Source organism: Lissotriton vulgaris, chromosome 3_1 (assembly GCF_964263255.1).
Source record: "Lissotriton vulgaris chromosome 3_1, aLisVul1.2, whole genome shotgun sequence".
Lineage (NCBI taxonomy): Eukaryota > Metazoa > Chordata > Amphibia > Caudata > Salamandridae > Lissotriton > Lissotriton vulgaris.
Genome location: NC_141689.1, coordinates 1,027,698,002 through 1,027,842,180, shown reverse-complemented (window position 1 = coordinate 1,027,842,180; position 144,179 = coordinate 1,027,698,002). Strand labels below are relative to the sequence as shown.

The 144,179-nt window shown below is 45.3% G+C and overlaps 2 protein-coding genes across 2 annotated transcripts in view; one reads left to right on the top strand and one right to left on the bottom strand.

Moving 5' to 3' along the window:
• Window positions 1-54,238, bottom strand: part of BRD10 (bromodomain containing 10) — a 481,106-nt gene extending 426,868 nt beyond the window's left edge. The window contains exon 1 of the mRNA XM_086961417.1: window positions 53,655-54,238. Coding sequence (XP_086817543.1) covers window positions 53,655-53,992 — 338 coding nt within the window. The 5' untranslated portion in view covers window positions 53,993-54,238. The remainder of the gene's footprint in view (window positions 1-53,654) is intronic.
• A 27,568-nt stretch (window positions 54,239-81,806) lies between these two features.
• On the top strand, window positions 81,807-135,068 carry LOC147727333 (uncharacterized). The gene is made up of 4 exons (XM_086963611.1): window positions 81,807-83,053; window positions 90,496-90,935; window positions 129,834-130,069; window positions 134,703-135,068. Exons 1-4 carry the CDS (start codon window positions 81,807-81,809, stop codon window positions 135,066-135,068), a joined length of 2,289 nt encoding a protein of 762 aa, XP_086819737.1.
• Window positions 135,069-144,179: the final 9,111 nt, after the last annotated feature.

Sequence of the window (144,179 nt, the reverse complement as noted above, 5' to 3'; positions counted from 1 at the left end):
CAAAAGGTACATTATAGGGGGCGCACGGTGGCAGCTCTTGCGGGGGGGGGTGTTAAATAGTCCGGAATTAACCAGGACAGGTGGGAACAAAGCAAAGCACACACAAATGAAACATCTGTATTTTGCAGGCATGACTGCACCCATGCAGTTTTTCACTGATGGGTTTCAAAAAATGTATTTGCAAAAACTCCGGGTAAAAAGGCAAAACAACAGAGTCTAGTGCTTTAATGCTACCTTCATGGAGTGGAGCTCAGAATTTGGAGGTATTTACCACTTCCAGTAAATACCTGATCCTCATCTTCCAGTATTTGCAGGTGCATTAAGTGCCCCACCCTATGTCACCCTGCTCAAAATCAGGGCCTCATTATATGTAATTTAACCTCACATGGCTATCGTGAAAGTGCTGCACAGGTCAGGCACTTGTGGGCCTACGTGGAATGCCCGAAGATGTCAGAGCGCTTCACAATAGGAACAGTAATGATACATGAGAAAATTACAAGTGACCAAATTGCAAAAGTTAAGTTGCATGAGGCAGTAATATGAGCAAACAAAATACAAGAGGTAGCAAAAAGTACATTACAGGGGGGAAAAGTGACGTGTGCAAGTTGTAAAAACGTACAAACTACAAGTAGAGGTATAATACTGCAATAAATGGCAGACACTCGAGCACAAGAACACATTGGGAAGGCACTTCCATAGTCATGGAGAAAATCATTTTCTGTACTGGAAGGTCTTCCTTAAGATAATAGAGGGCGTGAGTGACATTTGGAAGTGTCTTTGAAAGAGGCGAACTTTGAGGTCAGTTTTGAGGCCTGGGAGGAGGTGGTGGCTCCCGAACACATGCAGAAAAAATTGGTTTTCTCTGAGAAAAAGGCCCCCAAGCAGGGCGAGTTTGTCACTCCCTGGTGAAACTAGTGACGGGTAAACGGAGTGTGGCTGATCCAGGGGCCACCATGTCCCAGGGCGCCTCCATGCATATTTTGTTACTAATATCATTATAATACCTTCATTGCGTCCCAATTACAATTACAACAGGAAGTACTCCCGAGGTCGGGCTTACATCCCGCCCACTGGTAAAAAAAATAAACGGTGGGGAGCCACGGCCAACTGCCGATTAGGTCAAGGGAGCCACGGGTCAAAAAAGTTTGGGAACCACTGCTATAGGTGATTGATACAGAGAGCTGCGGAGCACTCTGTCCGTAATTTCCACAAACTCCAAGGGGTGGAATAGTCTTAAGTGCTGGCGAAGCACTTTGCTAGGAGATTCGATAACCCAAATCGGGGTTACTGGCGGATTCCGTGCAGAGAGGGAGTAGCGCAGGCGTTGGATCCGAAGCTGCAGGTGTTGGTCGTACCTTTGGTGAGCCCAGTCCTGATCCAAATCCTGAGGGGTATCCTGTCCTGACTGTCTATGAGCTATACCTGCTCGCCTACTGGCATCCTAAGTCCTTGAGGGTCCTTGTCCTCGCCTTTTCCCAAAGTGACCCGTGGCCAGGGTTAGTCCTCATTCCTGTCCTAGGTAAATATATATAGTGGGTGACCGTCTATTTTCTTTTCTTTCCTCCTTTAATAAAGCATTCTTGCCCGTATTATTTCCTCTGCCTTTTCTAAAATTTGACATGCTATTGTTTATTAGTTATGTTCCATTTTTTCCCCTTACCTGTAGGACATTATTGAAACGGTTTACATAATTAGTGTGATCTAATGTTACTTGTGTTTTGCATCTATGCTTAATTAGCAGTTAGACTAAGATCAGTTTGAATCACTTGTAGAAATTTTGCAATCCACTGACTAATATGTTTCAACTCACCAGCCTTAGTTTAAGCCTGAAAACTGAATAGCATGTTCCCGGTTACCCTTACCTTGTAGTTTTCTCTCGCACTCAATGGTACTTGCACTTATTCATAGTTACATTATAGTTATAATCCTGATTATTGATATTCTAATCTGTATCAATTTTATTCTCATGGAATTTGGATTTTAAAACTTACTATATAAAGTCTTTAACACCATCAACGCTTATGGTTTCCCCCCCCCCCTGCGCTGAAAATCTGTAAATCCCATTAATCATGACGAACTCAGCTCGGCATGAGTGTACGAGAGGTGTACCTCATGACGAGCTGAGCTTGTCATGAGCGTCGAAGGTGATAAACCCCTTTAGGTGTCTGTGGTTATTACAAAGGTATCAAATGTTATTAAATGTATAAAGTATTTTTGTTAGTCTTATCACCTACCCACTAATAGCTCCTGATCTATCGGAAACATAGGTACCTGTGTCAAGGTGGTAAGTCAGGTACTCTGGTAATAGCGGTAAGAAAAACACATAGAATTACTGATGGTGTCGTGTAAACTCGCCTGATTCACAAAAATACTGTCATAAACACATCATGGGCCCAAGTGCGTGTAATCTGGTGAAATAAAGAGTCGGGCGACCTGCGCGCTCTATCACATCCACAGTGCATCAAAGTAAGGCTCCCTCTGCCCAACTCCCACATAAAGAATGTTAAGGAATAAAGATACAATAACAATTCTAAATGAGTATTCTAACTGAGAATACTACAGTCAGATAATTTTTTTTTGTTTTTAGGCACGTGGAGATTAGGTGATTTGCCCAGAATCACGGGACGGTGAGTCAACATCAGGAGCTAGTAAAGGCGTGAACTAATTGAGCCCCACTAAGGTTTATTATTCTAGGGAGGTAATGTGAGGGTGTCACCAGCGGAGTTCTTGAGTGCGTCCTTTCAATAAACACTCATCAAAATTTTTCTAGGTGTAGTCTTATTACTAAAATATATGGATAAAAATGATGACTTGCATTTCACCGTGTTTTATGTTACAGGCTTGGACATTGTAGCACTATATATACACATGCCCCTATTTCCTACTGAACCAACTAGGATTCCGTTCTGTGATTTTCTGGCAGGACCACCGAAAGTATGTGATTCTATGGCGTTTTCTATATAAATTTAGATGTGCCGCACTTGTCACTTAATCAGTCATCTCCTGCATAATCGGCGGACATTAACAAAGAAAACAAGGTATGGTTAATGCGACAGTAACCGCTCGTGGAAAAACAGCTAATGTGGAATACTTGATAGAAGTTGGGAGAGACACTCAGGTTGGTAATCAAATGAGAAGTGAACCTAATTCAGATATTTCATTGTGGAGTGAATCAAAACCATCACATCACTGAAGTGAATTAACCTTTAAAAAGTGATATGCCAGTGTCATCTATGTCATGCTTTTACCCCATAACAACACGACTCGGGTACAGTGAGAGGGTGGGAACCCTGCCCTTGGCTTAACCCCTTTCACGCTTACCCACAGCAGAGATATGGTGTCCAGGCCCTTTAGTGCATTCTCTAATAAATATAGTGTTTAACATGCTGGTGGAGGCTCCTAATGACTTTAGGTATCACCAGTAATGCAAGTAGCATGCACTTAATAGTATTCCCCTGGAAGAAATCTAGCTGGAATGCATGGATCGCTGTACACGTTTTGTCATTTTGACGATCAGGTAATGATTAAAAAAAGATGAATAAACCCATCTGAGCACCATTTTAGCTGACCCACCTCCAACGGTAAATTCTCTGGTTCATTCATGCATTGAAGAAGTTGTTTTCATAGCGCTTATAGGCGCTGAAAATTATTGCTTGCCAGAACGTGCATTGCATACGGTAAGGTACAAGCGTTATTGAAATGAAAACAGCTGAAAGCAGATGTGTAAGACAACTGCTTGAGGAGATGGCCTGTCTCGTTTCGTTGTCACTAGAAACAATAGGGCCCCTGCATGACATAAAACTTCTGAAACTAAATTCCCTCTCCCGGGCTCGAATGCTCGGACGAGTTGAAGGCTCGCTGCTGACATCTGCTGTGCCCAATAAAAAGGTGCCGACAATCTGCCCAATAAAAAGGTGCCAAACAACAATCACCTTAAGTGCGTATAGCATGTAGACATGGTTATAGCACCTTCACCCAGCCCACTCAAGCCGATCCCGCTGCTACAGATTGCCAAGGGACTGTCCCTAAACATACTTACACTGGTAAGGGTGCTTGAAATTTATAATCGACTGCACTGCAACTCTTTCACCCCATGAACATTTGAGCAGTAAACGCTTGCAGAAGTTATATGAGAACCAGCAGTGTACTACTACACTCTCCCTTGTAAAGGGGCCCCCAACACATTAGTTAATTTGAGATTATGCAAAGCTAGCGATGTGCCGCATTCACTGGTCCCCAAAACTAGACCATAATTCCCATTTCACTTTTTTTTTACGCCGGCTATAAAACCTGTTTATGCTCTCAACAGTGTAGATTTGAGCATTAAAAACGGGCATAAAAAAAAACAACTGCATGACAGTCTTATGCTACATATACATTTTACTATCATTCATCCACAGGCTACCCGGACTGTCCCTAAACATACTTACACTGGTAAGGGTGCTTGAAATTTATAATCGACTGCACTGCAACTCTTTCACCCCATGAACATTTGAGCAGTAAACGCTTGCAGAAGTTATATGAGAACCAGCAGTGTACTACTACACTCTCCCTTGTAAAGGGGCACCCAACACATTAGTTAATTTGAGATTATGCAAAGCTAGCGATGTGCCGCATTCACTGGTCCCCAAAACTAGACCATAATTCCCATTTCACTTTTTTTTTACGCCGGCTATAAAACCTGTTTATGCTCTCAACAGTTTAGATTTGAGCATTAAAAACGGGCATAAAAAAAAACAACTGCATGACAGTCTTATGCTACATATACATTTTACTATCATTCATCCACAGGCTACCTGTTTGTTGGCTTTTAATGTATTCATTGTTTCGTGGCCCTGCTACTGAGATCTCCACGCTCATTATGTAGGTACAGTAATTATTACCTATTGAAACTGGCATTCGATCTTATCAACCTCACACGTGGGAAAGGCTGAAGGCCCTTCAGTCAGGTTGCTTTCTGCTGCAAGGGACAGGCTTCCGCGATCTTTGCAGTATGGCACAAGCGGTGTCCTGGCGCTCATTCCATGACCCAGTTTAAGACATTGACACTCTACAATTCCCAACAAGAACAAGAAACAAGCATTTACAATGCAATAGGTCTCGCAGCATTAAAGTTTGAGTTATTGGCATTGTGTATGACAATGCCAATAGTTATAACTTTTGCAAATGTGACACCTATAGAATTTGTAATGCAATATGTGTTGTATTTAAGTGACTTAGATGTATTGATATTACAAATAACAATGGCTTTTAATTTTTTTAAATAATTAATACTTAAATAAAAGTTATTGTAATTGTCTTGCCTTCTGATCTTATACCTTAGGTGATAGTTATGACGATGATGGGAGCTGATGTGTGAGTCAGCCAGGTGTCTATCAAGATAAGCAGGTAATTTGAGTTGTGTGGAACACACAGTTGCCATAAACACCAGGACCTCAAACTTCCCACAAAGACAATAACTTGCTTTGTAAACTGGCGAGCTGTGTAAAGAGCACAGTGAACGTAATGAAGCCAAGGGGAAAAAAATGTGTTTGTCTATTCAAGTCCACAGAAGTAGGGATGAAGAAGGCCAGTAAACGAAAAGTGCATGAAGCCACTAACCAGCAGAGGGACAGGGTGGTTGGTAAGTGACGCACATCTGGTGCTGCTTCCGTCTCCATGACCTGCTGTGATTTCACAAGCTGCACAAGTGAGACACAATTAGAGAACTGAAACAAGAATCGGTGCCCTCTTAAATTCACACCAGTGGTGGTTAAAATAAAAGACGAGTGCTTCCTGTCAAATATGCCTTCCAGCTTAAAAAAAAAGTGAAAGCACACACCGTCAGCATATGTATACCGCGAATGTACTGGTAAATCGGCAGCGTGCATTCAGCTTAAAGAGCTTACTTATCTGGCAAAGTATAGTTGCAAGATTTGAGCACGGAAAAAAGAACACGGGAAAAGAAGGCCGAAAAAGGCTGTTCTGCGTTTTTGCAACGTGTTTTTCTTGCAATGCTCAGGATATATAGCCCTGAGCGATAATAAAATAATTTGTAGATCTCTAAATTCGACTGCAGGTCTGTGAGCAGACTCAGTGCATTTTACACCCCAGAAACGAGTGCAACACCTCGCACGTTATCAATCCCATGATTTAAAAAAGCAACAAAAAAAAGGAAGCAGCCTGCTAAGTGCCATCGGTGACTGAATAAACAATGGTCCGTAAGTATTCTGGAGACAGCATACAAACATTAAAGGGGAAAGTATTCATGAACTGCAATCTGAAACACCCATTAAAAAGCTGCGCTTACTGTAGCCAGGGAACTTCACAAACAAAGGTGAAGGTTTGCGTTGGGTTTTACATTTCTGCTTTCGTTTTTCTGCTGCACAGACCGTGTAGCCAACAGTCAGCTGTACATTCTGTCATTACATTTTCTCAGCTATCCGCCGTCAGAAAATCGTTTTTGTGGGGGTCCATATATAGGCGCAGACCCCTTTGCAGCAGAATTATGCAAGTCCTAAGCTTTATTTTATACTGTTTGTGTGTAAACACATTTCACACAAATTAAACAAAACGTTTAGAGCTAGAACTGCAACGGAAATACGCGAGAGCACCCAACACAATGCGTGTTGATATTTTCTCCACTCCCTCCCCTCAATCCTTTTGTAATCTAATTCACTTACTTTTTTCATGCTAGCTTTCGCTGTGGAAGGCTTTCTTCCACCCCACATGCAGAGTTCCAAATAGAATCAGCCAACTAGCCAATCAGAGAGGAAGTTGAACCCTAGGCTTGCTGGAAGCTGTGTTTAAATACAATGGTTTGACATTTATTTGATGACTGTTCAGTGGAATTATGTTTTTTTGCTGGATTTTTATTCTTATTCATATCTGGAGAAAATCGCGTACGTCTGTTTTAGACCAGTATATACACACGAATAACATCACGTCATACAACAGCAGATGCCAACAAAAAAGTACGACAACTGTTTAAAAACGAACTGCATATTTATCTCTTAACTTATGCGTTCAAGGTTTCCCCGTCTCACGAGCATAAATCGGGTGTATATAGTTATACTTAAATTAAGATATGGAGAAAAAGTTACTCTTAACCTTCAGATTGTTTAATCTATCACATTACCCAAGTGTTAACCTCTTTGCTCTGTCTAAGCTGTCTCTCTTTTAACAAACAAGGGTGATTAAATCAGAGCTGGATTCACCTGCTGCTCGAAATGCCTGAGACACGCAGCTGCGGAGGGAGCGTCCTACGCTGGCTGGAGCTTTCAGCTGGACGGCTCTGCTGCGGCGGTCTCTCTCCTCATTTCAGGTAACAAGCATTGGCGGCCGCACAAGCATTTGCGGCCGCGAAATTAAATAAATACAAGCAGAAACAAGCGAAGGACGTGAGCATGCACCTCAGCTGTACGTGAGCATGCACCTCAGCTGTACGGGAGCAAGTCACGCTGTGCGCGTTTCCATGTGCCGTGAGCATGCACATCGGACGTCTAGGGAGCTCGTCATCACCTTCTGCGTCGCCTGCTGTTGCCGAGCCTGAGCCGCTAACCCTGCACACCTGAGGAGGAAAGACCGCCTCGAGAGCAGCGGGGGACTCCTGAGTCAGCCCGGTGAGTAAGAGGGGGAGGGGGGGAGGGGGACGACGACGTGTAAATACTGTGTTTTTGGTGCATCAGGCTAGCGAGACAGGAGATGGGCACTTCGAGTGTGTGGATGCGCATGTGTGACTGTGTGTGTGTGTGCGCGTGAGCCAGTGAGTAGGTGAGGGTGTGTGTATGCAGTGTGTGTGTATGCAGTGTGTGTGTGCCTGCGTGTGTGTATGCAGAGTGTGTGTGTGCAAACGAGAACTGAGAGAGGCATGGCTGACTCTGACTGAGAATTGCACGGCTGGGGGGGCGGGGGCTGGGCGTGCGCGGTCACGATGGGCAATCGGCGTTCGTCCACCTGTGAAGGTCGCTTCACAGGCAACTCGGCAGCAATAGGTCTACGAGACCTAAAAAAGCACCCTCGTTACTCGTCTTGCTCACGAGGATCACTTTTATGCAGGGCCACTGAGATAATGTGGCAGGAGAGGATCAAATTATGCAGCAGCGAGGACTAAATTACCCAGCAACAAAAGGCAAATATGCAGCACTTTGTGATAGTATTACTGTATTATGTTGTCAATTTTACACAAGTTAACGTTGTCTGGGCAAAGTTTTCACCTCATCAGTACCCGTTTCACACCCAAAAACAACAATGACCGACAGAAAGGCCACCAGTCTACCTTTGCAAATAGTCCTAGTCAGCGCTGCAAAACGTATTGCAGCGTTGTAAATAGCTTTTGACCCTTATGAGCAAGATACACATTTTGTTCTTAAAATCAGCAGACTATCCCGCACATAATGCATCATGTGGCAAATTTATAGCCCTGCAAAAAAACACAGCAGCTGGAAAAAATCATAATGTCAGTCACCTTGCCTTATGTGATCCATGTCCATTATCCAGCCGTACTCTTACACAGCATTTCCTTGTACTTCCGGTCTCTCGAGGAGGCACGGTTATTTCACGGCATAATAAAGTCTATTCTGCTTTTAAATTGTGAAAACATCTTACTTTAACTGTACATGGTGATTAGACATTATTTTGTATTAGCATTCCCCCACTGCTGCTCACGTCTATAATCAGCTTACTATGGTGGCATATTGTGAAAACAATCGTGCAAGCCACAGAGAGGAGTCTGGTGCACTCCTAGCAATAATCTGTAGAGCTGCATTTAACAAGAGTTGCCCTCAAGGACACAACACACTTGCCCGGAAAATTCGGTATACTGCCTGCTAAATTATGTCATCTAACAGAACCTGCGTCTATTTTTTGCGGAGAGGCTTCTTACATCAATGTTGGCTATCTGCAGTCACGCAGTCGCGGTAACGGGGACCCCAAAGAGTAGTTATCAAAATGAATTGGTCCAGAAATATGGATAGCTTCCTCTCCCCAGTCACCAGACATGCTCTTTTCACGGGCAGACCTGTGCCTATAAAATCTGAGCGTGTGGTATACCAGTAACAGTCCCCATCTCGGCAGTGGCACTTTGTAAATAAGAGTCTCAAACTAACACGAGCACACTTAAGTAGGAGGTGTAAGTGCTAGAGCAGTTATCATCATGTTTTATTATGTTTCACTGCGACAAAGGTGGAGTGAGTGTCTTCCAACTTCAAGAGATGGCTATGTTTTAGATTCTGCTCGACTTTTCAAATTTGTGGTGAAGCAAAGAGTCGTTGCTCGTTAAAATAAGGAATAAGCCAAAGGCTTCGTGTTCGGTCGAAGTGCATTATATACACGTGTTTTTAAAATTGTCCTACGATTAAGTCAGTACAGTTTTACAAAACAACGAGACAAAGGTTTACCCGAGGATCACTTGACATTTATTAAAGTGTAAGCGCCGTAATTAGTTTGTGTATACCTTTAAGCCACAGCGCACCAACACGACACTCTACACCAAAATGAGAGGAAAAGGGCGTTTAAAAGTACAGGTTTGGAATATAAACATAACCAAATCCTTAGGCAATAGTGGGCGACGCTTTTAAGACACCAATGCGAACGGGAGTTGTGAGTGCGCGCGCGCGAAAGATATCGAGCGTGCTTGTGAGAGTATGCTGGTCGCCGCTTTGGAAGCACTTCCAAAAGCCAGTTCCTAAATGTAAGTATTCTAGTTTAAATGGATTGAAAGGCATTAATAATGTGGAGAAGTGTTGCCATGAAGTGGACAGCTCTTCCCAAAAGGTGACTAGTCACCTTTCAATTGCTTGCTGGTGTATTTCGGTGGTAAACTTGTACTAATGAAGTGAAATATTTGCCCAGACAGTATTCATATTTGAAAAAACATAATGAAATACTATCATAAAATGTGCCAAATTAAGCTGTATTATCTGCCTCTTCATGCAACATAATTTATTCAACCCTGGTGCATAACTTTTGTCCTTTCCTGCTGCATAATTCTAGTGCTCCTGCTTTCTGGTCACACACAGTTATCTGAATTGATCGCATTAGGTAACTGATGTTTCAAATTAAAATTAATTAGTTTAACTTGCATTTATTTTCTACTAGCTTACCCGTCGCATGTTGCTGCGATCTCAGAAGAAAGGACATTTAAGGAAACTTGTTATAACTTTAATTTACATTGTGTCATTTTTATTGAAACTTATTCATTTTAATATGGAAAACATTTTTATAGTGTTTTAATTCTGTTTATTTATTTATTCGAGTGCTTGTGGATACACAGTATTTTTTGTTTTTCCGTCTGGTGAGTACACGAATAAATCAGAAGGTTTTCCGACACGTGAGCTGGCCACATACAGTTGTCCATGTGAGAAGCACGGATTCTATTACAGGACCGGAGGCTTCAGATTATGCTTCTCTTTCATTTACTGTAAAACTCACAGCAGCCAATAAACATACAGTTTAGTAAAGTTAAACTACATTAACCATGATGCTTGGCCCAAGCCACGCCTCCTTAGCCCTACAAGAGCCCTGGTAACAGTCCCAGCTTCCTCTTTCTTTGCTGCTCACAGCAAGAGATAAGTGCTATGCTCCTTACCCTATTACTCTTATATTGATTAGCAGCACGCTAATTATATAGCATTCATGATTGTTTTATAACGGTTTTTTACCTTGTATTGTGCTCTCTGCACAACTTGTGGATAATTTGCCAGATCGATGTTTGTTGGCATTTGCGCGTGTTCCGCGCTCTGACACCCATCAGCTGGTCGGCGGCGGCTGCCGCGTGAGGGGCGCTGCAGCGCTCGTGCTCGGAGCCTCGCTCCTTTCACTCCGCGCTTTGCGCGATCTGTACCGGCCCGCTCTGCGGGTTTCCAGCTCCTCGGCCGGCACCTTTCAAGGTCGCAGGAGGGTGCAGGGCTCTCCCTAATCGCCCGGACGCCGCAGCAGAGCCGCAAACCACTCGGCGATCGCGTGCGGCCCAAGCCACGTCCATTGGGCTACTCCTAGTAGGATTTTGGACTCGGTTGGGCTGCACACGGTTTTATGCTATTTCCACTGATATTTTCGCCGCGTTTGAGTTTGAGCTGGTGGAGAGGACGCCTAACTGGCTGCAATCAATAGTTGCCTTGCTAGGGAGTGTGCACACGCTCCATATATCGAACTTTCTCGGCTCTGACGCCCCTGGGGATTCAATAATATCTATACAGCTTTGCTGAGGGGGTCTGATACAGAAAACCTGTGTTTATTTTGTGTGCAGTGGGGTTGACCCCCCCCCTTTGACTCCTCTTGTGCCTACCTCAATTCTTTTACTTCTCTACCCCACTGTGTGTTGCAAGATGGAAAACTGGGTGTATTTTGACGAGGAGGCAGGGGAAGAAACCTATGAAGAGCAGCCTGCTGCTGCAGTAGAGGATAAAATTGTTGAGGCCTTGCACGCTTCGGTGCAAGCCTCGGTCAATAAGGCGGTTGAAAGCACAGTGCCTACTACTGTGAAACAAGCATTGGCAGCGGCTCTTAAGCCTATTACGAAACAATTAGAGAACTTTGCAAAGCGCCATGGCTTTACTAAAGATAAGTCCGCAAAGAAAGCTCCACCAGCTACGCAGGCAGGCAGCAGTGACCAATGGCCACATTCGGACGCTTTAAATTCCTTACCGTGATTGTAGTAGAAGGTGTCTACAAGGGATTTTGTTTTTATACACTCAGTCTATATTCTTAAGAGTAGTTACTTATAAGGTTTGTTGATAAATCAAACCTAGCTGTATCTCTAGGATAACTCAAATATTTCAATGTTATTCAAAATCATACATTAAATGAGGTAGAAAAAAGGAGGAGGAGAAAGAGTTAAAAAGCACACAACAAATGAATTATATTCCAAAAGATTTTTGTATTAAGAACAAATCATGGGGATATATTGAAATTAATCAGGGTAACAAAGTCATGAAAAGGCTGTACATGTGATTTCACAGATCAATTTCATAACAAGTCATCAACTCCGTAAAGAAATAAGGAAAAAACCAGTTCATAAATGAAAAAAAAGTCTCTTCAAATGCAAACAAAGCCCCTTGTAAAAGGAGTACAGGTTATCACTGGTCTCCCAATGAGGTCTAATCGCCACTACGGATTTTCGCCATTCGTGAGATTAATACCACGGTGCTAGCTGATTTAACTGTGACTATCTTTTGGACTATACACCTCAGTAATACGAAGCGATTAGTATTACCTTGCCAGATTTCCAACATCAAAAAGAACTTATTCCGTTCCATTTTCATTGGGAGACTAGTGATAACCTGTACTCCTTTTACAAGGGGCTTTGTTCTTATTTTGAAACAAAACTAGTCCCGATGATGGTCTCAGATGCCAACAAGGGAGACCGAAACGTCGACCAGCATCGTCATCTCCTGAGCCCTCGTGCATTTGAAGAGACCTTTTTTTCATTTATGAACTGTTTTTTTCCTTATTTCTTTATGGAGTTGATGACTTTTTATGAAATTGATCTGTGAAATCATATGTACAGCCTTTTCATGACTTTGTTACCCTGATTAATTTCAATATATCCCCATGATTTGTTCGTAATACAAAAATCTTTTGGAATATAATTCATTTGTTTTGTGCTTTTTAACTCTTTCTCCTCCTCTTTTTTCTACCTCATTGAATGTATGATTTTGAATAACATTGAAATATTTGAGTTATCCTAGAGATACAGCTAAGTTTGATTTATTAACAAACCTTATAAGTAACTACTCTTAAGAATATAGACTGAGTGTATAAAAACAAAATCCCTTGTAGACACCTTCTACTACAATCACGTTCTTTGCCCAAGCCTACAAGGGTTCATTGGGTTTCCCCAAACATATCTTCATTAAATTCCTTACCAGCATCGGGGCAGGATCAAGGCTATTCTACAGGTGGCAAGGCCAAGAGCAAACAAAACTATGTGGACACTGACACTACTACCACAACTGGTACAGACACCACTGATACGGACGAAGAGCCTCCGCCGAAGAAGGCAAAGAAGGTTGCCCCTTCTGCATCAGCCTCCGCTCCTAATACCCCCTTTACGTTCAACCCTACGGAGATAGTCCACCCTAGATCGTCAGATTGGGTCCCAGCCACAGCCGTGGCAGAGTACCTGCAGGAAAACCTTAGGAAAGGATTTAACAAGGAGGTGCGTAATCGCCTGCGCTCAGAGTGCCCTCGTCCCGACTTCGCCCACAAGGTGGCGGAGACTCCGGAAATTGACGTTAGCCTTCTAACCTTTTCGAAAAAATTCGCAAAGGACCCTAAGAAGTGCATCGACCGCGCCTGGCGCGGCTGCCAGGATAAAATGCTGGACGTGGTTGGTCCTTTGGCAAAGATCCTCGAAATGGCCCTTCAGGCCAAGGAATCAAACGTACCTGTGGACCCGGATATCTCGGCTGGATGGACCCAACGGGCCATCTGTTTATTAGGGAATGCCAATTGCGCGCTATCCACGGAGCGACGCAAATCACTGCTTATGAGAATGGACTCTAATTTAACAGAATTGGCCTCGGCGGAACCAGGTCCCTTAGCTGAGGGTAACTTGTTTGGAGATCGCTTTGTTAAAGATGTCTCCAAATACGTGGGGACCTTCACCTCACTGGACAAAGCTCAAACAGGAATCAAGCGGGTGTTCCACCAGCAGGTTTTCAACAGGGCCGGACGAGGTCGGGGACGCTCGCCAGGCCGCTTCGCTAACCAAGGTCCCCCCAGAGGCGATTTCGGTAGAGGTCGAGGTGACTGGGACTCGACCAGAGGTGGTACCTTCTACCCCACACGAGGCTGATTCAACAGGGACAGATTCCAAGGAGGTGGTAACAGAGCAGGCTTCCACGCCCAGAATTCCGCAGGTGAGCGCAATCTATTATTTTCCCATTCCACTGGGGGGGTCGCAGAAGACATTTCATACACAATTGGGCTCTTCTGACCCAGGATGCGTGGGTCTTACAAACTGTACGGGGTTTTCAACTAGAGTTCTACCAGACTCCCACACAGATGACAGGTCAGAGAACTCTCCATTTTTCCCAACAAGAGAGAGCCTTTATAGACGAGATAGAAGAATTGCTTCACAAACATGATATAGCGGTGTGCGATCACGATCCACACGGGTTTTGCAGCAATATCTTCCTAGTTCAGAAGAAGGGAGGAGGTCACAGACTTGTGTTAAATTTAAGGGAATTCAATTACTTCCTAGAGTACAATCATTTCAAGATGGAGGGCATCCATCTGTTGGCAGATCTGCTTCGGCAGGACGACTGGATGGTCCGTTTGGATCTCAAGGACGCCTAACTATCTATTCCCATCTACCCACCTCATCGCCGATTCCTACAATTTCAGTGGAACGGACAATAGTTCGAATACTCGGCCCTTCCTTTCGGGCTTTCCTCGGCTCCTTGGTGCTTCACCAAGGTGATGAAGACAGTGGTCTCCCAACTCCGAGAACAGGGCATACGGTTGATAATCTACCTGGACGACATCCTGATCATGGCTCAAAGCCCGGATCTAGTGTCGCAGCATCTGCAGACAACGATTTCATTGCTCCAGAATCTGGGGTTTGTAATAAACCAGACAAAATCCACTCTGATTCCGTCACAAATGACGGACTTTCTAGGGTTTGTGATCAGCTCGCAGACAGCTCAGTGGAGCCTTCCGAAGTCAAAACTGAAGGATATCAGGAAGGAGATCAGATCTCTTCTCAACAATCAGATGGTCTCTCTCAGGACGGTCGCCAGGATAGAAGGCCTATTGGCGTCGTCAGTTCAGGCGATATTTCCGGGCCCACTTCACTACAGGGCCCTGCAGAGACTGAAGATCCAGCACCTCCAAAGAGGGCTGGCCTATTCAGACCTAGTGCCGTTGTAACAAGAGGTAAGAGACGAAATGCAATGGTGGTTGCACCATGTAGAAGCTTGGAACGGCAGAGCCATTTTCGGTTCTCTTCCCGAAGTAGTCATAGAATCCGACGCCAGCCGCTGGCGCTGGGGAGCGTGCTGTGGCACTGCTTCAACAGGAGGACGATGGTCTCCTCAAGAGCTAGAGTTGCACATAAATTGCTTGGAACTTCTAGCAGGATCCTTCGCTATCAAAACCCTCTCACCGCATCAGAAGTCGTGCTGCATTCTTCTCAGAATGGACAACGTCTCGGCGGTTCGATATATAAACAAGTTGGGAGGGACGAGATCGTCCATGCTAGTGCAGGTAGCCAAGGAATTTTGGCAATATTGCCTCAACCGTCAGATCACAGTTATAGCAGAATACAAACCAGGACAGTCCAATGTGGTAGCGGACTGGAACTCTAGACACCTGAGGGATTACAGCGATTGGCAGCTGCTTCCAGAGAAGTTTCACTGGCTGCAGGACCTCTGGGGTCCTTGCCAGATCGACTTGTTTGCATCCAGGCTGAACAGCCAGCTGCCCAGATTCTTCAGCTGGAGGCCGGACACAGCGGCGGCAGCAACGAATGCCTTTCTACAGGACTGGACGGGGGCAGAGAACTATGCGTTTCCCCCCTTTCTTCTCATCCCACGAGTGGCGTCCTACATTCTCAAACCGAAAGCGGAGGTGATCCTGGTGACACCTCTGTGGAAGTCGCAACCTTGGTTCCCAACCTTGTTGGGGATGTGCTGAGACCTTCCCAGGATGTTGCCCTGGTCAGAGTCCCTTCTCCTGGGACATCTACGGGAATAACATCCATTGATCCTGTCACAGCGCCTAATGTTGATGGCATGGAGGCTTTCAGGCAACAGTGGAACTTGCCTGGAGTTTCAGGAACAGCTAATGACTTCATCAAGCAGGCTTGGGCCCCTTCCACGAGAAAAAGGTATTCTTCAGCCTGAAAGGGATGGTTATGTTGGTGCGTGGAACAGGACTTGGATCCCGTGGGGGCAGGCATTTCACATGTCGTGAATTTTTTGTCTGAAAAGGCAGCCAGCGGTTTAGCCTATAGATCGGTGAACAACTTCCGTCTGCTATTTCCGCGGGACACTCCCACATTGATGGGAAGCCTCTGGGAGTTCACCCCTTGGTGTGCAAACTCCTCAAAGGGATTTGTGTTGCGAACCCTCACAAGCCCAAGTATTCGGGGCTGTGGGATGTTTCTCTGTTCATCAAACTTCTTGATAGTTGGCCTTCTAATGACTTGCTTTCTAGGAAGCAGTTGTCAGCCAAGCTCGCTATGCTTTTATGTTTGTCGGCATGCAGGAGATCTTCGGATGTGTGGGCACTGGACCTTGCAGGTAGAGTATTCACTCCGGAGGGAGTTTCCTTTACTATTACAGGCCGCACAAAAACTATGTCTAGAATGATTGAATATAATGCCTTTCATAGTAATGCTAAACTTTGTGTTGTCCAATGCTTGAAAGCATACGAGGAGTGTACTCGTTCCTTGAAACCATTTAAACCTGTGTCCTCTGCCACTATTGCCAGATGCAGTACAAAAGGGGTGGTAATGGACGGAGCATCTGAACCAATCAAACACTCACACCCAGTCAAAAGATCTGGGTTTAATCCATCACCGTTCTTTAGCCCACTCTGCCACCCCAGTTCAGACATGGCCATATGCAAATCAGTCTGACCCTGTGCTTCATGGGAACAGTCCAGCCCGAACTGCTAAGCCATGTCTTCCCTGGACAGGAAACAAGCTTCCGAGGACCGGTTTCTGGCATTCCAGCCGTCTTCAGACCAGCTTGCTTGAATCCAGTGGCAAAGTGAGCAAGGGACTCGCGTCTGAGCATACCCTGCCACACTTACAAACCATATGAGCTCAAACAACATGCCTAGATTCACTTCCTTGCCCTTTTCAAGGAGCACACCAATGCAAGTGTCTTTGCCTAAAGAAAGGCAGTGTAATATGAAATGATTCCCTACAAGACCGGGGCCGTTCCTAGCCTAAGTCTTGGCTTAATTAAGACTCCAGCGATACATTCTAAAAATAATCCACTTGGCAATCTGCTGCCTTCTCAAGACTCGGTCTATTATCATTTAAATAGATGGTTCAAGAAACAGCTGCATAAAGACATCTGGAAACCTACCAATATCCAGTATTCTCCAAAGAACAGAATCCAGATAAGCCAATGCTATTCTTTAAATTCCTGCCTCAGAAAAACCTCTGTCACCTGTTGTGAGCGAGTCACAAGCTTTGAAAAATGAATTAGAGCAGTGCCGAAATTAACATGTTCGTACTACTCTCTGCGCTTTGATGATGACGGAATACCTACAAAAAGATGTAATATCTGTAGGTTTGCAAGTAAGTAATGTCCCCATAATCTACACCAATGACTCCAAAATTAGAAAAGGTTAGTCATATAGGGGTAACTTGCTCCCGCCATTGGCTAGTCCATGGCATTGATACACCTTTGGAGCATAGCAAGAAAGAGCTGGAGATTATTGCTAATCTTGAAAGACACCTGAGTGAGGGTAATGTGGTTGCCAAGGCTGCTCTTGAAAACTATCACTGAGTTTAAAAAAATTCGAACGCACTAAAAAAACGAATAGAAATACAAAAGGATATAGCCAATATCGATCAAGTAAAGGCTCATCCTTATCAATTGGATGATTTCTATTCCCAACCAAAACAACAGTACTCTGAAAATTACCAAACCCGGGGCAGTTTCAGGAGAAATACGGCCATTACTTTTTCTGAATCATCTGCCAGTTCAGCTGATGAATCTGATAACATCCCTAACCTAGGCCAAGGCCCCTCGACATCAGGATACAATCCTTTTTTAGAACAAAGCGGTTGTGGGAGAGGCCGAGCAAAAACAAGACCCCACTAACAATGGAACTTCCTGGAGGGAGAACGTCAAACCAGCCGGAAGTTCTATCAAAGGGGTCCACCACAATAAATTACATATGTGATTTGGAGCTCATTCCCTACTCTACTCCTGACACCATTCCCATTTTTAATCTGGCAGACCACACTTTGTCCTGAGCCAAAATTACCCTTTTGAGTAAGTGCGAAGAGGCGCTACCCAGCGGGACTGAAACACCGGACACAGTAAAGGAAGGCTTCCCTCCTTACCTTTCTCCCTGTCCCCTCCTCGGTTTGCAGAGCGTGGCTCCTGAGCAGCACTATCTCTTTAAGGTTGCATTCTCAACAGACTCTTTCCCCGTTCATGTGACCAGGTCAGCTGACTTTCTCGACTTTAAAATCGGAAGAAGCAGGAAGTATTCGGTGTTCGGGTGAAGTACCAGGAGTGCAGAAGCCGGAACCATGGGAAGACAGACCGTGCGTGCAGACCTTCTTCGTGACTCCTGGTCTGGGGGACCGGACAGCATTCCTTGACGAGGAGAAGCCCGTGTTGGAAGAGGGAAGTCAGAATCATACCTGAGAAGAAGACGCAGAGAGGGAGCCGGACCCCATCCGGCGACGTGCAGTCGAGTCACAGCCCAGGATGGTCGTGGCTTCATAAGGTACGGGGACACCTAGAGACAGTGTGGGGGAGGGCGGCGGGGGCGTTAAAGAAGGGCTGTCAGGATGGAAAGAGACCCCAGGACGCGCTCCTCCGTACTAGCCTCCTTGCTGCGCATAAACGCTGCTATTACAACGAACCGCAAGCAAAACCACTGGTGTTGGGTCACCGTGTTGAGTCATGCTGTTGCCTCCCTTCACTCCCTTCCCCTGAAGTAATTGTTTCAGGACAAAAAATATTTTGTTACGGGGTGTTTTGTATGTTTTCTTTTATGTGCGGCGAGACCATTACCCTCCCCATGACAAACCTGAAGAGAGAGGCAAGTCAGAAATCTCCCCACTCTCTGACAGAAGAGAGAGAAGAAGACGCCTGATTATGACAAAGGCTCCATATCTTTACCGTATATAAAGCTATAAACCCCTACCTGTAATTGAGGAAATAAAGAGACTTGTACTAACTGTATCCTCATGTCCCTGTCTGCTTCTCCACCACGCCACAGTAAGGGACTCAGCTTCATGCCTCCTGAAAAGACTCGTCTTTTTGAAATCCAAATAGAACTCTTACAGTTTTTTTCGTAAACTACGCTTAAAAGCATGTTTTCTCGAAAGTGATAAAAGTGTAGTCTTTAATCCTTCTGGATTGAGACCTCCCTCCACTTTTAACCCCCTGCAAATAAGATGGCAATTGAATTGTTAGCCTTTGAGTCTATTGTTTTAAAGGAGGTTGCGGCTCTGGACAAAGGGTTTGAATATATTCCCTACAACATTTCTTTGACCGAACGATAGACGCATCACACTTTGAAGGGGAATCGTGAGGTTATCATAAAGCACGTCGACAAGGGCGGCAGAATAGTTTTACAACACACTGACCAATATAACTGAGATTAAACGACAACTTGACAATGTGAACCATTATACTCCCCTGAGATCAAATCCTCTTTCTGACATCCAAAAACGAATCAGAACTGTTACATCTACGCATAATTAGATGGCTTTCTAGCAACAAAGAGTATGAATTCCTAAACTCAAAATTTCCAAGGACCCCTGTCCTTTATACACTTCCCAAGGTGCACAAGTATTTGAGTAATCCTCCTGGCCGGCCCATCGTTTCTAGCTGTGGGTCGGTCCTGGAGCCACTCTAAGTACATTGAAGTATTTTAAAAAGATTCTGCTATCAGTCCCAGGAGCTATGTGAGGGACAGTGGAGATACTATTTCTCAACTTGAACTGATGCAATTCAACTCAGAAATTTAACTTTTAGTGTGTTTAGACATCGAGTCCTTATACACGAATATTCCGCAAATCGATGGCATTGAAATAATCAGAAGAGCCCTGGTCCGTTGTGGTTCCGACTGATTTTACTGTTGTTTTCGTTTGGACTGGTTATTTTTGGGACTTGAATGAATGAATGAAACGGTTCTTATATTGCGCAAACTTAGCCCAATGGGCGTCAAGGTGCCTAAATCAAATGTAGAAGCTAAGACCCCCCCCCCCTCTGAAGCATTTTCTCATTGGTAGGCCCTCTTAAAGAAGCAAGTTTTAAGAGCCTTTTTAAATGACTATTGAAGGAAGAGTTTTTATTTCAATTGGGATGGAATTCCAAAGCTGAGGGGCAACCACGGAGAAAGCTCTGGCTCCCCATCTAGCAAGTTTGAAACGGGGCACAACAAGTTGACAGAGTCCCGCAGAGCGAAGGCCTCTTGTAGGGACATAACGCGTAAGAAGAGAGCCCATAGCACTTGAGGGACCTTCTGTCAATGCTCTGTAGGCCAGACACAGAATTTTAAAAGAGATTCTGTGCTGGACAGGAAGCCAATGGAGGTCTTTCCTGGCCTCAGTGGCGGAAAAGGTTTTTGGGAGGGCCAGGACAAAGCGCGCTGCAGCATTCTGCACAATCTGCAGTCGGTGTATAAGGCTTTTGTTGGCTTCCATATACAGAGAGTTGCAATAGTCTAACCTTGAGCCCACCAGGGCGACTGCAACCTGTTTGCGTGCCTGGGGGGAAAGATACCCGCGGATTCTATTAAGTATCCTTATCACACCCCAGCAGGTGGCCACGGTCCTGTTGACTTGTAGGGACAGAGAAAGCGAGGTGTAAAATATTACACCAAGATTTCTGGCAGATTGGGAGGGAGTGGGGCAGGTGCCAAGAGAAAGTGGCCACCACTCACTCGACCAAACATCTTGGTCCTTCCCAAAGATCAACACCTCCGTCTTTTCGCCGTTCAGTTTGACTTCCTTCTTAAACTGGCTCAATTCAAAATTTCCTGATCTAAAATTTACATCTCACTGTCACAATGAAGGAGTTGATTTTCTTGATTTAACCTTTGTCCCATATGATGGGAAACTGGCGCCCAAGCTGTTTACAAAGCCAACTGCTCGCAACACACTGTTGGAATCACCTAGCCATCACCCCAGGGGCTTGACGGATGCCTCCACTTTGGGCAATTTCTGCGCATTTTCAGAAACTGTCACTTTAAGGAAGATTACTTTTGGGAAGCAGAGATCCCTAAGTAAATATTGACACATCGTGGTTATCCAAAGAAATGCATAAAAAGATCTCTGAAGGCAGCGTGGTATAACCAACGCAAATTTTTGCTCTCTCTGAAACAATATCTTGAAAGAAACACTGGCATCTCTCTGTCAATTCATCTCAAAGACGGAATTTTAGTGTTCTGATCCGTTTCTGGGATGATGCCCTCTGTTTCACAGCTAATCTTAAATGTTGTCCTAGCTTCAAATGTGTAGCCAACAGAAGTCGCTTAGTACAGAAAAGGTGGGTTATAATATCTTAATAGATATTTTTTTTTAATTGTGGGATGGAGAACAACCAACGTTGGCATACTTGCTAAACTGATGTTTCCAAAGTCAACTCTCGAAACAATATACAGGGAGTTTTTAGGTGAGCGTGCTATATAAAGGCTATGAATTTTGTAAGCGAGATAAGGTAATTCATTATATCTACAATATATTATATCTATAGAGCATGCACAGTTTGTTATGACTATATAGTTCCTCTGGATCACCGATTTATGTTTACTTCCAAGTAGAAGAATCCATCAAGTGAGCCTGGCTTGGCTTATGAGAATAGATATGAGCTGCCATGATCTCCCTTTGCTATGTTCACATCCTTTGATTTCGGATGAGTATGAAATTCAAGACAACCCTAAAGTCATCTAACACCTTCACTGTAGCAGAGAGGGATTAGGCAGGATCTAGAAGAATGCAAATTATATTGCTAGTGAAGTTGGCTGTGTCTTACTGACCACTTGTGGTGTGTAGTACCCCCAATGCACTGCTTACAACTTGTTTTTTTTATTAGAAGTTGCACTGTTAATGTAAATAGAAGTCGGGGCATCTTTGTTGTGTCACTCTCAAGAATACCAGGTTTCAAGAGTTAGGTGTTTAACCTTTGTATCGGGAGGCTATAATTGGCCCTGATAAAAGAATACATTTTCAATAAAGTTAACAAATATTTTCTTCATTACCGATGTGTGTTGACTGCATATATGAACAACAGTCCTGTGATAAAGGCTGGCTGCAAACTTTCTTACTATTTTGTAGCATGGCAGAGAAAGTTGGACCCTTCATAAAGTAACAACAAAGACACATAGATCATCAGCCAGGCCTTAGTGCTCCTAGATTTGTCGACTGCCTTTGACACGGTCGACCACAATATCTTGATCGACCTTGTCAGCGTCGCCGGCATCCATGGATTTCCTCCTTCCTTAGTAACCGACACCAGGCCATCCGCCTCTCCAACTTTTCCGCTGAAAAGGTTAAGCTGGCCTGTGATGTCCCCCAGGGATCCTCCCTCTCCCCCCTGCTTTTTAACCTGTACCTGATTCCCCTTATTCGGTCCCTGCGCGGAAGCAGGGTCACCGCTTTTAACTACGAAGATGACATCCAGCTGGTGTTCGATATTGATCCATCAGATCACTCAATTAACAATTTCCAGTCCACCATGTGCCTCATCAGCAACTGGATGGTGGCCAATCATTTAAAACTCAACCCTGACAAGACTGAGCTGATCTTGACCGGAGGTCCCTCCAATCCGTGGAATTCTAACTTTTGGCTCCCCCGCCTAGGCACTCCTCCCTGCCCTGTTGATTCTGCAAAAAGCCTCGGGGTTATAATTTGTAAAGATCTATCCATGAAGTCCCAGATTAGCGCAGTGGTATCATCCTGCTTCTTCCACCTTCGCAGAATTCGAAAGATCTCCGGATTCTTAACCATGGAGGCCTTAACCATGGCTCTTCTGTTTCTGGTCATCTCCCGCATTGATCAAGCCAACTCACTCTACGTTGCATTCCCTGCCTACCAGCTCCACCGTCTGCAGCTGGTACAGAACCAGGCTGCCAGACTCATTTTCCACCAACCTAGACACCATCATGTCCGCCCCCTGCTTAAAAGCCTTCACTGGCTCCCGGTGGCCACACGCTGCAAATTCACACTAGGTTGTATCACCTTTAAAGCATTGGCAGGTCTTGGCCCAGCCTTTACTTCCTCCTTGATCCACCGCTATCTTCCCTCTCGTAATCTTCGCTCCTCCCACCTGGCTCTACTCACAACTCCCACTTTTAACCGTAAGAAACAGGAAGGTCTCAGATTTTCTTTTCTTGCCCCCTCCGGTTGGAACTTACTCCCTCTGGAACTTCGATTAACTACATCTTATGCCCACTTTAGATCCCGCCTGAAAACCCTGTTCTGCCAGGCCTACGAGTAATGCATTGCCCTTCCATCACTACTCACTGCTGGTTCTGCTACCCCCTGTTCACAGCGCCATGAAACCGTCTGGTGTAAGTGCGCTTTAAAAATAACTTTAACATAATCCCTGGCACAACAGAACCCAGCAAAGGCACTCTTGACGACACCAGTGCGACGGCAGCTGGAGAGGGGAGCGGGATCAATGCATATACACGCTTGGGGTACAACAACGAGCTCATTGGGATTCAACGGACCACTCTGAGCAACGGGTTGGTGAAGCCGCGTACACTAGAAATTAGTCTCGAAGGGCGCTGTGGCGGGGGAGCCCCACTGCACCACAGGAAACTCCTGAACTGAATTGGTGGCAAAAGTGCCGATATAGAACCTGTCACTGCTCACGTGCAGGGAGGCGAGTCGCCTCGGAACCGGACGGATTGCCATGGGTAAGGGAGACAAGACCCAATCCAAGTTGGCATATGACCAACGGAGATCTAAGGTTCCGGAGGCACAAGTGCCTGAGCCATCCCCGAAGAGCAGAGGCCCAGAGGATATAAAAGACATGCTGGTAACTATGGAGAAAGGACTGCAAGACAGCATGGCGTCAATTGGCTCGAAGATTGACGCCCTCACATACAGAATGGATCGCATGTCGGAGCGGGTGGACAAGCATGCGGAGCGGCTGGACATGTCCGAGAGACGGATTACAGAAGTGGAAGAAGCACAATCCGAATGGGGGAATAGCGCGTTACTGCTAGTGTGATAGTAGGCGTGCAGCGCTTTTGCCATTTTTAAATTTACCGCTTTTTTCTATCTTGGTTAAAATTAATTTTCTTAGCCCCTGTTTTTAAGAATATCACCGCGCCCACAGACTTGCACTATAATTGTGCCCCCACCGCTTGTAGAGCGGAGTAAATCGCCTTTGTTACTGCCTACTCGTGGCGCCTTGCCGCCATCTTGGGGGTGCTGATCCTTCAGCGCGCCACTTGCCTGAGCGCTCTAGTGCTCCGTTAGGAGACCAGGTGAGCCTCTACTTAAGGCGAGCACTGTGAGCAGCTCGACCTTGGGAAAGGTTTACCTTCATTTGCAACGTGCGTTACTGCTAGTGTAATAGTAGGCGTGCAGCGCTTTTGCCATTTTTAAATTTACCGCTTTTTTCTATCTTGGTTAAAATTAATTTTCTTAGCCCCGGTTTTTAAGAATATCGCCGCGCCCACAGACTTGCACTATAATTGTGCCCCCACCGCTTGTAGAGCGGAGTAAATCGCCTTTGTTACTGCCTACTCGTGGCGCCTTGCCGCCATCTTGGGGGTGCTGATCCTTCAGCGCGCCACTTGCCTGAGCGCTCTAGTGCTCCGTTAGGAGACCAGGTGAGCCTCTACTTAAGGCGAGCACTGTGAGCAGCTCGACCTTGGGAAAGGTTTACCTTCATTTGCAACGCGCGTTACTGCTAGTGTAATAGTAGGCGTGCAGCGCTTTTGCCATTTTTAAATTTACCGCTTTTTTCTATCTTGGTTAAAATTAATTTTCTTAGCCCCGGTTTTTAAGAATATCGCCGCGCCCACAGACTTGCACTATAATTGTGCCCCCACCGCTTGTAGAGCGGAGTAAATCGCCTTTGTTACTGCCTACTCGTGGCGCCTTGCCGCCATCTTGGGGGTGCTGATCCTTCAGCGCGCCACTTGCCTGAGCGCTCTAGTGCTCCGTTAGGAGACCAGGTGAGCCTCTACTTAATGCTCACCGTTCTCGCGCAGCGGTAGCGCCTGACTCGCGCCTGAGTCAAGCCAGAGTCTGCCCGTCTGCGCCCGTCAGCGCTAAGGAAGCGCGGGGTGCGGCAGAACTCAATCATTCTCGTCTCAACAACATGGCCTCTTCTACCATCAGGTATCGCAGAGAAGATTTGCTGGCCATTCGAGAGCGGCTCCCTATCTGTTCCCTACCGCGAGTAGCACCGCTAAGTGGCCCTTACCGCTGCACTTGTTGTTGCTGGCGACTGCCTTCCCCCTTCCGCATCCGCTCCTTAGAAATACCATCCCGGCAGATTTGCGTGTCTGGGGTGAGTGCTATTAGTATATATAGCTTAAATGTCAGATCTTTGGTCAAACATCATGCGGAGATCTTTGATATTCTTACTAATGACTCCCCGGATGTGTTTTTTATGACCGAGACCTGGCTACAGGATGCAGATACCTAGATACTAAACCTAGCTTTCCCCCCTGACTATGCCGTGGCCACCCTTAATCGTGGCTCGAGAGGGGGTGGAATTGCCATGGCAGTGAAACGCCGCTTCCCCTGCGAATGGAAAGAACTAAAACTTCCGGGATGTGAATGTGCCCGGTTCAGAATTTCACTCACTGCTATAGCCTTACTGGTCTCTTAATATATCAGCCTCCGGGTTGCGATGCCGCCTTTAGGGCCGCTCTCCCGGACGTTATCAGCTCAGAGGCTCTTGGCTGTGCTAATTTTAATGTGCTAGGCGACCTTAACCTGCACTTTGACTGCGCATCTCAACCCTCCATTCGGAGCTGTCTAGCCGACTTAGAAGCCTTGCAGCTTTCACAGAGAGTGTCTTCCCCCACCCATCAGGGCGGGCATATACTGGATCCGTTTTTTACTAATTTAGAGAACATAATTATATGTCCACCTATCCAGCTGATATGGACAGACCATATGCTGGTGAAGGCATCCATTCCTATGTCGGAACCTCTCTTCTTGATGCAGAACAAAATCACTCATACGACAGTGGAATAAATTAAAGTTAGAAGACTTCTATCTTCTACTAGAGAAGACACCCTTGCCTCCCTTCTCGGATGTCAATTGTGGCTACGAATCATTCTGCAACTGGATTGCCACGGCCCTGGACTCTTTAATTCCTCTGGTCCGATCCAACTGCCGGACTAAAGTTCACAGTCCTTGGTATGATGAGACCTTAGCGTCTCTTAAGAGAGACTGTAGGCAAGCAGAAAGGCGGTGGAGAAAATCTTATGACCCTGCGCTTAAAACCTGCTATCTAACTCAAACTAAGGCATACCATAGAGCTGTCTGTAGAGCCCGTGTCGCCTATTATGCGCAGGAGTTTCGGATAGCCCTAACCCCTCTAAATTGATTTTTAAGGTACTAAAAGGACCTCATGACTAAGAGGGCCACCGCAGCGGAAATATGTACAGACTCCCACTGTGAAAGTCTGGCTTCTTTCTTCATCCAAAAGGTGCAAGCAATTTACCGCACCTTTCCAACTAATCTGCAATATTCGGACTCAGCTGGTTGCCCGATGGGCGATGACGTGATTCTGGACCTGCTGGCCCCCCTCTCTGAGGAGGGGTTTGATTTATTGAGCCAAAAAATTAAATCTGGCTCCCCTGTGGACCCACTTAAACCGGCCCAGTTTAAGAACATGCAGGCGACATGTCACACACCCATGCTAGCTCTCATCAACCTGTCGCTGGCCTCAGGGATCGTGCCCATCAGGTGGAAGCAAGCGGTAGTAACACCTATTTTAAAAAAGCCTACCCTAGATCCGGTAAAACCTGAGAACTATCGCCCCATCTCACTGCTGCCGTGGGCTGCCAAAGTCACCGAGGCCCACGTGAATGGGATCCTGGCTGATCATCTCGCCAAAGCCAACATCTTGGATCCCACTCAAAATGGATGTCGTGCAGGCCACAGCACGGAGACTGCTTTGTTGTTTATGGTTGAACATCTGCGCTCCGTGCGGATACCGGACGAACAGCGGCACTCCTGTTATTAGATCTGAGTGCCGCGTTCGACACGGTGTCTCACGAGATCCTGTTGCGGCGGCTAGAGGAAGCAGGCGTTAGGGGGTCTGCTTTGTGTTCGTTCCGGTCCTTCCTCTCTGACAGATCATTCCAGGTCGCGATCCCACCCGGTAAATCTACCTCCTACCCGCTGACACTGGGGGTCCCACAGGGATCATCTCTGAGCCCCACTTTTTTCAACCTATACGTTAGACCGCTGGCTGCGGTAGTCAAACGCTGGGGCCTGACAATGGTATCCTATGCGGATGACACGCAGCTGGCGGTCACGTTGAGTGGGGACTCAGCTGTGGAGGCCCTCAAGTTTTGCGAGGGGCTACGTGCGGTGGCCAATTGGATGAATCAAAACTGTCTCCAATTGAACACTAAGAAGACAGAGGTCATGGTGGTCGGAAAGCAGGCAGGATGGTGGAATGATAACTGGTGGCCTCCCGAATTAGGAATGAACCCTTCTCCTGTAATGGAGATAAAAAATCTTGGGGTCTGGCTGGATCCTACCCTTAGTTTCACCTGCCATACTAAGAGGGTGGCAGCCTCTTGTTTTGGCATCACCAGGGGCATCAGACCTGTACTTAAATTCTTCGATGCCCCCACCAGACAGCTTGTGGTCCAAGCCTCAGTACTATCTAGGATAGACTATGCCAGTGCGCTGCTAGCAGGAATAAACCAGGCTGAACTCACGCGGCTGCAGCGAGTGCAGAACGCCGCAGCCAGAGCGGTGGTAGGACTGCCAAGGCGTTGTTCGGTTTCAAGAACACCGCAAGCGCTCCACTGCCTGCCTGTTGCTCGGAGGATCGAGTTTAAGGTGCTTTGCTTGGCTTTTAAAATTTTAAAAAGGCACGGCCCCCCCTATACTGATGAACTTACTGACCCCTTATGTCCCCTCTCGATCCCTGAGATCGATGGGTCAGAACCTGTCTGTTGTCCCACGTTTCTTGTTGAGTAGGACTGGCGGCCGCTCCTTTCGAGTAGCGGCCGCTCCTTTCGAGTAGTGGCCGCAAAACTGTGGAACTCTCTCCCTGCTGAAATTCGGGCACTGGACGACTTACTCCAGTTCAGACGTGCCATTAAAACCTTTCTTTTTAATAAAAATCTCTGATTTAGCTTCTTTATTGCGGTGTTGTGTATACCTTCTTTTGGCGCCAGGACGCCCCTTTGCTGGGGCAGCTGTGCGCGGTACAAAAACAGTTAACATAACATAACATAACCGCAAACAGCTCACTAGACTACTTCAAGTTATACAGGATAAATCGGAGGATTTGGAGGCCCGCTCGAGGCGCTCGAACATTCGCATTACGAGGATTGCGGAAACAACGCAAACTGGGAAGATGGAACTCTTTGTAGAGAAACTTTTGATCACTCTTTTGGGAGAGGATGTCTTCTCACCGATGTTTATCGTAGAAAGAGCTCACTGCACATTGGGACCCCGTCCGAGGCCGAGGCCCCCCCCCGTCCGAGGCCGATAGTAGCAAAACTGCTGAACTACAGGGACCGAGATACGGGTTGCAAGGGACAAAGGGAAACTACAGTTCAAAGGCATGGATGTCTCCTTGTACCCCGACTTCACTGCGAAAGTGCAGGAGAAGCGACGGCACTTCGCCCCATATAAGAAACAACTCCGGGAACTTGGTTTGGATTATGCTATGTTGTATCCGGCAAAATTGCGGATAAATAGACGAGGTCACTCACATTTTTTCACAGATCCTAGAGAACTTCAGAAATCTTTAAAGGAGTGGTCCAAGGAACAGAGGAGTAGCCCTAGTAGCCAAAATGAGTAGCAAGATGAGAACAGCCATCTTAATGAGCATGAATAGCTGGGTTAGCGATATTCAGGTCTGCTCACTGTTGCCCTTATTGGAGACTGGGCTAAATTGCGACTATCGGACCTCGACCTGAAGTGACTCTCTGGAGCTTAGAAGAGCTGCAAACTGAGCGCGAAGAGACCAGTGAATGGAAAGGAGTTCTATAGCTGGGTGAGATCTTTTCAATATATGTGTATCTGGCAGCAGACTGGCTACATTAATAGACTATTAACTGAATTGGTTTAAGCGTACAGTACAATGCATATGGTCTTGAACTTTGATAATAATGTTCTATGTGCTTACTGGGCGGAAACAGGGGGAAACCTTTTACTACATCGCTGAGTATTGACTTAGCCGCACGTTAATAGACACTTAGGGGCGATATCGCTGGGGCAAAGGTGAGATATATAATGCTGAAGTACAGCTATTTGCTTGTCCTGGTGACCTCTGCCCTAGCGCTTTTAGCTCTAATGGTCCCGAGGATGGCCAGTTTGAGGGTTGTTCGGGAAGGTTTAAATGAGAGATGGGAGGGGGGAGGGATGGGGCGCTGGCAGGCCAGGTTGGGGGCGGTCGGCTGTGGGAGGGGAAGAGTGGGAAGGTGGGGGAGTTTTGATTCAGGGATTGGGAAGTTGATTGTTATGCCAGACGAGGTGCCTCTCAGTTCTACTTGTCTTAAAGTAGCTATGTTGCCTGATGCTCATAGGGGGGCAGCACCCAGGAGATGGAGAATCACATTTGATGATTATATTGCCTTATTTCAAAGATGGTTGACTGTAGTGGAATGAATGAAGAGAGAGCTCTCGAAGCTCTGAGGGCGTTGACGTGGAATGTGAGAGGTCTTAACGACTACCGTAAACTCAGAAAGGTTGTGAAGTACCTACACAGACACCACATTGATTTAGCGCTCATCCAGGAGACCCACCTCCCAATAACGAGCAGAATGCTCTCCGCTAGGGGGCTGAGGGGTAACAGTGTGGCTGCAGGGTTTACTACACATTCTAGAGGAGTGATTGTATGGGTTATTTGAATACCAGATGTGTGGGTAAGGGACATGACCTGATAGTGATTAATGTCTATGGCCCCAACTACGATTCCCCAGAGTTTTATGATGAGCTAGCTGCACATTGTCGACCTTACGTATGCTCCAGAATGATATGGGGGGGGGGTGATTTTAATCTAGTGTTTGACCCAGAGGTGGACAGATCAACGGGGCCAGCAAGACGATCAGCGACTGCGGCTTTGCACATGAAGTCGGAACTTGTTAAACTGGACTTGGTGGATGTCTGGACACATAGAAACCCCACGAAGGGCGATATACACACTACTCTGCCTACCAGGATATCCATACAAGAATCGACTACTGGCTGGCATCCCAAGCTAGTGTCAAAAGTATTAAAGAGTGCATGATACTGCCACGCACTCTCTCGGACCACTCCCCCCTGCTCCTGGTATTGGAAACGCCTGTAAAGAGAATCCCCCCATTCAGATGGCGCTTTCCCCCTTACTCATTGTTAGATGAAGTATTCAGAGGAGAATTGGCAGAGGAAATAGATCGTTTTTTTTAAACCAATGTGGGGTCAGTCGATAGTTTTCAAACAGTATGGGATACATTTAAAGTATATATCCGTGGAATTGCAATGTCCAAACACTCAAGTGTACTCAAAGCAATAAGACAGAGGCTGAAACATCTTGAGACTCAATTGTCGACACTAGAAAGGCAACAGCAGGGTAATGCCGATGCTGGCGTAGCAGAGCAAATCAAAATGCTAATTGCGGTCTATAATGAAGAGGCGGACAGGGAAATACAACAAATGGGCAAATACGCCATGGCACACACATATGGTGAGGGGGAACGGCCAAGCTCTCTACTGGCTAGAATAATGTGGAATGAAAGACGACCTCTGGCGATAGATGAGCTGATCGCATCGACGGGGGAGGTACTTACAGGGGAAACAGAAATACTTGAGGAGTTCAGAGACTACTATTCTGGACTATATAAGTCCAGATCCTCCCAAGTGGAAGAGGAAATCGAGGATTACCTTAGCTACATTAAAATGCCCCTACTGTCCAATTCACAAAGAGAATTCCTAATGATGCCCATACACCAGGACGAGATTATGGAGGTGCTGGAGAGAATGCGTTCTGGTAGCACTCCGGGAGCGGATGGGCTGACAGTTGGCTTTTATAAGGCCTTTAAAGATAAACTAGTTCCACATCTATCTACCCTATTTGACGACATCTGTGTGGAGGGAAGTATGCCTAGTTCTATGAGAGAGGCACTTCTTGTCACAATCCTAAAGCCCGGGAAACCCGCTAATACTTGTGGCTCTTATAGACTGCTTTCTCTGATAAATGTGGATGCTAAATTGTATGCAAAAGTGTTCGCCACGCGCCTGGCGTTACTCATACCAGAATTGGTTGCCCCAGAGCAAGCAGGATTTATTCCTGCCAGAAACCTCACTTACAATATTCGTACATTCCTAGGGACAATGCAACATGTACGTCAGGAGAACAAAGCATTGGTGCTTTTTCTTGACATGGAGAAGGCCTTCAACTCGGTAGCGTAGCCCTTCATGCTGAGAGTACTTCGTAAACTAGGTCTGGGGGAACCCTTTTTGCAGATGATAGGAGCATTATATTACAAGCCCACTGCAAGACTGCGTATGGATGATCATGTCACAGAGGCTTTTGAGATTAGTAGGGGTACCAGGCATGGCTGTCCTCGATCGCCCCTGCTATATGCGTTGGTTGCTGAAGCATTGGCATGCGCGATTAGGGAATACCATAGGTTCGAGGGGATCAATTTTCCAGCATATCAGATCGGTATCTCTACATACGCAGATGATACGCTGTTATATGTCCGCGACCCCGAAACGAACCTCTCCTCAGTGTGAGAGGTGGTAAGATTCGGGGCTCTCTCTGGACTAAAAGTGAACTGGAACAAGTCAGTTGCATTCCCATTAACACCAGTGACGGTGCAATTAGATATGGAGTACCCGTTGCAGTGGACAACAGACTTGGTCAGGTATTTAGGGATTCAACTTCACACCGACCCGGACATTTTAGTGCGGGAAAATTACGGGGTCGCCTTTACGAAACTGGTCGAGGCTGTGGATGTATGGTGTAAGTTACCGTTGTCCTTAATGGGAAGAATTGCCATCATGAAGATGGTGGTATTACCTAGGTTCCTGTTCCTGTTTAATAATATCCCAGTAGTCCTATCCAAGGCCTTTTTCAAAAGCCTGATCCAAGTACTTATTAAACTAGCCTGGGCCGGTAAACAGCCCAGAGTTCAGTGGAATGTTTTGATACTCCCTTATGAGATGGGAGGGCTGGGCGCACCGGACATGGAAAGCTATTACATAGTTGCCCCAGGCGGCTCACCTACATACGTGGATACACTGGGATTCTACAATCCCACACGTGATTCTGGAGCGATTGTTTGCAGAACCTGCCCCATTACCAGCTACTGCGTTTTACCCTGCTGAGCGCAGTATTGGTAAACTGGACTCAGTAAAGGCCACGAACCACACATGGCATGCGCTCTTACGGGAAAGGGACGGTGGACTGCCATACTCCCCACTTATGCTGATAGAACGGGCAGTGTGGCTTGCCCCATTGAAAGAGAAAGGAGTCACATGTGCACTGAATAAACTGGGCATCGCAAAAATGGAGGACCTCTTTGTGGACAGAGTAGTAAAAACCTGGGAGCAGATTCTATCCCTGGATCTAGAGGCCACGCTTTTACTACAATTTCAGTTTCACAGGGTGCGCAGTGCGCTATTAGGACTATTGGGCGCAGATCTGGCAGAACCGCCGGAGATCCCGGAACTCACATACGTGATTAAAATGGCAGCCCCTCAAAAGTTGGTTACGAACCTAATTAAGATAGGAGTACAACAAAAGGAACTGCAACACTGTAAGGCTAGGACTGCGTGGCAACGTGATTTACAAATGCAGATAGATGATACAATGTGGAAATACTGTTGTACAAATACGAGGAAGCTGTCTCTTAATGGAAGGCATAGGCTGATCCATTTCAAATATTTGCAGCGTGTATATTACACCCCAGAGAGACTGCATAGATATGGGCTTCGACAATCTGCTGAATTTGAACGTTGCCATGCACAAGAGGCAGATTTCATGCATATGGCGTGGAGCTGTCCTGGTGTCAATAAATTTTGGAAAGAAGTGTTTTCAGAAATGAGCACAATCTTAAAGTTAGAAATGCCAGCTAACCCTGCACTGGCACTGCTGGGCTACTCCAAGCCCCTTCCGGTTGCACTGAGGCGTCTGGCAGATATAGGCTTTTTGATGGCTAGGCGGGTGGTTGCAGTATGTTGGATGAGGGTGAGTAACTGGGCCCGTTGCAACTAAGAGGAGATGGGCAGGAGATATGTTGTATTGCAGCACGCAGTCGGAAACTTACAGTGAATTGCTTCCGCCTAAGAGTCGGCCCAAGAATTTCTGGTCTCTGTGTAAAACTTATTTGAGTACTGGAGATGGTGAGGACACGCCACAGGGTGAGGTGCCCTACCTAATGGCCAAATCTATACTGGTTATATCTTCTGTATCTCTCTATGAATTAATCATATAAACATTACTGACAAGCTCACAGAACATTCAAATGGTTGTAGCAACCAGTAGTTGCTGCAGCCGCGTCGAATGGATATAATTCCTGACTCGTTCCATCATTGAGTGGTCGAGACATTCCATCGTTACCTCCGTGGGATTGAGTATCCTTCTCTCCCCCATTTTGAATATAAGAAGTAAACATACGCCGCAAGCACTACTATAACCAAGCGGTGAAGCCATTAAAGTGGATACAAACTATATCCTCGGGGTCAGACTAAGAGACGAGACCTCTAACCGTTGGATTCCAACTGTACCATATTCAAGTACTGTCCCCAGATAAACTGTCCTGATGAGACCCGGTATCTAGAGAGGGTCGAAACGCCATCGACGAAATTAAGTAAAGAGACACAACTCAACAAACAAACACAAACTGTCTCATTTTTATACAGTGTCCTTTTGTTTTTTGCTTAATGTACTGATAACTGTTGTTTGAATATGTTACTGTTTCTCACTGTAAATATGGTTACGGTCACCACACTTGGGGTTATGTAAATATTTTTCAATGTTTTTTTATGTGAAAATTATTTAAATTGTTGACTTTCGTAGAAATAAAAGTGCCTAGTTCGGCTGAAGTTGGCTACAACCATTTGAAAGTTCTGTGAGCTTGTCAGTAATGTTTATATGATTAATTCATAGAGAGATACAGAAGATATAACCAGTATAGATTTGGCCATTAGGTAGGGCAATTATTCTAATTGCCTCAAAATTGTTACCTATATTTCATAAATGATTTCCTTGTGAACGCTGTTTTTCCAGTATGACTGTACTTACCCAGTTTACAAGGACATATGGGTTGCTCTTGTTATTTATAATACAGGGTGAGGTGCGTGATGGACAGGAAACGCACGCGGGAGAGCAGGAGGAGACAGCACGGGATGGACAGGAATTGATGGAGCAGGGGACGGGACGGTCGCAAAAGGATAATAACCAAACTTAAGAGGTATAGTGAGTAGGTAGACACCCGGAAACAGTGGGCCTCTGTATGTAGGGAGGGTGGGAGTCCGGAGCAATACTCTAGCCAATTGATTTAGCAGAAACGTGAAACGGGAGGGAGCGCCGAGTGGTATAATCTTGATCGTCGTAGAAGGGCAGGCCACATAAGGTATGCAGGTTGCACCCTGGGATGGAATCTATAGGGTGGTAAGTAAGCTTACTTTCAGGTTGATGAGATGAGACTGAGTGTCTGGCGAGTTGAGGGTGGGGGGGGGGTTGTTGGGGTTAGACCTTGTATTCTTGAGCACTAGATACTGTTTTAGGCCTGCATCTTAGTGAGGTAGGAACAGCAATCATTGACAAAGATGCTAAGCGCCCGCACGCAAGGAGAGTGAGACAGGTCCGGAATGTCGGAACTGTGGATACACTGGAGATTCTTGAACTACATGACACTTGACTGCCGCCGGATCTCCTGGGTGTCGGCTGATTGGCTGTGTATGATGTGATCAGATGATGCGGATTTGATGACTATGATTTGCTGCCGGCCTCCGGTTTGTAGGCTAACTGCTGTGTGATCACATTAATAAGAAAATAATGGTTTTTGAAAACTAAAAAAAAAAAAAAAATTACTATAACATAACATAGCATTCCATTGTGCCAGGGAGAGATTTAAGTTTTAATGGCGACCAACTGGTTTTAGTTCAACAAGGACAAAACAGAGTTTAATCTGTTTAAGAAACAGGGCTTGATGGCTAACTTAAAGGTAAGGGCAACATTCCACCTCAAGTTCAACTAACAAATTTCCCTTGTCACCAAGATAAAAATTAATATGAACATGCACATGTGAATCTGAATCAGGTCAGAATCGAAAGACGTGGAGGGTTATACGTCTCTGACAGAATGGCAGTTGGCAAAGAGGCTTCACTGCCGAGCAGTGAATAGATAAGTGCATGTAAGGGACTATGGGAGCTGTTGAGAATGCAGCCTTTTCACCGGGGACTCTGAATGAGGAGCGATGCTGTGGAAAACGGAGAAAGGAATCATTACCCTTGCCGTTTTAGTCATCGGCTCATGGCAATAAGAAGTGGTGGCCATGTCGGTGGATATTAAAACAGCTACTGCATTATGGCTTGAAGGAAAGCCTAAAGATAGGAAAGGGTTAATTCTAGGCATCTGTAGGACCACAGGAAAGGAAATTGCAATCTGTTGTAATTGATTCATTTTTTTTTTAAAGCACATGATCTTGAGCTCCAGTTGTTAACATTATACATTTTAGAGGGGAAAATGAATGGTTCACAGACTTTGGTTTGAAAGAGTGTGAAGGCGTGTATCACTCTTCATAAATGTACTTATTTTTTAATACATGAATAAGCAATGAAACATGATTTGTCATTTGGGATGAATTTAGGCATATTTTCTAGTCTTCAGAAAGTCCAGGCTAAGATGCCAGACAAAACGCATTTTGGACCAAAAATAAAGAGCATCGAATGGAATATATGAAACTGAACAACAATCTGTCATTGCTCTTATATATGCGTGCGAGAATTAATTTTATTGTACATTGTCTGAGCTTAAGGAGAAATTGTGAGGTTGTTCCCTTCTCTTGCTTTACCACCTTGAGAATTTAGCATAGTTAATTTAAAGATACGTTGGGAGAAAGTTTGCACTGACAACTCTGTCCACATAGTTATTTAGTGTGCAAACACATTCTAGGCAGAGACTTTAAAGCAACAATAAATCCTGAAGAGGATCCGTCTACATTCATTACTTACTACAAACACCTTCCACAATCCTCTTCAGGCACAGACAATGTGAGGATTAGAGAGACCTGGAGAGCACTAAACTATGTTTTCGTAAAGCCGTTTTTAGGTTTCGCCTACGGCATTGCTTTAGCAAGGCTTGTTTGGCGAGATTATAGTGAGGCTTTCAAAAGTCTACCCAAACTGCGGATCGGGTACTGTGCATTTAAGGACAACCATGCGCATTTCGTGCGCGTGCTACGCTCCGCCTCTGCTGCCACTTCAGCTCACCAGGCTGCACACCCCCTCACCCCTTGCTCGCCAACGTTTCTCCCACCCTTCCTTTGATGTCAGAGTTCTTACACACTCCTCTCAGCCCTCTTCCTTTAATGGCCCTCCCCCTGCACAGAGCGCGCATCGCTTGTTCCCAAAGCGCTTTCAAACCTTCCGTATAGCACTTATATCCCCTCCTCTGGGTTACATCTAACTCTACTCTTCCCTCTCCTTCCCCTGTGCTCCGCCCCCCCCCACACTCTCAGTTCACGTCTGTTCCCTTCTCTTCCATGTTAATGCCTTGTTTCCCCGCCATCCCTTTTAATTTTATTTGCATTTCCATTGTATCGCCCCCCCTACACGCAGCAGCTATCTCCGTTGGAAACAGCTCATTTCTGTGGTACAAACACAGAGTTAGTATGCTCCCACTTCACTTAATCTCCCCGTGCAGGAGCGTCCCCACACCACTACCTCACACCCGTTCTTTTGCTTTTGTTTGCTGGTTCAAATAGCTCTCATTCACGACCGGATCGCCAAGACAGAGTTCGAATTGTCGAGCATGCTCGTCTTGCACATGGACATCTTTCTAGTCATTGCATCTCTTACTGTTATGAAAAGGCTTTGAACAAATCGGAGGCGGACAAGCAGGGCTACAACAGTTGGTTAAAATGCCATGTACGAGCTTTAACGCGGTTTCGCTGCAACTTGTTGCAGGATGCACCAAGAGCTTTTAACAATGGCGTGCGGGTTCCTAGGTTTTCCTACACTTCTCTGTGAGACTCCCCTTCCTTTGATGTCTGCCGCGAATTCTTACAGGCTCCTCTCAGCCCCCTTCCTTTAATGGCCCTCACCCTCCCCCAGCACAGAGCGTGCATCGCTTGTTCTCAAAGCGCTTTCCAACCTCTCGTATAGCACTTATATCCCTCCTCTGGGTTACATCTCACTCTACTCTTCCCTCTCCTTCCCCCCGTGCTCCGTCCCCCACAACACTCTCAGTTCACGTCTGTTCCCTTCTCTTCCATGTTAATACCTTCGTTTTTTTAGTTGTATCAGCAGCATGTTCATTTCTGTGGTACAAAGATGGAGTTAGTTTGTATCTGTTCCTAGAAGAGGTATCCGCATCTTGTTTTTTAGGTCGAGGACTGTCGCACTACGTAGCAGTGGGCGGAGTCCGAAGATTTTATGTTTTTTAGTTAGGGGGCATGAACCCGCCCCTCTTCTTCATTGGCTGGCTTCCTAAACGGAGGCCAGCCATTGGAGCAGAGGAGCATCACTTGGTTGAAGCCCCGTCTTTTTCGGATTCGGAGGCGTGTTTTTTGCGTTCTTTCTATCTGTGACGTCATCCGTCACTCAGCAAAAAACATGCCACCGATTCCAAAAATTTCGGACTTTTGCGACAGCCATTTTTTTTTTTGGGTCGTCGTCGTCAGGAACAGCCCCGCTGCCATTCCAGGTAAGTTTTTATTGAGTGGAGCTACATTTTTCAGAATTTTTATATTTCTTTTAATTCTCACCCTCTCTTCTCGGTCTCCCCACGCCCTCTCACCCTCATCCGCTTTGCTGCCTCTTCCCACTTGCCCATTATTGCTCTAATGACATTTGTCCAGTGCCGTCTCTTCTAGCTTCCTGCCCTGGCACCGTTACACGCCTGCCATGTTCTGCCTGACTTCTTCTATCTCCTGCCCCTTTCCTCCTCTCTTTTCTCTATGGGTTCCGTTTCACTCCTGCTGCTTTGCCATCCTGCCTGTCTCGTGCCCATTCAGAGCCGCAGTGCCCCCACCCCCGCGCGCCCCCTCTTCTGCTGCCCGCAGATGGTACAGTCCTGCTGCGTGCTCTGGAGCCCGCTGGATGTTGCTATAACGTGAAAGCATCCTCTGGGCACATACCGCAGCAGCACAAGCGGAGCACCCCGGCCCGCACTCGGCACAGGGCTCACCTTCGACAGCATCAGCGGACCCCCGGTACAGCAAAGGAGAGCTTCTCCGGCGGGGAGAGTAGCTGAGAACCAGCATGACGCAGGGCAAGGTAAGGATGCTGCCCCTGTAAGTGGAAGGACCTCGTTCATAGAAGGGATGGCTGAGGCCATCAGAAGCCCTAATCTAAGCTTTAGCGCCGCCTCAAGATGAGAACAGGATGGGGTTCTGCCTTGCTGTTAATCCGGGCCCCTATAGAACCGATGGCGTAATCTCAACCGCAACAAGAGCTCACCTCAAATGTGGAGAAGAGAACAAAGCCTGCCTGACAGTCCTCCACCCCTGCTTCCCCAGAAAAAAGAGCGACCCTGTTTTAGTGTTGAACCTCAGGCAGGGGCCAATTCTGATGTTTCTGGAAGGAACAGTCAGAGCAAGAGTGCTGCATCGGAGGCTGCTTTTGATTTGCCTTCCTATCTACCCCACCCCTTTTCCACCTATCCCCCCTGTGAAACTGATACCATTCTCTCTCAACCTGCAGCCACTGCACCCTGCCCCGCTCACTGCCTCCTCTCTGACGTCCCTCTGATCCACATTCTACATCTTCGTATTATAACAGGAGCCGTGTCTCTGGGTTTTTATACTGTGTCTGCCCTCTTGCTCCCTACCACGAGGACATCTGTCCCTAGTCCAACTTGAGGTAACAACACCAGTCCCTCCGTCACCAAGGGCAAGCCCCTCTCCCCTCTGACACCTTGGGATGAAAACACTTGCCCCACTCCTCTTTGATTTTATACTGACGTGTCCCACTGGCATCCAGTGACCACATTAGCTGCACTACTGCTGTCTAGAGGTGGCGACCCTCCGTCGGTGACCTGTGCTATCCCTAGGGCGGTATCATCCCCTTTTCACTGTGATGAGCAGCTCAGACTCCCCATCCCTACCACCACAAAATGGACGCCTCTGCAGTGTTACAGCCGCGTCACCTGGCACTCTGCTCTTTGAGCTGGAGATTTTTGGTTTTTGCTACCCTGAGTTTAAAACGTATGACCCTATGCCACGCTATAGTGTTTGCACATGTCCTTTGGCAAAGCTGAAGTAATAACAGTCTAATTTCTGAGAAATAGGCACCTGCTACACCCCCCTCCTCCCTGCCTGACTTCTTAAGATAGTGACCTTTGCCCCTTTGCCATCCAGAATGGGTGGCACTCCCCCACTGTCTTGCTGCTTTGGTGCCACTTGCCCCACTGGAATCTGGAGCTTGCCTCCTCCTATTCCAGCTCACCAAAGCACTGTTTACCTGAATTCAATGCTATGGTATAAATGTTTTTTAAAGAGAAGTTATTTTTCAGAGCACACTAAAAAGTTGAGAGACTTATCTACATGCGACCTATTGTGGACAATGCTAATTTGGTTACTTGTTTGTTGGTAAAATGATAAAGGTTACAAACAAGGTATAGAGACGAAAATAGTTAATTTAAGTGACAGCCTTTTATGGAGATTAACGTTTATGTAGTAAACAGGAAAACATACCTAATGGTGTCAACGTGGGTGTTTCCCCAATAAACATGTACATGATGCTTGTGAGACGGAAGGATGTGCCTCATTGAAACAGTTCCCAGCAGTCTCTGCCGTTGTGTCCTTGTACGGCGAAAAACTGCTTTAGGTATACCTGGGTCGGAAAATGCGTAAAACCTCATGTGTGAAGGTGCCGTTAGTCCAGGCTTGTCAGAAGTGTTTGTGGGGCTTAAGTGAAAAAAAAAACGAATGTGTAAGTCCAAGTTATTCAGTTTATGCAAGGTGCCAAGAGCACCTCAATGAGAGCTATAATTATGCATCCCAGTAACTGAGAACAGATATTAGCCCCCTGGCTGTGTTTGCTTTCCTGCCCCATGGCTGTGCTTGCTTCCCTGCCCCATGGCTGAGCTTGCTTCCCTGCCCCATGGCTGAGCTTGCTTCCCTGCCCCATGGCTGAGCTTGCTCCCCTGCCCCTGCCTGTGCTTGCTCCCCTGCCCCCTGCCTGTGCTTGCTCCCCTGCCCCACTGGCTGTGCTTGCTCCCCTGCCCCACTGGCTGTGCTTGCTCCCCTGCCCCCCTGGCTGTGCTTGCTCTCCTGCCCCCTGCCTCCTGATTCCCCTGCCCCCTTGCTGTGCTTGCTTCCCTGCCCCCTTGCTTCCCTGCACCCTCGCTGTGCTGGCTTCCCTGCCCCCTTGCTGTGCTGGCTTCCCTGCACCCTCGCTGTGCTGGCTTCCCTGCACCCTCGCTGTGCTGGCTTCCCTGCACCCTCGCTGTGCTGGCTCCCCTGCCCCCCTGGCTGTGCTTGCTCCCCTGCCCCCCTGGCTGTGCTTGCTCCCCCGCCCCCCTGGCTGTGCTTGCTCCCCCGCCCCCCGGCTGTGCTTGCTCCCCCGCCCCCCGGCTGTGCTTGCTCCCCCCCCCCCCGGCTGTGCTTGCTCCCCCGCCCCCCCCGGCTGTGCTTGCTCCCCCGCCCCCCGGCTGTGCTTGCTCCACTGTCCCCTCGCTGAGCTTGCTCTCCTGTGTGTGTATGTGGCTCTGGGGGTGTATGTGGCTCTGGGGGTGTATGTGGCTCTGGGGGTGTGTGTGGCTCTGGGGGTGTGTGCGGCTCTGGGGGTGTGTGCGGCTCTGGGGGTGTGTGCGGCTCTGGGGGTGTGTGCGGCTCTGGGGGTGTGTGCGGCTCTGGGGGTGTGTGCGGCTCTGGGGGTGTGTGCGGCTCTGGGGGTGTGTGCGGCTCTGGGGGTGTGTGCGGCTCTGGGGGTGTGTGCGGCTCTGGGGGTGTGTGCGGCTCTGGGGGTGTGTGCGGCTCTGGGGGTGTGTGGGGCTCTGGGTGTGTGTGGGGCTCTGGGTGTGTGTGTGTGTGGGGCTCTGGGTGTGTGTGTGTGTGGGGCTCTGGGTGTGTGTGTGTGTGGGGCTCTGGGTGTGTGTGTGTGTGGGGCTCTGGGTGTGTGTGTGTGGGGGGCTCTGTGTGTGTGTGTGTGGGGCTCTGGGTGTTCTGGGTGTGTGTGGGGCTCTGGGTGTGTGTAGGGCTCTGGGTGTGTGTGTGGGGCTCTGGGTGTGTGTGTGGGGCTCTGGGTGTGTGTGGGGGGCTCTGGGGGTGTAGGGCTTTGTGTGTGTGTGTGTGTGTGGGGCTCTGTGTGTGTGGGGCTCTGTGTGTGTGGGGCTCTGGGTGTGGGTGTAGGGCTTTGTGTGTGTGGGGGGCTCTGTGTGTGTGGGGGGGCTCTGTGTGTGTGGGGGGGGCTCTGTGTGTGTGGGGGGGGCTCTGTGTGTGTGTGTGGGGCTCTGTGTGTGTGTGTGGGGCTCTGTGTGTGTGTGGGGGGCTCTGTGTGTGTGTGGGGGGCTCTGTGTGTGTGTGGGGGGCTCTGTGTGTGTGTGTGGGGGGGGCTCTGTGTGTGTGGGGGGGCTCTGTGTGTGTGTGGGGGGGCTCTGTGTGTGTGGGGGGCTCTGTGTGTGGGGGGGCTCTGTGTGTGTGGGGGGCTCTGTGTGTGTGGGGGGGCTCTGTGTGTGTGGGGGGGCTGTGTGTGTGGGGGGGCTCTGTGTGTGTGGGGGGGCTCTGTGTGTGTGGGGGGGCTCTGTGTGTGGGGGGGCTCTGTGTGTGTGGGGGGGCTCTGTGTGTGTGGGGGGGCTCTGTGTGTGGGGGGGGCTCTGTGTGTGGGGGGCTCTGTGTGTGGGGGGGGCTCTGTGTGTGTGGGGGGGGCTCTGTGTGTGTGGGGGGGGCTCTGTGTGTGTGGGGGGGCTCTGTGTGTGTGGGGTGGGCTGTGTGTGTGGGGTGGGCTCTGTGTGTGGGGTGGGCTCTGTGTGTGGGGTGGGCTCTGTGTGTGTGTGGGGGGCTCCGTGTGTGTGGGGGGGGCTCCGTGTGTGGGGGGGGAGGTGCTCCGTGTGTGTGGGGGGGGCTCCGTGTGTGTGGGGGGGCTCCGTGTGTGGGGGGGCTCCGTGTGTGGGGGGGGGCTCCGTGTGTGGGGGGGGGCTCCGTGTGTGGGGGGGGCTCCGTGTGTGGGGGGGGCTCCGTGTGTGGGGGGCTCTGTGTGTGGGGGGCTCTGTGTGTGGGGGGATCTGTGTGTGGGGGGATCTGTGTGTGGGGGGGCTCTGTGTGTGTGTGGCTGTGTGTGTGGCTCTGTGTGTGTGGCTCTGTGTGTGTGGCTCTGTGTGTGTGGCTCTGTGTGTGTGGCTGTGTGTGTGAATAGCTTTTTTGTAGGTGGCTCTGTGTGTGGTCTGCTCTGTGTGAGGGTGGCAGTGTAGGGGGCTCTATGTAAATGACTGTGAGGGTGGCTCTGTGTGGGTGGCTCTGTGTGTGTGTGTGGATGGCTGTGTGTGTGTGGCTCTGTGTGGGTGTAAATGCAATAGGTCATGCATTTGCGAGCGATTAAGCTATTGGCATTGTAAATGACAATGCCATTTATTTAACGATTAAGCTATTGGCAATGTAAATGACAATGCCATTTATTTAGGATAAAAAAAAAAAATCATGAGCGATGCCTATAGCTCTTCATTTAATGATGCCGAGACCATTGCATTGTAAATGCTTGTTATTGGATTTACTGTGTGCTTTCACCGGAATTATCTTGTCATGTGTTTTTATTAATGACCCTGTTTCCCCGCCATCCCTTTTAATTTTATTTGCAATTCAAGTCAAGTTGATCTTTATTACGGCCAAAATGGCCCAGTAAGTGCAAGAAGAAATAAATTACAACAGTGTTAAAATGACAGTTTTTTAAAAATCCACAGTATTAAAAGTAATAAAATCCTGTACAAATTAAAAATTTCATATTGGGTAAATTCCATCATACATCAGTAGATACCATATTTTCCAACTAGCGAGCAATTCCGATCTCCCCGTTATTTTTGTCGGGTGTAATCCATGGGGGTTCATTAAAAAAGAGTAAAGTGCATAGTGCATTAGCCAATCTATCTTTGGGCTCCAATAACAGTCCTTTCTAGTTTTCCTACCCATAATTGTTATGTACAGATTTGCGGAGCTTGAAATGTGGTACATCATAACTTTTGAACCAATAGGGTAAACTCTGTCACATAAATTTGTTTGAGTTAAAACCAAATAAACCTGTTTTCAACATGCGAGGGCCCTTCTTGTGCACCACATTGAGAAGAGAAACCCTGCTACACAATAAACAATTGGGGTCCTGGCATCAATTTTCAAGATCCTAAATGTTTCTACACATCTTCTGCTACCTAAATTTCTAAATATCTGAACGAGCCATCTCTTTCTTGCTTTGTTGTAGCCCGGGCACTGAAATAAAACATGAAGTTCAGTTTCATCAGAGTTATTACAGACAGGGCACCTGACCTCATTCTGCGCTTTCCATTTAGCGGTCACGCAGCGTAAGGGCAGGACTCCGTATCTGAATTGTAAAAACAACTTCCTGGCTGCCGTGGGCGAATGCCATTTATTTAACGATTAAGCTATTGGCAATGTAAATGGCAATGCCATTTATTTACGATTTAAAAAAAAAAAAAAGAAATGTCATGAGCAATGCCAATAGCTCTACATTTAATGATCCTGAGACCATTGCATTGTAAATGCTTGTTATTGGATTTACTGTGTCCTTTCACCGGATTGATCTTGTCATGTGTTTTTATTAAAGACCCTGTTTCCCCGCCATCCCTTTTAATTTTATTTGCATTTCCATTGTATCGCCCCCCTACATGCAGCAGCCATCTCCGTTGGAAACAGTTCATTTCTGTGGTACAAACACAGAGTTAGTATGCTCCCACTTCACTTAATCTCCCCGTGCGGAAGCGTTCCCACACCACTACCTCCCACCAGTTCTTTTGCTTGCTTATTCAAATAGCTCTCATTCATGACCGGATGGCCAAGACTGAGTTCGAATTGTCGAGCATGCTCGTCTTGCGCCTGGACATCTTTCTAGTCTTTGCATCACTTACCGTTATGAAAAGGCTTAGAACAAATATGAGGCGGACAAGCAGGGCTACAAGACTTGGTTAAAACACTATGTACGAGCTTTAACGCGGTTTCGCCGCATCTTGTTGCAGGATGCACCAATAGCGTTTATCAATGGAGCACGGGTTCCTATGTTTTCCTACACTTATCTGTGAGACTCCCCCTTGCACACTTTTCGCTCCTCCCAGAGAGTACAACGGTGTTGCGCGTTTCATGTCCTCCTGGTTCGCACCGTCCTTGTGACTCCTAGTGTGTGAACTCCCTCGTTTTGCACCATATCTACTGAAATCTTTCCCCATTTCCACCCTCTCTGTGAGTAGCATTCTCTGCGTATAGTACGGTCGCTTTTTGCAAATTGCTTTTTACTTTTTAAAGACACACGAAGGCTGCCCCCTCCCAAATGTCCTGCTTTAAACTTCGTCACTCTGCACCCTCACACACTCTGCACCCCTGTTTGTTTACCGCACTCATTAGTACTTCACTCATATCCCTCGTTTTTTTAACAATAACAAATTACACACAATTGAAAACACCTAACTGCAGTTTTTACGGTTATTTATCACAAAAACTACCGATATTTTTCACGAACATAAAATAGAACTATTACACAATACAATCACCAAACAAAGAAACAAACTGCTACATTCCTTATATATAAAAACAAGCATTGGAAATGCAATAGGTCTCGCACCATTAGAGTTAGTGCTCTTAGAATTGTTTATGGGTTTTTTTTGTAAATGTTTAGCATTTTTGTTTCCTGTAGCCAATGCTAAAGAATTACAAATAAAAAAAGCCATAAACATTTCTTAAAGCTGTAACTGAAATGGTCTGAGACCTATTGCACTGTGTGAGGGTGAGGGGTTGAGGGTGAGTGAGGGTGAGGGTGAGTGAGGGTGAGGGTGAGTGAGGGTGAGGGTGAGGGTGAGTGAGGGTGAGGGTGAGTGAGGGTGAGGGTGAGTGAGGGTGAGTGAGGGTGAGGGGTTGAGGTTGAGGGTGAGTGAGGTGTTGAGGGTGAGTGAGGGTGAGGGTGAGTTAGGGTGAGGGGTTGAGGGTGAGTGAGAGTAGTTGAGGCTGAGTGAGGGTGAGTGAGAGTGAGGGTGAGTGAGATGTTGAGGGTGAAGGTTTGAGGGTGAGGGTGAGGGGTTGAGGGTGAGTGAGGGTGAGGGGTTGAGGGAGGGTGAGTGTGAGTGAGGGTGAGGGTGAGTATATAGCCCTCATTTTCCGATTGTCATCATCATGAGTAATGGTGGGGACTACTCTTATAACACAAAGGTCCCAGAAGCTATTAACCAGTCATTGTGTGTCAACTGATTCGTAATGAACGCTCTATCACAAGAATATCCAAAAGTGATGAACATGCCCAGAAAAAACATTTTGCCTAATTAAAAGCGAGTATGTACAAATCACTTCTATGTCGAAATGCGGGGTGAGACATCAGTGAGCTCATCCTTTATATGCTTAGGTCTGATTAAGACGTTATTATCGCTCTCTGAGGTGATTGATAGATTATCACATCTAGCAGAGAAAATCCAATTAATGAGCAGCATAGAGCTCAGAAAATAGGGCTAATTACCTGGAAGCTCCGTATGCCTCAGCATATATCCCGGGAGCTTAAATCCTTATCATTGATATGGAGCGAGTAACTCTATGGACATCGTATTCTGTAAATGATAAAAGAAATAAACTAAAGTCCAAACTGAGAGGTGACCTGTCGAGAGTAACGATAATGAGTAGTACTGCTGGAGACAAAAAAGTCACATTGTGATTCTCAAAGCCCTCGTATATTTGTGCACTCACCTCGGTATGTGAGTTAAGACAGAGGGAAGGAAAGAAGTGTCTCCGAATCCCCTCAGTATGTCCTAAGCTAAAACGACACAAAAGATATGGCTGACTTCAGGAACTGCAGTTCCTAATAAGTCATGAAACAATTACCAAACCCCAGACCTTAGCCCTAAAACTGTCTCGACGTCTAACACTTACCAGTGTATATGCGTTAGCAACGCTGATGTGCAGCTCCTGGGTCATCGTGTTCCTGGTAATGGACACGTGACCTGGAAGTACTGCCTCCTTAAATACGTGTGCTTCTATCCGGGAGTCGTGAAAAAAAAGACTAGAGCGAATTCTACGTTTGAGGTAGTCCAATGAGGAAGTGAGTATTTCGAATTCCATTCCGGGAACGTTTGGAAGAAATCCCGTGTGAAGTAAATCCATATGTGAAGTAACTGAGTTAGCATATTGTAGCTGAAGACCATACGTCACCTTAAAAAGGTGAAAATTACAACTTAAAAGGCTACAGTGAGCCAACCAGTAATAATACCGTAGTGGAAAAGTGGAAAGAAAAATAGGAGAAATCACCACCATACATACATGATATTCTTCCGTGAGTTCATAGAGTGACGTGAGAACATGCACGGGTTGTAAGTGTCTCCTATTGTGCATGAAGCTGTAAATCCACAACTTTTTCCTCATTTGACAAACAAAACTAAAGATTTAACAAGAGGCAGGAGAGAAAGAAAACAAGACGGACGGACGGACGGAAGAGAGGGGAGGGGGGAGGAGAAATGCGACACGGCGGGAAGGGGAGGGGGCGGAGCGGGTTAAATTAAACAAACAAACAAGACGGACGGACGGAGGAGAGGGGAGGGGGGAGGAGAAATGCGACACGGCGGGAAGGGGAGGGGGCGGAGCGGGTAAACAAAGACGGACGTGCACGCGCTTTTAAGCTCAATGCGCATGCGCATTGAGCTTAAAAGTCACGGGCACTGCAAGGAATCGCCACGATTCCTTGCAGTGTGGATAAAGAGCGGATAAGTCCCAATACTCTCGCCTTGCTCGATGCGCATGCGCATCGACAGGCGAGACCTAAAAAGACCATTCAGGCATAAACATGCATTTGACTGTGCCACAACACACACACTGAGCCGGCCACACACACTGCGCCCCCACACTACTTTAGGCAACACACATTGCGCCCTCACGCTACTTTTGGCCACACACTCTGCACCCTCACACACTCAGTGCCACATAATTACACTGCAATCAATGTAACATACACTCCAAATACCACTCAGCGCCACATAGTTATATGCAACATAATTACACTGCACTCAATGCAACATACACTCCAAATACCACTCAGTGCCACATAATTACACACCACATAATTACACTCTACTGAATGCAACACACACTCCAAACAATACCACTCTGTGCCACATAATTATATGCAACATAATCACACTATCAATCTATCGCCCTCACTATCGCTCTCACTCTATCACCCTCCCTCTAGCTATCTATTGCCCTCCCTCTAGCTATCTATCGCCCTCCCTCTAGCTAGCTATGGCACTCACTCTACCTATCACATCACCACAGCATCACTCAGCACCACCACAGGATCACTCAGGTGCACCACAACATCACTCAGCGCCACCACAACATCAATCTGTGAAACCATTCAACAACTGGTTCAAATATGTTCTCTCAATGTTTCAAGCTTTATTACAAATGTCACAAAAAAATGTTAATATTTCACTGCTGTTCTTGGATGTCACAATAAAATTCACTGAACATAATCTTTACAAAAGTTTAAGCTATTGCCATTATAAATTACAATCACTTTTATCTACGTATTCATTATTTAACAAAATTAAAAGCCATTGATATTTGTAATATCAATACATCTAAGTCACGTAAATACAACACATACTGCGTTACAAATGCTATAGGTGTCACATTTGCGAAATGTATAACTATTGGCATGGTAAATGACAAAGCTATTAATTTCGCTATTTTCAAAACCAACACATAAATAAAATATTCGTCATTTACAATACCAATAGCTCAGACTTTCCTAATGCAAGACCCATTGCATTGCAAATGCTTGCTTTTGTTCTTTTTTCAAGGACAGCTGTTCACAAGACATCCACCAGTGTAGTGCTAGGGGTACATGCTCTGTCAGATCATACCCAGTAACATTAGGCCAAAGCAACATGACAGTGGCAACCCCAAAACATGCCACGGAAGGCTAAATGGTGTAGCACATCGAGTCACAGTCCAACTGAAACATTACAGAGAGTAACACGTTATTTCAAAAAGAATGGTACTGAAGAGATTTCCTGGGACATTTTGTAGAATGTTGCTATAGCTGTGATCAGGAAGGACCGTGTTGCCCACCTCATAGCACTCATTAGGTCAGCTAAAACGAAGCGTGGGAACCTAGAAAAAACTGCTTCTACATAAAAAAACGCACACAAAAACCTGCAGGGCATGTAGGGAACCAAAGAAGGCATGTGTAAATTAAAAGCTTTATCAAAGGGAGGTGCAACACGTAAACTGCTATGTACAAAATAGTTACACTGTGACATGGGGAAAAAGAGGATAGGCTCACAAGGTGAGAGCGACACTGGTAGGTAGAAATGCACAAAGTCAGGGGTCAAGGTGGGATGCTGCATACGAGTACAGACGAGGAGTTTAAGATACTAAGTGAATATTACACATATATCAAGGTTAATGCTGGAATCACAAAGCACAAATGAAATACTTACAAGACATACAATTGCCCACCCTAAATCCAGATTTATTTGCTAACATGGACAACCCCCATTAACGTTTTGAACACAGTCTCGTGTATAACAGGTGATGACATGCTGGAGCAGATAAGCCTCACAAAATCATTTTTCGAGACATTGCCCACTCTACATCTAACCCTGCTTACGAAGTAATCGAAGTCATTACCTGTTATGAAAGGTCACGTATGATAGCATCCTCACTACTACCGATCATTACAAAACCAGACAAAGACCCCAAATTGTGAAGCTCCAACCACCCATTTCACTAATAAGATGGGATGCAAATTTCAATATTAGGGTCTTTATCACTAGACATGAAGAGATGTGGCCAGATATTCTCTCCCCTTGCCAATCAGGCTTTAAATAGGAGACAAGCATGCATTCTCAGTTTATATCGCTCAAGAGATGAAATACCAATGATCCTTCTTATACTATATGCAGTGTAGCTGGGGCCCCTCTTACTGTCATTGGGGTGGATCCAGCATTAGTTTCTTTTTTGGTGGACCTTTATAGGGAAATGTAGTCTGTTAGATTTACAAATTAGGGTGTTTGCACGAAGACTTCTCCTATCACCCATGGAGTATATGACAAGGTTGTATCCTCCTGGTCCCATTTTTGTTTCCAATTAACAGTCTGGAAACAGCACTAATGGAAGCCCAGGGTGACCCTCCCATGGTGGGTTCACGGGCAATACCAGTAATCTTTTATGCGGACAATCCCCTTCTTATTTCAGGAAAGGCATTTGGCATCCAACTCCTCGTAGATTATTATGCAATTTTTATGGAGGTCTTAGATTTGTGGGCAAATTCAGCTAAATCTTTTACAATGAGGCTGGGGTCAAGTCTGTTAAAACTAGTCAGAACTGTCCAGGTGGGCTCTTAATTTCCTGGCCATCCTCTTTGATGACAAATCCTCCTGGCGTTCTTTCCATTATTCCAAGAAGTTTTCTCTTGCAGGTGTGTTGGAGCAGTAATGGATCTTAGCCTATGGATTGGTAGACAATCTATGAACGCCCTGATCCAGATGTATATGGCCAACTGCTTTTCAGCGGTCAGTTATGGTAGTGATATTTGGGGATATCGGGATTGTGAACTCATACAACTGGAAGAAAACAAGTTCCTGATGCGGCTGATGGGCGTTCCACTGAGTAACTCCACATTTGCTGTCCATGGGGTACTTAATATTAGTTATATCTCAGACCTTCTCAAACTTCGGTCTTTATAAAGTTGGATCTCTATCTGGTATAAGAGATAACCGATATTCAATTGAATGATCGTTCAGGGCTGCCTTTCCTTAGAAAACCATAAGGCTATCTCATGGTTGAATTATATAAAGTCTGCCTTCTTAGCCCTCGGCCATCCCAACCTTTTTTATGCACCCAGAAGGATAACTAAAGAAGACTACCAGTGGGTTAAACAAAATGTTCTATTGCGGGACATCAGCTAACCAGGAGGACATTGAGTTTCGTAAACTGTCGGTTCTGGCTTATTGCCTGATCCAGACAGCCAGCTCTCAGGAGCTTTACCTACCCTGGATGAACAATATTTATCATTGAACATCTTTATCCAGGTTTAGGTTGAATGTGTTCCTGCCACTGGTTAGTTTTCCTACAGGACGGGTGACAGGTAGCCATTTAGGCCCCTGAGGGTAGTGGTTTGACCATGTTGTCATGTTTTGCAGTTATTACACTTTGCCAAGGAAAAAAGTATCTGATTCCAGTACTGAAGGAGGCTACATTTACTCAAGTGAGACCAGCCATGCTTTTCCTTTCCATGCTGGGGAATGTTCACACATGTTTACCTATGGGCTACTTTTTAAGCAGAATGGTAAAAAATCGAGGTGCTGTGCCATCATGCTTTCGATGTTTTTAAAGAATGCCTTTTGTGCTTATTGGAATTTGTACATATTGGATTATCTGGTACCAGCTAATAGGTTAACTCACTTTTTATATACATTTTGTATTGCGAGTAATGTGTACATTATATTTGTTTGTATTTTTAATATGTTTTATATCTTTTATGGTTATTTACTTAACCAAATAAAGAAAGGTTGTTCTGCTATATGCAGAGTAAGCATTAAACACAGTGGGCTGAAACGTTCTCCAAAAGGTACTAGAGGAAGCGGGATGAGGTTCAAAAATCATTCTTTTATCAGGTCCACTTATGGTCTACTGAATACAAAGATTAAACCCTTATTCTCTTGAATCCTAGTATTCTTGTTAAGGACAAAACAACGATGTAACCTACCTCGTTTTCTATGTGCGTTAAAAGTGAAACTTCTAATTTAAATAATGTGTGCCAAGCAGTGTGTTTGAGGCCTGTACACCACAAGTGGTCAGGAATAGACAGTCAAGTTCATTGACAATATAATTTGCATTCTTATTGATCCTGCCTTATCCCTCCCTGCTACGACATAGGAGTAAGATGACCTTGGGATTGTCCTGGATTTCATAATTATCCAAAGTCACAGGATATGACGTAACATGAGATAACGGCAGTCAAGTTCTAGTCACCACATCCAGACTCACTTGGTCACAAGACGTATGGCCTGCAGGATTCAATACTTGCTTTCTCAACTTGCCAGAAACTTATAACAAAAACAATCTGCATCTTCTGTTAATTACTCAATAGCCTTTATACCATCACAAACATACAACCTTAAACAAAGACTTCTGCACAGTAGAACGAACAAGTGTATAAAAAAATAATTAAAAGCACCCGTGCCCTTTCACTGCTTTTCTTTGGCATGCCCACCTTCACACATGTCAATGCTGTCAAAATAAAACGTGTACAAAACAGTCTATCTTTCTTGAACATTCTCGGATCTCCAAAATCCGGACTTTGGCATTCTTAGGCACGAGGAGGAATTCTGCTGCAAGGGTGATGCCGCTGGCATTTGAGACATTTGGATTGGTAAATAGTAAATATCAGTCTAGTAACAGTAATGCTTTCCAAATTATGGTGACTCGGACTGCAGGATAAGTTATTTAGCACAGTGGAAAATACCACAGATATGTAAAACAAGAATTTGTGTGGTTCCAGCAGATTAATAAAAAGAGCTGTTTTCAACTTAACCTCTATTTCTAAATTCAACCTCTATTTCTAAATTCAACCCAAGCATTTGGGTTGCACTTATACCCTTTTAAAAGTGCACATTTAACGTTATATCATAGTACTCTTAGTTACCATGAAATGCAGGGAAATCACAGCTACATCACATTTCAACTTCCAGTGAAAGCGGAGAGGTCAACCAACTTGTTCGATATACATTCAATAGGTTGACATTAAGTTGCAAGGTATCACATGAATTATAGGATTGAAATCAGGCCTTGAAAAAGTGTGCTTATCCCTGGAAGCATATTTAGACTGAAGAACTATAGGTCAGTGGAATATGAAATCTTAGGTGATGGAGTAAAATGTCTATTGAAAGGTACACCTGTTACAGTAATAACGTGATAACGAAAATAAATTCTCAGGTGAAGCGGGATGGGCAGAAGACTGCCCAAAAATGACAAGGATTCAGTACATCAAGTCATGAACAGTTCACGCGAACAGTTCACGCTGCAAAGCTGTTATGGAGTGTCTAATGTTATTACAGTGTGCCCACTGATTTACCCCAAAATACGTAATCTCGAGGCACAATAGACACTTATGTCGCTACTGGCTTGTGGCATAGCTTCATGCAAGATCGCCTGGGCCCGTCCTCAATCATTACAGCAACTCTTAACAGACTAGTCGCTAGATTAGAGCAACCTGTGGAACAGAACAGGAAACATCCATGTACCCATCACTCTCCCATGGCTCGTACGCCTCCGTATGCAAATGATTCTCTCTCTTCAGCGTTCTAGTGACTTTATCTACCCCCAAATGCTGGGTCACAGTACGACAACAACAAGATTTATTTATGTTTGCTTGTTTTTCTAACGAGCAAACTAAACGTTTCCAAGGTATTACACTTCACTCTGAACAAGCAGCTTTCTGTCATTTTCCTTAGTGTCTACTACATACGTGTATGTATTTTTTGCGTGGTATGGCTGAAGTTAAAAGTTTATTTATTGCTAAGTTTTCATCGTTTTAGTGACATCTTAAACACGTCTGCACAAATAAAATCACCCAAGTTTACAGAGAAACCAAGCGTGAATGTGTATTCTGGCAATACCAATGCATGCTTACAAAATTCGAGCTCCATTTGCTTTAAACAGTACTATCCAACGCATCTATCTCAACTAACTCAAACTCACCCTCACTCATCTGGTGCAAGGATGTTACACTTTCCAATAATTTATTCAAATTATGTATTTTTTTAAGTATTTGAAACAATTGTACGCCCCCGAGCCTTACCAAATGAGCTCATGATCTACTGCCCCGGTATACCTCCCGCAAATCTTCCGGATCCGATCAAACATGAACAAATTATTTCCTTTAAAAAAGGTGAAAACACATTTTCCGAGACAATAGGGCAAGACCTTGCATTCCGTTCACTGGAAACTTAAAAAACACAGCTATATCCAGAGCCCTTAAACTGTCACTTTACTTGTCTGCTGCCGGTTCTGTAAAATTAAATCGCTTCATTTTTGCAGCTACGTGAACTACAAAGAGAAAGGGATGGAGGGCTGGAAAACGGATAATTACAATATACAGCTGGGACAAATACTCAAAATGTGGGGTAGACACATAGACGGTCAGGTGGTATGAGCGTGAGAAGGGCTGAGGCAGTTTGCAACACGATGGAAGTGCACATAGCAGCTTCAATAAGCAGTGGAAGAACTGATGGAGGCAGCAAAGAACAGTTGAACTGATAGACAAAGGAACGGTAGGGATATGCGCTTCTGGATAACGGCAAAGAAAATGTAGATGGACGAGGTGGGTGTGTGCAGACAAAGATCAATACACGGTTAACTGGATTTGCGAGCAGATGGCACCGTGAGTGGCATGAACAGAGAGTATGCGGGATGGGTTCACAGCCTATGAAAAGTGAGACTCTCACCGGGACAGGAGAGACAACTTCTGCTCCAGCATGCCCTCCAGCCGCTGGGCCTGCTTGGACATCCAGTGCTCCACACCTCTTCGTCTGTAGCAGCCCTCCAGCATGAGCCTGAAGTCGGCTACGAAGTCGCCCAGGTCCTGATAGCGCCCCTGACGGAATCCCTCCTCCATGGCCAGCAGTCCTGGTTCTTCCTCCGTCTCCCCCTGTAGAAAGGCCGCTATCAGGGACCGGTTCTTCTCCAGCAAGAAGTCCCTCAAGATGCACATCCCCTGGCGCAGCTCGGGGCTCAGAGCCTGCTCCCAGCCCGGCGCCTCGGACCCCGTCTCCTCCTCCTCCATGGGCCCCGTCGCGGCGCCGCGCCGACGGGGGTTTAGGGCCGTCCGGCCATGGCCCGGACTCCTAGCTCGCAGGGCTTTCTAAGTACCCGGTATCCGCTTCTGGGTCCGGTACTAATGAGGGGGGTGGGGTAAAATCAATAGAGACACGGCAGGTAGGGGGCAGCGACAGGGCACGCATGCGCCGATGGCTCGTCCCGGCACCGCTCACCTCGGCGGCCCCACAGTGCTTTCTGCCAGTCCGTTCTCTATGTCTACAGCCACAGAGTGAAGGAGTCGCTTGGGGAGAAAGTGAGGAGATAGAATTCGGACAAACAGAATGAACACAAAGGAGAGGGCTAAGCGAGGATCTGTAAAGCTACGCGGCTACATGACCGACAACGCTTGCCAAACGACGACAGCCGCGCCACAAAAGTAAAACTAGAACCTTTGATCCAGCCAAAGCGCCCTAACTTTTTCTGCGTGACTATTCTTCAGTACTTAAGAATAAAGCGCATCTTTCTCTCCAGAAGGAAAAGCTAATGAAATGTACATTTGTTTTGCTAACCCACTGGCTTCTATCAGGAGTAGTAAAAAAAATCGCTTTTGACATTGAATATCATAAATACAGATTTGTTTTACTGCTTCTGCCTAAACACTCGCTCACGGTGAGGCAGAAACCGCACAGCTTCAACATGGCCGCTATATTCACTTTGTTGAACACTATTTCCCACGGTGTGCTTATTGCTACCTGACAAATATAAGTTAACAGGGGAGTACCATCAGGAGTTCGGGATGCTTCGTAGATATACAGATATTACGTATACTACCGTCTCTTTTAGATTGGTTAATAGTAGACTTTTAATACATTATGTCCTTGTGTTTTACTAATGAAAAGGGACACCATGTTTATTTCTAACTCAATAAACCCTTTATTTTTTTTTTAGAGGTTTCCTTGTTTAATTTTTACTTTGCACTTCATTGTCACATGCTCCACTATACTCTCAACAAGCAGCCAAGGGATTCAAGGCTGCACAGCTCAATTAGTTACTGAAGTATACACAAGATTTATTTTTTTCACATGATGTTACCCACTTCCATGGTCCGCTTCTTATAGACCACACAATATTTATTTATTTATTTATTTATTTATTTAGGCAATTTTATATAGCGCGGACTTTACCCGAAGGCGTCAGAGCGCTTCACAATAGGAACAGAAATGATACAAACTGAGAACATTACACGAACAAAAGATTGCAAAAGCAAACATTACGTTACATACGGTAAAGTGATAATTGTGAGCAAACAAAAATACATGAGGTAGTAAAAATTGTGAGCAACCAAAAATACATGAGGTAGTAAAAAGTGCGCAGGAAGAAAAAGTGACAAGTGTGCAGGCTACAAGAGAAAACAAAAGTATAATTTGAGGTATAATACTGCAATATATGCTAGACACTCAGGCACAAGAACAAACGTTACGTAGGCAAAGGTGGCACTTGTGCAAGTCTCAAAGGTAAAAAACATGTGAGAGAAAGCAAACCGTGTGTTACAGGGGCAAAGTGGTGTGTGCAAGTTGCAAGAAGGTACCAAACACAAGTACATGGATAATACTGCAATAAAAGGCAAACACTCTAACCACAAGAACACACTGGGAAGGCACTTCCATGGTAAGTAGAAATCTTAAGTAGTGGGAGGTCTTCCTTCAGATAAAAGAGAGGACGTGAGTTACTTTTGGAGGTGTCTCTGGAGGAGGAGAACTTTGAGGTCCCTTTTAAAGGCCTGGGAGGAGGCGGTGGTCCGGAGCTGAGGGGGGAATGAGTTCCAGATTCTCACTGCGTTGCCTGAAAAGGATTGGGCCATCGTTCTTTCCTTCTTGAAAGTGGGAGGTTCAAGCAGTAGATTATCCGCATTGTGTGAAGGTCTAGAGCCTCCAGAGAGTTTCAGTTTATTCGCCAGGTAGCGAGGAGAGGAGGAGTGCAAGGCTTTGTGGGTGATACAAGCGGTCTTGTAGATAGCTCTAGCCTCAAAGGGAAGCCAGCGGAGGGTAGATAACATCGGTGTGATGTGGTCGCTTCTTTTGGCCCCATAAATGAAACGAGCTGCTGAGTGGAAAACAGACTTAAGTAGGGACAAGTGGGATTTGGGGAGGCCAGTAAGAAGAGAATTGCAGTAGGCGAGTCTGGAGAGGACCAGTGATTGCACCAGGGTTATAAGGTCCCGCTCCGGGAAGAAGCGACGGATTCCCCAAAGAAGGCGCAGTTGGTATTGAGCAGATTTTGCAATGGAATTGATGTGAGGAATTAGATTGAGTTTTTTGTCTAGTATGACACCAAGGGATTTGGCGCTGTCGACAGTGATGGGTTTATTGTTTAGTAGATTCATCTGATCCATCCATGATTGAACCGGGGGAGGAGAGAGTGAGGAGGAGAATAGGAGGAATTCAGTTTTGGAGGGATTCAGAATCAGTTGATGAGATGACATCCAGTTTTGAATGGAGTTGAGAGTGGAGCTTAGGATGGAGAGATCGTGCGTAGAGGCAATCTTGAGGTAGGGTTGAGTGTCGTCAGCATAGAGATGATAGTGAATCCCGGATTTACTTAGGAGATTTCCCAGTGGTTCTAAATAGAGATTGAACAATGTGGGAGCAAGTATTGAGCCTTGGGGAACACCTTGACCTACCGCCACAGGAGGTGAAAGACTGTTCGCTATTTTGATAATTTGGGATCTGTCAGAAAGGAAGGATGCAAACCATTTAAGCACAGTGCCCTCCATGCCCATTCTCTGTTTAAGAATATTGAGGAGGGTGTTGTGATTGACAGTGTCAAAAGCTGCGGAAAGGTCAAGGAAAATTAGAAGACAGGACCCCCCTGAATCGACAATCCTCAACCCGTCATCAACCACTTGCAGTAGGGCTGTTTCAGTGCTACAGTTTTGGATGAAGCCGGACTGACAGTTGTCAAGAAGATCATTGTCCTTGATATGACGAGAGAGTTGTTTTGCTACACATCTTTCTGTGATCTTCGCAAGAAAGGGAAGGTTAGTGATGGGGCGGAAGTTGTTGAGGTCATTCGCATCAGCAGTGGGTTTTTTAAGAAGAGGGGTGACCTGCCCAGTTTTGAAGGAGGCAGGAAGGGAGCCTTGCCGGAGGGAGAGGTTGATCAGAGTGGTCCAATAGGAGAGGGAATGGGTATAGAAGTCAGTGGCAATGGCACTGGGGATAGGGTCGAGAGAATGGTTGGAGGGCTTCGTTTCTCGTATGCACTTGAGAAGGGCATCTTCAGATATGGGGTCAAAGCTCTGCCAAATGGCTAAGGATTTGCGCTCCTCTAGAGGGGTAGGATGAGCGACCTGATCCACAAGTGATTTCACTTTTTCATCGAAGAAAATAGCGAAATCCGCTGCTCTCTTTGTAGAATCATCCACCTTGGAGGTTGGGGGAGAGCAGTTAGGCATTTTGATGAGATCGAATAGTTTTTTGGGTCTATTTTTGGCGGAGTCAAGGAGGGTTTTGAAGTGTGCCGCTTTCCCAAGGAAGATGTGCTTGTGGTACTTGGATCTTGCTGAGCGAAGCATGGCCAAATTGTCGGTGGAGGGCACTTGCCTCCATTGTTTCTCCAGGAATCTTAGCTGCTTCCTTTCCTCATAAAGGGATTTGTTGAACCAAGGTGCTGAGGGAGTGGGCCTTAACCTTTTGCTTTTGAGTGGAGCGACGTTATTAATTTCAGCTGCAAGAACTATGAGGCATTGGGAGGTGAGTTCGTCAACATCTAGGTTTGGGTCTAGCCTTGGAAGTGATAACAAAGCTGATTCACAGAGGGGACCGACATCAATATTTTTGGCATCACGGAACCATGAGATGGCCCTCTTGGGTTGGCCCAGAGTTATAGAGTGTGAAAGTTGAAGAGAGAATGGGATGAGGAGGTGGTCAGACCAATCTACATGAATTGGGGTAGTGGTAGAAAGCAAGCCTGCTTTAGAAATAACAAGGTCCAGGATTGCGTCCTTAGAGTGTGTTGATTCAGTGCAGTGTTGGATAAGATCGTTTGCAGAGAGGAAAGTGGCCAGTGAGTTTGCAGAGGAGTCTTGCGGTACACCCCAGTGGAGATTGAAGTCACCAACAAAGGTCTGATTGTCACTTCGCAAGTATTGGTCGCTGATGAAGTTTATGAGTTCATCCATAAACGAAGGGCCACTACGAGGCGGGCGGTAGATGACATGGAATCTGAGGGGTGAACGGTGTTGCAATTGAAGCTCAAGAGAAAGGCATTCAAAGGTTTTGGAGGAGCTGTTAGAAGAGACCTTAAGTTGGAGGGCTTTTCTAAAGATGACTGCAACACCTCCCCTCGTGTTGTCAGTTCTGTCACTCCTAAATAAAGCATAGCCTGTGGGTAATAGGAGATCAAATATAGAGTGAGATGTATCTTTGAACCAGGTCTCTGTGAGGAAGAGCATGTCATTATTGTGAAGGGTGATGGTATCGAAGATTTCAAGTTTGTGTTTTACTGCAGATCTGCAGTTGTGAAGCATGCAGCGCAGCTCTGTCAAGACTGTTTTGGTGACGGGGGCACTAGGGCTCTGAAGGGTGATCGGGATATTGTATTTATGAGGGGGTGCTCGGGAGGGTTTAGGTGGATGCTTTTTTCTGACAGAGGTGATGATCGGAATGGTGTAGGTAGTGGGGTTGCTAGGGTATGCCGGTTGAGGAAGGGTGGCGTTCAAGGGCTTAAGTGAGTTAACAGAGTTTTCAGACGACCGGTTGAGCTTGGCTCTACTGGGGTGAGGGGGCGAGGTGCATCTCGTGGGAAGCTGGGAAGGAGTAGCGGTGCAAGAGGGGGTGGCGATCTTAGAGCATAAAAGTGAAATGGCAGCTGTAAGCTGGGAGATGGAGGTGATAAGAGCGCCTAGCGTGTTTTCCAGTGAGAATGAGGCAGAGCACGGAAGATTGGGTGGCTCGATTGAAACAAGGGGGGGTGGAATTGGTGGTGGAAGGCAGGGAGAGGTGACAAGACAGGAGGTAATTTGGGGTCTGGGGTTCATAAGTGGGGAAGGGTGAAGGTTGATAGCGGGAGTTAGTGAATCGGAGTTTAAGGGAGAGTTGTCTTTGTTGGTGTTGCAAGAGGGAGAGGAATTAAGGACACATTTATGGGGAGAAGGGTGCGGAACATGGCGGTAGGGTAGAAGGAGAGGGGAGGCCTGTGTGGAGTCATGAGAATATAGGAGGTTTGGGAGGAAAAGAGGTGCAGTGGTTGTGGAGGACCTGTCAGCTAGGAGAGGTGGCTGTGAGGGAACTGGCATCTGGCAGAGTGAGGGGGGTTGGGAGAAAGGGAAGTTGAGGAAAGGAAGTGGTTCTGCTGGGCCCGGGGGAGGGAAGTGGAAGGGGTTACTGGGCGGGGAAGGGGAGTAGTGCAGCATTACTGGAGGAGTAGGAGGGAGGAGAGAGATGCAGTGGGCATGTGGAGAAAATGGGGTGAATAACGAGGGGAGGAGGGGGTGGGGAGGAGGGATGGAAGGGATAAGGGGGGCATAAGGAAAGTTCACTGGGGGAGAGGATTGGAGGAGAGGTGGACAGAAAAGGGGGGTGATGGGAAGGAATATGGGAGAGGAGAAGAGATTGGAGAATCGGGATGGTGCAGATGGGACGAGGAGCGTATTGGCTAGTGGTAAGGCTGAAGTGATGTGTGACGGGACATACTGTGAGGGGGGAGGAATAGGAGGGGAGGTCACAAGGGGGGGGGAGGGAAGGGGGCCGACCTGTGCTTCTCGAGAGAGCAGCCAATTGGAGTGAGGTGGTGTCGGCGGAGGAGAAAGGGAGTAATGGGTGGAGCTGGAAGGAGAGTCAGGGGGAAGCCAGGTTGCAGAGGAGGGGAGTAAGGAGGGGAAGAGGCGGTCAAAGAGCGAGAGGCAGTTGTCTTTGCCTTGGATCAAGACAGTACCGTTGTTATAGAGTGAGATAGTGAGGTTACCTTTGAAGCACGCAGAGGGTGACATTTTTAGTTTTTTCCCATGTGGGATGGAGGAGGAGGAGGTGACGTTAAGGGAATAGTAATAACTGTTGGACCAAGAGGGGATGTCGTGAGTGAAGAAAATGAAATCATTTTTAAGCCTCCCAAAACGACTATTGTAAAATTGATCAACAAAAAGGGAATCTTGGAAACGTTCAATAGTGTTATGTTTCCATCGTTTAGTTGCAGCTTTAGACAGGCTGGGAGGATAAATGATTTTGTAGCAATTAGTTCCAGCCTTAACTCCAGGGGTGGCCATGATGGTAAAATGTGGCGAAGGAGTGTGGGGGGGATAAGAGGAAGGTGTTACTGGGAAAGCGGTGGAGAAGAGAAATAGAAGGGCATAAAGGGGGCACATAATCCAGACGTTAATGTGAGGATATCAGAGCTAATGTGCCGTTTGGGACTAGCAAAGCCTAGGTATGCACAACAGCCTCAACATCTTAAGACTATCAGTAGAGGTGCTCAGAGCAGGGTGCGGAGAACATACTACAAGGAAAGCAATTTCTAGCACCAACATATATCTACTGGCCTGGCGCCCTACAAGTCTTGCAGACTCCTTGTCCAACTGGCCATCTCGGATGGGGACTCAAATCCCCATAAACCATAATGTCAATGGTGCTGTCCCTGCAGCAGGATTCCATCTTAATCAGATCTGACCCCAAGGAGAAGTAACTAAAAATGGGTGCAGATGGGCTAATAGCCGCACAGCTGAAAAGGGTCAAAAACAGTGGGCTAATAGCCGCACAGATGAAAAGGGTCAAAAACAGTGCAGCTGTAAACAGCTCTGCTTGCTGCACATCTGTTTACGGCCTAAACGAAGCAGCTGGCACTACTTGCTGCGCAGCTGAAAAAGCTGAAAAGGTCTAAACGGTGCAGCTGGCACTACTTGCTGCACAGCTGTGAAAAGGCCAACACGACGCAGCTGGCACTGCTTGCTACGCAGCTGTAAAAGGCCTAAACGGTGCAGCTGGCACTACTTGCTGCGCAGCTGTAGAAGGCATAAATGGTGCATCTGGCAAAAACAGAGAGGCAACATGAATAATTAATCCATTTCCATTTCAACAAACTTTATTTCGGTCATAAAAGGCCATAAAAAGTAGAAATTCATATACAATATAGCATTGTTAAATACATTTTGACAGTTTATTGTTTAAATAACACCCTTCACGGGTCCCAAACAGTCTGTAGAGCCGGCCACTCCACAGAGTTTACTCTCCTAGGAGCTACCAAAACTATACGCCTGCTTCTGGATAAAGGGGAAACGGTGGCACTCATTCTATTAGATCTGAGTGCCGCCTTTGATACAATATCTCATTCTACACTTCTAAAAGCACTCCAGTCTATAGGAATCGTGGGATCAGCTTTTGAGTGGATCAAAAACTTCCTCACCAACAGGACTTTTCAGGTTTTTTCTCAATCGGCTGTGGTAGCCTTATAGAATGTTTTGAGTGTTTCTTGGAATGTGATGATCTGAGTTCCCTTATGAAATCTCCTGCTATGTGCACCCATGCACTGTTGTATGTTTTCCTTTGAAAGTTTGCATTTGTTCCATGTTCTGAAGATCAGCTCTTCTTCAGTTACTCTGCTGATATTCAGAGGGTGGATGCTCCAATAAACTTATCTGCAACTACTTCAAGATTTCTGTGGATTATTATTATATAAATGTACTACTACATATTGGCGACGTTCTGGGATACTTGGAGTTTGAACCCTTTTTCTTTGGAGCATCCACAGAGGCAATATTAATTTTTACTTCAGAGGAAATCCGCCTCCCAGCTACTGTTGATATCTGGGATTTATTGAGCTAGAAGCTGTTGCTTCGCTTGGATTTTCGAACCAGAAAGGATTTCTTTCATTTGGCAAGTTGTTCGTTACTTTCTGTGCCTCATCTGCCATTTTGCAATGCATTTTATCTCTATATGTACTTTGGCAGAAATACTTGATTGTCTAGATTTGTTTACATCCATATTCACGGAGAGTGTTATGCATATGAATTCCACCACGCTTGACTATCTAAACACTCGTTTTGCTGTGTGATGTTAAAAACAATCTGAAGACAAACCATGGAAAGATTTACATTTCCGTTTTATGGACTTCGTCAGGAAGATCTGCATTGTGTTATTTAAAGCCTGCCTCCTGTTTTAACCCCTTAAGTGCTGCCTCGGTGCATTGGCCGACGGCAGCACTACCTCCCCAGTGCTGCGCACGACCATTGAACGTCCATTCAGCACTAGTTCTAATGGACAGCGCAGCACTGGGGAGGAATGTTTAATAGCAGCTATGAGGTTAAAGCCTGCCGCCTGATTTAAGCCTGCAGCCTGCCGCCCTGTTTCTTTTTGCAAGGAGTTGTGCATTTAAGCAGCCGCCGCGCTGTTTATCTTCGAAACCTTTCAACGGATCTTACCTCCGCTTACTTTCGAACTCTGCTACGTTTGTGCTACGCTTCGAATGCTCAACTTCATTCTCGAACGGTAAGGAGGAAATTCATGTGTTCTCTGCCTTGCGTGCTTCGGTGACGCGCACACCTCTTAATTTCCTCAAAGTCATCACGCTTCCTTCAACGTCCTCACGTTTCCGGCGGCCATTTTCTTTATTATGTTTTGGTTACCTTGGTAACTTCCTAAGATCCTCCGTGTTTGGAACTGATCTCCACAGATAACAACAGAGATTTGTTTGGATGGCACTTTTATTGCTTTTGGGTACATTTTAATATTTTTTATTGTATATATATAATATTATTTAATAAGTGTTGAACAGTCCATCATTTCTTTTAATACCATTAATGTTTTTTTTTTTTTTTTTTTTTTATTAAACAAGACAGTAGGGTGTTATAGGTACATTTGATTTTTCGATTTTAGATACAATTTTTTATACAATAAACATGAGACAAACCAGACCTATACATTGCTTCTATCCAATAAATTAAGTCAATCTTAAAGTGCTAGTGCAAAGTGGTAAAAGGAAAGCAATTAATTTAATACGTCAAATTCCGTATTACATTGTACACAAACAAAGCATTTTAACACCCGAGGGTATCTTTGCCCTTCTCTAGAGTATAAAAAGCAGAATCATAGAAAGTTAAACGATAAACTACCACTAATGAAATATTAATCAAAATTAACTAAATTATTTTATAATTTATCAAATATAAGAGCAGAAGAAAACTGCAATGAGCTGCTAATTTGTAATTTCAAAAGTGCTATAGCAATATTAAAGTGCTAGTGCTCGAACCCGCACAATTGACAAATTACATAGAGGGCTAAGAAAAGGACATTCGAATTTCTACTCTAGTTCCTATAGCCCTATTAATTCAAGTACAGAAACATCCTATATAGAAAAAAAATCTTATTCTAAAGTGACAGTGCAAAAATATACATCAGTGTTGCTGAATGGTTCATCAAATATTAGTATGGAAAACCCATCAAAAAAAAAAAAAAAAGCAGCAAAGTTTTTATTACAATTATTAAAGTGCTGCTGCAATAAAGTGCAAAATATCCGAATAAGTGCAAAAAAAGTGCGATAGCAGCTAGTGAAATATCAATTTCCTTTTATAAATTTCAACTTCTCAAAATATTTCCAATACTTTTCAAATCTTTTGATCGCACCCACCCTGCCAGCATAAGCTCTCTCAAATGAACATGTTCTTTTCATTTTATTGACCCATTTTAATTGACATGGGATTACCTCAGATTTCCAATTTTGTAAAATCATGGACCGTGCTACAGTAGTAGAAATAAAAATAAATGCTTCTTCTGAGTTATTAAACCTATACCTATCTTTACAAATGCCAAAAAGGGCCACTTCTGCTTCAGGTAGCAGTGTTTTACCTGTTGCCAATTCCATGTCAGTAAAAATCTCCTTCCAAAAAGATTCTAGCTTTGGACAAGAGAAAAACACATGATGCCAGCCGCCCTGACCATTTGTTTTGCATCTAAAGCATTTATTCTCGTAGCCAGGGAATATTCTCTGCAAGGCCTCCGGGGTATAATATATCATCCAGCGGGAGAGAAAGGACATTCGTTTAAAATTGGCTGCCGGGAGAGTTTTATATCCATATTACTTCCCAGTCTTTTTCTGACAAAACGCATTGTGTCGTGAGGCTTATTTTATCTAGATGTTTAAGAATTGCCTGAGGAGGTCCTGGAGGAAGTAGCCTTTTGTACCAGTATCCTATACCCTTATGTTTTTCCCGGTATAAGGCTGCTAACAAGGCATTTTGTGGAGTATGAGAGCCCCCTATCTCTTTTCTTATCAGATAAACCAGTTGTAAATAATCAAAAAACATAAGCCGCCTAGGATATGCTCTATCTACAACTGTTTGCCAGCTAATTACCTTGTGTTGGGAGAGTAAATGTCTAATTTCACAAAAACCAGCTAATTCCCATTGTAGCAGATGGTTCTGAGAAATCTTGAGTCCCATTTTACCACATTCCAGTAATTTAAAAAAACTGGTACCATCTGAGCCGCATTTTTTAAACAAAAGTCGTAATCTTGAGGAGTACACTAGTAGTGTCTTATATCTTGTTTTCTTGGGCAGCTTTGCAGTTTTTAAAAAGAAAGAAATTTGAGAGCCTGCTTCCTCAAGCATTTTATCAAGAAAGAAATTGTCTCTAGACTGTCTGGTCCTTAATAGTCCTGCCACTATATCGAAAAGGGCTGCTTCGTAATATGTTTTAAAATGGGGGAGAGCCAGTCCGCCCTGCTTTACAGTAAGTTGTACCACAGAGAGCTTAACTCTTGAGGCTTTTTTATTCCAGATAAATCTACTCATCATAGAATCGAGTTCCTTGAAATAGGCCATGTTGACTTTTATTGGAATATTACTAAAAAGGAATAAAACCAAGGGGAGTATGTTCATCTTAATCAAAGCAACTCTACCGATCAAAGTCAGGGGCAAGGAATCCCACTGCTCCAGCATGTTCTTAATTTTGTGCTTCATCTTAATATAATTCAGCCCAAAAAGATCTTGGTAGTCTCTAGTCACATAAATTCCTAGATATCTTATTGGATCCCGTTTTTCTGCTTGAGACTGGAGGTTTGGTGGAAGAAAATCTAGATTGGAATTTAAAATAAGGACTTCCGTTTTCTTCTCATTGATCTTATACCCCCCAATCTTTTCGTAGTCCTTAAACTCTTTCATAAGATGTAGAATATTTTCTTTTTCTGGAGCTAAATACAAAACAATATCATCGGCAAATAATTTTAATTTTGACATTCCGACAATAGGGGGTATTATTGCTTCATTGTTCCTTATTTTTTATCACCAGCGGTTCAATGAAAAAGGTGAAAAGCAGGGGAGATAGAGGGCAACCTTGCCTAGTCCCGCGATTTATTTTAATCTTCCCTGCTTGCCTGGTGTTGACTATAACCTGAGCTGTTGCCCCTTCATAAATGTTCTGTAGCATACTAATAATCGGGGCCGGAAATCCAAAGCAACCCAAGGAAAAAAATAACGCTGACCAGTTAACTAAATCAAATGCTTTTTCTGCATCGATCATCAAGATACATGCAGGAGTTGAATTAATATTAAAAAAATCTAAAGCCTGTATCAAATATTCTGTGTTCGCTGCCATTGATCTACCGGCTATAAACCCTGTCTGATCTTGATGTATTACCTCCTGTGCTGCAGACACAAATCTTTGGGCCCAGATTTTCATAAATACCTTGTAGTCCGAATTCAGTAGGCTGATTGGTCTGTAAGAATTTGCCTCCTCTGGATTCTTATCTTTTTTAACAAAGCTGATAATTGTAGATTCTTTAAACTCAGAGGGAACCTTGCCACCTCTTCTGATATAGTTAAATACATTTTTCAAGGGACCCTCCAGTTCCTTTAAAAATACCTTATAAAATTCAATCGGGAACCCATCCACGCCTGAAACTTTTGCTCCTGCTGTTGTTTTTATACTAGTTTGAATTTCCAGTATGCTTATTTCACTACTTAATTGATTCCTCCTAAAATCGGAGATTTTGGGAATATCTAAGCTTTCGAAATAATCCTTGATTAATGTTCCCTCCACCTGAATATCTGTGGAGTATATTCTCTCGTAATGCTCAAGGAATACTTTCGCAATTCCCTCGCTACAAGTCTCTATTCCTCCCTGAGGATCTTGAATTTTTAGAATAATGGAAGATTCTTGTTTTTTTCTAATTGAATTAGCCAAAAGCTTTCCCATCAATTGACTATCCTCATAAAGCTTTTGCTGAAAGGCCTTCGAGCTATTTATCTCTTCCAGGGTGAAGAAATCCCTAAGCAATGACTTCGCTTCTTCCCATTTATTGGGCATTTGATTAAGTTTTAGCGCATGTTCTTTCTCAGCGGCACTTTGAAGGACTGCAATTTGTTCCTTACGAACATTTGCCTTATTGCAGGAAAATGCTATCATTTGCCCCCGGGCTGCAGCTTTAAATGCTCCCCATATAGAGAAAGGCTCAGCTGAATCTTTATTAACTAAGAAAAATTCCTTGATCCATTCTTTGAAGCCCTCTACCCACTCCGTGTTCTGTAAAAGGGTACGATCCATCTGCCACCTGGGGCGTTCTCTTTTTGTACCTTCTAGCATCAGTTCCATTTCAATCCTCCCATGATCTGAGAAAGGGTTGCAACCTATTAATGCATTACCAATTTGAAGTGACCTGGAAGTTAAAAAAAAATCTATTCTAGAGGCAGTGTGGAATCTATTAGAGTAGCACGTGTAGGACTCAGTATTGGGATTTAGGGAGCGCCATGAGTCCCGCAGTTGATATTCTATCATAAAAGCTTCCAGCACCCCTTTTGTTTTTGGCTTAAGTTGCTTCTTGCTCTTGTTAGAAGTATCCCTTTTTAAATCTTGTATATAATTAAAATCGCCTCCTATCACAATTTGTCCTGGAGTGCCCCTTAAGATTTCACTGATTTCCGTCAGGGCAGAAATGTCGTCGAATATTGGGCCATAGTAATTAACAAAGTTTAATACTTTCCCCAACAGTTTTACTGCTACCCAGAGCCATCTGCCTATAGAGTCTCTTTGCACCTGTATGACCTCCCAAGGAAGACTCTTTGCGAGATAAATAGCAACTCCCCTCTGGGCAACCCCAGCTGAGGAAAAAAACCCATACAAGAAGTATCTTGGCAAAAACAACTTTGGCGAGTTGGTCTTTAGGTGTGTTTCCTGTAAGAAGACAACCTGGGGATTCAGGGCCATTGCCCATTTCAAAAGCGAGCCGTACTTCTGTTTATTCAGTAGCCCGTTTGCATTGATGGACAGGATTTTACATGAATCAAATCTCTTCTCTTTTTTTATAGAAATTTATATCTAGTCTGCACCAACCAGAATTAATAGTCAAAATAGCAACCCTACTGTACATGTCTTTTTTTTCTGCTTTCTACCCCCCCCACCCAAACTTCCCCCAGGGATGCGGGAGCCCCCTTCCTGTCCACGCAGCCCCCATCCCACCCTCCACTTCTTCTTCGGGTGTCCTCTTCTTACACCCTGGTGTGACTCAGTAACCCAGAGCACCCACCTCTGATATTCTATTTTTTTTTAAACTTTATTTAGTGAGGAGAAAGAATAAGATAAATGAATCCTAACTTTTATAACAACTTCAAGTTCTGAATCGAGATTCCTTCCATTTTAACTCCCCCTGCCTTCAGAGCTAAGCCCTTGCAGATATCTCATTGAGAAGAGTTTGAGCCTCATCTAAATCGGTAAAGAGAAAAAATTTATAATTCCCGGATCTGAAGGAACAGTAGGATTCAACGCTAGTCTATCCGGTTCTGAAAAGAGATCTGAAGAGAGATACCAGCTGGATATTCGCGAAATGCTTAATTTAATTCTCGACGAGATCTGCGAAATTAAAAACAATCAGCAAGTGGAGCTAGCTGCTCTCCATGCTAGAATGGACAAGCTTGAGGAGTTAACCGTATCTCTCCCTAATAGAGTAGTGGAGGCGGAGTCCAGGATATCGGCTCTGGAAGATCAAATGGGACTGGTATCAGGAGCAACTAGAGAGGCCACTAAGAAGCGGATTGCCATGGAAACAAAACTCGAGGAGTTGGAAAACCACTCTCGCAGGTCGAATCTAAGAATTGTGGGGGTCCCGGAAGGGACAGAAGGCTCTGACACAGTACAATGGGCTAACTCCTTTATCCAAAAGGTAGTTCTCCCAGAGTTCGAAGGAGACTTAACGATCACAAGGGCTCATAGAGTACCAGCGCAGCGCTTTGCGAATTCTACATTTCCAAGAACTATTTTACTGAACTTTGCTGACTTCAGGATAAAAGAACGAATCCTCTCTAGGGCATATCAACAGCGCCAATTTAATGTTTCTGAAACGGCAAAATGTAGAATATTTATGGACATGACAGCGGCAGCAGCCAGAAGAAGAAAGGAATTTGTAAAACTCCTGCAGCTATTCAAAGCTAACGGCGCACAGGCTTCGATTGCGCAACAATCTAATACCATTAATGTTGATAAGATTTCTACAGGTGTGGCAGCTGTCAATTTAAAAGACTCAAATTCTAAATCTGCTAATTTAAAAAACAAATCTTTTAAATCTGCTTCTAATCCACAGAATCCAGTTAAACAATATTCTAATTCTTTAATATTGTTCTGTAATCGTTGTGGTTCCAAATCACATTCATTTAAATTCAGAAATTGTCCTGCTAGAGGTAAAGAGTGTTTTAAATGTAAAAAAATAGGTCATTTTGGAACTTATTGCCATTCTAGGAGAGTTGCCATTTTATCTGATATGGATATTGAAGAAGATGTGTCTTCTCCTGAACCATCTTCTGAGAATAACATTCTTGCCATTACAGAAACTCATAAGTTAGGTCAAGATTCTCATAATGATGATGACATTGACTCGGAACCTTATATTCCTCCCATGTGTGTTATTTCGGTTAAGGGTAAAGACATAGAGGCAGATTCGGGCTCTCCCTACACAATTATCTCTGATTCTTTCTTTTACAAGTCATGGGAAAATAAGACTTTAGAACCCAAAGATATTTGTGTGTATGGTTTTGGGGGCAAAGAAATTGAGATGTTAGGTTATTTCATTTCTGATATTACTTTTAAACAAAAAACCATACGTGGTAAAGTTTATGTTGCTGTTGATGGTTAGCAGGTATTAGGATGGAAACATCAGGGAAAGTTTAATATTACCTTGCGTCCCAATGCAAAAATACAAGTTTGTTTTGTTGAGGATTTGCAAACTATTAATAATTATTAAAAAAATGATGAGAACAATGCGCAAAAAGTTCTTGATAGACACAAGAATGTTTTTAAAAAGAAGTTGGGAAAAGTTAAAGGATTTTCTCACAAAATTATTTTTTTAAAAATGCAATACCTTCAAGGCACAAGTTGAGAGATGTTCCCTTATCTGTTAGGAATGAATCGTCCGATATGATTAAAAAATTATGTGCTGATGGTGTTATTGAACCAGTAAATGCTTCAGAATGGGTATCTCCCATAGTTTTAGTTAAAAAACGGAATGGTGCACCGATTTGAGGTCAGTAAACAAACAAATTGTCATGGAATGCCATCCTTTGCCTAAAGTGCAAGATTTATTAGCTAAACTTGATAATGCAAACATTTTCAGTACCATAGATCTCAAATCTGCATACCATCAGGTGGAGTTAACTGAGGACTCTAGAGATATCACCACCTTTATCACACCTGATGGTACTTTTAGGTATATTAGAATGCCATTTGGACTTTCATCTGCCGCCTCGGTGTTCCAAAAATTAATGAATTGTTTGTTTGGAGACACTGATGGTGTAGTTGCCTTTCAGGATGATATTTTAGTTTTTTCGGATTCTATTGAAAAGCATCAAGAGACACTTGATAAAGTTTTATCAGTGTTAGAGGATAAAGGTATGACTATTCGTCTTGACCAATGCAAGTTCTTTTCTCCTGAAGTAGAATATTTAGGTCACGTGATTAATGGCAACTGTATTTTTCCCCAAAAAGATCTCCTGTTGTCAATTAAAAACATGAGTAACCCTCAAGACAAGGACCAACTTAAATCCTTCTTGGGATTATGCGAGTACTATTCTAGGTTTTCTGACATAGTTTTACCTCTAAGATTATTACTTAAAAAAGGATGCAAATTTCTATGGATGAATGAGCATTCCCAAGCCGTTACTGCTATCAAATCTGCCATTATTGGTTGTAACCCTTTATCCCATTTTTTCCAACTGCTCAAAACATTATTACTGTTGATCCAAGTTTAAATGGGCTTGGTGCGGTGTTAAGTCAAATTAAAGCAAATAATGAAGTTACATTCGCTTTCGCATCTAGACCACTGACACTTGCTGAGTCCAGATATTTTACTATTGAAAGAGAAGCCTTAGGGTGTTCTTGGGCAGTTGAACATTTCAAAACTTATTTGTGGGGCAAATCATTTAAAATCATAACTGATCATAAACCCATAATTTCTCTGTTGTCTAACAATGGTGTTGGTAGAGCATCATCCAGGTTGGTTTGCATTCTTGCTAAACTTTGAGTACAATGTCAAGATTGTCTACATTCCAGGTTCTCAAAACATGAGAGCTGATTGTTTATCCAGCTAGTTGCCAGATCCTCAAGTTCAAAATCAACCTGAATGTTTTGAGAAATGTGTAGTTGCATCTGTTGAAGACATGGTCCTTTCTATGTCTCAGCTCATTTCAAAGGAGGAATGGCTAAAAGCAATGCAGAGGAGGATCTTAAATTGATTCATAAATACATTGTTGAAGGTTGGCCTCTTGAGAGATATCTTTCAAAAGAACTTTCTGTTTTTTGGAAGGTCAGAGATGATCTTTTGATTAATGGAAATTTGATTTTAAAAGGTGATTGTTTTGTTCCTCAAACAAAATCTTAGAGAAAGAAATATCTCTATTGCTCATTTGGGTCATTTAGGTCAATCAAGCACTATTAAAAAAGTTAGAGATATATTTTGGTGGCCTTATATGGACAGTTGTGTCATTAATGTTGTTAAAAAATTTACCCTCTGTACTGATTCTGACAAAGTTTTGAAACCATTACATTTTGAAGTAAGAAAAATTGAACTTCCAGATTTTCCTTGGAATTAGATTGCTATTGATATCCTTTGTCCTTATGAAAAAATGTCTTCACAAAAATGGTATATTATAGTAGCAATTGATTATTTTCCTAAATGGGTGGAATATAAATGGGTAACTCAAGCAGATTCTTTATCGGTGATTACATTTCAGAACAGAAGGTTTACCTTCAACTCTTATTTCTGATAATGGTCCACAATTTACCTCACATATGTTTAGTTCTTTTCTTAAAAATGTTAATATTAAGAATGTTAAAACTGCTTTGTATTCTCCTAACATGAATGGCTTTGTGGAAAGGTTTAATAAAACCTTAGTTGAAGAAATGCAATTGGCCATCAAAGCTCATATTGATGTTAAAGCTCATGTAGCAGATTTGCTTTGGTCATATTTGTGTACCCCACATTGTTCTATTAAATTCTCACCTTTCTTGTTATTAAAGGCAGGAAACCACAGCAAGAACTTTCTCTGTCATGGGCTAAAACTTCGGAGTCAAATTTACCAATGAATAGAATTTATAAAATAGTTAAACAAAATTGTAATACTCCAAATAAAGTTGTGCCTTCTATGCATTTAGTAAAACCTTCTTTACAAGTAGGTGATAAAGTTAAAATCAAATTACCTATTTTTGTTAGAAAAGGTCAATCTACATTTTCTAATGTTTTTATTGTCTTTAAAGTTGGTAAGACTTCTGTTCTTTTGGATAATGGTTCTTGGTGGAATATCTCAAAACTTGCTGAAATTAATGCATTTATTCCCAAAACTTATGGTGAGGTTCCGTAATTCTGAACCCGTTCCATAAAGGTCGTCGTATCGTGACGATTTTGGTAATAGCGGACCGCAAATGATGAGTGCGGTATGCACGAGTGTTTTCGTCATGTTTGAGTGATGGATTCACTATGAAATTAGGGATTTCGTTCTGTACCTTCGGGTTCCATTTTGTGTATGGCAGTCATTTTGTGGTTGCCCTCACATAGGCCGATGACTACGGCAGAGCGAGTGTTTGGGACACGTACACCTTTAGCTGACTTCTGTGTGACCTGAGTGAGCTGACTCCATTGCCCGAAGCTAAACTTGTTGAGCCAGTTCCTTGTCCGACAGCTTGTCGCCATCCCTAATTCCTCCTACAACAATAAGACCCCAGGTCTTCTTAAGCGCCCTTGGAGAAAACTTGATTTGGAACATTTCCATCAGTTGTTGATGGAACATCATCCTCAACCCCCCTCGGAGGTCTCTCTTGGATACGACAACTTTTGCAAGTGGCTTAATCACTCCCTAGATGTGTTAATACCAGCTAAGTGGAGCAAGACTAGATCTAGCCCTTCCAGCCCATGGTATGATGAATCCCTTAGACTGCTCAAATCTACCTGTAAAAAAGCTGAACGTGCATGGCGTAAAACTTACAACGCGGACCTTAAGTCCGCCTATAGGGCCTGCACGAGAGTCTATCATCGGGCCATCTGCTCTGCCAGAGCAGCCTTTTACTCGCGGGAGATAAAAAATAGTTCCAATCCCACGAAAGTAATTTTTAAGGTCTGCAAAGACCTTACAAGTAAACAAAATCAATCTGCCACTCTGGCAGCCTCACTAGAGCACTGTGAGGATCTGGCGTCATTCTTCATTGAAAAGGTCGAGGCCATTTATAGGTCATTCTCCCAGTCTACCATCCAGGAGAATAACATAACACCTAAGGCTTCCTTACCACTGCTGACTATTCCCAGCCCTACGCTAGAGGAATTTAAAGCCTTGACATTAAAGGTCAAATCCGGCTCACCTGATGACCCCATGAGACCCATTCAATTCCAGGAAATTGCTGAGTGCTGCTACCCGGCCATGCACAGTCTCATTGAGCTGTCTTTTAACACCGGCTGTGTGCCTAGTGCTTGGAAGCAGGCTACCATCATTCCTATTTTAAAAAAACCGGCCCTCGATCCCACTAAATCGGAACATTATCGGCCGATTTCCCTGCTTCCTTGGCTAGCGAAATTAGCAGAATCTCATGCTAACCGCATCCTGTCACTCCATCTGCAGGAAGCGAATATACTGGATAAATCGCAGAATGGGTTCCGCGCGGGTCACAGTACCGAAACGGCTCTTCTAGCAGTGGTTGAGAACATCAGGAAAATGTTGGACCTAGGTCAAACGGCGGCACTGATCCTATTGGATCTTAGTGCCGCGTTTGACACGGTGTCCCATCAGATCCTCCTCCATCGCCTTGAGGAGGCCGGAGTTGGAGAGAGAGCACTCGAGTGGTTTCGATCTTTTCTTACTGATCGCACTTTTAAAGTATCCACTCCCCCTTTTGTTTCTGCTCCTCGTCCGATCCTGCAGGGTGTCCCACAGGGGTCGGCCCTAAGCCCTACCTTATTTAATTTGTATGTCCAACCGTTGGCTCAGGTCGCCCATAGCTTTGGTCTCTCCATGGTGTCATACGCCGATGACACGCAGCTGGCGGTGGCACTTAACGGAGAGACCAACATGGATGCTGCCTCTTTTCAGACCGCGCTAAAAGCTGTGGCGGGCTGGATGGCGAACAACCGCCTCCAACTGAATGCCTCTAAAACCGAGGTTATTATTTTTGGTAGGGAAAGTGAGCTTTGGGGCGATCAGTGGTGGCCATCTGAATTAGGCCCTGCTCCCACCCCAGTGGCTGAAGTTAGGAACCTTGGGGTGTGGTTGGACGATAAACTTTCATTCACCGCCCACACCAAACGGGTTGCTGGAACCTGTTTTGGTGCCCTGAGGTGTCTGCGACCCATTTTTAAGTTTTTTGATGCTGACACGAGACAGATCATTGTCCAGGCCACAGTCTTGGCTAGACTAGATTACGCCAGCTCTTTATTCCTAGGCGTCAATCAAGCAGAACTAGTGCGCCTCCAGCGGGTGCAAAATGCGGCCGCCAGGATGTTGGTTGGTCTTCCGAAGTTTGTTTCTGTGCGTCGCACTATTCAGGATCTTCACTGGCTGCCTGTGGGGCAAAGAATTAAATTTAAAACTCTTTGCCTAACTTTTAAAATCTTGAAGTTGGCTTCCCCCCCTATTCTGTCCCAATTAATCTGTCATTATGAGCCATCCAGAACCCTCCGATCCTCAGGGACCAACCTTGCTGTAGTGCCACGTTTTAAAAAAGCAAGGATGGGCGGACGCTCTTTTGCTGTGATGGCAGCAGCTCTCTGGAATTCCCTGCCTGCCTCTCTTCGCTCCATTCCTGATCTGCTCCCGTTCAGAAAAGCCTTGAAGACCTTTTTATTTTCTACTGCTTAGTCTTTTTTAGCCACTAGCTCCCGTGTTGTGTTTTTTACCTTCTCCCAAGCGCCGGGACGCCTCTTGGCTGCGGCATCCGTGCGCTTTACAAAATAAAATAACATAACATAACATAACATGGTCAAGATAGAGATCAAAGAGCAGGACATTGCTGAGTTTATGGTACACGCACACACCCTTCTATCTTACTTCTCATCTGTTTCTGTTCCTTCTTTTATGGCCTGTTTATGGTTTGGGTTGATGTCTTTTATTATGGGTTTGTTCGGCCTGTCCGAGCAAGAATGTTGGGCCTTCCCGTGTAATTGAAGGTGGGCTGGACAACTGAAAAGTGGGTTTGTCGTTATGTGATACCTTTTGCAATGTCACTTGTGATTGGATAGTTTGTATATTATTGGTGCTAGTAAGGAATGTGATTTTTGGCATAAAAGACGATGTCTCGCAATACGAAAATTGTGCAGTCTCTAGCGAACCACCCGTGTCGTGCTTCGTAGAATTCTGTTCCTGGTTGCAGCCAATAAATTTGATCTTTGACGCCACCAAGAAGTATCCTGTGTCTCTGTATGCCAAGACAGGTGAACTCGAAGACTTCGGGCGTTTCCCCAGGCGCCGCTGGGTTCTAAAACCCGGTTCTTCACTTGGCGCCCAATGTGGGGCGACTTCAGTGGTACCAGTCCAAGCCTGAAGATCGTGAGGAGCTTCGTGTGGAAATTCTGGAGGAAGGCCTACCACTTCATCGACTCTGTATGTCGTTGTGGTCCGAAAGTCTTTGCTGCAAGGTTCCCCGCTTTCCGACGGCTACGAAGGACTGCTGCCCTGACTGTCGCCCTGTCTTGGACACCCCTTTGATGAGTTGTAGAGCGAGACGATAGACAGGTCTTCTGGTGACGTCATCGATATTTCAGTTAAGTATGAGTGGAGCGTCTCCCAGTCCTTAGTTTTTGGGTATCCCTTGGGATCTTTGATTTGGAACTTGCAAGCTCCAAAGCCGAGGGACTCGTGTATTTGCGAGACAATCGTTTTTGATATTCCCTTGAAGTTTGAAGCTAGACTAGTGAGCGAAGATGCCTGGTCTTAGCAGACTTGGAAAGATATTTTGTTGTGGTTGTAAAAGGGATTCCCGATTGGAGGATTCGTGTCCACTGCCTCCGATTCGAACTCCAACCTATGAGCTCTATTTGAAACATGGCGTGGGCCCTATCACGTATAATGAAGTGTGGGTTCGCTACACTAGGAAGGATGGTGTCCTAAAGTGGCCCCAACATGGTAGCTATGACACGGAGATTTTAGATAATCTGGAAGTTAAACTTTTTAAGAAGAAAGCCCGGCCGGCGATGTTTGACTCTTTCCGCCTATGGCGAAAGGAAGCCAAACAGAAAGAAATTAAATTAGCGAAGAAAAATAAAAGAGAGAAGGGCATATCAATAATGCAGGCTGCTATACAGTTTAAAGATAACGAAGAAGAGCAAGCGAGTGAGCAGTTGCATAGGCAACGTATAATGGCGATTGATAAATGTTATCCAGCTTTGCCACCTCTTCAGCAAGGTGCAACGAAGGAACTTGAGAAAGATCCTTTGATGTCACATTTGTTGAATTCGCCACCCCCTTATGTGCAGAGTGCTACAGCACCTCCGCAACCTCCAGTTGCTTTGCCTCTTGTTATTGTTCAGCCGCCAGCTCCTCTTCAGTTGGCTCCTATTCCTCTGGTGCAGCCTTCTCAAGGGCCGCCGACTTTGCTACCTGTTTCGTCTTCAATTCCTACGACTTTGTCTCCTGTATTGTCTACTTCCTCTGATACTCCTTCTGATACTACTTCTACGTATACTTTGTCTCATTCTGTTTTTCCTCCTGTTCTTATGTCAACTTCTCCTTCTGTTCGACAGCGAATGACTGATATTGTTACTGGTCTTTTGTCTCCTTTCTTTGGGTCACTGAGTATGACCCCTGTTTCAGTGCGTAAACAGTTGCGTAGCCAAATGCCTGGTCCCGAAGAGCGGGCAGTATTGGATCATTTAGCGCGTAAATGGGTTACTAATTCTTTAAGATATGATTTAGAGTCTGTTATGGATGTCTTCCGTCAATGGGAAGCACCGAAGCAGAGGTATGTTTTTGACATGATGTGTACTTTCCTTCGTGAAGAATGGGAAGATGGTGATTTGGGACAGACTCCGTCTGAGTTGTTCCGTGTACAGTCCGAATTTGCGAAAGGTACGATTGTGGGTCTCGACGTTGAGAGAGCAGTTGCGACACTGCTTTCGTTTAGGAGCGAGTCTCCTTCTCAGCCGTTGTTTGAGCCTGATCTTTCTGTTAGGAGAAAAGTGCGACAATATCCAATGAGAGAGGTTCCTCCGGTGTGGAAAGAGGCAGTTCAGGCTGATGTTAACCAGGGTATTCAAGCTGTGCCGGCTCATTTTCAGTGTGTTTGGGTACATGTTCCGTGGAAGCGAGGTGAAGTTTTGGCTCTTAAACAGACTTTACCTGACCCCGTAAAAATCCTGCAGGGTACTATAAGGAATTATCACAGACTGCAGACTCATGTGTTATGAATCTAGCTGATATAGACATGTTGTTTGGAAATGTGGTTCCACAGCCTTTATGGGGATTGATTCGTCATACGGATCATGAGCAAGAGTTAGGTGATACATGGAATAATATTAGTGCTGCGGATGGTCGACAAGATGGTGGTGCTAAACCTGAGCCTTTAGTTGCAGAACTTCCTGGTAGGATCATTACTTACATGAAGACTATAATGCCTGCTATGCGAGTAAACTGGGACAAATTGTCTGGATGTAAGCAGAAGAAAGACGAAAGTGTGTCTGATTTCTTCACTAGGTTTGAAGAGACGTTTATTGACCATAGTGGTCAAGACATGAGTACGGAAGGTGGTCAACGGTTGTTTGTTGATAAGTTTGTGCATAACTTGCTTCCCGAGTTGTGTACTAAGTTGAAGGATTCAGAGAGTTCTTGGGCTGTTTCTTCGTCGGCACAGATATTGGCTACTGCACAGTACTACGAAAATAGGGATAAGGATGAGAAAGATAGAGCAGACAAGAAGACTAAAGATTTGAAGACGAAGGTTCTTTTGCAGCAAGTGTATCCGCCTCGTAATAATCAGCGTGATTTTCAGCAACCTCAGCAGTTTCAGAGAAACTCGCAAAGGTTCGAGTCTTCTCAACCGCGTTTTTCTGTAGGCCCTAATCAGTGTGCGTATTGTAAAGAAGAGGGTCATTTCAAGAATAGTTGCCCGGTTCTGTTACAGCGCACGAATGGTGCTTCTGGTGTGAGAGGTCGAGGTGTTCAGCAAGCTCCGAGAGGTAGGGGACGTAGTGCGTTCCCCCAGAATGCGCGTTCCTTTCCTCCACAGAATTCCATGAATTGTTTTGATCAACAGAATGGTGCGTCTGGTAGGACGACTCAGTACTATGCTGACGATTATTATGTCGAAGGTGAGAATATGGACGGTAATGATTGCTAGGACAGCCATAGACAAAAAGAGGGAGTTGTTTCAGTTCCAGTAGATCAGAGTGGACCTTATGTTGAAGTGATTACATCAGGTGTGTCAGAGCCTTTTCTGTTGGATACTGGTGCTGCGAAGAGTTCTATTATGCACTTTAAACTCCCTGGCGCACCTTTGTCTGGCTTGACAAATGTTTCAGTAGGTTTTTCTGGCACCCCAGTTAGAAATCCGATTTCTAGTCCTTTGTCTCTTTCTGTTGGACCTTGTGAATTTGAAGCACCCCTTATTTTGACGACAGGTTGTGGTGAGAACTTGTTGGGACTAGATTTGTTGAAAAGATTGTATGTAACGCTACATTGTTCTCCTTCAGGAGTACAACTTACATTAGGTAAGAGATTGATCTCTCCGATGTATTTGTCGAAAGATCGACTTCCTGCAGTATTGTCTTCTCTTCCTGATACTTTTTGGGCTATTGGTCCTAATGATGTGGGTCTCCTGGAGATCCCGCCATATGTTGTGACGCTGAAAGCGAATGCTAGATTGCCACGTATTCCCCAATATAGGATTTCTAGTGATGGTGAAAGAGCTTTGCTAGCGATCATCTATGATCTGATTGAGAAAGGTGTGATTGAAGAAACGAGAGGTAATGTGTGCAATAGTCCGGTTTTGCCTGTTTTGAAACGTACTGATACTTCGCAACCGCCTGTGTACAGGATTGTGATTGATCTCCGCGAAGTGAATAAGATTGTAGTTCCACAATTCCCTGTTGTGCCAGATATCACTGCTTTACTGACCATGATTCCAGCTTCTGCTACCTGGTTTTCGGTGATTGATTTGAAGAATGCTTTCTTCAGCATCCCGATTGCTGAGGAGAGTAGAGATATTTTTGGCTTCTCTTTAGGAGGCCGAAGTTTCCGGTTTAAGCGCGCTCCTCAAGGCTATTGTGAGAGTCCTTCGATCTATAGTCAGGCTTTGAAAACACAGCTTGATACGATTGTCTTACCTGATGGTGCTGCTCTTATTCAGTATGTCGATGATTTGTTAGTTGCTGCTGATACTGAAGAGATTTGTAAAGAAGCTACTTTGTTGTTGTTGCGTCATTTGTCTGACTTCCTTCATAAAGTGTCTCTTTTGAAGTTGCAGTATTGTCGACAAGAAGTGACCTACTTAGGTCATCTCTTATCGAAGGAGGGAAGAAGATTGACCCCAGAAAGAATTCAAGCGATTGCAAAAATGAGTGTGCCAACTACACAGAGAGAAGTGCGTGCTTTTCTGGGTATTACGTCTTATTGTAGACAGTGGATTCCAAATTTTTCGCTTCTTGCGAAGCCTTTGATAGCTCTTACTGTTAAGGATACTCTGAATCCTATTCCTTGGACTGACGAATGCCAAAAGAGTTTTTCTGAATTGCGCGATGCATTGTGTTCGGCTCCTGTGTTGGGTACCCCCGACTACAGTAAGCCTTTTACACTCTATGTTCACGAGAGAGAGGGATGTGCATTGTCAGTTTTGACACAGCAGTTCGTCGATAAGCAACGTCCATGTGCGTATTTCTTGTTCGAATTTGGATCCGGTAGGTAGAGCTTTGCCGAGTTGTTTGAGAGCTACAGCCGCAGCGGCTGTTTCTATCCGACAGTCAGCTGGTTTGGTGATGGATAATACGTTGATTGTGATGGTGCCACATGCAGTGGATACCTTGTTAAATAGGACCAAGACACAGCACTTAACTAGTGCTCGATTGTCAGGTTATGAGTTGACACTCTTAGCGAGTCACGTGCACATAAAGAGATGCAATACGTTGAATCCAGCTACGTTGTTGCCGATTTCTGTAGAGACAGATGTCTTTGAACAGCATGATTGCTTTCTTAGGCAGAGGAGGAAACGAAAGGGAGAATAGACCTTAGGGATACTCCTCTTGCGAAGTGTGATGGTACCTTATGGGTAGATGGTTCGTGCTGCAAGCTTCCGAATGGTGATACGACTGCGGCATATGCTGTTACGACTTTGCATACGATTGTTGAAGCTGCACGTATCCCACATAATTCAGCTCAAGCAGCAGAGTTGATTGCATTGACAAGAGCGTGTGTGTTGTCGAAAGGGAAACGAGTGACTGTGTATACTGATAGCCAGTATGCTTTTGGTGTGGCTCACAGTTTTGGTCGCTTGTGGAAGGAACGTGTGTTCCTCACGTCTCATGGAACGAAGATTCAGCATGGTCAGTTGGTGAATGAACTTCTTGAGTCACTTACCTTGCCATTGCAAGTTGCGATCGTGAAATGCAGTGCACATAAGAACGTTACCGATGACGTTGGTCGTGGTAATGCGTTTGCAGATGAAGTTGCGAAAGATGTGGCGAGAGATGTGATGAGTCGAATGTATGTTGCGGGTCCGGCGAGATGGGTTCCAGATAGAAGTATGTGTGAAGATACGATAGAAAGTGTGAAGTCCATTCAAGCTGAAGCTACAGAGAAAGAATTGAGCGTATGGAGAGAGAGTACGGATAAATTGGATTCGAATGGTTGTTGGGTTGAGTTGTCAGAGCATCAGCGATGGTTGTTACCAGATTCGTACGTGCTTGTAGTGGTTACGATGGAGCATGCAATGGCTCACATCAGTGCGAAAGGGATTTGTAAGTTGTTGGCTCCAGTATGGCAAAATGCTGGAATTCCTAAGTGTGCAGAGAATCTGGTTAAGAATTGTATGGTTTGTCTGACGTACAATCCTGGTAAGGGAACTCCAACTCCAGCTGGTAATTTTGCTCCTCCTCCGTTTGAGGTTTTGCAATTAGATTTTATCCACATGGAGAGATGCAACAACCTGAAATACGTACTCGTGGTTGTTTGTGCCTTTTCGAGATGGGTAGAAGCATATCCCCTGAAAGATAACACTGCTTTGTCCACAGCTAAAGCCCTGATTAAGGAATTTTTCCCTAGGTTTGGTTTGCCGAGAATGGTTTGGAGTGACAATGGGAGTGAATTTGTGGGTCAAGTGATATAGAGAGTGTGTGATGGTTTAGGTATCCGACAAAAGTTCCATGCTGCAAATCACCCCCAATCTGCAGGTTTAGTTGAGTGCTATAATGGCACCCTCAAATTGAAATTGGCCAAGATTCAGGCGAGCTCTGGTCTCCAATGGCCCGATGCTTTGCCATTAGCACTTTTGTCAACTAGGATGACTGTACATTCTCGAGTGGGACTTAGTCCATATGAAATAGTTTTTGGTCGCCCGGCAAACATATGGGGAGTGCCGAGGCCGACCAAATTCAGTGAGATTGAACATCCTGTATTGCTTGACTATCTGTATGATTTGACGGCTAAATTGCGTGTCTTACACCAACAGGTTCATGATGCACTGCCTCAGGCTTCTGAAGATTCAGGGCACGCCATCGATCCTGGTTCCTGGGTCCTGGTCAAGAATTTTCAGCGGACAAAGAACGATCAGCCCCGCTGGACCGGACCCTACTTGGTATTATTATGTGCGCGATCTGCAGTGCGAGTGCACGGGAAAAAGAACTGGATCCAGGGCGTACATTGTAAGACAGCTCCTTTGCCTCTGCCGTACGACCGGTGGGTCCAGGAGGGTATTCCTGATTCAGAAACTGACACCGTGCCTCGTTTTCTGCCTTTTAGCGATGCACGCTTAATTGGGACAAGTTCTGAGCGTGAAAGCGACAATCTTCTGCAAGAAGCTATGCCACCGTCAGATCGACTGGACACCACTGGACCTGAACTTTTGTTTCGTGATCAGACATTGCCTAGTAAAGGCCGTTATAATTTGCGACCAAGAGTCGTGGGACTAATAAAGTGAAAATTCTTTTCTTTGCTATTTTTGAAGCTAAGCTCTCCCATCTGAGAAACTGTTTTGATCGTTTTTTGTTTTTCGAACCGCCATCCGGGTTCAGCTGTAGGGTCGCGGTAAGACTTAGAGCGTACTGCCGTGTAGACACAAGGTCGACGGTTCTGGTTTGTTCTAGGGTGTTCTCTGGGACATTCAGAGGTACACTGAGCGAATCGAACCAACTGCCGCGAACAGCACGGTTAGAGGATGGAGTTTTTCGAGATGGAGAGACCTGTTGAAGAAATGAGCTTTAAGAACAAAATGTGCAAAATCATGAGTAGAAAGTGCTTCTTGATATTATGTCTTTTTATGCTACTTAGCTTGATGATGTTCTTGATGGGATATATTATATTCTCTTTTCAGGTGACATTTGCACCCACTACACAACCCATACCTTCTTCTACTGTTTCTTCGCATTCTTTTCACCCTCTGCCTGAACATGAATCCATTAGAAGACTGGAATTCGTTAATAACTCCTTTGTTCAGCTTCTGCACCAACACCAATTAGTAGTGAACACGACTAACTGTTGGGTGTGTGGCCTCATGCCTCATACTACCGATAAAGGTATTCCTTATCGGGTCCTGCCATTCAGCTATAATGGTTCTGTGTGGGCACACAGAACGATGTTCATCTATGCTCGTGAAGTTTACCCCCTACGTTCTGTCAAAGACAATCCAAAGAATAGTGCTCTAGTCAAGGATATAGTAGACATGATTAGAGGAATTAGTTCCTATGAGACTATCCCGAAAGATGAGACACTAGCGTATATTGGATGGAACGTGACTGGATATGGAGTTAGTCTGAGTGAGAACCAGCGAGCGAAAAGATCGTCTCCGATTTGGATCGTACCCCATGAGGGTCAGTTTTGTCTGCAAGGTAATGGCAAGAATCGGAGAGCTCAGTTAGGGAAGAGTGTTTGCACTGAGACGTATGTTTTTGCGTCCCAGACTTCCCCATCGTTTTTAGCAGCTAAGGGTACCTATTTTGTCTGTTACGATAGAGCATATACATGGTTGCCCCCTGATTTCTCGGGCACATGTTTTGTCTTGTTCCTGTTGCCTCCCACTTATACAGCTGCAGCAGATTACCACAAGACGAGAGTTGTTAGAGGTGTCTTCAGTAAGGAAGATACTGCAGGACAAGAATTAGGAGATTTCTTGAAGGGTTTTCTGCCGTTTTGGGGACCTATGGTTAACAGTAGGAACATACGGCAATTGACGAGAGTGGTTGAGTCCACCATAGTTGAAACTGCTGGTGCCCTTAGTAACTTGACTGCTGAGCTCCAGTCGGATCGCCTTATGACTCTCCAGAACAAAGTTGCGTTAGATGTCATACTTGCAGATAGAGGAGGGGTATGTAAATTGATTCAATCGAGCAGCTGCGTTTTCATTCCAGACAACTCTCCGACAGTGTACCAAGCCATTTCCAAGCTACATAAGATCTCCGAGTCTATACATGTGGACGAAGGAGATTGGTCGTTAATGGGATGGTTTTGGGGATTATTATCCACCTGGGGATGGAAGATTCTGATGGTCATTGGGATGGTTTTAGCCATTCTTTTCCTGTTCTGTCTTTGTGTACAGTGTGCTCCTGCTATATGTGGCCTTTGTGCTACCTTGTGTGCGAGGAGACCTGTCCAGAGAGAGCTACTAAGTACTAGGATGATGCTACAGCAACATCCTGATGATCTGATGAATATAGACCTGGATTCAGACTGACATGAGTTTGGGTGATTGCCTATGTAAGGGCAAAAAGAGGGTCTGAGGTTCCGTAATTCTGAACCCGTTCCATAAAAGTCGTCGTATTGTGACGATTTTGGTAATAGCGGACCGCAAATGATGAGTGCGGTATGCACGAGTGTTTTCGTCATGTTTGAGTGAAGGATTCACTATGAAATTAGGGATTTCGTTCGGAACCTTCGGGTTCCATTTTGTGTACGGCACCCATTTTGTGGTTGCCCTCACATAGGCCGATGACTACGGCTGAGCGAGTCTTTGGGACACGTACACCTTTAGCTGACTTCTGTGTGATCTGAGTGAGCTGACTCCATTGCCCGAAGCTAAACTTGTTGAGCCAGTTCCTTGTCCAACAGCTGGTCAAGATAGAGATCAAAGAGCAGGGCATTGCTGAGTTTATGGTACACACACACACCCTCTTATCTTGCTTCTCATCTGTTTCTGTTCCTTCTTTTATGGCCTGTTTATGGTTTGGGTTGAGGTCTTTTATTATGGGTTTGTCCGGCCTGTCCGAGCAAGAATGTTGGGCCTTCCTGTGTAATTGATGGTGGGCTGGACAACTGAAAAGTGGGCTTGTCGTTATGTGATACCTTTTGCAATGTCACTTGTGATTGGATAGTTTGTAAATAATTGGTGCTAGTCAGGAATGTGATTTTTGGCATAAAAGACGATGTCTCGCAATACGAAAATTGTGCAGTCTCTAGCGAACCACCCGTGTTGTGCTTCGTAGAATTCTGTTCCTGGTTGCAGCCAATAAATTTGATCTTTGACGCCACCAAGAAGTATTCCGTGTCTCTGTATGCCAAGACAGGTGAACTCGAAGACTTCGGGCGTTTCCCCAGGCGCCGCTGAGTTCTAAAACCCGGTTCTTCAATGGGTGTTCATCTGAACCTGACTTTTCAAGTGATTTTGTTGTTTTGGAAAAAGGAATAGGACCTGTTGATGTAATTGATGCAGTTGATCCTGTTTCTTCTTCTATTTTGTCATCTTCTAATTTGTCATCTCAAGTACATGTTGACGACCAGTTTGCTTCCCCAGGTTTGTTGAATACTTCCAAGAGACAGATACGTTTACCAAAGAAATTTGATGATTTTGTATTACTTAAATAATTTCTTGTCATTAATTTGTTCTTTTTGAATTTTATAAAGAAGGAGGATATGTGGTAGCCTTATAGAATGTTTTGAGTGTTTCTTGGAATGTGATGATCTGTCTTCCCTTATGAAATCTTCTGCTATGTGCATCCATGCACTGTTGTATGTTTTCCTTTGAAAGTTTGCATTTGTTCCATGTTTTGAAGATCAGCTCTTCTTCAGTTACTCTGCTGATCTTCAGAGAGTGGATGCTCCAATAAACCTATCTGCAACTACTTCAAGATTTCTGTGGATTATTATTATATACATTTACTAATACATCTTCTAGCTCCAAGACCTATGCATCTCCTCATGGAGTGCCTCAAGGATCGATACTTGGCCCCATGGTATTCAATCTTTACGTGAGCCCTTTAACTTCCATTGTTGAAGAGTCTGAGTTGTCAATCTTCTCTTACGCAGATGACACCCAGCTTCTCTTTTCACTATCCGCCAAGGACAAATCCAGTGTTTCTTCCCTGGCTGTATAAAATCGCTAACTGGATGCATACTAACTGGGTAAAGCTAAACGGAGGAAAGACAGAGGTTTTGATCATGGGGAGGGATAAAGATCTCTGAGGCCCACCCCACTGTCCGCCTGAAATGGGTGAACTTCCTAAGCCGGTACAAACTGTACGTAATTTGGGCATAGTGATTGATGATCAGCTGACGGTGAAACAAGTAGTGAAGACCATTTCTATTTGCTTCACTATTCTCAAATGGCTCGGCAAGATATTATGGATGATTCCTGAATCTTCATAGAGAACAGTCACCCAGGCCCTAATAATGTCTAGGCTTGATTATGGCAATGACCTTTATCTAGGAGCAACCAGGGAGTTAGTACGCAAACTGCAGGTGGTGCAGACCTATGCGGCCAGGCTCCTTCGCCAGGTACAGAGAACATCCTCCATCACAGGCACTTTGCTTGATCTCCATTGGCTCAGGATTGAGCAACGGACGAAATTTAAAGCTTTATGCTATATGCATAATATTAAGCTGGGCACTGCACTCCACTACTTATGCTCCCTAGCTAAGACATTTCCTCCGTCCCGGCTACTTTGCTCTGCATCTCAAGCCAACTTTACAGTCTGTAGCGAGGTAGCAGGGACCGACAGTAACTGGTGGTCAGTTAACGATGACCACTCCTCTCTTTCATCGTATCAGGAACCATGGGACGCGGAGTCAGAGGCGTGGTGGAGGCAAGTTCAAGAACCTGAGGGGAACTGTTCCTTTAAAGACGCCGAGGAGGAGAGGAAATACACACCCCATTGTGACGCTCTGTTTTGCCAAGCGAGCCCATTGGAGGAGTCGTACACGCCCCTATCTGACGTGTCCGGAGGAGCGGAGAAAAAGGAGGAAGCCAAGAGGGAGGTGTGTCTCGACACCTGGAGGAAGAGAGGAGAGCGAAGGGAGACTGCCGAGGACAGAGAAGGTTTCACGGAGAACGTCGCGGAAGACCGGAGAGCGAGCGTAGCTGTGCCTGGAGGCCACCGTTCTCAAGCACCACCCAGCCACACCCAGGGAGGAGTGTGGCTCACACAGGTGCGTGAGCGGGTAGTGGGTTGGCTTGGACGACGTGGAAACGCCGTGTAATTATTGTAAAAAGCCCTACCTTCTTTTCCTTCCCTGTCATTCCCAAAACCCCTCCCGTACCCTCCGTCCCTCACTACGATTGTTCCTTCACGTAACCTGCACCAGTTTAGTAACGAGCACTGAAAGACACCGGTGTCCTCACTTCCCGACGGGCCCTAAGGGTTGTACAAAGTTCATAGACTAGAGTCTTAAAGCCCTTTCTTTCTCTCCCTGCATGTGGCGTTGGGACCCGGCCCGAGACAAAAGCCTGGAACACCCTGAAGAAGAGAGAAGGCGGACCAGTCCTCACCGGTTTCGTGCCCTTGCAGATACTTTGGACCCTGCCACCACTTACCTAGTTCTGTTGTACGAGTCCCTCCTTCTGAACCGCCACACAGTCCCTAGATTCAGACTTTCACGCATGGGTGGACGCTCCTTCTCGTACCGGGCCCCAATGTTGTGGAATTCTCTATCTTCCCCCCGTTCGCCACAAAACATGCCACAAAAGCTTTTGCAAAGGGCTTAAGACCTGGCTTTTCAACCAGTAGCAAGCTTGTCCGATTTGCTTGCATTCTGTCCTGTGCGCCGGGAAACCTCCGGGTAGCTGTGCGCCTTATAAATAAAATTTAATAATAATAATAATAATAAATATTGCAGTACATCCCAAAAAGACATTTTAATATGTCCAAAGTCTTTATGCCAATTAAAAACAAGAATGATTAAAACCAGATAAAAACTATTAAAATTTAGAGGCTAAAAAGGACAAAAGTGCAGATTTTTTTTTTACAATTGCTGAAATGTGTTCAAAAAAGGCCCTTCGCCTCTACCACATGGAATTAAGGAAACGAGACACGGCAAAGACTATAGGGGAACGCACTTCGATTGTTTGAGGAGGAGCCCTGCTACTGTTTAGCTTCACCAAAGGAGAAGGAAGGCTACGACTTGCTGCGCGGGTTCCGCTTCGGTGTTGGAGGAGGTGACAAGCTGCTGTAAACCTGCCACAGCCCCGGGGTTTGAAAGACATTAGGCGGACTGTGCAGAACGCTGCAGGGACTCCATTAACCAGGAGCCCCTGCTGGACCTACCACACCTGGTCTGCGTTCGACGGTCAGCCCCGCCCCCTGGTCAGCCCTGTGGACAGCGTGTGTATTAACTTTGTCAGCACCGCTAACTCTGTGGGAACGTACTTCGATTGTTTGAGGAGGAGCCCTGCTACTGTTTAGCTTCACCAAAGGAGAAGGAAGGCTACGATTTGCCGCACCCGCTGCGCGGGTGCCGCTTTGGTGTTGGAGGAGGTGACAAGCTGCTGTACACCTGCCACGGCCCCGGGGTTTGAAGGACATTAGGCGGAATGTGCAGAACGCCACAGGGACTCCATTAACCAGAAGCCCCTGCTGGACCTGCCACACCTGGTCTGCGTTCGATGGTCAGCCCCACCCCCTGGTCAACGTGTGCTCTATATAGTTGTTCCGGGTCTCGGCAGCGCGGGAGCGCGCGGGAGCGTCCCGCGAGAAGCTCGGGACAAGGGCGGGACCGTCTGAGGCCGTCCGAGGTCGATCGAGGCCGGGCTGGGCTCTGTCCCTTTATCTTGTTGTTGTTTAAACTTCAACCTTTGGAATACAGACAATGCCACCGAAGCCGGAGAATCAGGGAAAAATGCTCAAGGGTGGAAATGTAAGAGGTACATTGGGCGCTTTCTTACTAAAAGCTGTTTCGAACTTGGACCATGAAATATCTGTTGTAGAATCACGTTTGTCATTTGATCTCTAACAAAACAAGCGCTCGTCATTAGGCGCTTTTACACAGATATCTTCACCCCCTATTCAGAGCCCCCAGAGCTTAGGGATCTCCTTATCACCAGATGCTAGTATTCCACTGTTGCTCCAGGATAATTCCTTAACACCAACCCATATGTTACAGAAGAGCCCTAATCATATGTCAACTTCGCTGGATCTTTCTTTGAACTTTTCTCCAGCGGAGCACTCTTTGTTGCAGCTCCCTGATGCGACCCCTATAATTAAAAAGATTATACCCCCACCAAAAGCGCCTACAGAGCCAATCCTAACGAAAAGAAAGAGAGGGGTAAATGATTATCGAGGCAAACAAAACAAAGTACCTAGATTAGGCCCAAGTCCCCAAATGGACACTAGTAATAAAATATCTCAGCCTCCCTTGATACCAACAAATATAAATTTAAAATCTCAGGACACCCAAAAGTCGCCAAAGAACCAACCATCTGAATCCAAGGTAACAATGCATGACATAGAACATCTAGTCAGATCACTAATCCTCCCTGTCTTACAAAGGGTAAAAAGACTGGGTGACCAGATAAGTGACTTAGTAGTAGAAACCACCCTAAACTCCCAATTACTAAAGGGCCTGATAACCTTTAACACGAATACCAAAATTGGTGGATCTCAATTAACAAAGAAGGCTCCCTCAAAAGCTATTCTATATACCTCTGATACAACAAAAGGGAATTCTAGAACTAACAAAGATAGCCGACCTGTCCTGACCACTCTCATAGGGAAAGAAGGGAACACTGACGTATCCCATACACACCCTACCATTACAGACCCCCAGGAATTAGCTTCTTTTCCACCCAATACTCATATACCTATTACTACACAGCCACACGTTAAGGTTGCTGATGCAGGTGCTCGTCCACCTCCTGACCAATTCACGACAAACAAGGGCTGTCATATCTACTTGCCACCTGAGGCGGTTCCATACGCCCTAGTACTAACAGGTGTCCCAAAGCTTTTAGAGGGAAAAAAGGAAGGTTACCATGAGTTAAAGAATAAAGCCATTTATTGGCTTAGGCAGAATAGGCCACTGCCTCCTCATTTAGACGGAGCTATACTGCTTGTTAGAAGACTTGGGTGGGTGGGTTCAAGACCAAAAGATATCGCAGGGGACGTAATTATCATCAACTTTAAAAACAGAAGGGTGGTTCAGCACATTGTCGACTGGTACCAGAACCAGGGACACAGTACCATAGTGCCCCGAACTTTGACCTATTTCTATCCAGATGCACTAATTGTTCCACGTCGTTCCCGCGGTGTGCCCACACTACATAAATCAAATGTCCATCCCCCCAGATTAGCCAATCAGTCTACCTGGCCTTCAAACTATTTACACTACGAGAACACAGAAGGACCTATTAAAAATTGGAATCTACCAATCCAGCATGGTCCAAATGTGCAGCATTGGCCACTTCCACTATCTAACCATTATGATGTCTTTTCGGACCTAAATGATCTGGATTGACTTCCATTTTCTCCACCAATTGAATTAGTTAGTGAAGTGGACAACAGTGAAACAATAGGAGAGAACCTTAGTTGTAACTTAGTAAACTCTCTTTCAAATCAAACCCCATTGGTCTGTCCCACTGATGAATCAATCCCTCTCATCAATTTTCAAGAGTCTTCAGGGAAGGCTTGTTCCGTGTCTTGTGGTAGTAATCCTGGAACGGTCCTTTCATGGAACATAGCTGGTCTAGAGCCCAAGCTAGAGTTACCCGAGTGGGCATCATTTATGAGCGAACATGAAATATGCCTATTTCAAGAAACATGGGCAATGGAGGAAGTGCATTTCCCTGGTTACTTAAATTATAGCATCCCCGCAGCGAAGGAAGGGAGGGGGAGACCATCTGGAGGACTAACCATCTGGATAAGACAGGACCTGGGGGCAGTAGTAAAAAATATTCCCACTAATCATAGAGATCTTCAGGTCCTAAGAATTAAGTTTCCAAATCTTGTACCAGTTTATGTCTACAATATCTATGCGAGAAGCACAGGTGGTAGAAAATCAGAGGTCCTTGTCCTCTTGGAAAATTTACTGGAAAGTTGTTGTTCTCCTTACAATGCAATTGTTGGGGGGGATTTTAATGTAAATTTTGAGCCTCTTATGAAGGGAAGCTGGAATGTGACGGAGGAGGAGGATAGAGAATGGGGGATTCCTAAACTGGATCTAGAACCGGTTACTAAATGGTCTGACATAGTGGTGCAAATGAATTCTATCTGCCTAAACAAGGGCCTAAGAGCAGTAAATGGTAGGACCGCTGGTGATAAGGTTGGGGCACTCACATTTAGTAGTGGCAGCCGTAAGAGCAGAATAGACTATATTCTGCTCAACCTGGCCCTGTGGAAATACCTTCGGGACATGATGATCACAGATAGGGTTGAGAGCGACCACAATCCCTTGTCTTTGAATCTCACATACTGGGAATCTCGTGATCATCCTGGGGTTGTGATGGCTCCCATACCCTCCCATGATACTGTGATATCAAACGATTTGCACCATGTCCGATGGTCCAAAGTCTCCCTTTATAAAGAGAATTTGGACTTTATAACTAGCAAGCTTGGCCAGGCGAAATTAGACTTATTATTGATATCGGAAGGGGACAATACTAATATCTTGAGATTACAAGAAGGAACTAGGATCCACAAGGTTCTTTTTGGTGAACTTAAAAGTCTTTTTGTGAAGCTCTGTAGGCAGAAAGCTTCCTGCGCACCGGATGTACCACGCTGGTACTCTGGTGATTGCAGGAAGGCCCGCTCTGAACTGCGAAAAGTGATCAAAACCGAGTTTACCGAGAACATAAGGGCAGCCAGACTGAAGTACAAAAACGCAGTCCTAAGAGCTAAGCGTACCTGGGACGAGAAAAGGTGGAACGACCTTAAAAACGCAGGATCCTGTAAAGACATGCGTAGATTTTGGAATGTTTACAAGTGGGGAGTGGAGGGTAACCCGGATAAGCCGCAGAATTGGGTCCCTCAAGAAAAGTGTGTAGAACATTTCCAGCCACAATATGCCAAGGGCCAGGACCTCCAACTAACAGTGGAAGTCCCTCTCGAGCCCCTAAATGAAGATCTTTTTACCCTGAAGGATGTGCAGTGTGCTCTAGATCTAGTGGTTCCTGGTAGAGCGCCAGGTATTGATGGCATACCTGCAGATCTTTTCCTGCAAGACCAGAATTCTTGGGGTTGTTATATACTCCTACTGGCAAACTTGGTTGCCAGGGGAGCCCCAATACCAAGCTCCAGGAACGGGGCTGAGATTATACCCGTTTTTAAAAACTGAGACAAGTCGCAGTCAGCTAATTATCGACCGATCAGCCTGATTGATACCTCCCAAAAAATATTCGGCAGGCTGGTTTTAAACAAAATTCTTGATTGGGAATGTAACAACAAGATCTTTTCCCACTTGCAGGCAGGGTTCAGAACTTCAATCAGCACGGTTGACCAGGTACTACACTTTGCCATGCTGTACTGGAAGACCGTGCTGATAGGACATGGAAGCTTATATGCCGCTTTTATAGATCTAAGAGCAGCATTTGACCTGGTTCCTCGCTCTACTTTGTGGAGAGTCCTTAGAGGCATAGGGCTGCCAGGGCCTCTTTTATTCCTGGTAAAAAGACTCCATGAGCAAAATTATGCCCAGATTAGGTGGGGGAGTCCTGGGAATGTCACGCCGCAGTTCCCAGTGGAACCTGGTGTCCGCCAGTGCTGTGTCGTGGCGCCAACTCTATTTTCCCTATATATTAACGATGTGGCAACATTTTTAATTGATTCTAATATCGATGTGTCGATTCTTGCTGGGGCAAAAGTCCCTATTTTAATGTTTGCCGACGATTACCTTTTAGTTTCAAAAACTCCTAGCGGGCTTCAAAATGGCTTGAAACTTTTTGAAGACTTCTGTACCGCTCGGGGTTTAGAAGTAAAAGTGCAGAAATCGAAGTTCATGACTTTTAATCCTTCTAAATCTTTTAAGGGCACTGTGAACATGAATCTGCGTCCTCTGGAAAGGGTTCAAGCCTTTACTTATCTGGGTGTGTGTATTGACCACAATTTGTCCTGGAAACAACAAATCGAACTGGCCACCCTAAGGCACAGACAGTTAACTGGAGCTTTGTGCCAGGAACATCAGAAGTCCCTCACTAAGCCAATATCCCCGGTATTGGCGGTCTATAATGGTAAAGCAGTTAGCTCCGCCCTGTATGGGGTTGAAATCTGGGGATGTGAAAGTCTCAGGGGGATGACAATCTCTGAAAATTCCTTTTTAAGGAATTTAATCAAATTACCCCAGAGTACCCACATGAAACCACTATTCTATGATCTAGGGTTATCCCCAATAGCGCTCATAGCGTACTTTCGTCCAGTCTTATATTGGAGGAGGATCTGGACCACCCCGGAACTCGAGATCTTTGCAAGGGGCCTGCTTGATATTATTCGCTGTGACACATGTCATAAGATCAAGTGGTTAGAGCACATTCGGGATCTCTTGTCTAACATGGGTTTGCGGGATCTATGGGAGGACCCTACAAACTCAAGGTTCCCACCAAAAAAGATTCTAAAGACCTTGTATTGGCAGGATGTGGTCTCTAGGGGCCCGATGTAGGTAAATCCAATTTACCGACTCTTAAATACCGAATCATACCGATTCGGTATTTAAGAGTCGGTAAATCGGAAGGGGGCAGATGTAGGTAATTCTCAATTTCGAATTACCGAATCGGTAGGATTCGGTATTTACCAATTCGGTAAATACCGAATCGGTATTGCCCATTGATTCCTATGGGCCTTGAAGCCCATAGGAATCAATGGGCAATACCGATTCGGTATTTACCGAATCCTGCAAGGGTGCAGGGGGTGTCAATTTGACACCCTCTAGCACCCCAAGTACGGGCTTGTGTGCCATGTGGCATACATACATGCCCTAAGGGCATGTCTGTGTGTCACATGGCACAGGTGTACATGCAGAGATGTGCTTGTACACCTGAATTCGGTATTGTACCACCCAATTGTATTGGGTGGTAAAATACTGAATTCTGAAGGCCTGTAGCACTGGATACAGTGCTACCTACATCAGGAATTTTCCGATTCGGTAAAATTACCGATTCACTATTTTACAGAATCGGTAAATGTACCTAATCGGTAAATTTACAGATTCTGTAAAATATAGCCCCCTACATCTCAATCACCAAATACCGGTCGGTAACGGCCGAATTCGGCCGTTACCGACCGATATTTGGTGACCTAAATTGGGCTCTAGGTCCTATAGGACTATTGACCCTGGGTCTTGACCGGTATGTTCTTGGATATCAAGGATGTGCCGAAACTGGAAACATTTTGGGAAGTTATCTCAAAACCCCTTGACCGTAAATTATATTTTCACCTGAGGATTGGGAGCCTACCGGTGGGGGAATTCACTAGTAGGTGGTCTCCGGGGGCTAAGGCTGTTTGTCCATCATGTTCAGCTCGCCTGGAAACTATAGGGCACATGCTATTCGAATGTCCAGTATATATAGAACCCCGGAGAATGTGGCTTCGCCCAATGTGCAGGTTAATGGGTACCGACCGGGGATCGGTGGCAGTTCGTATTATCTGTTCCTGTACCGACACAACAGTTTGTATAGCCGTGGCAAAATTCTTGGGCTGGGCCTGGGTTATCAGAAGTAGAATGCTCAAAGATTAATATATAACCACTGTACTGAATTTGGATTTTTTTTAACCATGTGTATACTCATTTAATTCCATAGTTTTAATGGATTCAACTGTGTAATGAATTCATGGGTTTTTATATGTAAATATGTATAATTTTAAACTCTATTTTATATGCCTAAATTTCCATTTTGTATGCACTGTTTTGCTTTTATGACAATTGTCGAATAAAGCTTGTTTGACTTGACTATAGGGGTGCGTATCAGATCTTAACATTCTATATGCCTCCAAGCACTGTGTGCATCCCATGTTTCTGCATAATGGTATAAGACTGTCTCGTCAGGGCTGTTGCAGGCAGGACAGCCTACATTCATTTGCCCATTTATTCGCAAAAGCATTGACCGGGGGAGTCCCTGTACTAAACGGGACAGACAGCTTCCTTGCCATAGGAGGCTGTATGTCGTCCAAAAAAGACTCAAAGAGGTACTAGGTTTTTATGTTAAGAAATGTAGCCGTTAGATGCCCGAGTTTGGTGTTCACCTGCAGATCGACAAATTTGTGTGCCCTATAGGCTCTGACAAGTTGTAGTTGTGATATTGTTAGGGACACTACCTCTGGATTGGTCCACAGGTTGGGCATCCCTATTCTGGCACATGTTTCTTTGATGTGCTTGAAGCAAGGCAATTTTCCCACCCCCGGCAAACCCAAGACCCCCTTAAGGTCATTTCGGTAGGATGCTAATTCAGGAGTTGCCCACAGTCTGCGCCAGAAGGTCAGTGGTCTTAAACCTATCTCTTCTGCAATTGGTTTAACTCCTAGATCCTGGCGCAGAGGGATGAGGGGAGTGCTAGGCGGTAAGCCTAGGAGCTTTCTCATAAATTGTTTTTCTGTTTTGGCCAATCCGCCAGAAGGGCAGTGGCTCCATAGTTCAGCCCCATACATTGCAGCACTTCTCACTTGCACTTTATATATTTCAACTACATGACCTGGTGGTTTGTATAAGGAGGTCCTATAGGATTTAGTAATTCCCCCCGCCAGCTGCGTTAGCCTCAAGCCTGCCTTGGCTAGTTGTGGGCCCCATTCAAATGTTTCAGACAGCGAGACGCCAAGGTAATCGAAGACAGTCACCCTCTCTAGGAAGGTACCATTTAGGGAGGGGTTTTGGCGAGATGTTTTGGCTGGATTAAAAACCATAAATGTGGTCTTTTTGGTATTAATCTCTAGCCCTCCATTTTTTACAAAATAGAGAAAAACTATCTGGGATCCTTTGGAGTCGCATGGGAGATTTGGACAAGAGCAAGGTGTCATCCGCGAACATCATTGCTGGCACCCTGCCTTGCTCCAGCTTCGGGCATCGTTGTCCGCAACCTCGTTTAATTCAGCCACCAGGGCGTTGATACAAAGACAAAACAGAGTGGGAGCCAGCACACACCCCTGTCTCACTCCTCTGTTCACTGTGAAGCGGGGTCAGTTCTCCAGATTTCCCATGCCTAACTTGGGCTTAGATTCCTGTACGTAAACGCATGAACAATGACAACAGGTAGGGCGGAATACCCAGCTGCTCCAAAACCTCCCACAATTTGGCTCGGGGGACCAGATCGAAGGCCGATTTGAGGTCAACGAATATCAAATAGAGACTGCCACCCTCTATTGACACCGGCTTCCAGTATAAAAGTTGGAGCCTGAAGAGCTGATCGATGGTGGAGGTATTCTTCCTAAATCCAGCTTGATACGCACTCAAGACTTCATGGCCTTCCATCCAGAGATGGAGTCGCTCCAGGGGAATCCTGGCGAACAATTTCTGGGTGACGTCTATGAGGCTGATTGGCCTGTAGTTAGAGGCCAGGAGGGGTGAGCCTTTCTTAAACACTGGGGAAATTTCAGCCCCCAACCACGTTTACCTAGCAGGAAAGCGTTGCATATTGCCCAAAGATAGGGTCCCCGAATGTTAGGTTCCTCACTGAATAAGTCCCCGGGGAGCTTGTCTAGACCGGGAGCCTTTCCTAGAGGGAGCTTCCTAATTGCGTTTCTGAATTTTTTTAAGGTGATCCATTGAGGTTCTTCACTAGGGTTCCCTGGAGTTGCTAAAACCGTTACATCTTTGGGCTCTGTGGGTTCCTCGGTTGTAAGGAGGGCTTGGAAATGCTGTTTCCATGCTGCTGCAGAGATATTTGGCTCTATCGTTGAGTTCTCTACGCTACCGTCTGTGCGCACTAAAAACCAAAACATCTTCAAGTCCCTGTTATGAAGTGCTGCCTTAATGTCTTCCCACCTTTCAAGCTCCCAGTTCTTCTTGGCCAGCTTGGTACTATCTCTATACTGAGCCCTTCTTTGTTTGATTAAGGATCTATCCTTGAGCTCGTTAGCATCTATGAGGGCACCCTTTGCCTTACTGCAAGAATTATTATACCAGTTTTGATTAACACCCTTGGTGGGCTTAGGACGCGTCATAGGGTTGAAAATGTTGGTCAGACTGGTTGACAGTTCTTCATGGATTGCCTCTAGTCTGCTGATGGTGAGTGGAGTGTCGAGTGTTGCAGCAGCCAACTCCATTTCCATTAAAGGCGAAATGATTTTGGAGTATAGTTTTGCCTCCTTGTCTGGAGATTGCTTAATCTTTCCCCACTTGATGTTCCTTCTATTATTAGCAAATATTAGGTTGGTGGAAGCAGAGGTGCTAGTAGACATAGGATTATAAATATCTGGAGGCTCAAGATCCAATGTCAGGGCATTATGGTCACTGTCAAATCTTGGTATGACAGCGAAGTCTACCACCCACTGCCATATGCTTATCTCCACTAAAATATAGTCGAGCAGGGAAGATTGTCCTGTTCTGTTAAAAGTTAGCTTCTTAGGCTGATCAGACTTGGTACGACCATTACAGGCCCTAAAGGAGTGGGTTAGGGTTGCTGCATTAACCTGGAGTACCAGAGGAGTCCAGGCCGTTACCGGTGGAACTTGTGGGTCAGGGATTAACCAGAGGCTATCCTCATCCGTAGGGGTAACCAGGGGCTGAAATTGGCAGTTGAAGTCCCCCCCAAGGATCAATCTCGCATTTGTGGGGACTGTGTCAATAAAGGAATTAAGTAGTCTATGGTCGGGATTCCTGGGTAATGTTTACAGGACGGGAATAGATGTTCATAAGTGTAAGTTTCAGACTGGCGGGGAAAGTGAGTACAATACACTGCGAGTCATTGGATGCGGTACTCAGCTGGACTGACGTGCAATCCAGGTGGGTAGCGACCCAGGTGCATAAACCCCCGAGGGTCTACCTCTTCCCCCTGAGGTGGCCTGCAACTTAAAGGTTGCAAAGCCTCCCCTCTCTATATCCTCTCTTGCCCAGGTCTCCTGAAACATACAGACATCGTGGGAGCCCACAAACTTTCCCCAATCAGGGCAGTAGAGCTTGTTTTTGATTCCAGCGATGTTCCAGGATAAGATCCTTAGCTTATGGGCAGAGGAGGTAATACCGCCATCGGCATCCTGACTGATGTTGGTACAACTACTAATGAAGGCTGGCCGTGCCAACAAGATAACTTGGACTTCCTCCTTTGTAGGGGCTGGGCTGGGAATTACATTATCCATAAGAGTTGAGGCTGAATTATTGGGCATGGCTGGTCCTAACTCATGATAATCAAGGGCTCCTCCAGGAGGTGAAGGTAACCAAACTCCTGATTCATGGTCTTCGCTACTAAAGGTGTGCAGTGTCAGTGGCTCGCTGAGATTCACCCCAGCTGCCTTCTTGGGACCCCCGTCCCTATATTGGGGTTGAGGCCCCCTTGCAACCCCAGTTCGTCCACCTTCTCGAGGGGCCCATATTTATTTGCTAATGGAATGCTAAAAAGAGGTCTAAGGGGTTGATCTGCATTTTTAAATGGCTGGACTCTGTTAGTTGGAGCCCTAAATGCTAGAGATTAGGGCATAATGTGATTGCCTGGGTAGAGAAAGTCCAAGGTGTGGGCACTGACCACACTGTGCGGTACATGAGTGCTAACAAACTGACCTGCAATATTTTGTAAGGTTAGGGGATTGCTGAAATTGATGACTATGCAATCTCCTTAAGTTGTTTTGGGATTGTTGCCCACTCATCCCACTCTTCGGTCCATTAAAATTTCCCCAGCCCTGTCATAGGAGAACTGCTTGTGCCTGGTTAACCAAAAAAGACACCTGTTCCTGAGCTCTAATTGTGATGCTTTCTGCCCTTGGTTGATCTCAGGGACCCCTGTTAAAATAATGACATGGGGGTGAGGCAGGGGGTAGATTTATAGTCAGTGTCATCGGTATTGCTGGACCTGTGTCCTCAGCCTCTGCTGGGTATAACCTTTCCCTGCCTCCCCTCTGCTCTGGGTGGATAGGCCCACTTCTATGTGAGTCCTCCCTAGGAGGAGCTGGGCAGGAGATTGCCCTAGACTCATGTGAGGGATAAATGCCAGATGTTTCTGAGTGCGTCGGGGGTTAGCAGTCGGCCAGGCAATAGGAGCCTCTGCCCTTCCATCACTTAATGGTGCACCAGAGATTAGAGCCAACATAGACCCCTTTTTGCCAGTGGAGGAATTGGCAATACTATCGGTCTGTGAGCTACGATCTTGCCTCTTCCCTAAGACAATGGTGGTTGTGCCAGGGGGGTGCCCTTGCCGCTCAGCCCAGTCTGTTGCCCTACATCTAAATGCTTGAGTAAGAGAGTAAATTCTTCCTTTACAATGGCTCTCATCTGGTTCTCTAGCTCCACTATCAAGTTCCTCATATCATAATCATAAATAAGAAAGAAGTACTTGATTCTTCAATAATGTATTTGTATTCTTCTTTAATATTCTTATTCCAATACATGTGCAGCCAACGTGTTTCATCCTAAACAGGGCTTCATCAGGGCAAGACTAGTATCTTACAATAAGTTTTAAAATGGTGTACAGCGTCATACAGAAAAGGATGAATGCCTGGGTTTGTTATCTTCCTCAAACAATTTAATGAGTCACGTTCTCCGCATGGACCTGGACTATGCATTAACAGGAATTGCGTGTCCAAGAATATAGTCCAGCGATAAAGGCCAATTAATCATTTATTCAGGCATCATGAACTCCCTCGAGTCGGAGAGATGTTCAAAGTAATATGGGCCATGTACAGGTCACCTTCCTCTTCGATGCTGACAACGGATCTGGAACACCGGCTTAGGGCTTTACATGCTTGGCGTGGAAAGCTGAGTGAAAAATCTTTAAGCTAACACACAGAGAATTTTCAATTCTATTAAGGAAACGGAGGAGAGGATTATGGTAGTTTTTCTTTTCTGTTAAATTCACAGCAGTAAATTAAAGCATTTAAAACGTTAAGCTGCATTTCCCATGAGCCCCAATAGCCCAATGTCCCATTCAATCACAGAGGTCATGCTTCCTTATATATGAAAAGATCACCATAGTCCTTCCTCTTTCTTTGCGAACTTCAACATAAAGCCTCAAAAACTGGAGTCCAACGCGAAACTTCAAACAAGCCAACATGTTCCACAGGAGTAACCGAACACAGCAAATGAAGATTAACTTCTGTTGCAACAATACAGCTGCTCATCCATCAACAAAACAATATCTGTCCTTCCGCCAATATACGTCCATCTTCCAAAGGCAAATTCCTTTTCAGCAACAGCTGATCAACCACCAGCAACTTGATAATCGGCTTCAAGCTGATTTAACATCCGTACCTGAACTAAAAACACCACAGTATTAGCCTTCCCATAGAGGTAGTTCAATCAATTACAGGTGGGCAAATGGGGTACAGTATCAATGCATCAAAAAAGACACAATGACATGGAAATATCATGTATATTGAACATACAAAAGAACAAACTCCATTTAAAGATATCCTAAAGTCTCCGGGTGGGATAATCGTCGCCTCTGTGTCCTTAATAGAATTTAAACTTCTTGGTGCGTTAGGTAGAATTCTTTTTCATTCCATGTCAGGAGTGGAGACTTCGGATTTTGCTAGTTTAAAGTTGAACCACCACCATCAATGCCACATCCACAATAGTAGATATAATAGAGCCACCCAATAATCCCCTCGGGACTGGGTATATTCAATAACAAAATCACATTGTCCCTAAAGGAAACATTTGAAAAATATTTATAATTTGTATTGATGTCACATTCATGATCATTTAGTCAATATAACCACAGGGAATATATGCACATATACTAGAGTGTATCAAAATGGTATATTTTATTCCACTTGGAGTATCATCAGTTAGTATCTGGCAACAAACATACTACTGAGGTTCATACATTAATTGGCAGTAGTATACACAACACCTTTTGCATGAGTTATGGGTAATCAAAAAACCATATTGATGGAAATTAAACACAGCATATAATCACGTTTACAATCTGTGCAATCAACAAATACTGGGCATCGACGTTTCGGTCCCCCGCTAGTCTAACAGATCCATGGGAGCATCTTCAGGACGGAAGAGTTGCACATGCACATTTTTCACTTTAAAAGGAGGAAACCAATCCTAAGGTAAGTATTTTAAACAGCGAGTATGTCTAGCAAATCAGACATCACATAACGTAGGAAACAAGCCAAAAGTCGCTTGTATACGGAACCAGCCACGCTTGGTCCGAGGACGCTCGACTGAAGAGTTCGAGTGCTCCACAATAGGCTTGTGATAGAAGACCTTAAATGTGGAATTAGAAGAACAGTCTGCCGCAGCCATAATGTCCTCTAAGCGAGAACCCAAAGGAAAGGCTTTAAAGGCTATTGATCCTCTCACAGAATGAGTCCCAAAATGGCTACTTCTATACCAGCTTCAGCCAACAGCCATTTAACCCATTTGGCCAAGGTTGCTGAAGCAACCAGTTGAAGATTTCTGTAAAGAAATAAGCAGTTGACTCTCGGAATCCGAGTAAATACTCTATGTGTTAAGTCTAGAGCTCTTACATCCAAAACGTCTGTAGGAATATAAATATAAAAGAAGCGTTAGCTTAGCAGACAACTGTTTACAGAAATATCTTTGTGAGTGGGCCAAAACATAAGAAAACGTGAAACCATGTCAACGTCCCATTGCAAAGTATACTTCAGTTGAGGGGGACTTACCAACCGAATACCTCTAAATAACTTGCACACCAATGAACACTCACCTACCGGGTAACCATCCAAATGGGGTTGACCAGGAAATGTAGCAGAACAGAAGTTATTAACCATAATAGACAAGACCCTGACTGCTAAAATAAGATAGAAAATTCACAATCACAAAATAACAACATCTCTACAGAAAACCAAGCCTGGGCCTTCCAACAAGGGTCACTAAACCAGATCTGCTGCCTGCTCTGAATCATCGTGAAGGGAGGAAATGAGTACAGAAGGCCCATTGTCAATGACTGGAGAAAAGCATTGAAGATAGCCCCAAGAGGGTCCTCGTTTGACAGCTCTGTTTGCTCAGAATAGGACAATCCTTTCCAGAGATGCAAGATCTTCAATCTTTGAATGGCCCGGTAATGCAGGGGGCCCGGAAATATTGCTTGGATGGAAGCCCTTAAAAGGCCCACAAGGCAACGCAGGATTCTCGATTATATAGTTAGAGAGGCAGGCTATCGCCTCAACTCCTTCCTGATAGACATCCATTTCTTCAATGGCAAAATAAGTTGGGCCTGGACTGAATCTACTTGAAAACCCACAAACTCTAGTGTCTGGGAAAGTACCATTAGGGACTTCTCTGAAATGATGATGAATCCCAGGTCCTGGAATAGCTGGACCCCAAGAGAGATGAAAAACAAGCATTGGCATAGCCAATAGGTCGCGCCTTTGGGACCTGGATGTATGACGTTACAACACATACTTTTACAACGCACACCTTTACAACGCATTTTTTACAACACAACATCCATTTCAACGCATGCCATTACAACACATTTTTAAAAACTACCTTTACAACGCATTCCATTACAACGCATACTACCTTTACAACGCATACCATTACAACGCATAACATTAAATTGCATGTAAGGTAAGTATTGGATAGTGTAGGGGTAAAAATTACTATTCTAACTCCAGGGGGTGCAACAGTAGGGTAAGTGTTGGATAGTGTAGGGGTAAAAATTACTATTCTAACTCCAGGGGGTGCAACAGTAGGGTAAGTGTTGGATAGTGTAGGGGTAAAAATTACTATTCTAACTCAAGTGGGTGCAACAGTAGGGTAAGTGTTAGATCGTGTAGGGGTAAAAATTACTATTCTAACTCCAGGGGGTGCAATAGTAGGGTAATTGTTGGATAGTGTAGGGGTAAAAATTACTATTCTAACTCCAGGGGGTGCAACAGTAGGGTAAGTGTTGGATAGTGTAAGGGTACTATGTGTTGTAATGGTATGCGTTGTAATGGTATGCGTTGTAATGACTGCGTTGTAATGACATGCGTTGTAGTGGTATGCTTTGTAGTGTCATGCGTTGTAATGGTTGCGTTGTAATGGCATGCGTTGTAATGGATGTTGCGTTGTAAAAGTTTTGTTGTAAAGGTTGTTTCCCTTGGGACCTTATAAGTTTTTAGTCATGCTTTACATTATTGTGGGTGGAAGCTTTAACACATTTGTTAGACCTGTCAACGTTTGGCGTTTGTCTCCCTTCCATTGTTTCGCTTTTGTCTCCTCTGTGGTTGCTGGTGTTAGATGCTCTGGGCTCTGTGCCACTGCCATTCAGAGCCACAGCTCGAATGCTCCCTATTGTAAATTAACTTTATGAATTGGTATATTCCTAATTAACCCAAGGAACATGATAGGAAAGTCGAATTTAGTATGCCTGAGCTCCTAATATTAAGAGTGCATCTTTTAGTGACCGATTATTTTTATATTCTGTGATTGAAAATACCACTTTTAGGAAGTCGGTATTTTCTTGCCTAAACCTTTCAGTGTGCTCTACTGTTATGTGTATTGGCTGTCTGTTATTTGAGAGTCAGGGCAGGCTGAACCCGACCTGGATTGAATAGAGAGATTTGCAGTGGACTATGGGGAGGGGTGACCCTTTGATCTGAGCAGGTCTGTGCCTGGCAAGGTGAATGATGGCTCCACCTCCCACTGTCCCTCTTCCTGAGAGGCAGGATGCAGCCTTGTAAACAAAGTGCTCCAGGACGACACCATTCTGGTTCTGGCTGGGTTCAGTGATTTGTGACTTTTTGAGAACCAAGGCCCACATGCATTAAAGCAAAAACCGGTCGCAAACGGGCTGATTTCCAGAATTCGCCCCTTTGCGACTTGTATTTTTGCATTTGGAATCTAAATTGCTATTACTTAAATTGCGATTGCATTTAAGGAATCCCAAACTGAGATTCCTTAAATGCAATGCATTAAAGTAAAAAAATTAGCGATTTTGAACGTCATGGTAATTTGCAAAAACTTACAAAAATGCACTTTTGTGCATTTTTCAAAGTTTCATGTTTCAAAGTTTCATGTTGCGCACACACATGCCCTAAGGGCATGTGTGTGCGCATCATGAAACATATGTGCACAGATCAATTTCAGGAGTGTCATTTTGACACCCATGCACACTTGAAATGCATGAGCAATTTGCAAGTACCTACAGCATTCCTTAATTGTGACTCGCAATTTGCGAGTCGCAATTAAGGAATGTGTAGGAATCGCTATATTCCTTAATTAAGGAATCGCAAAAGCCTACATTGATGCATGTGCCAGCAAGACTTTTGGGGTATAAAGATCTCTTTCCTAAAACTCCTACCCGGTGTGTTACTTCTGGATGTCAAGACAAACTTCTGACCGTGTAACTAGAGGGAAAGGACTCTGAAACTTTCATCCTTCTTGCCGAAGCAACTACCCAGGGGCTTGATTTGAGCTTGCCTTCTGCCGAAGTCTCAGGGACATTGGACTTTAGTCATCAGCTGTCTGGATTCCTCTTTGAGGGGGATTCTACGCGCAGGTGAGGCCTCTGTTGAGAATTCCATAGCCTCTGGTTCTACTGCGGGGAACACAGGCTGAAAGTCATCGTTATCGCTATTGTGGGCCGCTGTAGCTGAGAAGCTGTTCCAGCTGAGAGCCCACATTTGCCTATGTTACCAAAGTCCTTGTTATCGCTATTGTGGGCCGCTGCAGCTGAGGAGCTGTTGCTGCTGAGAGCCCGCATTTGCCTGTGTTACCAAAGTCATCGTTATCGTGAGCCGCCGCAGCTGAGGAGCAGTTGCCGCTGAGGGCCCGCATTTGCCTGTGTTACCAAAGTCATGGTTATTGCTATTGTGAGCCGCCGCAGCTGAGTAGCTGTTGCCACGGAGAGCCCGCATTTGCCTGTGTTACCAAAGTCATCCTGATCGCTATTGTGGGCCGCCGCAGCTGAGGTGCTGTTGCTGCTGAGAGCCCGCATTTGCCTGTGTTACCAAAGTCATCGTTATCGCCATTGTGGGCGACCGCAGCTGAGGAGCTGTTGCCACTGAGAGCCCACATTTGCCTGTGTTACCAAAATCATCGATATCGCTATTGTGGGCCCCTGCAGCTGAGGAGCTGTGCCGCTGAGTGCCTGCATTTGCCGTCCTATGAAAATCATTGCTATCACTATTGTGGGCTGCTGCAGCTGAGGAGCTGTGCCACTGAGTGCCTGCACTAGTCCCCACTTAGAGGATCTTGTCACGACCTGCGTGTGCCACTGGGTGCCCGCCTTTGAGCCCCGTCCCAGGATTATCGTGAGTGCACTCTGCTGACTGCTACAGCTGGGAGCTGTGGCCGCTGCGAGTCTGCCTGTCGCCACCGCGGCTTCCTTGTGAGGCTGCGTGCCGTGCTCCTTTAAATCTCAGGTTTATTGTGCACTACCGGGTCGCGTGGAACCCGGCCTCGAACTAAGTTCTTTCCACATGCTTTTTGAGTGCCTTTATTGGTTTTGAAGTGAATCTGTAATTATGTGCATTGTGGCTCCTTGAGCGCTTTTAAGCCTTGTGTTCAGTCTATATAAAGATAATTATTTTTCTATAACTGCTTGTGGTGTCCGTTTGTAGCGTCTTCCCAGCGTTATTGTGTATGGTCATAAATGCTTCACACACTGCCTCTGAGATAGGCCTGTCTGCTCCTGCTATGTTACCACAGGGTTGAGCAGGGGTTATAAAAAGGTGTAGCCCCCTTACTCTGACTTAGGAAGAAGGATCCCTATTTGGACCTCAGCGCCAGCCGCTGCCAACCAGAGATCCCCATTTCTAACAACATTTATTAGCCATAGCCATATATCTGCTTCACTGCAGAGATGTGAAACCTGACTTCCAGGAGCAGCGCCTGCCCTCTGATGCGCATCCTCATACCAAACTGTCAAGGGATTAGAGGGAATACGATGACATTTCTAAGAGTCAATGCTACCAGGCACCATGCACTCAGCCATCTAGAGCAGCACAGCGTTAGCGTGTGCTTGTTGCAAACACTGGCAACACAAAAAGATAAGCATTCAAAACATCAAAATGCCAAGGATGGCAGCCAACGTGGAGACAGTAAACCCATGGGACTAACTTGGTGCTACTCACTGCTTCTCTGTTTTACCAGTTGGTTAAACCACCTCACTCAATTGTATCTCGTTGGCAGTAGGGGGTTTTCGTGGTAAGGAGGGCTATAACAGGTATGGGCTGTCAGACACTGCATGGTATGAAGACAATGGAGGAGGCAGGTAGACGGGAGAGGGATTCATGCTGAGTGAATAGCGAGGCCTGATGCCTACTCCCAACGAAGGTGTCTCTTTTTTGGGCCCATTACTCCATGTGTGGTGGATCTGCACACAGCTTTTGAGTTGGCGGAAATGGTGATGCTGTGCTGGGCAGCTGTGATCCGATCCGTGATGGTCTGTCCCAACGACTCTGTCTTTCCTTACATTTACATTTCAATAAAAATATTTTTGGAGAAAAAAAAAAAACAAGGAACCTGTATTTTGTTGCCTTTTACATAGTGTGCACTGCGGCAGTAAAGTATGTATGGTACGTGCGGTGTATATGTTGTACCGTTTTTCACTAATATTATGTTCACACCCTTGCATATTCGTTTTCATTTCTTGGTGACCCCAGGCTTCCAGCAAGAACATGCAGTGGGACCTAAGCGATGATAAATACACCGGCAACTTTACAGTTATGTGGAAGTGTTTTTTAAGTAGCATGAGCAGTGATGAGGCCTGCTCTGTGCCTTTTAGTCAAGCCCTGTTTTGATCTGAGCTTCTAGTGCCTGACTGAAGCACTCCATCTTGTCTTGTGCACGGAGTTTAGGGCGAACTGCAGTACAGTACGTGTCTCGCTACTAGTACAACGTCCAAGTCTGGAAGGAAACTCTGCAGCAGGTGCTCGAGCCAATGAGCTATCTTACACTGACGTCACAACAATGCCAGGTGGCACAAGTCCCCCTGCCCAGACCTACCACAGGCACGGCCCTATCATCCAAGGGCTGCATGTGCCATGGCTGGACAGAGGGTGGGGCACCACCGTGCCACGGGCCTTTTCACCCCCCCTATCTCTCTCCGCGTGAGGTCCACCACAACTTATTACAAATAGCTGCAATATATTTCCAGCTTATCAGTGCTGCCAAGCCGCCCTTAACAGCTCCAGGGCAGATATGAGGAATGCACCGAGGTGCTGTGAGGAATGGCACTTCCTGCAGGCGGCGCTGTCCTCTGCCACTGCCCACAGGCTGCAGGTTTAAGCTCTTGTTAGAGTGGCGGTGTGGAGGGCAGAAAGGGTGGGGGCGGAGGCAGATCGGGGGACGCCCCATCCCAGACTACCTTGGCGCACCTAAGCAAGCAGTCGGTTAATTAAAAGGAAATTGGTCTCGGATACGCTTCTCTGCAAACGATGACGGGGAACATGACGTGAGTACCTTGATGGCTCTGTCTCTCAAACTGCAGCAGAGAGGGAGAGAGTGTGGGGACCAAGGGGAGGGGGCGAGGGTAGAAAGGAGGGAGGGAAGAAGGGAGTCAGGAGGAGGGGGCAAGGGTGGGAGTGAATCAGAGCAAGGGGAAGAAAAAGGCATGGAAAGAGCTTGAGAACCTAAGGGGGGAAAGGGGAAAGGGGCAGGTAGGTAAGAGAGAGAAGCACAGATAGTGGAAAGAAAGGCAACGGAGGCGGGAAGGATGGGTGTGAAGACAGGTGGACAAAACAGAGGACAGGTTTAAGAGGGATTACGAAGAGGATAGGAAGAGGACAGTGGGGTAAGGGAGGATTAGAGGGCAAGTAGGAGAGAGGCGAGAAAGAAGATGAAGGGGAGAACGGAAACTGCCTGGAACCCCTCTTGTTCACACTGCTCACTAGTGTATAGTGACAGACCAGACACATGCACAGTGGCACTGTTTATACTGTGCGCAGGCAGGGCCTGGTTCACACTGATCATAGAGTGAAGAAGCTGGTGGTACACGCTGCTCACACTCTGGACAGTACTTCTCTGGACTCACTTAGTAAAAATTAATTAGATAAGTATGGATACATTTAATTCACACCTAAGAAATACAAATGTTATGTGGATGCTTCCTTCTAAAGGAGGCCAACCCTTTCACACACACACACAATGCCAATATGATGGATAAAAATAGATTTATGTTTCAGCAATATGCACCAATCACCAAAATAATCTATACATTTTGTGGCTCTCCAAATGAAACAAGCCCGGGAGTTGTGTGTGGGCGCGCGTTCTAGCACAGGCTCCATCTGTTTCCAAATCACCCGAACACATGAGCGGGTGCGATAATTGGAAACAGATGGCGCTAATGCTCGCGAACTGAGCACCCTAGGCCAGGCAGAAAGAAGGCGGGACATGCACCCACCTTGGGCCAATTGCGTGCTGTCTTTCTTAGAAAGACGCTTGCAAAGTCCATTGGTGGGTTTAGCACACACACAAGTGTGTGTTCAGCGTTGAAAAGCCCTTACTAAATGCCTTGCCGGACAGCGCGTGCGCCCTGACTCAGGGCGAGACCTAAAAACTTGTCCCTGCTCTGCACCATGACAATAATGTCATTTAGATAAATAAGTAATTGTACTCCCTGTTCCTGGAGATACTGGACCACTGGTGGAAGCAACTTGGGAAGCACCAGAGAGGTGAGGACAGATCAAAGGGCATGTTGGTGATCTAGTACCAGAGATGGCGCCATTGGATCGGAGAAACCTCAGATGGGGGAAAGATGGGAACTGCCAAATAAGCATAGTTCGGATCTAAGCGGACCATCCTATCTCCCTCTTGCAAAAGATCGCAGAGCAGATGTATGCCCTCCAGTGATAATCACCCAATTGTGTTGATAAAACTGTATTCGCCCTCCCCTCCAACAAGGCCTGGAATCAGCGGCGTTGCTACCACCCCGATAGCCACGACCTCCTGTATTGTGGGTGGGGTAGAAGTTGGGGATCCAGATGGAGCAACTCTTCACCTTTAAAAGTAACCTCTGAATTCCTGGATGAATCCTCTGCCTGGCATTCAGCCTTGAAAGTGCCCAGACATGGCAAAAAGGCCACCCTGGAACACCTTCGTCATAGATGTCTGGGCCTTGTCCAAGGGGGAGAACCTGGCAACATACTTCCCTAGATGTTTTATGAAATTTTCACCAAATAGCATGCTATTGACCTGAGTGCTCACCTCCGTAGAGGCCAACTCTGCCAGTTTCGGATCAAGCCTCATTATAAACGATTTCTTATGCTAGGTGGACATAGCACAGTTAGCGTTGCCCAGGAGGCACAAAGCTCTTTGGGACCATTCAAGGATTTCACTCCGATTCAACGGTGTATTCGCAACCTTCGTCTGCACGGCCAGTTCTTAAATTTGTGTGAGAGGGCCAGAAAGGTCAAGCAATTTATCTTGGCATCCATGCCATGCCCTGTCTAGATCCTTTGTGGGGGTTTTTGTGAACTTCTTAAGGAAGTTTGCCATGTTAGGATCTAATTCCGCCATTTTCTGCCACGTCGCCAATGAGAGATGGCCTAAGGTATTCCGACCGTAGCGTATTGGGCACCTCACACCTCACGCAGCCTGTCCTGAATGTAGTGCCTCCATACATGGCACTTATTCTGTGGATCGAGGATGAAAAATATTTTATGGTTCAAATAGCAGGTTCTTATGACCTACCAGCGGTAAAACACCAGTGGTATGGTGCTTTTTGCCTTTGTGTTTTGATGCCTGCTGTGGATAGTCTTGGGGAATGTCAGAATATGATTGTGGGGTAGAGGACGTAGAAGATAAATTTGTCAGATGGGGAGTTGAACCCACCAAGATTCCCGAAGGACCTTGGGATGGAATTCTCCCACACTCATGGTCCCGAAGGACAGAGGCAGCAATTTGAGAGAGGACATCCAAAGTCGAAGAGGAACCCCCACCTGAGGCTCTTTGGGCAAAGCCCACATCATTGGTCATAAAAGTGCCTGCAAAGGAGTCCCCAGAGGACCCTCCCAACTCTCATCGTTCATAATGGACAAGGGGTTGCGTGCAAGGCCTCAAAGCCCTGATTAGGGCCCGATTATTGGAATCCTGCACATGAGTATCAAGTACTTCCACAAACTTCTCTTCCACCTGGTGTTCATAAGGCACGTCTGTGTATTCCATCTATCGTTCCTCCTCACCAGTGTAGTACACCATTCTGCTTTAAGGAAAAATGCAGTGAGGGGCTGGAAGAGGTTTAGGGGGATGTAAACCCCAGAGGAGGTGTAATAAAGCCTCAGAGGCAGAAACTGGGTAAAAACAGCCCCAAACCAGCCAAATTGAAGTGGAGGGAGCCAACTGCCCAAACCCTTAGGGCAAAGAACTTTATTAGCGTTCATGTGCCCTGTCAGGTATTCTAAGGAGACTGGAGCTTTCAGAAGTGCTGCATGCAGCATACAAAGCTGATTGGAGACTCTGAGGACCCGGATCGGCTTTGTGTGCATGCACTAGCATGATAACAGAAAGAGGACTGTGTCCTCGCTCCAAGCAGATCACCCGCTCTATTTCCTCGCTCCTGCTCCGCGCTGGAAGGTGATGGGCAGTATGAAAACAATGAGCCCAGAAGAGCGGATCCCGCTCCGTCATCAGTACAACCAAAAAATACTACAGGCAAGTATGACTAAGCAGCCACACGCAACATCAATATAATCGATGATACTTAGCTAGGCCTTAGGAGCAGCAGCAAAGAAAGAGAAAGGGCTATGGTGATGTTGACTATCTAGGAAAGCATGACCACTGTGACTGGATGAGACTTATGGGATATGCAGTTTACAGTTTTAAGTATTTTATTTGGCTGCAGTGAATGTAACAGTTAAGAAAGAGAAGTATAATCCAAAGCCTCCATTCCTCACAAAGAACTGAGATGCAGTACACCACAGTTTATGTCTGTGATGTGCAAAGTTGTTGGACAGTCCTCCTCGTCATGTCTGTGTGCCTTCTTTAGTCGATAAACCAATGCAAAGCAGAAAACAGACTAATTGCAAGTATTCATATTCCTCCCATGCCAACACTTTACAACTAAAACACAGGAAAGTTTGGGGGGGGGGGATTGGGGAAATTTACTTTCTCCATTGACATTTATTGAAGCAGAGACAAAATCAGGAGGAAGACAACTTGAGTTAAGCCATTTTGACTTTTATAAATAGGGAGTTTCCCACCTGAATCCGGTCTGTTATTATGTATGCTATTCTAATCGTAATCCACTATAGGATTAGCATTTTTTGCTTTTGTTTCATTCTAACACATATCATCACCAACAGCTGCCAAAGATTTAAGTGTCATCTGCAAAATCAAACAACATATACCCCTTTTCTACATTCCTTTCCAACCCTTCACCCCAACCCCCTGGACCTGTGCCAATGCATTTCCATCAGCTGTGCCAAGTACAATGCATTCAGGGGACATACTAAGACATTTTTGTGCTGGTGCACACATCCCTGCACTAAAATGCATTAGTCACGGGCGTGGCTAAGGCGTCAAACGAGATGGCCGCCTAGACAGTCTGCTCCGACGCGTCGGAACGATTCTCGGATCCGCTGGTGGGCTTCTCCACAGCAACTTTGCACGCAAATGCCCGCATAATGCATCGGAACAACTGGAGCCTTCGGTGAGACTTCTTTTGGAATTTAAGCGCATCGCAATTACTGACTTTTTTACCGCTGCTCCTTTCTTTTCATGACGGCCGCCATTTTAGGTGCGCGCCTCTTATCCTCATGACTGCAGCGCTCCCGCGAGAAGGCTCTGCACACGCTAACTTCTGTTCTACAATGTTGTAATGCCTGGACTTTCTACTGTTCTTGCAGCATACCTCATATGAGTAAGGAGGTTACTGGTAATTTTCCATGGCGTTTCTGCATCTTTACATCTGCATTGTTATGGGTATTTCCTCAACAGAACCGCCATTTTAGATGTGAGTTACCTCAGTTTTCAAATGTGCTGCCACGCTTGCTTATTATACTCCTGCCCCTCTGACAACTTCATGGACTTCAACATCACTACTGCTGTGTGACCATACATTATTTATTGTGAATTCTTCGACCATATCTCGCCTGCCACTCAAGTGCATCTCTTATTTATATATCCTGTACTGGACATGCGCCATAACCTGTAAGTGGTGCGCTCCTTTTTCTGTCTGCCTGACGTTTCCTAATTTGCCTTTTTCCAAAGACCACTTACTCTTGGGTGTGCTTGTCTCATTGACCTCCTCATACAGGATTAACAGTTGCCTTTTAAACAATTTAATCTGAATCTCCGGAGACATTTGCTCTGTCAACCTTCATCATTGGGGCGCATCTCTTAAATCCCTTAAGTTAAAAAGAAGCTCGATGGGTACGGTTTTTTTCTCACCGTCTACGAATAAAGAAAATGGTGTTGCCATCTTATGTCACAAGAAATTAAAATGTAAAGTGATGTTACAAGAAAACGATACTGATGGCAGATGGATATTAACTAAGCTATTAAATTATTCTGTGCCTTTAACTAGCTTTAATGTCTACAGTCCTACACAACCTGATTGTTCTTTTTAGCCTTCAATTATGAAAAAATGTATTCAATATCGAGATGACTCATAAGACTCACAATCAATTTCTTGATACTATTTCTCAATCTCATCGATTCTTGGAGACTTTCTCATCCTGAGACCCTTTTCAATTCCTTTTTCTCTCCTCCCCATGCATCTCTCTCTCGTTTGGACTACATTCTTCTATTGCAATCTTTATCTCAAAATTTACTATCCTCCTCTATTGAACCCATAGTCATCTCAGACCATGCCCCAATAGTAACAGACCTAGATTTACTTCCCCCACATCCCAAGTCTTCCCGTTGGCGTTTTAATAACTCTCTTCTTACTGACCCTCTTTTCTCCTCTTCTTTCCGTTCCTTCGCTAACAAATTATTTTTGCTCAATTGTGACCCCCAGCACTTCCCTTCATCTTCTTTGGGACTCCTTTAAAGAAACTGCAAGAGGATTCATTATCGATTTCGTCTCCAAGAAAAAGAAGCACCTCCTCCAGAAAAAGAAAGCTATCTTGGCTCATATTAAACTTTTGGAGCATGAATTTTACACTTCCTCAACTAAGTCCATTTCACCAGACCTCATACAAGTGACACTTGAATTCAATAAATCTACTACTGATAACGCATCGTCAATACTCCTTCGAAGTAGTTCTCATTATTATGGCAGTAGCAACAAATCCGGTAAGCTCTTCACTAATTAACTTAAATCTCGAAAAGAGCATACTTTTATAGATTCTTTCTTTTCTTCTGATAATACTCTTCTCCATAAACATCAGGAAATACTTGAGCAGTTTCAACTTTTTTACCCAAATCTCTACACCCCAGAATCCCCTCCCACTTCTTCTATTATTCAGTCCTATCTTGAGAAACTTCCTAGCCCCTCTACTTCTCATCTTAATTTTTCCGATCTTGAAAAAGTCCTTTCACTTGACGTACTGTCCAAAGCATTAAACACCCTTACTAAAGGAAAATCACCTAGACCTGATGGTTTTTCAGTTGAATTTTACTTGCATTTATCTGATCTTTCACTTTCTAAACTTTTCCAATCATTTTATTTATCCGGTAAGGCAGATGGTACATTTCAGGAGACTACCATTTGCCTAATTCCTAAAGAAGGCTGTGACCCACAATTTTGTAAAAATTATCGTCCGATCTCTTTAGTCAATGTGGATGATAAACTTTTTGCTAAATTGCTTGCTTTGCTTCTGGATTCTTTTATGCCCCATCTTATTGGCAAAGAGCAATGTGGTTTTGTTAAGGGTAGGCTTACCTCTGATAATTCTCGTCTTTTTCTCAATGTCTTGAGTAAAGCTTCATCTCTCATTATTCCTCTAGCTGCTATTTCTGTTGATGCAAAGAAAGCTTTTGACAGAGTGAATTGGTCTTTTTTATTTGCTTCATTACGTTGGCATGGTTTTGGTCCTAATTTGATATCCCTTATCTCTCTACAGTATTCCGCTCCTAAAGTGTCGGTCCTTGTTAATGGTCATGTTTCCTCTTACTTTCCTCTTCGACGAGGAGTTCGTCAGGGATGTCCCTTATCTCCACTTCTTTTTATTTTGGCCCTTGAACCCTTTCTGACCTCTTTTCGTAATAATGACTCCATTTCAGGTTTTCCCTATGGTGATAATCAGTTGAAGCTTTCTGCATATGCAGATGATATTCTTCTATTCATTTCCGATCCAGAAACATCTATCCCCCTTTATTATCGGTATTTAACTCTTTTTCACAGTTTTCCGGATACAAAATAAATTCAGATAAGACTGAAATTCTTCATCTCACTAAATGTTGTCTTCCTCACTTCTTTTCCTCCACTTGGGTTGCTTGGAATAGCTCACAAATTAAATATTTAGGTATTTGGTTCTCTAATTCTATTGCCTCCTCAAATAAATTAAATATGTCTGCAGTTCTGTCTCAAATTGAAAAATCATTCTCTACTTGGTACCCCCTTTTTAGGGCTCACCTGGCATTGCAGCGCAAAGCGCTGCCGCTAGCGAGCTTTATTGTCATTGTGTTGCCTCCCCAAGTGGTACAGACACGAGCAGACACCGGTCTGTGAACACGCGAGCCGCAGGGAACGCCAACGTGCACGTCAGACGCCGCACGTCCTGCACCGTGGTCATGGAGAGTAAGGGCGGGCTCCACTGCAGGCTCCAGAGTGACGTCAGTTAGGCTGTATTTCACTCTTGTATTTGGTAAACCCCGGGCTTTCCATTCCGGTGAGACGCGCCCTTGCGATGTTTTTACACGTTTACTTTGACAAGCTGCTTGAATTAAATAGTTTACTTTTCACTTTTCTTTTTTGTAGACCGCATCCCTCTTGTGTGTGTTTCTGACACAGTTAAAAGAGGTAAAACGTTATGCATTCACTTTTTAGTCACGGTGGCCACTCCTTCAGATTGGTGTTGATTTGTTTCATTCATATTTTTTACACTGGGCATAGTGTTTGTATGACTCGTTAATCTATGACGTTGTAACTCTTGCTTACATCTGAGGTGCCGCTTTTGCCTATGTAATATTGTGCACTCACACTGCATGTGGGATTTAACCTAATGCTGTCCTTACACTAGTGCATGCTCTTGTTTGTTGGTTACTGCAGCCGGGGGACTTTGGGATTAGGAATTCTGAGAAGTCTGTTGTCATTGGTTGCGTGCTGGATGCAGCTCGGTCTCGAGCCTTTTGGCTTTTGGTCTCTGGTCATTGCTGTTTAGGTTGGGAAGCCCACCCGATCATTTTTTGGGGCTACTCTGGATGGGGTCTCTCTGCACCTGGGGAGGCACTGGTAATAATACTGAGGCAGGTAGTCTCTGTTGCTATGGGAGTCTCCAGCCACTGACTGTGGGTGCGTCGCTGTTTTCGGGGGTGTCACTGGTCCTACTGCGTGGTCACTTGGCTGCTGCTCTCACTGACCTGCTCTCCATAGGATCCATGGGGCTGAAGTTGCTGTTCTGCTCATTCGACTGTTGGAAGGGGGGCTGCTGCTGCTTCACCGACGCTGTGCACAAGAAGGCGTCTCTGGTCAGGTAAGGGGCTCAGTTGTGAGTGGGGCTGCAGGACCTATGCTCCCGTGATGGTGGTGGAACTTTCTGAAACACGAAATTGTTTCATCCTCTTTCTGACCTGTACCACAAACCCAGGAGCCTACATATTCGACAAGCTTACTTGCATCCCTCCTAGGCACTCCCACCTTCCGACCGTCACTCCATACCCCACTGCACGATTACTCTTCTTGTGCTCACAAAGCCCCCTCTTCCTTCTTTATTTGGGCTTCACATTTCACTCACAGGCCTTGCTCCTCACTGGGTGGTTGTTGCCGGTCACTGATGGGTGTGGTGGTCTTTCTGCACTGGGTGATTGTTTGTCTGCAATGATGAAGGTGATAGTTTGTCATTGTTGCAGACGTCTCTGCATCTCTGATCTTGGTGGTTGTCTGTCATTGATGTGGGTGGTTGCCTATGTGTCAGTCATCTGCTCAAGTGGGTTTATTTCATCTACTGTTGTGAGTGCTTGTTTGGGTCTGCCGTCAGTGCTTCTGTCTCACTGTCATTGTTACATGGCGATCTGCTTACCAACATGTGGTTATTCAATGTTTGTATTGGGTTACAGTGACTTTTATAATACAGCTGTTGCTAAGCGAGAAATCTAGATCTTCAGTCCTGGTACAGACCTGTAGGTGCACAACAGGAATTTTCTGTCCATGTTCCTCTATATTTGAAGTGATTTCTAAAACATTACAAATATTGTTAGCAGGATCCGAGGCAGTTTACTTCCACTTCAACCATCCATTTGTAAACTAGACACCTAAAATGTCTCTCCTAACTTTACACAGCTAAAGAACCAGATACATCCACTGGAAGGAAATTCTGGCACTGGACTAAAAGGGCACATTTGTTAAGTAAGTGCTTTGGTGCTATACTAATGATAACAGCGCTATACAAATGCTGATAACATGGTTTGCCTTCCTGGAACTATGCATCACTGCAGATACAGGCACTCCGGCCCTCCAGCTTCAAAGTTCACTGTCTGCTCCAGTGCTTTAAATGGGGGAAACATATGTGCGGGTACTCGCCAAATGGACTTCTGGCAAGGTGTGGAGTTTGGGTCAGGACAGGGCTGTGTTACTAAACTTCCAGCCTTTACATACACGAAATCTGAATGCATTGGCGAAAAGTGGACAAATAGAATCCTCTCAGCAGTTCTACCAGGCAAGAAATATGACTGACACCTTATGTTCAGGTGCACACAAAATCAACATCTGGGCGTGATCGGGCTTGCCTCTCTAAACGAAACCTTCAGAAAACGATTTGGCAGTGCGATGATGGAATTTGAGAGTCACCAAATACCTGAATGAAATGGCGACGTCCTAATAAGTACTTACTACTGTATGTGTCCTTGTCTAGCAACTGCCCCCATTTAACTGTCTTGATAGAAAATGACCAGCAGAGGTCAGTAAAATACCAGAATCACTTTACCCAGGGTAATTTGCTTCATAGCTAAAAACGTTTAAGGTCCCAAAGGCGAGACCTATTGCATTGCAAATGCTTGTTCTTTCTTGGTGGGGTGCCTGGACTCGATCAAAATGATGATAGTACCTATTCTAATAAATATCTTCTCCATGCTTCCTGTTCACATACCGCTATTCATTTCAAGCGTATTGATTCCTGCCTTTCAAGATGTCTTTGGAAAAACAAAAAATCTAGAATTGCTTTATCATCTCTTCGAAAGGCCAAACCTAATGGTGGAGTCAACTTCCCAGATTTTCGTCTTTATCATAAATCTTTTTCATTACGTCAGGCTTCAAGATGGCTTGCTTCAGAACTCTCTCCCTTCACTCCCCTTTGGCTGTCCATCTAACAAAAATTATTGTTACCCTTCTCCTTCAACTAAGCTATACGTTTCTCCGCCAAAACACCCTATACTTCACTTCCCTTATTCAGATATACCACCTCCCTTTTGTCACCCTTGGTTCACCTTCCTATTATTACTCGTGAATCTTTCCTAGATGCCTCTATCTGGCATAACTCGCTTATTCTCCTAAACAATAGACCCATTTTTGGAACTCTTGGAGGTTAAGAGGTATCATTTGGGTCAATCACCTCTTTGATGGATCGTTACCTTGCTTCTTCCCCCAATTTCAGCTCTTATTTCATTGCCCTCTATCTTTTTTACGTAAGTTTACCACTCTTATGGCAATGATTCTTGATATTTATTACTCCATTCCTTCCTCGTCTTCATCTAATACCCAAAACTCTCTTCTCAAATTATTTCTCCCCCTTCCTAAAGCTTCTCTCATCTACAAGTTCTTTTTATCCCCCAATCCAGATTGTGTTAAATCTGAAGTGGAACTCTCCTGGGAAACGAATTTGGGATGCATTTGGCCTGTCGCTCTTTGGGATAAACTTTGGTCCAGATCCTTAAAAGTTTCTCGCTCTGCTTCTCTTACCCAATATTTTTTTTTCTATATCACAGACTTTATCTTTCCCCAATTTCCTTGTCACGTTTCTCTCTTTCTTCTGATTCTAATTGCTGGACTTGCGGCTCTCCTGATGCTGATCTTCTCCACCTCTTTTTTCTCTGTCCTACAGTTTCCACATTCTGGGATAAGGTTTGGCTATATATCTCTCGTACATTTACAATTTTCATTCCTTATTCTATACCTCTTCTCTTTATGAGTAGTCTTTCTGATTCTCTAGACCTTCCCCCACAATGCCATGGCCTACATGACCTCATGCTTGCTCTTGCATTCCAACACATCTCTTTTAACTGGAAATCTCTTACAAATATCTCCATACAATGTTGGTGGGATACTCTTTGTCATTTTCATAGACTCAATGTTGCCTTTGCTTCCTCATGCAAACCAGCTCATAACAGAGACCTCTTCCGGTTACCACTTACTACATACTTGGACCCATTGGCCCTAAAGAAGCTTCCACATGTCAATTCAGAAAATTTTAAACCGCCTTGAAGGATATTGATTCTATCCTTCTTTTCTCTTTTTACATTATTCTAATGTTCTGTTATTTTCAATACCGTATAACATAAATTGCTTTATTTACAACAGTTTGTTTTTCTACCATTCTCTATGCTTTGTGATTTTGCAATGTTAATATTCCCTCTCCTCCCCTTTATCACTTCTTCTGTTTTTCCTCTTCTCTCCCGCCCCTCCCTTCATCTATAAACTCCACAAAATGCTTTTATTTTTCTATCTTGATATCAGCCGGTCATTGTTTAATATCATATTTGACTTTATCTTCTGTATTTGCATATTTCTTGATGTACTAATAATTTATTCAATAAAGCTTTTCAAACATAAAAAAAATGCTTTAGTCACACATTTATAGCTCCTTGACACCACCTCACGAAGCACCTTAACAAGTCTGCAATGGTGCATTTAAAGAGCCAGCGTGCGCTGCCGATAGCTCTGTGCTGCCCAGAGGGGAGCATGTAGTGTCAGAAGATCCGGGCATCTTGTTATATTCTGTATTAAAGTTAGTTCAACCGTAGAATGTGAATGATGTAATCTGACTTGTTATGTTGTATGCCTATTGTGGGGGTTCTGAACTGGTTGTTTGATGCTGGCTGGTGACGTAAAACCATGTTTATAGCATCCTAGCAGCCTAGGCACTCACCAATAAGTACGCCACACACAGAGAGTAGTTTTGCATGTCTTTATTCCACTGTGTGTAAGTGTAGTGAATGTGCCACTCTTGTGGCTGAGTATCCCATGATGATCGTCAACTACCACCATCTTAAACTGACTTTAGCGTGTTATTTTATACTAGCCTTAATGTAGAACAGCCCTATTTAAGCCTGCTTAGTGAGAGCCGTTATCGTGTAGAACAGTACATTTCAATGTGAGCTCTTATTATTGGCTTTAACATGGCCTCATGTCAATATTGCTCTCTGATTTTATCTTGCTTCACGGCAGTGCTTACTATTAGCTTTGACATGGCCTCATGTCATTTGCTTTTTAACTTTGCTCTGCTTTAAGCTTCTCTGTGTGCATGGCAGCATTTGCATAACTGACTCCATTTTCATAACTGACGCCATGTTCTGTGCTCGCACGCAGCTGCAAAGTGGGGAGGGCATGTTTTTCGCTCCTCATGTTTTCTTCACTCTTCACTTGTTTTTCGCACCTCACTGACCAGAGTGAACTGGATATTATCTGTGGAATGTGCAACTCTGCCTTGGAGCGATCTTTGACCCTGTCACCAGGCAGGTCGCTCCCCTGCGCCACCACACAGCCCTCCTGTGTGCCCTGAGCCGCTGCTGCCGCTCAAACTGGTTTGTGCCTGTGTGATTGCATTGTCTGTGCTCTTTGTACTTTGTGCCCCTCTGTGCCTCATTTTGGCTTTGTATCTCCCGCTCACCCTCACCTACTTAGTTAGCATTGTTGGTGTTTTCTGTACTCTTTGTGCCCCTCTCTGCCCCACTTTGCCTTCTGTATCCCCTGCTCGTCCCCGTCCACGCTCTTTTCCCGCCGCTGTGTCCACTGTGGCCCGCCCCCCTGTGCTCCCATTCGTCGCCCTGCTCCCGCCTCCCAGCTGCTCCTCCCTCCACTCCCCCTCATATGGAGGCCGCACAGCAGCCACGCGCAGGGGCGCCCCTAAGGCAAGCCCGTCTGTGCCTGTCTGCACCTGGACCACGCCCAGTGCCAGGACCCCTGGCCCCCGCACTCACCACGACGCACACCACCGCTACGACTCCAGCACCCTCCACGCAGACAAAAGACCTCCTAAGTGCGCTTTACAAATGCTATGATTTATTGATTGATTGATTGAAGTCAAAATACAGAGGCTTTGCCAGCCACTGTCTTGGCCTTGACGCAGACTGGTACTAGCCAGCTCTGTTTTTTTCTAATGAAGAGGGGGCGAGACTTTCTAGAAGCTTCGCTTCACGTTAGTAATCGTATTAAAGCTGGGAGCCTACGCTGGCCAGGTAGAAGTTCACTACAGAATAGACGTATTGCTGTGGGTTGGTGCTGGGACTTGAGTCCTGACTGACGTTCCTGCCTGGGCTGCAGAAACAGACTTCCTTCATCTTGAATTGGCAAGGATGTTGCAGAAGAGTCAGTCGGTGAGGTGTTCCTAACCAGTTTTATTCTATTTCTATTCTATTCTTTGCCGTTCCCTGCTATATGTGCATACCACATTCTATTTTGACTGTTTATTTCAATTGTGCTTTTGATACTTGGGAGTCTGCCATGACTGATATATTTGGCCTACTTTTTAAAGTAAGAATCCAGTCCTTGAGATTAAGGGTGTCTCCTCCACAGTGGGGAACACCTTTATGTTGTGGGGTTTGGGAAATAGTGATAGTTAAAAAGAACCTGGCTCGTGGGGTGACTAAAAATTATTTAATAAGCCCCCGGGCTGGTGCTGTTAAAAATGAGGGTGGGAGGTCACTATGCTGACAATGACTGTTACCTCCTTTTTGTGTGCGTCGACATGTTTCGGTGCCAGAAGCACCTTCTTCAGGACGGGGTGCACAAATCCCCACCTTACTCACGTTTCTCTAACTAATACCAGAATTTTCTAATTAAAGTGAGGAAAAATTACAGTGCAGGTAAAAGTAATGTTTTGGAGTTGTAGATAAACCTCATGAGCCAAAACGTCAGGATCCGGTGTGCTAACTAGCACGATTTCTATGAGGAAATACCTCCCGATCGATCCCTATGTGGGATTCTTTTTAACTATCACTATTTCCCAAACCCCACAATACACTCACATTTATTCAAAATACCCCCTCACCAACACCACACATAGTCTAACAAGTGCTCCCACGTCTCCGTAGGTCGCAGCACGCCGTACCCCGTAGAGGGGTACGATGACCCCGATGATGAAGCATGATACCAAGGGGCCTGTTGGTGTGTGAGGGGACCTAAAAACATAAAGGTGTTCCCCACTGTGGAGGCGACACCCTTAATCTCAAGGAGTGGATTCTAACTGTTTATTTAAATATGCCCAGGGAGAATTAATCCATTCTGATTTCTCTCTCTCCCCCCTCTGATTGTTAATTCTACCTTTTAAAGTATTCTATTAATAAACTTATATGTGTTATATTCCATACATTTGGATTGCTTTTCTTACCTCGGCTTGGGGGAGTGCTGGGTATTGCCTCGGCCTAAGGGGGTGTTGTAGTTAGAGTCCGTCCTTTTTGCGAAAAGCAGATTCATTACATCTTGGCGTCACTTTCACAGAATTTGAAAGGTTGGAGTATATTATTACTCGTGAATCTTTCCTAGATGCCTCTATCTGGCATAACTCGCTTATTCTCCTAAACAATAGACCCATTTTTGGAACTCTTGGAGGTTAAGAGGTATCATTTGGGTCAATCACCTCTTTGATGGATCGTTACCTTGCTTCTTCCCCCAATTTCAGCTCTTATTTCATTGCCCTCTATCTTTTTTACGTAAGTTTACCACTCTTATGGCAATGATTCTTGATATTTATTACTCCATTCCTTCCTCGTCTTCATCTAATACCCAAAACCCTCTTCTCAAATTATTTCTCCCCCTTCCTAAAGCTTCTCTCATCTACAAGTTCTTTTTATCCCCCAATCCAGATTGTGTTAAATCTGAAGTGGAACTCTCCTGGCAAACGAATTTGGGATGCATTTGGCCTGTCGCTTTTTGGGATAAACTTTGGTCCAGATCCTTAAAAGTTTCTCGCTCTGCTTCTCTTACCCAATATTTTTTTTTCTATATCACAGACTTTATCTTTCCCCAATTTCCTTGTCACGTTTCTCTCTTTTCTTCTGATTCTAATTGCTGGACTTGCGGCTCTCCTGATGCTGATCTTCTCCACCTCTTTTTTCTCTGTCCTACAGTTTCCACATTCTGGGATAAGGTTTGGCTATATATCTCTCGTACCTTTACAATTTTCATTCCTTATTCTATACCTCTTCTCTTTATGAGTAGTCTTTCTGATTCTCTAGATCTTCCCCCACAATGCCATGGCCTACATGACCTCATGCTTGCTCTTGCATTCCAACACATCTCTTTTAACTGGAAATCTCTTACAAATATCTCCATACAATGTTGGTGGGATACTCTTTGTCATTTTCATAGACTCAATGTTGCCTTTGCTTCCTCATGCAAACCAGCTCATAACAGAGACCTCTTCCGGTTACCACTTACTACATACTTGGACCCATTGGCCCTAAAGAAGCTTCCACATGTCAATTCAGAAAATTTTAAACCGCCTTGAAGGATATTGATTCTATCCTTCTTTTCTCTTTTTACATTATTCTAATGTTCTGTTATTTTCAATACCGTATAACATAAATTGCTTTATTTACAACAGTTTGTTTTTCTACCATTCTCTATGCTCTGTGATTTTGCAATGTTAATATTCCCTCTCCTCCCCTTTATCACTTCTTCTGTTTTTCCTCTTCTCTCCCGCCCCTCCCTTCATCTATAAACTCCACAAAATGCTTTTATTTTTCTATCTTGATATCAGCCGGTCATTGTTTAATATCATATTTGACTTTATCTTCTGTATTTGCATATTTCTTGATGTACTAATAATTTATTCAATAAAGCTTTTCAAACATAAAAAAAATGCTTTAGTCACACATTTATAGCTCCTTGACACCACCTCACGAAGCACCTTAACAAGTCTGCAATGGTGCATTTAAAGAGCCAGCGTGCGCTGCCGATAGCTCTGTGCTGCCCAGAGGGGAGCATGTAGTGTCAGAAGATCCGGGCATCTTGTTATATTCTGTATTAAAGTTAGTTCAACCGTAGAATGTGAATGATGTAATCTGACTTGTTATGTTGTATGCCTATTGTGGGGGTTCTGAACTGGTTGTTTGATGCTGGCTGGTGACGTAAAACCATGTTTATAGCATCCTAGCAGCCTAGGCACTCACCAATAAGTACGCCACACACAGAGAGTAGTTTTGCATGTCTTTATTCCACTGTGTGTAAGTGTAGTGAATGTGCCACTCTTGTGGCTGAGTATCCCATGATGATCGTCAACTACCACCATCTTAAACTGACTTTAGCGTGTTATTTTATACTAGCCTTAATGTAGAACAGCCCTATTTAAGCCTGCTTAGTGAGAGCCGTTATCGTGTAGAACAGTACATTTCAATGTGAGCTCTTATTATTGGCTTTAACATGGCCTCATGTCAATATTGCTCTCTGATTTTATCTTGCTTCACGGCAGTGCTTACTATTAGCTTTGACATGGCCTCATGTCATTTGCTTTTTAACTTTGCTCTGCTTTAAGCTTCTCTGTGTGCATGGCAGCATTTGCATAACTGACTCCATTTTCATAACTGACGCCATGTTCTGTGCTCGCACGCAGCTGCAAAGTGGGGAGGGCATGTTTTTCGCTCCTCATGTTTTCTTCACTCTTCACTTGTTTTTCGCACCTCACTGACCAGAGTGAACTGGATATTATCTGTGGAATGTGCAACTCTGCCTTGGAGCGATCTTTGACCCTGTCACCAGGCAGGTCGCTCCCCTGCGCCACCACACAGCCCTCCTGTGTGCCCTGAGCCGCTGCTGCCGCTCAAACTGGTTTGTGCCTGTGTGATTGCATTTTCTGTGCTCTTTGTACTTTGTGCCCCTCTGTGCCTCATTTTGGCTTTGTATCTCCCGCTCACCCTCACCTACTTAGTTAGCATTGTTGGTGTTTTCTGTACTCTTTGTGCCCCTCTCTGCCCCACTTTGCCTTCTGTATCCCCTGCTCGTCCCCGTCCACGCTCTTTTCCCGCCGCTGTGTCCACTGTGGCCCGCCCCCCTGTGCTCCCATTCGTCGCCCTGCTCCCGCCTCCCAGCTGCTCCTCCCTCCACTCCCCCTCATATGGAGGCCGCACAGCAGCCACGCGCAGGGGCGCCCCTAAGGCAAGCCCGTCTGTGCCTGTCTGCACCTGGACCACACCCAGTGCCAGGACCCCTGGCCCCCGCACTCACCACGACGCACACCACCGCTACGACTCCAGCACCCTCCACGCAGACAAAAGACCTCCTAAGTGCGCTTTACAAATGCTATGATTTATTGATTGATTGATTGAAGTCAAAATACAGAGGCTTTGCCAGCCACTGTCTTGGCCTTGACGCAGACTGGTACTAGCCAGCTCTGTTTTTTTCTAATGAAGAGGGGGCGAGACTTTCTAGAAGCTTCGCTTCACGTTAGTAATCGTATTAAAGCTGGGAGCCTACGCTGGCCAGGTAGAAGTTCACTACAGAATAGACGTATTGCTGTGGGTTGGTGCTGGGACTTGAGTCCTGACTGACGCTCCTGCCTGGGCTGCAGAAACAGACTTCCTTCATCTTGAATTGGCAAGGATGTTGCAGAAGAGTCAGTCGGTGAGGTGTTCCTAACCAGTTTTATTCTATTTCTATTCTATTCTTTGCCGTTCCCTGCTATATGTGCATACCACATTCTATTTTGACTGTTTATTTCAATTGTGCTTTTGATACTTGGGAGTCTGCCATGACTGATATATTTGGCCTACTTTTTAAAGTAAGAATCCAGTCCTTGAGATTAAGGGTGTCTCCTCCACAGTGGGGAACACCTTTATGTTTTTAGGTCCCCTCACACACCAACAGGCCCCTTGGTGTCATGCTTCATCATCGGGGTCATCATACCCCTCTACGGGGTACGGCGTGCTGCGACCTACGGAGACGTGGGAGCACTTGTTAAACTATGTGTGGTGTTGGTGAGGGGGTATTTTGAATAAATGTGAGTGTATTGTGGGGTTTGGGAAATAGTGATAGTTAAAAAGAACCTGGCTCGTGGGGTGACTAAAAATTATTTAATAAGCCCCCGGGCTGGTGCTGTTAAAAATGAGGGTGGGAGGTCACTATGCTGACAATGACTGTTACCTCCTTTTTGTGTGCGTCGACATGTTTTGGTGCCAGAAGCACCTTCTGCAGGACGGGGTGCACAAATCCCCACCTTACTCACGTTTCTCTAACTAATACCAGAATTTTCTAATTAAAGTGAGGAAAAATTACAGTGCAGGTAAAAGTAATGTACCTAACAAAAAAAGACGTTGTCTATTGATCAACTGTTTTGGAGTTGTAGATAAACCTCATGAGCCAAAACGTCAGGATCCGGTGTGCTAACTAGCACGATTTCTATGAGGAAATACCTCCCGATCGATCCCTATGTGGGATTCTTTTTAACTATCACTATTTCCCAAACCCCACAATACACTCACATTTATTCAAAATACCCCCTCACCAACACCACACATAGTCTAACAAGTGCTCCCACGTCTCCGTAGGTCGCAGCACGCCGTACCCCGTAGAGGGATACGATGACCCCGATGATGAAGCATGATACCAAGGGGCCTGTTGGTGTGTGAGGGGACCTAAAAACATAAAGGTGTTCCCCACTGTGGAGGAGACACCCTTAATCTCAAGGAGTGGATTCTAACTGTTTATTTAAATATGCCCAGGGAGAATTAATCCATTCTGATTTCTCTCTCTCCCCCCTCTGATTGTTAATTCTACCTTTTAAAGTATTCTATTAATAAACTTATATGTGTTATATTCCATACATTTGGATTGCTTTTCTTACCTCGGCTTGGGGGAGTGCTGGGTATTGCCTCGGCCTAAGGGGGTGTTGTAGTTAGAGTCCGTCCTTTTTGCGAAAAGCAGATTCATTACATCTTGGCGTCACTTTCACAGAATTTGAAAGGTTGGAGTATATTATTACTCGTGAATCTTTCCTAGATGCCTCTATCTGGCATAACTCGCTTATTCTCCTAAACAATAGACCCATTTTTGGAACTCTTGGAGGTTAAGAGGTATCATTTGGGTCAATCACCTCTTTGATGGATCGTTACCTTGCTTCTTCCCCCAATTTCAGCTCTTATTTCATTGCCCTCTATCTTTTTTACGTAAGTTTACCACTCTTATGGCAATGATTCTTGATATTTATTACTCCATTCCTTCCTCGTCTTCATCTAATACCCAAAACCCTCTTCTCAAATTATTTCTCCCCCTTCCTAAAGCTTCTCTCATCTACAAGTTCTTTTTATCCCCCAATCCAGATTGTGTTAAATCTGAAGTGGAACTCTCCTGGCAAACGAATTTGGGATGCATTTGGCCTGTCGCTCTTTGGGATAAACTTTGGTCCAGATCCTTAAAAATTTCTCGCTCTGCTTCTCTTACCCAATATTTTTTTTTCTATATCACAGACTTTATCTTTCCCCAATTTCCTTGTCACGTTTCTCTCTTTTCTTCTGATTCTAATTGCTGGACTTGCGGCTCTCCTGATGCTGATCTTCTCCACCTCTTTTTTCTCTGTCCTACAGTTTCCACATTCTGGGATAAGGTTTGGCTATATATCTCTCGTACATTTACAATTTTCATTCCTTATTCTATACCTCTTCTCTTTATGAGTAGTCTTTCTGATTCTCTAGATCTTCCCCCACAATGCCATGGCCTACATGACCTCATGCTTGCTCTTGCATTCCAACACATCTCTTTTAACTGGAAATCTCTTACAAATATCTCCATACAATGTTGGTGGGATACTCTTTGTCATTTTCATAGACTCAATGTTGCCTTTGCTTCCTCATGCAAACCAGCTCATAACAGAGACCTCTTCCGGTTACCACTTACTACATACTTGGACCCATTGGCCCTAAAGAAGCTTCCACATGTCAATTCAGAAAATTTTAAACCGCCTTGAAGGATATTGATTCTATCCTTCTTTTCTCTTTTTACATTATTCTAATGTTCTGTTATTTTCAATACCGTATAACATAAATTGCTTTATTTACAACAGTTTGTTTTTCTACCATTCTCTATGCTCTGTGATTTTGCAATGTTAATATTCCCTCTCCTCCCCTTTATCACTTCTTCTGTTTTTCCTCTTCTCTCCCGCCCCTCCCTTCATCTATAAACTCCACAAAATGCTTTTATTTTTCTATCTTGATATCAGCCGGTCATTGTTTAATATCATATTTGACTTTATCTTCTGTATTTGCATATTTCTTGATGTACTAATAATTTATTCAATAAAGCTTTTCAAACATAAAAAAATGCTTTAGTCACACATTTATAGCTCCTTGACACCACTTTACGAAGCACCTTAACAAGTCTGCAATGGTGCATTTAAAGAGCCAGCGTGCGCTGCCGATAGCTCTGTGCTGCCCAGAGGGGAGCATGTAGTGTCAGAAGATCCGGGCATCTTGTTATATTCTGTATTAAAGTTAGTTCAACCGTAGAATGTGAATGATGTAATCTGACTTGTTATGTTGTATGCCTATTGTGGGGGTTCTGAACTGGTTGTTTGATGCTGGCTGGTGACGTAAAACCATGTTTATAGCATCCTAGCAGCCTAGGCACTCACCAATAAGTACGCCACACACAGAGAGTAGTTTTGCATGTCTTTATTCCACTGTGTGTAAGTGTAGTGAATGTGCCACTCTTGTGGCTGAGTATCCCATGATGATCGTCAACTACCACCATCTTAAACTGACTTTAGCGTCTTATTTTATACTAGCCTTAATGTAGAACAGCCCTATTTAAGCCTGCTTAGTGAGAGCCGTTATCGTGTAGAACAGTACATTTCAATGTGAGCTCTTATTATTGGCTTTAACATGGCCTCATGTCAATATTGCTCTCTGATTTTATCTTGCTTCACGGCAGTGCTTACTATTAGCTTTGACATGGCCTCATGTCATTTGCTTTTTAACTTTGCTCTGCTTTAAGCTTCTCTGTGTGCATGGCAGCATTTGCATAACTGACTCCATTTTCATAACTGACGCCATGTTCTGTGCTCGCACGCAGCTGCAAAGTGGGGAGGGCATGTTTTTCGCTCCTCATGTTTTCTTCACTCTTCACTTGTTTTTCGCACCTCACTGACCAGAGTGAACTGGATATTATCTGTGGAATGTGCAACTCTGCCTTGGAGCGATCTTTGACCCTGTCACCAGGCAGGTCGCTCCCCTGCGCCACCACACAGCCCTCCTGTGTGCCCTGAGCCGCTGCTGCCGCTCAAACTGGTTTGTGCCTGTGTGATTGCATTTTCTGTGCTCTTTGTACTTTGTGCCCCTCTGTGCCTCATTTTGGCTTTGTATCTCCCGCTCACCCTCACCTACTTAGTTAGCATTGTTGGTGTTTTCTGTACTCTTTGTGCCCCTCTCTGCCCCACTTTGCCTTCTGTATCCCCTGCTCGTCCCCGTCCACGCTCTTTTCCCGCCGCTGTGTCCACTGTGGCCCGCCCCCCTGTGCTCCCATTCGTCGCCCTGCTCCCGCCTCCCAGCTGCTCCTCCCTCCACTCCCCCTCATATGGAGGCCGCACAGCAGCCACGCGCAGGGGCGCCCCTAAGGCAAGCCCGTCTGTGCCTGTCTGCACCTGGACCACGCCCAGTGCCAGGACCCCCGGCCCCCGCACTCACCACGACGCACACCACCGCTACGACTCCAGCACCCTCCACGCAGACAAAAGACCTCCTAAGTGCGCTTTACAAATGCTATGATTTATTGATTGATTGATTGAAGTCAAAATACAGAGGCTTTGCCAGCCACTGTCTTGGCCTTGACGCAGACTGGTACTAGCCAGCTCTGTTTTTTTTCTAATGAAGAGGGGGCGAGACTTTCTAGAAGCTTCGCTTCACGTTGGTAATCGTATTAAAGCTGGGAGCCTACGCTGGCCAGGTAGAAGTTCACTACAGAATAGACGTATTGCTGTGGGTTGGTGCTGGGACTTGAGTCCTGACTGACGCTCCTGCCTGGGCTGCAGAAACAGACTTCCTTCATCTTGAATTGGCAAGGATGTTGCAGAAGAGTCAGTCGGTGAGGTGTTCCTAACCAGTTTTATTCTATTTCTATTCTATTCTTTGCCGTTCCCTGCTATATGTGCATACCACATTCTATTTTGACTGTTTATTTCAATTGTGCTTTTGATACTTGGGAGTCTGCCATGACTGATATATTTGGCCTACTTTTTAAAGTAAGAATCCAGTCCTTGAGATTAAGGGTGTCTCCTCCACAGTGGGGAACACCTTTATGTTTTTAGGTCCCCTCACACACCAACAGGCCCCTTGGTGTCATGCTACATCATCGGGGTCATCATACCCCTCTATGGGGTACGGCGTGCTGCGACCTACGGAGACGTGGGAGCACTTGTTAAACTATGTGTGGTGTTGGTGAGGGGGTATTTTGAATAAATGTCAGTGTATTGTGGGGTTTGGGAAATAGTGATAGTTAAAAAGAACCTGGCTCGTGGGTTGACTAAAAATTATTTAATAAGCCCCCGGGCTGGTGCTGTTAAAAATGAGGGTGGGAGGTCACTATGCTGACAATGACTGTTACCTCCTTTTTGTGTGCGTCGACATGTTTCGGTGCCAGAAGCACCTTCTTCAGGACGGGGTGCACAAATCCCCACCTTACTCACGTTTCTCTAACTAATACCAGAATTTTCTAATTAAAGTGAGGAAAAATTACAGTGCAGGTAAAAGTAATGTACCTAATAAAAAAAGACGTTGTCTATTGATCAACTGTTTTGGAGTTGTAGATAAACCTCATGAGCCAAAACGTCAGGATCCGGTGTGCTAACTAGCACGATTTCTATGAGGAAATACCTCCCGATCGATCCCTATGTGGGATTCTTTTTAACTATCACTATTTCCCAAACCCCACAATACACTCACATTTATTCAAAATACCCCCTCACCAACACCACACATAGTCTAACAAGTGCTCCCATGTCTCCGTAGGTCGCAGCACGCCGTACCCCGTAGAGGGGTACGATGACCCCGATGATGAAGCATGATACCAAGGGGCCTGTTGGTGTGTGAGGGGACCTAAAAACATAAAGGTGTTCCCCACTGTGGAGGAGACACCCTTAATCTCAAGGAGTGGATTCTAACTGTTTATTTAAATATGCCCAGGGAGAATTAATCCATTCTGATTTCTCTCTCTCCCCCCTCTGATTGTTAATTCTACCTTTTAAAGTATTCTATTAATAAACTTATATGTGTTATATTCCATACATTTGGATTGCTTTTCTTACCTCGGCTTGGGGGAGTGCTGGGTATTGCCTCGGCCTAAGGGGGTGTTGTAGTTAGAGTCCGTCCTTTTTGCGAAAAGCAGATTCATTACATCTTGGCGTCACTTTCACAGAATTTGAAAGGTTGGAGTATAGGGGAAGAAATATGTTTTCTAGAAAATTAAAGGCGGACTCCCTGATACCAATTAAGATGCCCATATGGGAGATGGCCCCATAGGATATGCTCGCCCATGAGTGGGCTAATTGTGCTAGATTGAGTGGGAATTGGAGTGCGTGTTTGGCTAACGCTGAGCCAGCCCAAGTGGTTGCGTGTTGGCAAAAAGTGCCTGTGAAGAAAGGAGAGGAACTCTCTACATTAGGAAGAAGAGGTTGGATTCTCCTAAACGCTTATAGGACCATGCATGAAAAATATGTTCAGTTAAAAAGTGAGTTTGAGAAATTAGAGAAACAGTTTGTTGAAACTAAAAATACCTCTATAATGTTAACTTGTCAGAATACATTTTTACAAGATAAGCTGGAAACCTATCAGATTGTAGCAGAAAAAGCTGCAGTTCGTATCGCGGAATACAAGTATAGGAACAGAAGAGGAAGGGTTAATAAGAAGAAAGTGCGCTTAGCCATTGCAAAGGTTGGAATTGACTGGGACCCTGAATCGTGGGAGGGAAATATTTGGGATTCCTCTGCGTTTTCGGACTTTAGTGGAGAAGGTGATAACGTTAACGAGCGTAACCAGGCTGAAAGGCAGGTGAGTCAGTGGGACGTAAAGTCATTCAGGCGCAACCCATTTATCGTCAAAAAATACAGGGTGGTTCAAATTTCCCACAGGGGGTTTTGATGGACAGTATGGAAGATTTTACTCAGCAGGAGATTATTGACATTTCAGACAGATTTCGGAAGAAACCCGGAGAATCTCTACTTGCGTGGATGGTTCGGTTGTTTGATCTGGGTGCTGCTGGTGTGATGTTAGACCATGGAGATGCAGTGACATTCTGTAAATTCAGTTCTGATTATACAGTGCAGGAGCAGTTTAGGAATTACAGTGACAATGATCAAATTAGCTTATTGTAGTTGGTTGTGATTAGATGTAGTCATAAATACCCTACAGAGTCAGATTGGCCAGTGAATGATAAACCTTGGTATTCTTTGAGAGATGCTATACAGAGGCATAAGGAGGAGGTGATGAACACTTCTATTTTCCTGGATAAAGCACTTAGGCTATAGGATGGGTTGTTGATGCATCTGTGCGAAACAGGATAATTCGTACTGCTCCTCCTGCGTACAAACAAGTGATGATGACTTAGCTGATCAATCAGACTGGTGATTCTTTAGTGCAGGGGGCTGAGGTAGTTCTTGAGTTAGGAGAATTGGCGGAATGGATGAAAACTGAGAGAAAGTCCAGGTCTGAGATAATAACAGGCTGTCTAAGAGAGATATGTTTATGGCTCTGTTAAGAGATGGTGTGGAGAAAGAAAAGATAGGTGGAATAGCTACTAAAAGTCTGTGGGAAATGTCCCTAAAAAGAGGTCTGTATAAGAAGGAAGGGAGCAGGAGAGTGAATAAACAAAATAAAGCGCAAAGACAGTCAGACGAGGGTGAGAGGGAAGAGCAGAAAAAGGAGGGGGAGAGACCTGCCCGCTCAAGCAGGAAGGCTGAGAGAGACTTAGAAAGTAACTGGCTCATTGAGAACAGGGGAGAGGAGGAATTCATTCCTAAAATATATGAAGGATTATATCTGGATTTGACCTGGGCAAAGACTAACAGATACAAGGAAGACTAAGAAATAGGTCAAGCTTCGGTGTAGAGATGGACTTGCAAAGACAATAGACCTTATGTTGACATAGAAATTCATTGAAAGCATTGTAATGTTCAGAGGGCCTGACCCCTAATAGATATCGGAGAGGAGGCCACTTTAATATATGGAAATCCCAAAAAGTTTAAAGTACAGTATTTCATCATTACAGGTACAGGTGGTAAAGAGACACCGGCAGTGCAGACAAAGGTCCACATGAAAATAGGAAGAATACCAAAAAGAGAATACACTTTATTGATTGTGCCTCTTTATGAATACATTTTTGGATTTGATATCTTGAAGGGAATGACTTTGTATTTGGAAGACAGTTACTATCAATTTGGATCAAAGAAGTACATTTCAGTTAGTGCTGTGAGAGTGGGTCATTTGCAAATTCCCCCAGTGAAGTTGCCTCAGGCTACAAAGGTAATTCATTTGAAACAGTACAGAATTCCAGGTGGGCATGAAGAGATCAGTGCACTATTCAGGACTTGATAGAGGCAGGGGTGGTGACTCCAATCACTACTGCTTGGAATAATCCTGTGTGGCCTGTGCGGAAAAGTGATAATTCTCGGTGCATGACAGTTGATTATCGTGAATTGAACAAGCATACACCTCCTTTGTCTGCCTCTGTCCCAGATACAGTTACCTTAATTGAGAAAATACAGAAACACCCCGGGACTTGGTATGCGACTGTTGATATTGCGAATGCTTTCTTTTCGATACCAATAGCCCCTGAATGTCACGAGCAATTTAGTTTCTCATGGAATGGTAGACAAATTACATTTAAGAATTTACCTCAAGGGTACTTGCATAGTCCCACGGTCTGTCACTGGCTGGTGGCAGAGCATTTAGATGAGGTATCAGTTATTCCTGGAGTGCAGCGTTGTCATTACATTGATGATGTAATGATACAGGGAGATCAAAAGACAGTGTTTGTGGATTGTGCACTCAATTTTATTTCTGGTTTTACTAGGGTAAACCTGTAAGTGTGCTACATTAGACATACGCCTGCCTGGCATATGATATGAACTACTGTGAAGTGTCCGAGTCCCTACATGTGACTTGGAATCTAATGTGCACAACAAAATGTGTATTACTCAAAATTCAATTAAACATAACAATTTATACCAGCGAGTTGTTTACTCAGTATATTTCACATTTCAAAGAAACATAATTTAAATATCAAACATGTACATTCAATTCATGTGTACATGTTTGATATTTAAATTTAGTTTCTTTGAAATGTGAAGTATACTGAATAAACAACTTGCTGGTGTAAATTGTTATATGTGATTGAATTTTGAGTAATACACATTTTGTTGTGCACGTTAGAGTCCAATTCACATGTAGGGACTCTGCCACTTCACAATGATACAGGGAGAGACACAAGAACAAGTGTAAACTCAGACAGGATTGTGGCGCATTTGCAGAGAAAGGGATGGGAGATCAATCCCAACAAATTACAGGGACCCTCTCAGAGTGTGAAGTTTTTGGGGATCCAGTGGCATCAGGGACACAGAGAGGTGGTGCCCCAAGTGAAACAAAAGATCAGAGTATGTGCAGTGCCATGAAACAGAAAGGAAGCTCAGAGGTTAATTGGTCTGTTTGGTTTTTGGAGACCGCATATTCCCCACTTGAGTCAGATTTTGGCCCCTTTGTACAAAGGTACGCGAAAGAAAAATGCATTGAGTGGGGAGAGCAGCAGCAAACTGCATTTGAATTAGCAAAAGAGGCTATTCAGCATGCTTTAGATTTATGGCCAGTACGAGAGGGAGATGTTGATCTAAATGTGACAGTGCAAGGACCGTACGCTAATTGGAGTTTGTGGCAGAAGCAGGGAAGAACGAAAGTACCTTTAGGGTTCTGGACAAAGAACCTGCCAGATGCTGCAGAGCGGTACACTCTTTTTGAAAAACAGTTACTTTTATCCTATTGGGCTTTAGTGGATACTGAGCAATTGACCCTAGGGCACAATGTGATTTTGAGACCTGGGATTCCGATAATGCAGTGGGTGATGAGTTCCCCTAAGACTCATAGCATAGGACATGCACAGGAAGCCAGTGCAATCAAAAGGAAATGGTATATACAGGATTGGGCCCGAGTAGGTCTCAAAGGCATCGCAGTGTTGCATGAGAAGGTGGTGCAGGCACCAATGGAAGAGACAGAGGTGTTGCATGATGTACCTGAGATACAGGAATCTCCTGTAAAGTGGGGAAAGCCATTTGGTGAATTGTTCATGGAGGACAAGAAGCATGTGTGGTTTACTGATGGTTCAGGCAGGTATATAGGAGCTAAGAGGCACTGGATTGCGGTGTCATAGAATCCTGTGACCCAGAAATTGTTGACTACTATTGGAGAAGGAAAGAGTAGCCAGTTTGCAGAACTTTACACTGTGTATCAAGCTTTGAAACAAGAATTACCAGGAAAATGTTATATTTACACTGATTCGTGGTCCACAACCAATTAGCTAGCAACTTGGCTTCCCACAGGGCATTCTCATAGTTGGATGATAAATGCAAAAGAGGTATGGGGCAAGGAATTGTGGAAAGAGATCTGGACCATGTTGACACAAAGTACAGTTACTGGATACCATGTAGATGCTCATTGTTCCACCGACTCACTTGACCGCTGGTTTAATTCCCTCACGGATGAAAAAGCTAGGATTTCAGAGGCAGAAGTAGCAACTCAGGATTCTGACCTGGTTGGGATTGTGAAGTGGGCACATCAGAAGTGTGGACACTTTGGAGAGCAGATTACTAGTAGGTGGTCATAAAATAGAGGGATACACATTTCCCTAGACTTGATTGAAACAGTGATTTTGCAGTGTCCTGTTTGTCAACATGCCTGACATAGATCAGTCCCAAGATGGTGAGAGGTCAGCTAGGTAGAGGAAAATTACCAGCACAGATTTGGCAAATTGACTATATTGGGCCCCTGCCACCTAGTCGAGGATGTCAATATGTGTACACAGCTGTGGACACATACGCTGGATATTTGATAGTTTTTCCATGTAAACGTGCTACCCAGTTGAATACATTGAAAACGTTAGACTTGCTGATTTTGTATTATGGAATTCCATTACAGATTCAAAGTGACAACAGATCTCATTTAAAATTTAGATTGGTGCAGGACTATTGTGTACAGCACAATATTGCGTGGATTTTTCACATCCCATATTACCCACAGGCTGCTGGTTTGATTGAGCGCATGAATGGATCGTTGAAAGATCAATTAAGAAAGTTGTCTGATGGTACCTTGAAATGTGGCGAGATCATTTGAGTGAAGTTTACAAATTCTAAATAACAGACCTTTAGCAAATGCAGAAACGCCTTTAATGCGAATATTAACTCCAGCTTTGCAGATTCAACCTCATGTGGCTACCAATTCCATCCTTTATTGGATGACAGTTCCTGGAGCTTTGGATCCGTACCGAGTGACGACGGAGGCTGCAGGTCTTGACCTGCATGCTTTGAAACTATACAGACTAAAACCAAGAGACATTGCACTCATTGAGATAGGAGTGGGAATTCAGATACCCCCAGAGCACTTTGGTTTAATTGCCCCTTGATCTGGATTGGCTCTAAAGAGCATCCAAGTGTTGGGAGGTGTAATTGATGCAGATTATCAAGGTGAAATTAAAGTCATCCTACTTAATAATGGAGATGTTGATCTGATGATACAATCTGGAGACAGAGTTGCTCAAATGGGGATCATGCCAGTGTACGGAGTGGTAGTTAAGAAGGAGACTGCCCCAGCCCTCCTCACCGTACGTGGGGAAGGAGGGTTTGGCTCAACTGATAAAAATCCAGGAGCCAAAGTGTGGGTAGAGTCTCCAAGTAGACCCCCCGAACAGGCAGAAATCATTGCAACAGGAAAGGACAATGTTCTGTTAATAATGAAGCCATGGCAAGAGAAATGGGAGCATGTACCTGCTGACAAATGCTATTGGTGAAAATAAGTAATACCTGTTTTGTTTCTGTTCATTTAGATCACAGTATGGCGTGTCTGTGGTCTGCTTGCGTTAGCTGGACTCCTTTTGGGCCCGACGAGGAGCCTCTCACCCCGAAGTGGCCAGCCGACCACGCAGACTGACAGCGATGCTGACTCAGAGGCATAATATTTGGTCACACCTGGCTCAAACTATGCTCAACAGGTCATACGACAGCATGTCAAACATGAAGAGTACTCTGGACGTCGTATCCACATGCCTTGTAACTGTGCCTACCCCTGATAATGTATTGCTGAAGACTTTCAATGTCACGAATGCAGACGGGCTGTAGAGGAACATGATGTGAGATCTCATTTATCGCTTTACGAATTCTCCGCTTCTGTCATGAAGCTACTGATAATGATTGGAAAAACATGACCCAGGTCATAACTTCCAACATTACTGAAGGCGACGTGTGTTAGAATTTGACTTGCGACCCTACTATCATTGGTAAATGTGTTCAAATTCGACTTGACAAAAATTCATCCATTATGTCTTGGCAGGAAAAGGTTTTATGTCAACATAGACATGACAATGTTTGTGCAAACCAATATGGTGTGCAAAAATGTAGTATCTGCTGCCAGTCATTTCAGGCATGTCAAGTTGTCTGTAGGGTGGTTATTTTCCTGTGGAGATGTGACTTATATATATATTCTCGCAAATATCACAGGGGGACCATGTGCCTTTACTAGATTAAGTCTGATGATGTTCCTGTTAGATCCATCATCTCATGCTCAAACTATAAGAGAAGCTGTTCAGCTTAACAATCATTGTAACTCTGAATTGCATTTATTACTGAAATCTGAATACATTAGTTTGGCTGCTTCAATAGTAGGTATTCCAGGCCTAGCAATTTATAACTCTAGAGCTGTTAGTGAATTAGCATGTCTCATGGTGAAAAATATGAATCATACATTGATTGCTTTACCAGAATTTTTATTAGACGTGCGAGGGGCAAGGAAAGCAAATTTTCAGAATAGAGCCACCATTTACTATTTGCTTTTAAAACATGATCATGTATGTTCAGAATTTGAGGGAATGTGTTGCTTTAATCTTTCATATCATTCTAAATCAATTCAGTCCACATTGATGCTTTACACAAGTTGGATAAAGAGGTCAAGCAGGATGCCGAAAAGGGGTGGTGGGATTGGTTGTTTGGGTGGTTGCCAGATTTTGGTAAACTTTGCTCTATTATAGCTGGTATAGCATTAGCTATATGTATTCTAGTATCATTATGTTGCTGTATTCAGTGTGTGCCTAATCTCTATGGCCGGGATGCCCGTCACCCCCTCCCAACACAATCCCCAAGGATGGGAAGTCAGACACAGGTTTGAACTTTTGGAAGGCGGAGGGAGTCACCCTCCTGGCCGTATTTATTAAAATATGAAACAAAATTTAAAACATTAAATAAAAGTTTCATAATTATGTACAATTTTACATTTATCACATTTCGATGAAGACATGTTCTTTGGCTAACCTTAACAGATCTCTAATACAAAGGTTTCCTAGCCGAGTCTAACATCCTGCAAATGCATCCATTCTAAATTAAGATTGTACATCCTAGCATTAAGGGCCAACGGCAAGGTCTTAACCGGTGTCAGATCCCTACTACCAAACTCTCGCCCTCACGGTGTGAGTGGCGCATGCGCAGAGGACTCTACCCTCGTTGCCAACTGTAACTTCCCTTGTCGTGGTGGGGGCCCCCTTTCCACTCGACGCCATCTTAAAGGTCGTCCGAGTTCTCGTGTGAGGTATCTGTAGGAAGGACAGCGTGGACTCCCCCCCATCCCCACACTCTCTATCCGCCGTCGCGGATATCCGGCCCCCGGGAAATTAGTAGGAGGGGCATCTAGCCGCCTCCCCCCTGGGAGGGGCCTATGGCCGTCTCCCCCTAGGCGACCCATCCTTAGTGGGTGCCGCCTCCCCGTGGGAGGGGCCAATGGCCGCCTCCCCCGGGCGCTCCCATCCATTCTGGGTGGTGCCCCCCTCTAGGGACCTTGAAATTACTGCTCACCGATCATGACCTTACCGCCCGACCAAAATAAATACGACAGTTGTTTACCTACTAAGGAAGGAAAAAATTCTGACATTGCCTTGATGTGTCATCGACTGCTCACTCCTACAAAGAAAAACATTATCCTACAGGCAGAAGTCACATCCTTAACTTAAACATTCCTTTACTTTTCTACAAAGGAAAAAAGGCCTATCTCAGCAAAACTTTATTTAAAACAAACATTGCCATAAGGGGCTGGTGGGTGGGTCAAAATTGCTGCTTGTTCCGTCGAGGGCTCACGAGCAACGAGTGTGTGCAGCCTTCAGACTACAGGAACAAGAGGACGCTTCTTCGGATTCCCGCTCTATTTATTCTTCTGCGGGAGGGCGTGTACCCTCCTCCGGTACGCCTACTGGGCGTGGTCTTCGGTGAAGGTGTCTAGGACAACCCCTCTTGGGCGGGAAAAGGCGCGCCCCGGCTACGCCGCTTCGGGCATACCAGCCGAGCCACGCCCCCCGCCCAAAATGGTTTCACGGGGGGATCGGGGCACCCAACCATACGTTCGGGGGGACCGAGTGGTCGCCCCTTTCCATATGGCCGGGATGCCCGTCACCCCCTCCCAACACAATCCCCAAGGATGGGAAGTCGGACACAGGTTTGAACTTTTGGAAGGCGGGAGGGAGTCACCCTCCCGGCCGTATTTATTAAAATATGAAACAAAATTTAAAACAGTAAATAAAAGTTTCATAATTATGTACAATTTTACATTTATTACATTTCGATGAAGACATGTTCTTTGGCTAACCTTAACAGATCTCTAATACAAAGGTTTCCTAGCCGAGTCTAACATCCTGCAAATGCATCCATTCTAAATTAAGATTGTACATCCTAGCATTAAGGGCCAACGGCAAGGTCTTAACCGGTGTCAGATCCCTACTACCAAACTCTCGCCCTCACGGTGTGAGTGGCGCATGCGCAGAGGACTCTACCCTCGTTGCCAACTGTAACTTCCCTTGTCGTGGTGGGGGCCCCCTTTCCACTTGACGCCATCTTAAAGGTCGTCCGAGTTCCCGTGTGAGGTATCTGTAGGAAGGACAGCGTGGACTCCCCCCCATCCCCACGCTCTCTATCTGCCGTCGCGGATATCCGGCCCCCGGGAAATTAGTAGGAGGGGCATCTAGCCGCCTCCCCCCTGGGAGGGGCCTATGGCCGTCTCCCCCTAGGCGACCCATCCTTAGTGGGTGCCGCCTCCCCGTGGGAGGGGCCAATGGCCGCCTCCCCCCGGGCGCTCCCATCCATTCTGGGTGGCGCCCCCCTCTAGGGACCTTGAAATTACTGCTCACCGATCATGACCTTACCGCCACAGGCCGGATAGTTGACCGACTATCCGGCCCCCCCTACTCCTCCTAAAGGTCATGCTTCCTCAAACCCCTTAGCCATGCTATGAAGTCTCCTATGAGTAAATCATTCCCCTCCCTGGACAGGTGAACCCCATCATTCAGATACATGAGATCACCCCGAATACACCCGTGAGGAATGCTATGCAACTGCGAAGAGCGAAACAATCTACCAACTTTATTGTTAACCCTTTTCACCGAATGGTTCAGTGCTGACACCGAAAGGCCCCCCCGCCATACCTTCCTGGGAATCATGTGAGACCAGGCAATCGTGCACCCCGGGATTCTTTTAGCCAACCAGCTAACAGCAGACAAAATTTGTTCAAACAACACTCGTCTACCCAGTGTCACCAAGTCATTGCCCCCCAGGTGTACTATGACTACAGATGGCGGTGACCTTTGCCGCCCTAAGAGACCCTCAAAAAATGATTCGAATTGGTCAAAACAGAGCCCGCCCTTCCCATGGAAGGTCCCTCTGTACCCGTATTCCCCAGCTGCATGAGTCGTGTCACCTGCTTTGAATACGTCCCCGGCTCGCCTCCCATATGAGTGGCCCACGACCCATACCACTCTCTCTCCAGACGGTGATCCTTGACCGCTGGTCTCCTGGTGCTGGGTCGACTGCAAATTCCGTCCCGCGTGACAGGCTCGCGAAACTGTAATTCAAACAAAAGGCAAGAAGCGTGAGTGCATGTCAATTGATCTTTACAACATGTGCAATCGCACATACCTTTTGAAGCAATTCGAGGACCATCGTCCCAACTGTTTCACTTCCTCCGCACTCTGACCTCTGGCTGTAGCCTCAGTAGCAGCCCCTATCCTAAAGGAGTGGGTCCCAAAATCGCACGGGTCCATGCCCGCAGCAGCGATTGTCAGTGCTAGCACCCTCTGGAACTGAAACCTCGTCAGTGGGGTGCCATCCATGTGCCTCAGCAAACTCCCCCCATGTAGCCGCCCTTAGTGCCAAGTATTCCTCTATACACTTTATCGGGCACGTGGGGGACCCTCGCGCGCGCTGCACGACAACACTATTTCCCATAGCCCCCTGGTCGGTCTTAGACCTGGCTATCGAGACCACCATCGAATCACCCCTAATTTGGACGTGATCCCTGCACAAGCCTCCCTCAACGTCTTTCTTATTCCTTGCGACCAGTTCGCTCACCCGCATAGCCCCATGGAATGCTAATGCGAAAGCTGCCCGGAACAGAACTGCTTCGAAATGGGAGGAGCACGTCTCGTCTAGTTTCGCTACGAGTAAAGACAACCTGTCTAAGCCAATCGAGTGCCTCGCATCTTGCTTGCGACCCTCGAGGCGCTGCCAGCCGCGAAGGGCCTTCTTAACCAAAAAGGAACCCGTTGGGTCTTTTATGCCATGCACCTGCGCCATGAATGAAATGGCCGCCCTATGCCTACTGGCCGTTGCCGCTGATCGGCCTTCTCTGTGCAGCGCTACCAGGAACCCCAGGAAGGATTCCTCCTGACCCCAGCTCTGACTCCCTGTTGGACCCAAAAATGTGCAATAGGAACGAAACGCTCCTTCGTATGCCTTCCTTGTCCTGGGGGCTAAGCTTGCTGCCACGAGGTCTTGTAATCCGGGGCACCGATTAGCCATAGTGCTTCGGGGAATGGTGCCGCCACTAGGTCCGCTGTAGGTAGATAACCCCTGAACGCCTGCATATGTGAACGAGAGAGTGCATCAGCTGCATGATTCAGTATGCCTGGCACATGTTTCGCCCTGAACTGTACATTCAGTCTCATGTAAAGCAGCACAACTTCTTTCAACAATCTCAAGATCCATTTGCAGCGTGCTGCCTGTTGGTTAATGCATTCGACAACAGTCATATTATCAGACCAAAACACCACTGAGCGGTCCCTGAAGTCGTCTGGCCATGCCATCAGAGCAACCCAAATGGGGAATAACTCCAAGAACCCAATGTTACCTGTGAGACCGCTGGAGTGCCACCACGTCGGCCATGTTTGCGCCGACCATCGATTACCAAAGATGGCGCCAAATCCCACGCTCCCCGCTGAGTCAGTCCACAGACCTAGTTCATCTGAAGACGCTGGCGGCTTGTTCCACACGACTCGACCGTTGAAGTCCGCCAGAAATGCCAACCAAATGCGCATATCCTGGCGAACCTCTGCCGACAGTCTCTTACGGTGGTGTCCCTCTTTGAGACCAACCATAGCTTGTGCAATAGAGCGTGAGAAGGTGCGGGCCATTGGTATCACCCTCAAGGCAAAGTTAAGCTGACCCACTGTTTGTTGTAACTGGTGCAGGGTCACTTTCTCCTTGCCCAGGCATTGCGTCAAGGAAGCCCTAAACTTGGCCACCTTTTCCATCGGTAAACGGAAACATCCCTCCACAGAATCGAGCTCAATTTCCAGAAACTCCAGTGAAGTAGATGGTCCAACCGTCTTACCTGGTGCCAATGGGACTCCAAACTCCCTCATGAGGGTACAGAAGTCATGTAGCGCCTGCGCACATTTCGTATCGCCGGCTTCTCCCAAGAACAGGAAGTCATCTAGATAGTGCATAACATGCCTATGCCCTGTGGCCTCGGTGAATGCCCATTCTAAAAAACAGCTGAACATTTCAAAATAGGCACAAGAAATGGAGCACCCATAGGCATGCATTTATCCATGTAATAACTCCCTTGAAATGCAAAACCTAGCAAGCGCTGATCCTGTGGGTGTACCGGGAGCAACCGGAACACCGATTCGATATCTGATTTCGCCATCAGCGCCCCGGGGCCCAGGCGATTCAACATGGCCACGGCATCATCGAACGATGCGTACCGCACTGAACAAACTTCTGGGTCAATGGCCTCGTTCACCGAGGAACCCCTTGGAGCAGACAGGTTATGAATAAGTCTAAACTTCCCTGGGTCTTTCTTCGGGACAACCCTTAACGGGGAACAGATGAACTCCGCCACCGGCGGGCGATGAAAAGGCCCTGCCACTCGCCCAAAGCTGACTTCTTTTGCAATTTTCTTCTCTGCCACGCTTGGGTTGTGCTGTACCGATAACTGGTTTTTACAAAAGGAGTCCCCCCGAAAATCCCCCGCCGGGATGTGGAAGCCATGTAAGAATCCCTTCCTCAACACCCCAGCGGATACATGATCAGGGTATTTGTTCAACCAAGGAGTCAGAGCCATGATATCAATGGGTGTAGGCAATCGGTCACAACGTTCTACCTCACTCCTGCTTAGACCCTCCTTTAACTCCCGTCCCACTATTTTTAGATCTACATGTACTCTCCGGGTGTGAGGAATTCCCACAGCCCGCACACGCATGCCGGAACCTACATGTTCCCTGCGGTCTGTTACAGTTGCCTCGATTGAAGCCCCAATAAACCCCACGCTTGCCGCCATTCCCGCCGGTCTTGGGCTGGTAGTCCCCACCGGCGCCCGCTCTAAAGGGCACAGCGGGCTTTTGGCGGGCGAACCATGACCCGCTCCCGCCTGGCGAGGACGGACCTGCCGCCCCTGGCAGGAGCTGTTTGTGCCATGACACCGAGTCCAGGCAATCCCAAGTCAAAGTAGCATCGTATTCTTTCGCTTTCCGGAATTTCATATCATAACCTTTCCATTCCTCCCCCTCATACATTGAATAAAAATCCATAATACGATTTTGATAGCAAGTTAACTCAGTCATCAGCTCAGGTTTACGTTCCCCCATAACTGCAGTAAATATCGAAAAGGCCTTAACCCAGTTCGTTACTGTCTCATCCACCCTGAATTTCGCCATCTTTGCGCGCCAGACGCTTGGGTGCCACAAATCCTTCTGGGTTTTAGCATTTTCCATCTTGCGATGGTCAGTCAATAATGAAAAGATGTTAACATATTTGTCTCCCCATATTAACTCTTTCGTGGCCATAGGGATGTGCTGTGCCACCTTCTCCCGCCTCGAGGGTAATGAACCCCCCCGCCATTGGCAATGCGAGCTTACCAGGTTCGGCCGTTGTTCCCGCCGTTTTCTCGTGACCAACTGCAGGTCCTACCGGTGCCACCTGTGGGGAAACAAGAGGAACATTCGCCTTTCATCACCACCCCCTTTTCTAAATCGTTTTTGGCCACTATAGGTGTGGCAGGGTATACTCAGACATGAGTTCCTTTCTCACTGCTCCATCAGGATTCAAGCAAGCCGGGCCGAAGAAGGCTGAAATGCCAGAAACCGGTCCCCGGTAGCTTGTCTCCTTTCTGGTGAAAAATTGGCTTGGTAGTTTAGTCTGCCCTGTTCCCATGATGCACTGGGCCAGGGACAGACTGATTTGCATATAGCCAGGTTCTGAGCTGGGATGGGGCAGTGAGATAAATAACGGTGATGGATCAAGCCCTGATCTTTGGACTGGGTAAGAGTGGTCTGTTTAACTCAGACACTCTGTTCATCACCACCCCCTTTTCTAAATCGTTTTTGGCCACTATAGGTGTGGCAGGGTATACTCAGACATGAGTCCCTTTCTCACTGCTCCATCAGGATTCAAGCAAGCCGGGCCGAAGAAGGCTGAAATGCCAGAAACCAGTCCCCGGTAGCTTGTCTCCTTTCTGGTGAAGAATTGGCTTGGTAGTTTAGTCTGCCCTGTTCCCATGATGCACTGGGCCAGGGACAGACTGATTTGCATATAGCCAGGTTCTGAGCTGGGATGGGGCAGTGAGATAAATAACGGTGATGGATCAAGCCCTGATCTTTGGACTGGGTAAGAGTGGTCTTTTTAACTCAGACACTCTGTTCATCACCACCCCCTTTTCTAAATCGTTTTTGGCCACTATAGGTGTGGCAGGGTATACTCAGACATGAGTCCCTTTCTCACTGCTCCATCAGGATTCAAGCAAGCCGGGCCGAAGAAGGCTGAAATGCCAGAAACCGGTCCCCGGTAGCTTGTCTCCTTTCTGGTGAAGAATTGGCTTGGTAGTTTAGTCTGCCCTGTTCCCATGATGCACTGGGCCAGGGACAGACTGATTTGCATATAGCCAGGTTCTGAGCTGGGATGGGGCAGTGAGATAAATAATGGTGATGGATCAAGCCCTGATCTTTGGACTGGGTAAGAGTGGTCTGTTTAACTCAGACACTCTGTTCATCACCACCCCCTTTTCTAAATCGCTCTAAAGGGCACAGCGGGCTTTTGGCGGGCGAACCATGACCCGCTCCCGCCTGGCGAGGACGTACCTGCCGCCCCTGGCAGGAGCTGTTTGTGCCATGACACCGAGTCCAGGCAATCCCAAGTCAAAGTAGCATCGTATTCTTTCGCTTTCCGGAATTTCATATCATAACCTTTCCATTCCTCCCCCTCATACATTGAATAAAAATCCATAATACGATTTTGATAGCAAGTTAACTCAGTCATCAGCTCCGGTTTACGTTCCCCCATAACTGCAGTAAATATCGAAAAGGCCTTAACCCAGTTCGTTACTCTCTCATCCACCCTGAATTCCGCCATCTTTGCGCGCCAGACGCTTGGGTGCCACAAATCCTTCTGGGTTTTAGCATTTTCCATCTTGCGATGGTCAGTCAATAATGAAAAGATGTTAACATATTTGTCTCCCCATATTAACTCTTTCGTGGCCATAGGGATGTGCTGTGCCACCTTCTCCCGCCTCGAGGGTAATGAACCCCCCCGCCATTGGCAATGCGAGCTTACCAGGTTCGGCCGTTGTTCCCGCCGTTTTCTCGTGACCAACTGCA

Excerpts from the sequence above, each read along its gene's own strand:
- LOC147727333 (XM_086963611.1), top strand. The coding sequence starts at position 81,807 with ATGAGCTTTAAGAACAAAATGTGCAAAATCATGAGTAGAAAGTGCTTC. Across the intron at positions 83,054-90,495 it reads GATTGGTCGTTAATGGGATG|GCAGAAAGCTTCCTGCGCAC; the intron begins GTTTTGGGGATT and ends GAAGCTCTGTAG. Across the intron at positions 90,936-129,833 it reads GGTTCCTGGTAGAGCGCCAG|ATAAGCTGGAAACCTATCAG; the intron begins GTATTGATGGCA and ends CATTTTTACAAG.